At 49.6% G+C, this 111,844-nt stretch overlaps 2 protein-coding genes, 1 long non-coding RNA gene and 1 pseudogene across 4 annotated transcripts; 1 reads left to right on the top strand and 3 right to left on the bottom strand.

The window, feature by feature from the left end:
* The first annotated feature begins 7,136 nt into the window (after window positions 1-7,136).
* Window positions 7,137-7,825, top strand: LOC144380527 (transmembrane protein 187-like; annotated as a pseudogene).
* Window positions 7,826-19,124: 11,299 nt separating this feature from the next.
* Window positions 19,125-21,110, bottom strand: LOC144380505 (uncharacterized). Its single transcript, XR_013444688.1, has 2 exons — window positions 20,864-21,110; window positions 19,125-20,625 (listed from the first exon to the last, which is right to left on the bottom strand). It is a non-coding gene; the product is annotated as an uncharacterized LOC144380505 (long non-coding RNA).
* Window positions 21,111-35,928: 14,818 nt separating this feature from the next.
* IRAK1 (interleukin 1 receptor associated kinase 1) lies at window positions 35,929-44,724 on the bottom strand. Its single transcript, XM_036108914.2, has 14 exons — window positions 44,479-44,724; window positions 44,228-44,395; window positions 43,967-44,098; window positions 43,745-43,848; window positions 43,370-43,558; window positions 43,069-43,133; window positions 42,808-42,922; window positions 41,935-42,053; window positions 41,322-41,529; window positions 40,845-40,910; window positions 39,014-39,250; window positions 37,995-38,430; window positions 37,431-37,574; window positions 35,929-36,913 (listed from the first exon to the last, which is right to left on the bottom strand). The coding sequence occupies exons 1-14, from the start codon at window positions 44,612-44,614 to the stop codon at window positions 36,852-36,854; spliced, it is 2,181 nt and encodes a 726-aa protein (XP_035964807.1). The 5' UTR covers window positions 44,615-44,724; the 3' UTR covers window positions 35,929-36,851.
* A 2,345-nt stretch (window positions 44,725-47,069) lies between these two features.
* MECP2 (methyl-CpG binding protein 2) lies at window positions 47,070-110,668 on the bottom strand. 2 transcript variants are annotated; one of them, XM_036108917.2, is made up of 3 exons: window positions 110,522-110,668; window positions 58,282-58,632; window positions 47,070-56,997 (listed from the first exon to the last, which is right to left on the bottom strand). In XM_036108917.2, exons 1-3 carry the CDS (start codon window positions 110,581-110,583, stop codon window positions 55,911-55,913), a joined length of 1,500 nt encoding a protein of 499 aa, XP_035964810.1. In that variant the 5' UTR covers window positions 110,584-110,668; the 3' UTR covers window positions 47,070-55,910. The 2 variants fall into 2 exon arrangements, with proteins under 2 accessions (XP_035964810.1, XP_035964811.1); XM_036108918.2 differs by lacking the exon at window positions 110,522-110,668 and having other exon boundaries at window positions 47,070-56,833; window positions 56,943-56,997; window positions 58,282-58,362.
* Between the last annotated feature and the right edge of the window lie 1,176 nt (window positions 110,669-111,844).

Raw genomic sequence — 111,844 nt, 5'->3', positions numbered from 1 at the left:
AGATTCAAGGACCTGGTATTGCCAGAGCCCTGGGAAAGAATGGACCTGGAGCAAATGGACTCTGCTAGATGCGATGCCGGGGGAAGAGCTGGAAAACAGCTCCTGGCCACCACCAAGCTGAACGCATCCCCCTGCTGCAGAGGGGGACTTCCTAAAAGACCACTGACAGGTGTGTGGGTGGGTGTGCGTGTGTGCTCGCAGCCAGCCTGTGCTTTTCCCCCAGAAGAGTGCACGCGGGCCCACTGGCCTCAGGGAGAATGCCTAGCCCCTCCTTCCGAGCAAGGCGAGGTGCTGTGTGCCATGGTCCCTTCAACAGGCAGCAACACGGTGTGCAAAGCAGGCCAAAGAGGCCACTACGGGCAAGAGGCCGCAGGAGGATGCGGCCCAGTCCCAGAGCTAGCAAGGACGCTAGGCAAGGGGCACGCACAGCAGCTTTCTGTGTCCGGAGGAATCATAGTCCTCCCAATCAACGACACCCTGGGTTTGGGGGAGGTATGAAAATGGGCAAGGTAACGTCAACCTCACAGAAGGAGAAAAGGTAAGGACCCACCTAGCCCACTACGGATCACTGGATTTCACCTCCTACACTGGAGGGCCCTAGATCAAGAAAAGAAGCAACCCGAAGAGAAAAACACTACAGAAGTAAACGGCGAAAGGGGGAGACAGCAATGCCGCCCTATCTGTGAGTGCCCAAGGCTCCTGCACAACCTCCGAGACGGTTACCCAGCAGGGCGCACAACCCCCCCCCCCCACGTCGGGATTAGGGTGCTCAACTCTGCCCCTAATCCGTAATCTAGAAGCCTGTCATTTCTCCCGAATAAGCATCAAAGATGAAGAAGAGCTGAGCAGGCGCAGGAGGAGGGAGGAAGGGGGTGGGACTCTGCCTGCGCCAAAGGGACGCATCCGCCAGCCCGCCCGCCCGCCGGGGTAACGGTGTGTGTCTCAAGTCTACGCCGGCGACGCCCCCGCCCCCTCACCAACCGGACTGGAGAATTTCTCTCGGATAATGAAAAGCACTCCTCAAATACAAGAGCCGAGGGGGAGGGGCCAGTGGAAGAACGGGGAGAGAGAAGGAAAAAGCAGAGAAGCCGGGCTGAGCAAAGGGTCGCGGAACAGAGAGAGCTGATCAGTGCGGAGGGAGAGGGAGGAAAGGGAGGGAGAGAAGGCAGGAGGGGAGGGGAAGAGAAAGGAGGGGAGGGAGGGGGAGGGGGGGAGGAGGGAGAGGGGGGGAAGGAGGAGGAGAGGGAGGGAGGGAAGAAGAGCGAGAGGGAGGAGATGGAGGGAGGGAGGGAAAGATCCCAGGACCCAGCGGGCTTTGCACTCACCCGTGTTGTACACGTGCAGTTCGTCCACTATCCCCTCGTTCCCGCCGCCAAACACCACGATGAGTTCCTTGATGGCCACGGCTCGGTGGCCGTGGCGGGGCCGGGGCACTGGACCCGACCAGCCCACCACTCGCTTCCAGCGGGGCTGCAGAAGAACCGCTGGCGAGTTGGCGGGCGACACGGCCGAAGCCATAGTTCCGAGAAAGGCCGTAGTGGGAAAAAGTCACCCAGCGGGAAGGGAGCCCCCCAATTCCTCTCACACACACCCCCTTTCGTCTAAGGTAGCTCTCACGGAGAAGCGGTTCCTCACACAGCGGTGGACGGCTCCATGGAGGCCGCCATCTTAACTACCCTCCTTCCCTTCGGCTCTTCCCCTTCTTCTAGCTCACCCCGTCTCTTCAAGAGCCTCCCGAAACTTTCGAGCGCCTAGCCCCGAGAAGCTGGAGGCCGCCAAGTCCCGCCGCCCTGACTATTCGCTCGGACGCTCCCGCTTACAAGCTCGGGCGGGAGGCCCTGGGAGCCGCCATCTTGAGCCGCCTCTCTCTCCTCCCTTCCTCAGTCGTAGCCCTCCCCCGCCGGAAATGGCGGAGCCCCGGCCCGGTTCCCACACCCCCCAAGTCCCCTGCACTGGCCGGCTTCCGGGGCGGGTGGAAAGGAGCCACAAGCACCGCGGTTGTCCCAGCCCCGCCGGCGCTCACACCACAATTGTGGGAGCCGCCATCTTGAGACCGTCCCGCTTCCCCGCCCAGCGCTTAGTGCAGCCGCCGCTCCCGAAACAGCCTCGACACTCGTAAGGAACAGAGGCGCGCCGGAGGCCAATGGAACGAACTCGAATGCTCGGGGGCTGCTCGGAGACTTGCGCCGTACAGCTCGTGAGGTCTCGAACCTCTCCCCCAAGTCCGCCTCTGCTGCTCAGGCTGCGCCTGCCGCCCTGGGAGCCGCCATCTTGAGACTAACTCCCCCTTCCCCCCTATTCTCTTCCTCCTGGGTCAGTTCTTCCACTGCAAACCAAACGCAAGGCAGCGTCCGATCCTCGCTTCCCTCCTTATGACTCCTTCCCACAGGAGCCGCTCCAAAGAGCCAGAGTTAGGCCCCGAAGTGGCAACTGTACGGCAGGAGGAGCGGTAACGGCAGGGCGCTCATGCCTCCTCCCTGGGAGCCGCCATCTTGTGTGAAGAAGTAACAACTAAACATGGCGGCAGCGGCGGTCGGGCGAGGGGGCGGAGTCGGGCGACGTCACTGTCTCTTCCCCCCACCACCACCCCCGCCCTCGCACGGCTGCTCCGTGAGCCGAGGCCTCTTAAAGGACCCCCGCGCTGCCTCGCGGCGAGGGCCCAGGTCCGCCGCGCGCTAAGCTTGGGCTCAGGCCGCTCTCGGGTCAGGCGCAGGCGCGCCCAGCCCCGCGGCCCAACCCCCCCATTGCGCCCTCACGCCTCCGCCCTGGGAGCCGCCATCTTGCCACTTCCCCTCGCCCGGCCGTCCACGGGCGTCAATAGCGACTTTCAGCACAAAACAAAGATGGCGGTTGAGGCATCTGGTAAATGCCCGGATGAGAATACCTCAAACGAGCTCGTCCCCGCCCCCTTGGGAACAGTCCCCCAGGTCGCTGAAGGAACACACGCCCGAGGAGTCGCATTTAACTAGCAGTGGGGACAAGGCATAGACTGCTGAGGGAGGCTGAAGGGAGACATCAGAATTGCGCCTCGAGAGCGGACATATTCCCACTCCCCACACCCAGCGACCGCGGGAGAAGCGGCCCGAGACGCGCCGAGGCGGGGGGGGGGGGGGGGAGTCGGGGGCGGGGCGAGTGGGCGGTGACGTGCCGGCTCCCAGGCTCGCCGGCCCCGCCCTCGGGAGCCGGCGCCACCGCCGGCGCTCCAACTAAAGGAGCCGGGCCGTGCGCCCGGGACCGCTTCCCGTCCCTCGCCCCGCCGGCCGCAGGGCGGGCAGCCAGGCCGGCGGTACCCGAGCCGAGCGGGAGGGCGCGGGAGAGCTCCGCGTCGCCCCGCGTCACCTCGCGTCACCCCGCCCCGCCTGCTTCCCAGAGACCCGCGCCCCGCCCCTACGCGCAGGCGCAGGGCCGCTTTTCGGGTCCGCCCTTCTCCGAGATTTGAATTTCCCCCAGCAAATATAGAGAGGGAAGTACCCGGATGGTGATCACTGGCCTTTTCGCGCCAATACTGTAAGATCTCGCCGCAGCCTTGAGAGGTGGGTGCTGGCATCAACTCCATGTGCCAAACCTCGCAGGAGGCCGCCCGGGCACTGCACCGTCATCTGCACTGTCAGACTCAGGCTGTAGCGCAGGGGTCCTGCGCAGGTGTCTGGGAGCTTGGAGCCCCAACAGATGGTTTTCCCACTTTCTCTCAGCTTTGTTTTATCTGTATTTTCACCAACTGATAGTCGAAATTTGGCCTTTCCTGCAACTACGAATGTAGGCTACAGAGCACAGAGTGTTAGCCTGGTGACTTTGTCACCAGTGGAAGTTACACATCATTTCAGATCACTTAGCTTTTGTTGTAGTTATCCTGAAATTAACTCAAATACAAGACTTACCAGCAGGCAGAATAACGACTTGGAAATTATTGTAGCTGCAATCTGCCCGTAGATTCTGTAATTTCATTTACTAGTAAAGTAGCACATATATTACCGAATCACACATTTCCGAAACTATTTCCATACCGTCTTTAAACATATTAAATTTATGTTGTAACTCTCTGTTTTTATGCATTTGGAAGCGTTTCTTTGAGAAAGGCCAAAGAGACCTGTGACAGCCAAAGGACATTTACCCTGTAAATGACTGTGCCACCAACTGCCCTAAATGACCTTGGGCATTCACCTCATGTCTATGGTCCCAAGTCCCTCCCCTGTAAAATAAGGAAGATGAGCTGCTGGTTTCCAAGGGCCCTGCCTGAATTCAGCAATTCTCTCCCTAGAGTTCAGGAATCACTGGCGTTGCTCCAGGCTTCTCGGGTAGCCAGGTGCCCCAGATTGGCCTCACCTGCTGGGGGTGTCCCATGTTACAGCCCTGAGGCTGGCATCCCCTCATGTGCAGAAAGGCAGCAAGGGTGGTCAGGATGGTCAGGGACACAACAAGCAGTTGTCATAAATGCTACAGGAAAGAAGCCACCACTGTGCTGACTGCCTCTTGCTTAAATGCATATAGCCCCAGGAAGCAGGAGAGTCTAAGGAACATGTGTGAACACCTTAGCCAGGATATTGTCATGCTTTGCAGGACTTCCCCCAAAAGACCCCAGAACTGCAGGCCAATGCTGTTGAGCCTCTGGCCTTCGTGTGCCAGGTGCTGGGGGAATCTGTGTCGTGTAGCAAGGGTCATGACAGTTCAGGTGTGCAGAGGAGCTTGGCCATAAAGTACCGAGCCTGGTCTTCTTGGTGGATTCAGGAAGGTGGTTTGATGACATGTCACTTTCAGCTTGCACAAGGGCTCAGATGGACTCTGCCCAGCAGCCAGAGAGAGGAGTCATTTTCCACGCCCTTCCCGGACCTCCTTCTCTATCAAGTTGACAGTATTTGACTCCTGTCCCTGGCTCTCATCCATGCTTGCGGGCAGACAGGAGGTCCCAAAGGCCTGGCAATTCATGCCACAGAGCCAGGCCCCAGAGAGGTGCAGGTGAGGTGTCCCAGCTGGAGTCAGGAGCTGAATGGGGAGGCCAAGTTGAAAGTGTTAGCAGACCTGAGGCAGGAGGGAATGAGGACAGCAGGATCTCATACTAGCTGAAGGACAGACTGGGCCTAGGGAGCTTTCAGGGCTCCATGGGGATGGCACTTTGGTGGCCTGGAGATTGGGATGTGATCATGCATGGCGTGGAGAGCCAGCCCAGTGTTAACTGGGGACTGGCACCATCCAGCCCAGCGGTACTTGAGGAAGATGCTGGGGGCTGTTGTGTGCAGACCACGTTAGCAGCGGCCAGCCTGGAAATAGGAACCCCAGGGCGGGGGGGCAGTTCCCCCCACCCCCGCCGACCTGGACCTGGAAGCTCGTTAGAGAAGGGCTTGGGGGAGGCATGTGACACAGCCACGAGCTGAGAAGGAGGCTTATAGTCAATGAGGAGATGCAGAGTCGGGGTGAGGGCTTTAGTGCACTGGTGGAAATGCTGGGCCTTGTGGTCCTCCTTAACGATGGGCCCCCAAGGCAGAGTGGGAACAAGAAAGCTCAGTGGGAGGCTCAGCAGCTCCCTCCCCAGAGAGTATAGGTGGATGCCCAGGGCCCAGGTGAGAAGTGAAATGGTAATGTGCCAGTGGAAGCATGAGAAAGAAGAGTAGAGGTGCTGGCTTGGTGCTTGAATTGAATTGAATTGGAATTGAGCAGGGACTCACTGAGCAAGAAGGAGAGCAGAGAGTCACACCCCACCCTGCCCTTTCCAGGCCTAAATTGCCGGAGGGGGTATGGGCATTGCAATGCCTCAGAAGTAAACACTGTGCAGTGGTCCTTATGTATAAGAGCTGACTTAATCCTCGCGATGACTCCTCCGCTGGGCGGCCCTGGCAGCATCTCATGGGACGGGTATGCAAACTGAGGCCCAGACCCGTAAGGGCTGAGGTCACACAACTAGAAGGTGGGGGGAGCCGGAGTTTGAACCAGACAGTCCCTCTCAACCCCACCTGCCGCCCTCTTGGCGTTTGAGTCATTTTCATTTTCAGAGCACTGAACCTTTTCTCTCTACGATGGAAATACCTTTCTCGGCTACTAGGCCAACTCACACCACAGCTGGCCCCAAAGCAGTTGACAGTCAGTGATAAGTGCACATGGTTTTCCCATGGTCTGCTTCTGTGACTGCAGGAAATGGAAAGAAGGCAACTTGGGACAGTGTGGCACTTCAGGGGAGGGCAGAGGACTAGCCGAGGGAGCGGGCCTGGGGGCCGACTGCCATGCCGCCTGGCCTTGCACCTGAGAAGCACAGCGGGGAGGCTTGTCCTCCTCCCCTCGTCCTCTCCCCCACCTTCCCCTCCTTCTCCTGCCCCCTTCCCTCCTCCTCCCCTTCCTCTTTTCCTCCCCCCTCCCCTCCTCCTCTAGCACTGTCCCATCCCTTGCCTTGGATTCCAGAACTCACCACAGCTAACAGTCTCTAGATATTGGTTCTCTGGATATTTGGGTAAAAGGGCTTGGGGCTGACTGGAAATGTCAACATTTATGATACCGCTGAGGTGGGAAAGCCCATTCCGAATTGTAACAAGAGACCTTAGAAAGGTCTAAGTCTCTAAATGCAGTGGTGCTAAGGGACCTAGGGCAACGAGCAGGATTTTTCTAGCACACAGATGAAAGAAGAACCGCGTGGGGGTCAGGAGAGAAGGGCACGAAACCCCTAGGGGAGAGAACATTCTAGAGGCTTCCAGAAGCCACGAGTAAGAAGGTGAACACACTGTGGGTATTGCTTTACTTTTATTTCTGTTTTCTTCTGATGAAAACTGTTGGTGGATCCTAAGGCAGAGAGTTGGGAAGATGGAGGCTCTCTTTTGGATGGTTTTCTTTCTAACCACACTCTTTTCATAACCACAGAGGAAAAAGGCAGAACGCTCTTCCACTCCTGCCAGCCAGTCGGCAGGACCGCTACCTCTCTCTGGCCTGCGTCCACCACTCTGGGGCAAGGTCGTGCCATCTGCATCGGGAATCATGGGGACTTCTTCCTGCTGAAGAAGCTGGCTCAGCCGGGAGGCCGAGGCGCGTTTTACAAAAGCAGTTTACCTGAATTCTGAACTGACAGTGGAGGCCGCCCCGAGTCCTACCCAGGGCTCCATGTGAAGCCCGAGTCCAGGCAGGCCCTCTTCCATGGGGCTGTGGCCAGCTGCTTCTGCATGGCCACCGTCTACACGGGGGTGTTCGATGGCATCTTCGTCCAAGTGGGCTATGAACACCATGCCGAAGCCCGCGTAGCCAGCCTCCCCGCCTTCCTGGCCATGCCCTTCAACTCATTAACTTGGCCTACGTCCTCCTGGGGGTGTACTGGCTACAGAGAAATGCCAGGGCCCCAGGGCGCCCCATGGAGGCGCAGAGGGCTCGTTACCTGAAGGATGTCTTTGCTGTCATGGCCCTGGTCTATGGCCTGGTTCGGTGGCTCACCTTGCCCATCTTTGCATGGCTGGTGGCCTGGCGCCTCTCCCTAGACGGGTTGGGAGGTTGTTCCTTGCCATCAAGTGTCTCTCCCTGGGCAGTTACGGCCTCTCCCTGCTGCACCCCTGTGGGTTTGAGGTTGCGCTGGGCGCCCACATCGCAGCTGCCGTGGGCCAGGCCCTGCGCCCACAGGCACTACGGCACTGCCTCCTCGGGAGTCTCCTTGGCTCTGGGCACGCTCTCCTGCTTGGGCTTTATGGTCCTCGAGCTGTGTGACCATCAGCTCGCGCGGTGGCATCTCTTCCAGTGGCTCACGGGCCCCTTCTGGTCCAAAGCCTGTGATGTGCTCCAGTTCCACTTTTCATTCTTGTTTCTGACAAATTTTTTTTTTTTAAAGATTTTATTTATTTATTTAAGAGAGAGAATGAGATAGAGAGAGAGAGCATGAGAGGGGGGAGGGTCAGAGGGAGAAGCAGACTCCCTGCTGAGCGGGGAGCCCGATGTGGGACTCGATCCCGGGACTCCAGGATCATGACCTGAGCCGAAGGCAGTCGCTTAACCAACTGAGCCACCCAGACGCCCCTGTTTCTGACAAATTTAAACACTTGCCAAAGCCCTCCTCCTGAGGGGAAGGTACATTAAAGTGTGGAAAGAAAAAACTTAAAAAAAGAAGAAGAAACGGGGCGCCCGGCTGGCTCAGTCAGAAGAGCATGCGACTCTTGATCTCTGGGTTGTGAGTTCGAGTCCCATGTGGAGTGTAGAGATTACTTAAATAAAGAAAACAAAACTTAAATAAAGAAAACCAAAATGTGGAAAGAAGCTGCTTGCAGCCCCTGACCACCCCCACCCCCCTGCAGCTGTCATCGGTGTTAAAGTTCCCGGGTGTGATACGATACGAGGATTACATGGAAGACTGTCCCTTCCCTCGAAGTTATGGGCTTCAAGATTTAGAGGTGAAATGTTATGCTGTCTGCAACTTACTTTCAAAGAGACTTACTTACTTCAAGACACTGTCATGGAACACGCCCCGCATTTAACCGACTGAGCCACCCAGGCGCCCCAGAAGGGCATCTGTTCTTGAAAGACAAAGGTGAAGGCAGAGTTAAAGAGGGCGCTGTCTCTGCCGAATGACATCTCAGGTGGGCTGCCCACGTGTGCCTGCTCAGTGTCCCCCAAGGCCCCTCTCCCTGGAGCCTGCAGTTTGGCATGTGGACCATTGCTATGACTGTTGAGATGCTTTTGAGACTGGGTACCTGTGCTGGATGTTCTGTCCCACCTGGGCACCTCTCAAGTGGGTGGTGGGTCTGAACCATGAACCAAGCCATCACCTGAAGAAGCCCGCAGCTGAGGGCCGGTGAGCCTTGCCTCTGCTCGGGCAGTGGGCAGCCAACCTCTAACCCTCCCACAAGGCCCGGGCAAATGGTGTGGCCTGGCTCAGCGTTGGGGGCCCGGAGGCAGGGCATGCCAGTGGGTGAAGAGCAGGGTGGCGTTTGCTTGGGGAAACAGCTTTGTTCCATGACAGTGTCTTGAAGGCTCTATATGCCTTAGAAGAGGAAAAAGGCTATGGGTGTCTCTAGGGAGGCCACCCTTACCTCAGAGAGGTCAGCGGGAGGGAGGGGAAGATGTGCTTCCTTGGGTGGCTCAGGTAGGGATGAGGATGGGAGGGTGGGGGCAGAGGGGACCAGGGTCTTATATGGGGTGGGTTCTTCACCTAGTATCTGAGTGGTTCCTCCCCCCACTCTTGCTGTTTTTCTCTTAGTAGCTGTTTGCCTCATGGAGAATGGCTGGGGTCTGCACGGCCTTGTTCATTCCAACCTTTGAGCAATAACTTCTCATTTGATTTCATTTCATTTTTAGCAATACTTAATAAATAAGCCTGAGAACCTTCTGGTTTTTATGCCACTCCTGTGTCAGACTGGGTCTGCACAGGAAACAGGTGGCATGCTCACATTCGGGTGACTCAGGACAGTTTCATGGAGAACTAGGCACACCACTGTGGGGGTGGGGGACCGCAGGGGGCCCTTTACCACGCCGGGACCCGGGGAGACACGGGGCAGAGCAGAGACCTCCAGAAGCCCAGCCCCCTCTGTCCTGCCTGTCTCCCATCCAAGGTTGTCAGATAAAATGTAGCACTACAAATGATGTTTTAGGCCCAGCGTGTCCCAAATATCACATGAGAAGTGCTTATTCTAAGAAATTGTTGCACTGTTTATCTTAAATTCAGATTTAACTGGGTGTCCTGTCTATTTGCTAAATCATCTAACTCCTCTAAAGCCAGAGGCCCGGAACGTTCTCTTCTCCCTGCCCCCATGCGGCTTCCTGCATCCCCTCCAGCCGTGGTGAGCCCCAGGTTCTGGGGCCGGCATCGCAGAGTGCCTCAGCCCGGCAATGTTTGAGCCAGGAGAGGAAGAAGGCTGTCCCCACCCCCATCCCTCACCCCTTGTGTCTGCTCTGTTTCTCCATCTTACCGCTGCAAGGCTGAGAGGCCAGTGGTTACCAGAGGGGCCCTCTCCCTGCTTTTGGCCTAAACGGTCTAGAGGTCCCAAAGCTGGGAGGGCTCTCCGAAACCATCTGCCCCAACCCCCTCATTTCACAGAATCGAAAACTCCAGAAGTCCCACTTGGCTGACAGTTGCAGCAGAAACCCGGCATCCCACTCCCCTGCCCAAAGTCCTGCCCACTGCGTGGCTCTACCTCTCCCTGATGTCTCAGCCTCTCTTCCTTGCTTTCCCATAACCACAGCCTGGGGATGGGCCCCCAGTGAAAGCAGTTGGGTTGGTTTTGCTGATTGTTGAGGTGACACTGGCTCATTGGGCTGGGGTGGTGGGGGGGGTGGGGGCGGACAACGAGCCACCTGAGAGGCCTGTCAGGATTCTGGTGGCCCTGTCACGGGACACGCAACTCTGTGCACTTGCATCTTCTGTCCTTGGCGGGGGGCTGATCCGGGCTCCTTCACCCCGTCCTCATCCGGGCGCTGATTCCTTCCCAGCTTTCACCGGCTGCGCGCAGTGCTGCTGGGAGCTGCGTGTGCGCTCCACGCACCAGAAAGGGGTTACACGCTTTTCCACTTTGTGCGAACGGACACCGTGTGTGGTGCTCATGCATTTGTTCTTCCTCATTCTTCTTTTTTTTTAATTTTATTTATTTGAGAGAGAGAGAGAGCGCACACACATGAGCAGGGGGACTGGGAGAGGGAGAAGCGGGCTTCCCACAGAGCAGGGAGCCCGATGTGGGGCTCGATCCCAGGACCCTGGGACCATGACCTGAGCCGAAGGCAGACGCTTAACGACTGAGCCACCCAGGCGCCCCATGTTCTTCCTCATTCTTGACCTGTCTTTTTCCTTCTTAATTTGTAGGAACTCTGTTTTATATTATAAAGATTAACCATTCATCTGGCATACAGATGATAAGTATTTTTTTTAATCTATCATTTGTGTTTTGACTTTGTGGATATTTTAAAGTAACATGGTTGAAGATTTACATGGTCCTGTATGTCTCTATGTTTCTCTTTTTCTACATAGCTTTTGGGTTTCTGCTCTTAAGACATTTTTTCAGGTCCCTAGATTATGCTTGTCTATTCATCAGATAGCTTTGTCAAACCTTAACATCCCTCCAGCTGCTTCAGATCTTTTCACTATAAAATTTTCATTATAAAATTATTAAAAATAGGGGCGCCTGTCTGGCTCCATTGGTGGAGCGGGCGACTCTTGATCTCAATCAGGGTCGTCAGTTCGAGCCCCACGTTGGGTGTAGGGATTCCTTTAAAAAGTTATTGAAAACAGGGAGCCTGGGTGGCTCAGTTGGTTACGTGTCTGCCTTTGGCTCAGGTCATGATCCCAGAGTCCCGGGATGGAGTCCCACATCGGGCTCCCTGCTCAGCAGGGAGTCTGCTTCTCCATCTGACCCTCTCCCCTCTCATGCTCTCTCTCACTCTCTCAAATAAATAAAATCTTTTAAAAATTATTTAAAACAGTAATTATAAAAATAGTTAAAATTTACATTTAGAAATAAAACCATTCAGCTGATATTGTCAACATGACAGTTTACCAAACTGTAATTAGCTGGTGCTCTCTGTGATCACGTTGAATTGAGGAGAGAAAATGCCAAAACTGTGTGTAAGAAGTTGCACTGTAGGGGCGCCTGGGGGGGCTCAGTCATTAAGCGTCTGCCTTCAGCTCAGGTCATGATCCCAGGGTCCTGGGATTGAGCCCCGCATCAGGCTCCCCGCTCAGCGGGAAGCCTGCTTCTCCCTCTCCCTCTGCTGTTCCCCCGCTTGTGTGCTCTCTCTCTGCCAAATAAATAAATAAAATCTTAAAAAAAAAAAAAAAGCTTCATTGTAGCCTGGGAGGACAGAGGCATTTCCAACAGGTAAAGCACTTCCCTCTGACATCTGGAAATCTCCATGAGTTGAAATCTTTGCATGAGCATAAACCAGGTGGTTTATGTCCTCCAATGTGATTGGAGAGCACCTCTTCCCTTTCCAAATGGAGGCTTGGGTCCCGGGTCCTTTTAGCAATCCCCGGGCCCGTTTCTAAGACAAGCAGTCTTCCTCCTAGGTGCCCCTTGAGCCCCTGCTGCCTTTCAGCTGACCATGCTGCTTGCTGTTTGCAGCCTGGGCCAGGGTAGCCTAGCAGGTCCTTCCAACCATGGTCATGTTTTTCTAGTCTTTTCTTCCATTTCCTGCCCTTCGCTTTGATCTTTGCCCTCTGTTTCTCTTCAGAATCGCTGACTTCTGGTTTTACTTCTGTCTCTTCTTTCTCGGCCCCGCCTGACTTCCACTGGGGCCTCTGCCAGGGTGTGTGGGCTGCTACCCTCTCAGCCGGCTCAGGTCTCTTCCTTTGAAAGACATGAAACCTGACATGAGCCCCATCCCTGCCTTCCTGCCCCAGAGGTTACCCCCACCCAGGCTCAGGTATCCCCTATCCCCCCATGTGCTCTTAATTCCTTTCCTGTGTGTGGGTATATGCACTAGCCATATTTGCAACTGTGTTTCGTGCCTTGTAACTTTCTATAAATGCAACACAGTGTCCAGACCCTTCTCCCACAGCCTGCAGGACTGGATCAGTGCGAGTTTTTCCCCGGGTCTCCTGGGGTGTCCGTTGACGTAATCCCTTCTTGGGTGCCGCATCCACGCCTCTCTTCTTATGTGTGAGCCTTTCACGAGAGTGTCTGCCGTGCACGGCTGCACTTGACTAGAAGTTGCCAAATCTGTCGCCAAAGAGGTTGCTGAAATGACTGCCCACCAGAGTTCCCATTGCTCCCTGTCCTCACCAGCACTTGGTGCTGTCAGAGGATTTACTGTCTGCTGATCTAATGGGGGTGAACAAGAATGTCATTCCCTTCTTGGTTGCCTCTCCTGGCTTAAAATAGAGGTTGCCTGAGCAAATTATGTGAGCCAGCAGTGCCACTTCTGGGTGTATCCCCAAAAGAAGTGAAAGCAGGGGGTTGAAGAGAGATTTGCACACCCATGTTCGTAGCAGCATGGTTCCCAATAGCCAAAAGGTAGAAACAGGGGCGCCTGGGTGGCTCAGTCGTTAAGCGTCTGCCTTTGGCTCAGGTCGTGATCCCAGGGTCCTGGGGATCGAGCCCCGCATCGGGCTCCCTGCTCAGCAGGGAGCCTGCTTCTCCCTCTCCCTGCTGCTCCCCCTGCTTGTGCGCTCTCGCTCTCTGACAAATAACTTAATTAATTAAAAAAAATAAAAGGTAGAAGCAACCCCAAGGGCCCATCGAGGGATGAATGGAAAAGCTAAATGTGGTCTATCCACACAACGGAATGTTCTTCAGTCTTCAAAAAGGAGGGACATTCAGGCACCTGCTACAACACGGGTGAACCTGGAAGACATTCCGCTGAGTGAGGGAAGCCAGACACAAAAGGACAGACACTGTAGGAGTCCGACCTCTATGAGGTGCCCAGAGCAGTCAGATCCAGAGACACAGGAAGTGGGACCCGGGGGGGGGGGCGCTGGGGGGAGACGGAGGGGGCGTCCGTGTCTAATGGGGGCAGAGTTTCAGTTTGGGACGATGGGAAGGTTCTGCGGAAGGACGGAGGGGTTGGCTGCACAAAATAGGAATGTTCTTAATGCCACAGAGCTGTATGTTTACAAACTGTTAAGACGGTAAATTTGATGTTCTCTGTATTCAACCACATTTTTTTTTAAAGATTTTATTTTATTTATTTGACAGAGAGAGACATAGCAAGAGAGAGAACACAAGCACGGGGAGTAGAAGAGGGAGAAACAGGCTTCCCGCTGAACAGGGAGCCTGATGCGGGGCTCGATCCCAGGACCCCAGGATCACGACCTGAGCTGAAGGCAGACGCTTAACGACTGAGCCACCCAGGCGCCCCAACCACATTTTTTTAAGAGAGAGAGAGAGAGAGAGCAGTGGGGTGGGGGGAGGAGGAACAGAGGGAAAGGGAGAGAGGGAATCTCAAGTAGGCTTCACGCCCAGCATGGAGCCCCAACGTGGGGCTTGATCTCAGGACCCTGAGATCATGACCTGGGCAGAAATCAAAAGTTGGATGCTCAACCGACGGATTCACCCAGGCGCCCCCTAACCACATTTTAAAAAATCGGTGTTGATTTTTGCCATTGACTAGTTTGGGGGTATTCTGTAAGTTCTCTGTACCTCACTTGCCTCTCTTGCTCCGGGGGCGGGGGCGTGGTGGTGGTGGTTGTGAGCAGCCTAGCAAGCATCTGCCCATAGTAAGGTGCCCTTCATACTTTGCCTTAGAGATGAGGAAACATGAATCATACTGGCAAGAGCTAACAGTTATTAATTAAGGGCTTACTGTCTTGGAAAGTGAGTTTAGAGAAGTTGAATGACCTTCAAGTTCCTGCAGGTACGAAGTAGTCAAGGTGGGGTTCGCCCTGGGGCTTTAGACTGCCCTCCCCACCTGTTGCTGCTACTTTGTTGTTTGTAACTGAAGCCTCAACAGGCTGACTTGGGATCCAAACATCATTTTGAAAATACAGTTTTAAATTGAGATGGGAAGTCACATCCCATACCGTTCACCCTTTTAAAGGGTACAATTCGGTGGTTTTTAGTATATTCACAGGGTTGTGCAACCCTCACCACTGTCTCATTCCAGACCATTGTCATCATCCGAAAAGAAACCCTGGACCCGTGAGCAGTCACTCCTCATTTCCCTCTTCCCCCCAGCCCCTGACACCCACTCATCTCCGCTCTGCCTCTGTGGATTGACCTGTTATAGACATCTGGTATAAATGGAATCGCTCAATATGTGCCTTTTTGTCTGGGTCCTTTCACTCAGCATGTTTGCAAGGTTCATTCATTTTGTAGCCCATCAGTAATGACCTAGGCACTCGTCAGGCACAGCGTTTCCACCTTTTGGCTCTTACGAAGAATGCTACCGTGAACATTTCTGTATACGTTTCTTGTGCGCGGGAACAGCCCATGACTCCGTGATGTTTTGTAGCCATAAAGTAAGTAAGTCTGAAGACCTGCTGTCAGAGCGCATTCTCGGAGCCCAGCGCAATTCGGTCAGAAGTCAATAAACGGGCACTCTGACGGGCCGGCCTTTGTTGCTATTGCTTCCTTATGGCCATTCTAGTGGGTGTGAAGCTTTGAAAACACATTCTTAATTTTCAAAAGCCTCTCATCAGAACTGCAATAGCACGTGCACTAGGATGCGGTGGGGGCCCGGTGTGGACACAGGAGGCCTGCAACACCGCCTTCACTAGAGGGAACCCTGCCCTTGCCCGGCAAGCGGTTCAGAAATGTTTTCCAACGTGAAACTCTTCATCGCTGCCATTTGGATGGGCTTTTTTCCCCCAGATGATTGTTGCTTACATTGTACAACCCCAACAGGTTTGGGGAGCTGAGCCTGTGACTCCCACAAGGGACTGAGCCAGACCCACCACAAACAACAGATACCACCTCTGAGGGGACTTCAGACAGGGACACGGTCAGAGATTGTCATAGCGTATCAAAACCACAATGTCCAGGCATATGCTGTTTACTAGGGACACACCTAAAACATGACTGCGCAAGATTACACGTGAAAGAATGAGAAAAAAGATACACTTCGGCACCTGCTAACCGAGATGGCTGGTAGAGCCATCGGACAGAATGAGCTTTGGGACAAAACAAGAACATTTTGGAATAATGTTAAAACAGTTTCAAAACACATAAAGCAAAAATTGACAGAACTCCAAGGAGAACTGGACAAATCTAGCATCAGAGAGGGAGGTTTCTATGGGCTTCCCTAGAAGGTATTTAGGTCAAAAAAAAGAACAGTTCTGTGCAGTTGCAGGAAACGTGAACCAGCCCATGACTCCCGGCGCTCTGATGGGCCGGCGGCCCCCCGGGCCCCCCACGTCTGTGAGTGGCATCGAAAGCCATAAAGCAAGAAGCAAGTAAGTCTGAAGACGTGCTGTCAGACCACATTTTTGGAGCCCAGCGCGATTCGGTCAGAAGTCAATAAACACACACACGCGCAATTACCATACAAGTTTTACAAATCATCGTGAGAATTTTAAAATACAACTACATTAATAAAAATAACTACATAATAACACTGGTGGGTGATGGTACTTCAAGTGAATCTTATAGCATGAAAAGCTGACATAAATTCTTTCTATGAGCCTTTTAAGTACACGACTCGAACTTCACACACACGATTGTGACCTCTATCACCACAGATTGGTTTTGCATGTTCTGGAAGTTCACATAAATGGAAGCATATGACCTGTGACATTCATACCCATAATAGCACGTACATTCCTTTCTGTTACTGAGTGGTATTCCATAGTATTGAGACAAGGAAACTAAAGGGACCCCATGAAGAACGGCTTTTTTTCGCTCCTTTTCCTGTTTCTGTTCTTGCTAGGAGCTACGCCCCCGCCTTACACATGCCTCCTAGAACAGATAGTCTATGTCCTCCTTGTGAAGGTCAAGGATTTAATGATTTTTTGGAGTCTTCCAGTCAACAGATAACACCTAAGGGGTGACCGGACAGGGTCGTCCAGAACATTTTCCAAGCCCACTGGCTCCTCAAGACCCCTGGCTCCAGGGCATAGGTGACTTACGGAGGACATCTACATACTCATGTTTGTTCCTGGGTTACTGAGGGGACACGCACCAGACCGTCGTCCTCAATAAAAACCCCAGATAAACTCATTCCCTTTTCCTTCCTGAGTCTCTATCTACACTCTCGTAGGTCTTTGATAAACTCTACTCTCACTTTCTCTTGGCTCGCAGTTGATTTCTTTCCTGCATGAAGCCAAGGACCCTCGTGGCTGGTCCTCTGGAAGCCCCTCTGGGTCCTCAGACCCACCCAGCCTGCATCAGTGTGGATATTGGACAGGTTTGTGGATCTGTTCATTTTGTTGGTGAGCATTTGGGCTGTTTCCAGCTGCTACGGACAAGGTCTTTGTGTGGACATATGCAGTCATTCCTTTTTGGTGTAACCTAGAAGTGGAATCGCTTGCTAGGGTAGGTGAAGTTCAAGTTCATAAGAAACTGCCCAACAGCAGATAGCCTCTCCTCTCTGCTCCCTTGGGGTATACTCAATAAACTTCTAGCTCCTTAAAAAAAGGAAAGAAAGAGAAGAAAAGAAAAAAGCAGAAACTGCCCAGTAGTTATCCATAGTATCCGTAGTGGCTGTCCCAGTTTACACTTCCCCTGTCCTCACCGACACTTGGTACGACCAGTCCTTTTAGTGTAATCATTCTAGTGTGTGTGTGTGTGTGTGTGTGAGAGAGAGAGACTGTCTTCTGCTTTTCTCTTGCATTTCCCCTTGACTAATGAGGTTGAGCATCTCTTCCTCTATGTCTGCCCTAGTGGGGAGAGCCAGAGGCAAGGGCGGCAGAGAAGGAGAAGAGGGGTTGCGGGGAGGACAGCCCAGCAGGGAGAAGCACTGGGGGCCCTCAGGGCAGGGCTCCTCACGCTCCATCAGCAGTAACTGGAGGTGAGGTGCTTTCTGGGTCTGTGGCCCTGAGCCATGGGAGAGCCACAGGTTCTGGGCGGGGCCTCTCCTGGCTTTGTTCCAGACTTCCTGGCTTTGGTGGGAGGGGCCCTCGGCACCCCAGTGGGCCGTGGGTAGCAGGGTTTTAAGGCACACTCCCACCGTGGGACAGCTAGGAGAGCAGGGAAATTGACATTGCCAAAGTTGACCCCAGAAGAAAGAGAACAGCTGAGCAGAGAAGAAAATGGGGAGAGACATCAGCCAGCCAGCCCTGCAACAGCGTCAGGCCTTTCAGATCATTCGTACTGCCGTGTGACCATCCCCACCATCCGTCCCCTGAATGTTTCCATCTTCCCAAACTGAAATCTGGCCCGATTTCAGTTTTAAGGCACACTCCCACCGTGGGACAGCTAGGAGAGCAGGGAAATTGACTAGTGTATTAAATAAAATAAAGAAAAACCTCCAAATGGGTTTTATGAAACCAGAAGAACCTTCTCCTTGCAGGAGAACATTAGCAGCACACAGACAGACTCTCTGTGGGTTCATTCCAAGAGTTCAGGCTGACCGAATGAATGAAACTGGTTTCCAGAGTTGACAAAGATAACACCCCCCTACACACACACCACAAAGAAAACTGCAGATCATTATCACTGATAAGTATTGATCCACGTTTTGAAAATAAAAATATTAGTTAATATAATCCAAAAGCAGGTTAAGAAATGAATACACCTTGCAGGATGGTCATGAATGAGACTGGCCTGGTTTGGACTCCCATGGGGCTCCTGATCTAATAGAGGAGAGGGATTTAATAAACACACACGCACGCACGCACACACACAAATATACAGTCAGAAAATGTGACATTGTGTCGTGGGTGAGAGTAGAGGGACTACTCCAGGCAGAAGAAATAGCACTTTTAGTTTAACTGGCTGAATTCTGCCCACTTCGCCGTGTGGCCTTGAGCAGCTCACCTGACCTCTCCGAACTTCCTCCTTTCACCCAGAGAGTAGAAATAATATCTGTAGCTTCACTGTATTGAACTATGCCCATATGATTTATCGTCTACAGAAAGACTCTTTGAAGAATGAAAAAAGGGCACTATTGCAGTAAAACATGACATCAGTAGATGTCAAAAAGGTATTTGAAGCAATTTCACTTCTGGGTGTCCACTCAAAGGAACTGCATGCAGGCAGGGGCTGGAACAGACACTCCTACACCAGTGTTCACGGCAGCTGAAAGGTGGAAGCCACCCAAGTGCCCATTAACTGATGGATGGATAAACAAAATGTGATAGAGACATACAATGGAATGTTATTCAACCTTAAAAGGGAATAAAATTCTTTTTTTTTTTTTAAAGAAGATTTTATTTTGGAGGCGCCTGGGTGGCTCAGTCAGTGAAGTGGCCAATTCTTGGTTTCGGCTCAGATCATGATCTCAGGGTCGTGGGATCGAGCCCCGAGTCGGGCTCCGCACTCAGCACTGAGTCTCAAAAAAGGAATAAAATTCTGATACATGTTTCAACACTGATGAATCTTGAGAACATCCTGAGTGAAAGAAGCCAAGATATAAAAGGATACCTAGTGTATGATTCCATCCTATGAGATGCCTGCAGCAGGCAAACTCAGAGAGACAGAAAGTAGGACGGTGGGTGCCAGGGACTGGGGGGCGGGCTGGGGAGCAAATGCCTAATCGGGCCAGATTTCAGTTTGGGAAGATGGAAACATTCAGGGGATGGATGGTGGGGATGGTCACACGGCAATACGAATGATCTGAACTTCAATGCCATGGAGCTATACAGTTAAAAATGGTTGAAATAGTAAATTTTATATGCATATTTTACCACAATAATAAAGTAAAAGAAAAAAATATTTGATGAAATTCACTTCTCTTCATGACCTAAGAATCAGAATAGATGATGTTCCAGGTAACTATGAACTCCCCCGAAATAGTGGCTTCGAACAAGGCCGAGCGCTCGTTATGCTGGTGAACCTGCAAGGTGAGCAGGGCTCATCCCGCCGTCTGCGGCATGGGGAGTTGGTGCTGGACGTCAGCTGGTTCCTCTGCACACAGGGCCTTCCTCACAGCGTGGCGTTTGCTTCCAAGGGAGAGCATCCCGTGGGAGGGATCCGGCCTTGGACGTCACCAGTGTCCCTTCTGCCAGCCTGCATCTCGTCAAGGCACAGAGAGGCCCACCCAGGGCCAAGGAGACTCCACCTCTTGGTGGGATAGTGGAAATGTTCTAGAAGAGCAAGTGGGATGGGTAATATCATTCCAGCCATGTCTTTTTTCAGGAATATAGATCTCGGGGAGCGTGGGTGGCTCAGTCGGTTAAACGTCTGCCTTCGGGTCATGATCCTGGGGTCCAGAAGAAGTCTGCTTCTCCCTCTGCCCTTCCCCTTGCTCATGTTCTCTCTCTCTCTCTCTCTCAAATAAATAAAATCTTAAAAAAATAAAAAGACAAATACATATCTCAAGCCAAAAGGCAGTGCTATGCCTAATGGTGAAACCCGGGAGCATTTTCATTAGCCAAGAACAAGATGATATCCTCATGACCACCGCTATTATTTGACATTGAAAAAGAGAAATACAAGGAATATATGTTGGAAAGGACAAAGCAAAGTTCTCATTATTTGCAAATAAGATGATTGTACAACGGAAAATTCCAAGAGAATCAACTGAAAAAGAATTCTAAGAAATAAGCAAATGTAGTCAGTTGGGTGATTACAGAATTAACACCATGCCACAAAAGAGTGGGTTTCTACATAAAAACGAGTTAGAAAATGTAGCGGAGGACCCTGTTTTGTACCCATTTCCTGTAGCGACACCACCAAAGAGAAAAACTAACCAACACGCAAGAGAGCTGCGGTCTTTCCGCTATCAAGTGTCGTTTAGTGAGATGCCGGTCAGTGTTCCTCTTCTGACTGCCCCCACCCACCGTGGAGAGGGTTCATCCCCCTGCCCTAGCTCTGACTTTGGTGGCAGGAGACACACGGTGGCCGTGAGCCCAGCGGGAGAGCCCCTTATCAGTCAGCAAAGTGTCCTGCGGTTCCATTTGCTAGAATCGTCTTGCCAGCCTGGATTCTAGTCTTTTCACTGGGCCGAACTCGATTATCTATGGTTTCAGTTCTCGGCTGAGTAGCTCACATTCTGAGGTCAAAAGCTGCCGCATCTGAGGGAAGCCACCTCTCCTTGGAGCTTGCTGAGGGGCGTAATTGAGCAGAACTGGCCCCACTTTCTCTTCAGCTTGTCTGATTCTCTTCAGCACCGGGTTCACCGTTTTCCCCAGTCTTGGGAGTAGTCTCAACTCTACGGAAGCAGACACATGTAATGATTATATTTGTACCATCAATTGCTCCTCCCTTCAGTTATACCAAATCCCCGTTAAGATACTGGAGACCAAGTCCGTTGCTTTTCAGGACTCCTGTAGCTATTCTCCTTCTGGTTCTTAATCTCAATGGTGTTCATTTTCAAACATGACCCTTGTACCCAATTCCAAGCACTCCCTTGCACGAGGACTCCTGCCTCACCCCTCAGCCTTGCTTACCCCACAGTTCTTGCCGCTGGCGGCCCTTCAGTAGGAGATGCTTGTGGGTAGGAGCTTGTGAAGCCCACTATCTCCTGGTGGTGCCAAACAGTGGCTAGAGGCTCTACGACTTCTAGATGAGACAGGGTGACTTGAGCAGAGGACAGCTGGTGGCACTGGGAGGGCCAGTTCTGCTCAGTTACGCCCCTCAGCAAGCTCCAAGGAGAGGTGGCTTCCCCCAGATGCGGCAGCTTTTGACCTCAGAATGTGAGCTACTCAGCCGAGAACTGAAACCATAGATAATCACCCAGCCTCTGGTCTCCCAGTACTCACATGCCTTTAGTATGCCAGGAAATTCTCGTCTAGGAAGAGGAAGTTGCAAATAACTTGATTGTTTATTTCAGGAACTTCCTCAAAATCCATTTATCCAAACATTAAATTAATCAACTAGCCCTCATCAGGGTAACAGCTCCCACCAGAGACCACTAGCTGGCTCAGTGGGTCTTTCAAGGCTCCCTCCAAAGCCTGCGCCTTGAAGCACCCACCAGTCCTAAACGGCTTCACGCAATCCCCATCACATGTCCTCGCTGAACGTCCCGCCTTAAACCAGACCCGAGAAACCGAATTAAAAACACCCCACCCTTGACCTCACACTTCCAAGAAGCTTGATTTTGCTTGACTTCTAGGGGAGTGGGAGCCACCACGGGCTCAGGGGTCTTTGTTGTGAAATCTGAAACCGACATCCTTTCCTAGCCCTGCGTTAAACCGCACTGACGTCACTCAAGACTTCCTGTCCCCACGGGAAACTGCGACAGGGATCCTTTCTCATTCCGTTGTCAAACTGGGTAAGAGCAAAGTCAAGTCACTTCTAGCGCCAGAACATACTCATTCCCGGAAGGTAAGACTGTGACCCAACGCTTCGTGGAGCCTCGTCTTGGCTCTTTCTGAGTCATGCCTCTAGGCTGTGGCCACAAATCCAATGTGATGATGTCATAACCTTGGACTCTCAAGGCTCTGTGTGTTTCTGCTAGTTTCCTCTGTTGAGGCGGTGCTCTTCCTCATTGCAGTGAGTCCAATAAACTCAGCTTTGCTTGATCAACAGGTTTTTCCTGTGGTCATTTTAGGGGGCCCATAGCCAACAGCTACAATTGGAAAGTGGGGCGGGGACCCCCTTTATAACCCCTGATGGGTCTGGCGGCTCTGGTGGCCACGCACAAGGTAAAAAGAGACCATACACATTCTTAAAGTAGGTTGTGTTCGGTTCCCAAGTTAATTAGCCAAAGATGCAGAATAGTGTCCAAAGCCAGATGGCCACACTGGCAGGACCAGATGTGGCCCCCAACCCCCTACATGCCTCATCTGGGCAGGGCCTCCGAGTGTGGGAAGTGTTCGTGTCTTCTAATACTCGCTTCCTGGGCTCGCCACCTTGCGTGACTGCCTCTATGAAAGGCAAGAACAGTTTATCTAACACGACCATGGATTGCGCCTGTCACATGGCAGGGCCTCTGACCTGGCAGTTCACCCCATATATGAGTTTTTTTAAGATTTCATTTATTTATTTGACAGAGAGAGACACAGCGAGAGAGGGAACACAAGCAGGGAGAGTGGGAGAGGGAGAAGCTGGCTTCCCGCTGAGCAGGGAGGCCGATGCAGGACTCGATCCCAGGACCCCGGGATCATGACCTGAGCCGAAGGCAGACGCTTAACGACTGAGCCACCCAGGCGCCCTCTACTTCTTTTTGAGACAGGTTTGGAGATTTCTCTTTTTCAAAGAAAGTCGTTCAGTTAATCTAGAATTCCAAAGGTATTGGCATAAAGTTATATGTAGTATTTAGTATTTTTCATTTGAATTTCTTCCTCAACCCAAACTTTATTTAGAAGGGTGTCTTAAAACTTCTAGTTGAAGGGGCCCCTGGTTGGCTCAGTGGGTAGAGCATATAACTCTTCATCTTGAGGTTGTGACTTTGAGGCCCATGTTGGGTGTGGAGCCTACTTAAAGAAACAGAATATAAAATATTTTTAAAAATTTCCAGTTGGAGATTCTGTAGGGAGGAAGGGCTGTCTTTTCCTGGTTCATCCGAATTTCTTTGCATTGTGCTCAGTAATCTGATTTCCATTTCTTGGAATTGGTTAACATTTTCTCTGTGGCCCACAGCACGATAGAATGTTTTGTATAAGCTTGAAAAGCGTGTATCCTCTGTTTGTCGGGCACATTCTCTGTGTGTCAGATCAATGTTGGTCTTTTGCATAAAACATTTAAACATTAAAAGATAAACTCATAACAAAGAAAATATAAGTGACCTTTCAAAATGATCTTGAACTGGGAAAAGCTTTTTTTTTTTTAAAGATTTTATTTATTTATTTGACAGAGAGACAGTGAGAGAGGGAACACAAGCAGGGGGAGTGGGAGAGGGAGAAGCGGGCTTCCCGCCCAGGCACCCCTGGGAAAAGCTTTTTAAAGCCTGGTATTGCAAACCAGAAGCCGTAAAGAAAAAGATTAGTAAATTTTTGCATGGAAACTACCACAAAGTTAAAGACACATCACAAACCAGGGTAGAATATTCACAACACATGTGTGCCCAGATCAAGGTTATGATCAAGAATATGGAAAGAACTCTTCATACCAAAAAGAAAAAGTTGTGGAAATCTGACCACAGATCTGACCAAATTGTGCACAGAAAGGAACTTTGGGGGGCCTGGGTGGCTCAGTCAATCAATTGACCGTCTGACTCTTGGTTTGGGCTCAGGTCGTGATCTCAGGGTCATGAGATGGAGCCCTGCATTGGGCTATGAGCTCAGCTTGGAATCTGCTTGAGATTCTTCCTCTGCCCTGCCCCCCCCCACTCCCCCCTCCCACGTTGCTGCTCACTCTCTCTCTCTCAAATAAATAAATAAACCTTTTTTTTTTTTTTTTTTTTAAAGAAAGGAACTTCAAAAGCCAGTGAAGACAATAAAGGAATGTTTAACCTCACTCATACTGAAATGCAAATAAAAAGCAAACTATGCTTTTTCACTGATTAGATTTGCAAAGGTGAAACTTTTGCCCAAACCCATTGTTTTGGAGGCCACTTTAGCAAAATGACCTAGTAATCTGGCTTCTAGAAGTCTCAGCTAAAGATACCCTTGCCTAAGTCTGCAAAACTACACATGCAGGGATTCTGGACTGTTTATGATGGTAAAGACACAGACAGAAAAACTGGAAACAATCGGACTGACCCTCCCCAGAGTACCAGTTGAATCTCTATATAGTGTATATTCATACAGTGTCTACTGGGCAGCTCTGCAGAAGAACGAAAGTGAGGTTTATCTGTGTGGAGCCCGGAAGGTGCAGGACGGTGAGTGTAGTTTGAGTCATGGGAGGTGACGGTGCTGGTTCGTGGGGCCACCCTTGCTCGGGGAGAGTCTGGGCTGGGAAAGTGAGAAAGTGTTCTTCTTCTTCTGTACTGTTTGGATGTCTTTGTAATGAGCAGGTATTTTTAAAAGGAAAAGTTTGTTTTTTTTAAAAAAAAAAATGGACTCTAAAAATGTTCTGGCTAGGGGAAAAAAAAAAAAGGGCCACATGGTGGCCGGGAATGGGACTCCCTCTGATCCCAGGTTGGCTTGACTCCCAGTCTGCTCACTGGTTGCCTTAGCAACAAGCTGAAAGTGGGGGAGTCGGCTATCTCGGGTAGCCATGAAGGCAGTGACTCAGCAGAAAACCCAACCCAAGAGGGAGGTCTCCATTCACTGTTTTCGCCTGCTGACTTTCATTCTCTTCTAGAAAAACAACAGCAGGGGGGATACTTCTGGTGTCACATTTGTAATCTGGTGAGGTGATACAAAATGAAGGCGGTAAGAGAAGTTGACCCTCTCTTCTAGTTGCTCCCGAGGTGAGCGTCGCTTCTCTGCTGTCCTGTGCTTAGGATACCACGGGTCCCCGTCCCTCTGCCCGCCTGGCCTTTGCCTCTACTTGATAGGCAGCCCTGACTTCTGGCGCTTCATTCTAGATCCTCCTGCTGACAGTGTAACGCTTCTTCAAGGTTGTTACAGCGACTGGTGGCTGGTAGACTAGAAGCTTGGCTCTTGGAGATCTTTAGAAAAAAGCGAAACCAAACCAAAGCAACCCACCCACCACTAGTGGTTCGTAAACCAACCGAGAGTAAGGTGAAGGGATGCAGGTTAGATTTGCCTGTGCACATATCTGTCGTGAATGAGAGGAAACCAGTGGCAGAGTTTAACATCTTATTTATTTTTGTTGTGATGCGACCCTGCTGTGCTCACATTGACAGAACTGAGGACTGAGAAGTTGGACTGTGCTGAGCTCCCTGAAGGGTAGGGGAGGAGGCCAGAGGGTGAGGCAGGGGTGGGGTGCCCACAGCAGGATGGCAGAGATGCTGGTGGCCCAGGCCCAGGTGGGGGCAGTGGAGATGGTACAAGGCAAGTGGGAGAAGACGAGATGTGTTGGTTCTTTGGTGTTGGCCTTGAGTGGGGGCCTGGGAGGAGTGAAGAATAACTTTTGGATACTTCTGACTCTGGCCATGATAGAGCATATTAGACTAAACCTTACAGAAAACAGCTATAAAAGTTGGACAAAATGTACATTTTGGAGAACAAACAGCAGAGGCATGACTTGAGATAAGGATGGAAGGAATACTTGAGATAATGGCTGAGAATCTTCCAAATCCCCAGATTCAAGGAGGTCACCAAATTACAAATATTAAACAACATAGATACAAAGAAAATCACAACCCTGTACATCAAAAGTAAACTGTTGAAAATCCCAGACAGAGAAGGACTATTCAAAGTAGCCAGTAAAGGCACTGTGAAGACAGACTGCTGACTATCCAACAGAAAGACCAAAAGGTGATGGGACAGCGCCTGTAGGGGTTGAAAGACAAAGATGGCCAATGCGGAGTTCTATACCCAGAAGAGTAACCTTTAAAAATGAAGGCAAAAGAAGAAGAAGAAGAAGGAGGAGGAGGAGGAGGAGGAGGGGGAGGAGGAGGAGGGGGAGGAGGAGAAGAAGGTGGCGACAAAATAAATACATTTCCGGCAAAGGCTGGGGCAACTTGATGCTCGCCTACCCGTTCTGTAAGAAATATAGCGGGTAATTCTTTAAGCTGATGGAAATGATCCTGCACATGAAAAGATGCTCAACATCATCAGTCACTAGGGGTGTGGAAATCAAAAGTGCAGTAAGATAGTACTTCACACCTACTAGAAAGGCTGTCATCGACTGCATGGATAGTACCAAGTGTTGATGAGAACACGGAGATATTGGAACTCTTATCCACTGCTGGTGGGGATGAATTATATCTTAATAAAGCTGTTCAACACCCTAGCATATTCACCCCAGCCCTCTTAATAAACACATGAAGGAGACACACATTTCCCCCATAGCATATTTGTTATCTACAGTGTTACTTGAAATAGACTGATGTCTATGTTGTGGGACCCAGAGAGGGTCTTTGGTAGTGTTTATAGGAGTAGTCAGGATCAGAATATTCATTAATGTCTTCTATAGTGATGGTACCCTCTCCTTTTCTTGACCCAATTTTCTGCCAAGAAATGAAGTAACTTGTGAAAGAAAGGGAGGGAGGGAGGGAGGAAGCAAGGGAGGGATCCAGCTGGAAGAACCAATCTGCAAGAAGGCATGGAGAGCACTAGAAAGGGAATATATGTGAGTAAACGTAAGTAAAAATGGACTGTTTAAAATAACAGCAGTAATGCCTTTGGGGATTTAAAATGTATGAAAAGAACAGTGTCAAAAGCGAGGGGGGGTAAATGCAGGGATGCATGAGGGTAACCCTAGAGTCATAACACTAGTGATACGGAAAGAAGATGAAAAAATGAGAAAGGAGGGGCGCCTGGGTGAAGCGTCTGCCTTCGGCTCAGGTCGTGATCCCAGGGTCCTGGAATCGAGCCCCATGTCAGGCTCTGTGCTCAGTGGGGAGCCTGCTTCTCCCTCTCCCTCTGCTGCCACTCCCCCTGCTTGTTCTCTCTCTCTCTGTGTCAAATAAATAAATAAAATCATTAAAAGAAAGAAAAAGAAAAAGGAGAAAGGAGGGAACAAGGAGCCGATGGGCAAATGCCCGAAAACAGAACTGTGCGCTTGTGTGTGTGTGTGTGTGTGTGTGTGTGCGCGCGCGCGTGCTCACGCACTTGTGTGTGGGGCGTGGGGGTTACTGGTTAAAGGGCACAGAGCTCCGGCTGGGAGGACGGAAAGGCTCTGGGGTACAGAGAGTGGTGATGGTTACACCGCACTGTGAATATTTAATGCCACTGAATTGTATACAAATAGCTCCAATGATAGGTATTGTCATGTGTATTTTCCACAATAGACACACACACACACACACACACACAGACAACCATATTGGGCAATACATTAGAATGTCAATGGATAAACAATGATTGCAGGGCTGGATAAAAGGGGGGGGGAGTCCCAACAAAATGCTGCTTAAAAGAGACACTGTATTTTTTAAAAACAACTTTATTGAGGTAGAATTGATATAAAAGGAACTGCACCATTATTTAAAGCCTACACTGCGGAAAACAAAAATAAAGCCTACACTGTTAAAGTTATATCTGTGAAACCATCATCCCCAAAGGTTTCCTCATGGCCCTGGTCACCCCTCCCTGCAGCCCCTCCCTCCCCGCCCACTCCCAGGCGGCCGCTGACCGGGTTTCTGTCCCAAGAGATAAGTCTGCACTGCCTAGAACTGTGTACGGATGGTCTGCTCCTTTCACTCCACTTAGTGATTCTGAGACCGGGGGTTCTTCCTTTCTTATCGCTAAGTAGTCTTCCATTGTAGGAACATGCCCTTTGCTTGTCCAGTCACCTGATGTCCATTTGGGTTGTTTCCACCGTCCGGCTGTTGTGTACCAGGCTTTGTGTGGATGTATGAGTTCAGTTCCCTTGCGGAAATCCTACAAGTGGAATGGTCGTACCAAACCGTTTTACATTCCCATCAGCAGTGGATGAGTGTTCCAATTGCTGTATCGTCTATATGTAAATGCAAACGGCCTACAGGAGGAAAGCCGATCATGAAGAACAACCCGGAGTAACAAAGCTAGTGTGGTGTGGGTGCGGGCATAGGCAGAGACGCTGATGCGGCAGGACCGAGGCTAGAAAGAGACAGCCAGCGGATCGATGACCGACAGAGTCCCCACTTTCATTCTGTGGGGAAAGATAGTCTTTTTACCACCTGGTGTGGGATAAATTGGATGTCCATGTTGGGGGAAAAAAGGACATCTTGATGTCTGCCTACCACCAAAAACAAAAATCAACTGGAGATGTAGCATAGACCTAAATATGAAAGGTAAAGCAATGAAGCATCTAGAAGTCAAAGGAGAATATCTTCATGACCTTGGGATAGGCAAACATCTCTTCAGCAGAGAACAGAGAGCATTACCTAGGACAGAAAAGATTGACAAATTGGACTTCACTAACATTAAGAACTATTCATCAAAAGGCCTCATTAGGAGAGTGAAAAGGTAAACTCTGGAGTGACGGAAGACTTTTATGGTACACACATCATCCAAGACTTACGTCCTGCCTGCTCACCTATGACCAAGAATGACAACCTAACTGCACAATGTGTGAAAGATTTGAATGTGCCTTTCACGTACACAGGGCCAATAAGCAAATGAACTGATGTTCAACATCGCTTGTCATTGCAGAAATGCAAATGACAACCACAGTGATGACAATTCAAACATGTGGATGCTCTCAAGTGTTGGTGAAGGTGTGGAGCAACCGGACCTCTCATACCCCGCCCGGGGGAGGTAAATTAGTACTGCTGCTTAGGAAAATGTCGGGAAGGACCCCCTGAAGCTGACCTTATGACCCAGCGTTCCTACGCCCAGTACATAGATGTGCCTGTGCTGCTTTCGTTCTGTAGCTTCTCGTGGGGTCCTGGGTCAGGGTTGGCCTCGGGAGAAATCGGCATGGAATTTGGCAAGTGGGAGTGACAGAGTAGGCATTTTTATGCTCTACCGGCCGGCGTAGGGCCAGATGCCATTCTGGCCTGGGCAGTGGCCACCAGTAGCAATTCCAGCCCAGAGACCAGCCCTGCCGACCTGAAGTCCAACAGCAGATGTGGAAGTCACAGCCTTGTGTAGACGGCCGGGGCTAACAATATCCATATTTATTATTCTCTTGCTTGCAGTGGTTCTACTTCTCAGACTGAACTGTGTTACCACACCTGAGACATGAGGGCACACGTCACCAAGACAGGCACTTTATTTACGCCAGCCCCAAATGGAACACCCCCCGGATGTCCATCAAGGGTAGGAACGACAAAATGTGCTCTATTCATACAGTGGAACAGTCCACGGGAATGCGAAGCAATGAGGCGCTTCTACACACAGCAAGGCGGCCGAGTAAAGAAGCTGGAAGAGCCCGTGCTGCACGATTCCGTTCTCTGTGTGAGGGATCCTTCTGGAATGACAGAAGTGCCTTTGTACTGGTTTTCTTTTTTTTCTTTTTTAAAGATTTTATTTATTTATTTGACAGGGAGAGAGACAGTGAGAGAGGGAACACAAGCAGGAGGAGTGGGAGAGGGGGAGAAGCAGGCCCCCTGCCGAGCAGGGAGCCCGATGCGGGGCTCGATCCCAGGACCCTGGGATCATGACCTGAGCTGAAGGCAGACGCCTAACGACTGAGCCACCCAGGCGCCCATGTACTGGTTTTAAACATGCTTGTGCGCTCTTTGGCACTCCTCCCGCCCAGAGTGGGGCTGTAATTCCTTTCGCCTTGAGTACACACTGGCCTTAGCAACTGGCTGCTAATGACGGGAGTGCAGCTGAGACCAGGCCGGTGAAGGCGACACAGCCTCCCCTGGGGCTCTCGCAGGACACTCCCCCCTAGAGGCCAGCTCCTGTGCTGGGAGGAAGCCACTCGGCATGTTTAGGTGTCTTAGCCCCAGCAGGGTCCTCGGCAGACAGCCGTGTGCAGGGGCCTCCAGATGCTTCCGGCTCCCAGCCTTCAGACCACTCCGGCGGACACTGAGTGGAGCAGATGAGGCATCCTGTCCGAGCCCTGCCCAAATTGCAGGTTCGTGGGCAAAAGAAATGTCATTGTCTCAGCCCCTAAATTTGGGGGTGGTTTGGAGGAGACATATCGTGGTCTAAGCCGTGACCGCCGCGTGGCTGTGTCATGGAGCTGTACACACACAGCCGGTGTACTTTTCTCCTTAATGAAGTCTATTCAAAAAGCCTAACTTCTGAGGACCTGGCTTGGACAGCCGGGTGGAAGGTGGGTGGTGGTCCCGCTACACACTCAGACAGGAAGTTTCTGGTGACTGGGAATCCGAAGTTCCATCTTCTCATTCTACGATGTCTGTGAGCCATGGAGAGGACATGTCTGGTAGGCAGTTGGAAGCATGGGTAAACAGTTCAGGGGAGGGGACACTGCTGCACGTGTCATTTGGGAGCGGTCAATACATAGATGGTGTTTAGAGCCATGACAATGAGTGAGGTCAGCACAGGAGTAAGTGGAGGTAGTGAAGGCGGCCCGGGGGCTCCCTCAGGGGCTCCCACCTTGTAGAGGTTGTGTAGAGGAGACAGAGAGGGCAGTGCTCCAGAGGTCCCAAGACGAGGGCAGCCTGAGGGACCCATAGGATAAAGTCAGAAAGGAGCCACTGGATTTGGCAACATGATTATTGGTGTTCTTGACACACCACTGTGGTGCAGAGTGGTGGGGTGACGCAGATTAGAAGGAGTTGAAGAGGGGCGCCTGGGTGGCTCAGTTGGTAAAGTGTCTGCCTTCGGCTCAGGTCATGATCCCGGGGTCCTGGGATTGAGCCCCACATCGGGCTCCTTGCTCAGTGGAGAGCCTGCTTCTCCCTCTCCCTCTGTCCCTCCCCTCCATTTGTGCTCTCTCTCTCTCATAAATAAATAAATCTTTTTAATTTTTATTTTTTTAAAAGATTTTATTTATTTATTTGACAGAGAGAGACATAGCGAGAGAGGGAACACAAGCAGGGGGAGAGGGAGAGGGAGAAGCAGGCTTCACGCTGAGCAGGGAGCCCGATGCGGGGCTCAATCCCAGGACCCTGGGATCATGACCTGAGCCGAAGGCAGACGCTTAACAACTGAGCCACCCAGTCACCCTAAATAAATCTTTTTGAAAAAGATTTATTTATTTGAGAGAAAGAGAGATAGCAACAGAAATAGGGAGAGAGAGCACGAACGGGGAGGAGAGGGAGAAGCAGGCTCCCTGCTCCCTAACACGGGGCTCAAGCCCAGGACCCTGAGATCATGACCTGAGCCCAAGGCAGATGCTTAACCCACTGAGCCACCCAGGCGCCCCAATAAATAAATCTTCTTAAAAAAGTTGAAGAGGCAGTGGGGAGAAGTAAGGAAATAGACAAGTATTTTGAGAAGTTTGGCTATAAAGAGGAACAGGGGCACTTGGGTGGCTTAGTTGGTTAGGCATTCGACTTTTAAAAAAATACGTTTATTTATTTGAGAGAGAGAGAGAGAGAGCACGGGGTGGGGGGGGCGCAGAAGGACAATCAGACTCCCCACTGAGTGCGGAGGCCAACACGGGGCTTGATACCAGGACCCCGAGATCACAACGTGAGCCAAAGACAGACACTTAACTGACTGAGCCACCTAGATGCCTCCAGCATCCGACTCTTGATTTCGGCTCAGGTCATGATCTCAGGATCGTGAGACTGAGCCCCGTGTTGGGCATTGCGCTGGGTGTGGAGCCTGCTTGAGATTCTCTCTCTCCCTCTGCCCCTTCCCCTGCTCTCTCCCTAAAAAAATAAAATAAAATAAAATAAACTGTTTAAAGAGGAACAGAGAATCGGGGTTGTGATTGGAGAGAGGTGTTGGGTCAAGAATGGATGCTACTGGGACAGATCTGATGATGCAGGAGAAAGATGGGGTGACCTTAGGAGTGAAGAATTCCTCAGAAGAGAGGAGAAACTTGTGATCTGGCCATGGTGGGATGACAGATACCAGAATAGCCTTCTGGTGCTAAACAACTAGAATACTAGGCAAAATATTGAAAACAAGAGGCAGTGCCAGCCTGTGATCAGAAGGAAACCAAATGTAGTGACCCCAGGGAACAGCCTGGACTTCTGCCTCATGGTACAGGAAGGGCGTCTCCTGAGTAGAACCTGTGGTCTCCATTATTAGAGCTAACAAGCCAATAGTGGAGGGAAAAAAAAATAGAAGACCAGAAACATTTGATTAATCCGGAAGTCAGGAATGGAGGAGAAAAGGAACAAAAAACAGATGGGATGAATAGAAAACAAAGAGCTAGATGGTAGACTTAAACCCAACCATTAAATGTGAATGGATTAACCAGACCAATTAAAAGGCAGAGATTATCAGACTGGTTAAAAAAGTAAGCCCAGGGGCGCCTGGGTGGCTCAGTTGGTTAAGCGACTGCCTTCTGCTCAGGTCATGATCCTGGAGTCCCGGGATCGAGTCCCACATCGGGCTCCCTGCTCGGCAGGGAGTCTGCTTCTCCCTCTGACCTTCCCCCCCCCATGCTCTCTCTCTCTCTCTCTAATAAATAAATAAATAAATAAATCTTTAAAAAAGTAATCCCAAGCCACATGCTGTCTATAGGTGCACTTTAAATAAAGACACAGACAAGTTAAAAGAACAGAACAGAAAAAAGTTATATAGAGAAATAAATTAAGCGTAAGGAAGTGGGTTGGCTACACCAGACCAAGCAGATGTCAAAAGAAGGAACATTACCAGAGATAAAGAGGAGCATTTCCTGATAATAAAAAGGTCAATTTATCAAGAACACATAACAGTCCAGGGCGCCTGGGTGGCTCAGTCAGTTAAACGTCTGACTTCAGCTCAGGTCACGATCTCAGGGTCCTGGGATTGAGCCCCGCGCTGGGCATCCCCACTCAGTGGGAAGTCTGCTTGTCCCTCTGCCCCTCCCCCTGCTTGTGTTCCCTCTCTCTCAAACAAATAAAATCTTTCAAACAAAAAGAACACATAACATTCCTAAATGTGTATGCACCCAACGAGAGCTTCAATTAGATGCAGCAAAATCTGACAGAACCAAGAGGAGAAAGACAAACCCATAATTACATTTGGAGACTGTGATACTTCCCTCTCAGTCTGCCAGAGAGAACTGGTAGAGAGAAAATCAGTAAGGATACTGAAGACTTGAACAACACTAGCAACCACCTTGAGCTAATTGACATTTATAGAACACACCACCCAACTGCAGAACATACACTCTTTTCAAATAAGCATGGAACATTCACCAAGCTAAACCATATGCTAAGTCATAAAACAAGTCTCAATTTTAAAAGAAATGAAATCAGACAGAGTAAATTCTCTGTACTACAATGTAATTAATGTAATTAAAAACACATAACAGGGGCGCCTGGGTGGCTCAGTCGTTAAGCGTCTGCCTTCGGCTCAGGTCATGATCCCAGGGTCCTGGGATCGAGCCCCGCATCGGGCTCCCTGCTCAGCGGGAAGCCTGCTTCTCCCTCTCCCACTCCCCCTGCTTGTGTTCCCTCTCTCGCTATCTCTCTCTCTGTCAAATAAATAAATAAAATCTTTAAAAAAAATAAATAAAAAATAAATAAAAACACATAACAAAAAGATATAGGCCAAATTCGCAAATATTTGGAAATTAAATACACTTCCAAGAAGGTCATTGGTTAAAGAAGTAATCACAAGGGAAATTAGAAAACATTATGAACTCAATGATAGTGAAAATAGAACATATCCAAATGCATAGAATGCAGCTAAAGATGTTCTTAAAGGGAGTTTATAGCTTTAAATGCTTATGTTAGAAAAAGGAAGGTTTAATTTTTTTTTTTTTTTAATTTTAAGTAAGCACCATGCCCAACGTGGGGCTTGAACTCACGACACTGAGATCAAGAGTCACATGCTCCACTGACTGAGCCCGCCAGGTGCCCCGATAAAAAGGTTTAAAATAAATGATTTAAGGTTATACTTTAAGAAGCTGGAAAGGATGAGCAAGTTAAGCCCCAAATAAGTTTTATTACTCCAAAATAAGTAAAAGAAAGGAAATGATGAAAGAGTGGAAATCATCAATAGAAAATGGATAAACGATGGAGAAAAATCAATGAGACCAAAACTTGGTTCTTTAGAATGACCAATAAGCCTCTATCTAGGCTGATCAAGAAAGAAGGAAAGACACAAACTACCAATACAAGGAATGAGAGGGGACATCAGTGCAGATCCTATAAAGGGTTGATAAAGGGGTATCATTAACTTTATGTCAACTTAGATACAACAGGCAAATTCCTTGAAAGACACAAATTTCTGAAACAGACACAGGAAGAAGAAACAAAATCCAAATGGCCCAATATCTGAAGAAATTTATTTATTTATTTATTTTTATTTTTTTAAAGATTTTATTTATTTATTTGAGACAGAGAGAATGAGAGAGAGAGAGAGCACACGAGAGGGGGGAGGGTCATAGGAAGAAGCAGGCTCCCCGCCGAGCAGGGAGCCCGATGCGGGACTCGATCCAGGGACTCCAGGATCATGACCTGAGCCGAAGGCAGTCGCTTAACCAACTGAGCCACCCAGGCGCCCTATCTGAAGAAATTTAAAGATTTTATTTGGGGGGGCGCCTGGGTGGCTCAGTCGTTAAGCGTCTGCCTTCGGCTCAGGTCATGATCCCGGGGTCCTGGGATCGAGCCCCGCATCGGGCTCCCTGCTCAGGGGGAAGCCTGCTTCTCCCTCTCCCACTCCCCCTGCTTGTGTTCCCTCTCTCGCTGTCTCTCTCTCTCTCAAATAAATAAAGTTTTTAAAAAAATTTTTAAGATTTTATTTTTACATAATCTCTACACCTAACATGGGCCTCAAACTGACAACCCAGATCAACAGTTGCACACACTACCAACTGAGCCAGCCAGGCATCCCTTGAGGAATTGAATTTGCAACCTTCCCACAAAGAAAACTCCAGATGGAGATGGCTTCACTGGTGAATCCATCAAATACTGAAGTAACACCAAGCACACACAAGCCCTTTAAGAACCTAAGAGGAGAAGGGAACACTTTCCAATTTGTTTTGTGAGGGCCAATACCAAAACCAGACAGACATTACCAGAAAACTGCAGGTCAATATCCCTCATGAACATAGACGCAAAAATTCCCAGGAGATATTAGCAATGGTGAAAGACAGAATGAAAGACAATATTTTGCACCCAAGTTTGAGAACAAGGTAAGGATGTCCATTTTCACCACTTCTATACAACATCGATTCGAGGCCCTAACCAGTGCGGTAAGGCAAGAAAGAGAAAGGCATAGAGACTGGAAAAGAAGTGGTAACTGCCTTTATTTCCGGAAGAAATGATTGTGCACATAAACTATTCCAAGATGTCTACCCAAAAAAACGACTAGAGCTTGGTCCATTCCTTGATTTTGGCACCAAAAAATGAAACAAAACAAAAACCTACTAGAGCTAATAAATGAATTTACATAATGCAAAGCCGTTATTAAAAACTCAATTGCAGGGGCGCCTGGGTGGCTCAGTCAGTTAAGCGTCGGCCTTCAGCTCGGGCCATGATCCCAGGGTCCTGGGATCGAGCCCTGCATCGGGCTCCCTGCTCAGTGGGGAGCCTGCTTCTCCCTCTCCCACTCCCCCTGCTCATGCTCTCTCTCCCCCTCTGAAATGGTAAAATCTTTAAAAATAAATAAAGTTTAAAAAGCTGAATTGCATTTCCAGAAACTATCAATGATCAGTTAGACAGTGAAATAAAGGGGCCCCTGGGTGGTTCAGTCAGTTGAGTGTCGGACTCTTGGTTTTGGCTCAGGTCATGATCTCAGGATCAGGAGACGGAGCCTCGAGTCAGGCTCACGCGCTGGACACGGAGCCTGCTTGAGATTCTCTCTCTTTCTCTCCTTCTGCCCCCCCCCAATCCCAAAGGAAAGAAAATGAAAAAAAGATACCATTTACAATAGTATCAAAACCATAAAAAAACACATGGGTGTGGAAAGGAGGGCCTCTGGAGGATTTGTTTAGTGGGGCGTGGGGCAGCGTGTCTGATGTCGGGGTTGGAGTTAGGAACCCCGAGATGAAAAGCATCGGGAAGACTCGAGCCTTTCAGTGCAACAAACTCCGCGAGTACAGCCAGAGGTTGAGACGTAAGCTTTTATTCCTCCCGGACAACTTGGACTTCGTGGGGCATGTAGTGTGACTCATGGTCGCGGATAAAACATCGTCGTAAGCCTGTGCTACTTTCCAAGACACTCAATTACATGAAACCTGACTTGGTTTTAAAAATGTGCGTCCGATTTTCTTCTTCCTCCTTCTTTGCCTTGCTTCCAACTCCCCACCTTCCTGGGGCTTCTCGCTGTCTGGGTAACTTAAGGTTTGGGCCTAGCCCAGCCCTGGGTAGTGGCCCCTCTGTCACCATCACTGCCTGGCCCTGAGTGAGACCGAGCCAGTGGCCTCTGGAGCCTGACCTGGCTTGGCACCCGTCGGTGGGCGCACCCAGGGGTGGCCTGGCCGGCAGGCCACCACGTTAGGCTTTGCTCCCGGGTCCCTGGTGCACTGCCGGGCTCTCGGGCGTCTCGTGCGTGAACCGAACCACAGAACAGCCACACCTCACTTTTTCAAGTTACAAGAGGCTGGGAGGGCCCCAGGCCTCCTATGCTCTGTTCTACAGAGCGGCCTCTTCTCCCTGGGGCTTCAGCCAAGTCCAAAGAGAAGGCCTAAGGGCTGCCCTGCCCAGGTCTTAGGGGAGCCAGCTCCCTGCTCCATCCTACTGGACCGGCCACCCCGCTCACCTCTCCTCCCCGACAGTAACGGCTTTCCTGTCCCCCAAATGCTGGAACGAAGGCAGGCCTTGAGACAGCTTCTAGCAGCTGGCCGGGGGCGCTCCGAGCCCGGCCTGTGCCCACAGCCCGAGCGCAGCTGGGGCCACCACCTGCTGTCCCCTGTGCAGAGGAGGCCCCCACCCCCCACCGCCCACAGGCTGCTGAGGATTCGAGAGCCATGAGAACTTCCAACTATGAGAACTTTGACTTCCAGGTTTGGGGAATGTGCCAGGTGAGCAGATCAGCTCTGAAATTCATCACTCTCTTCGGGCCCCTGCCTGTTCTGCTGTTCCACAGCGAAGCCTACAGAGGGAAGAAATACCAGTTAGGAAGCGGGGGAGGCTCCCCAGCTGCCGGGAGGCCTGGCTCAAGGGCTGGGCTGTGCTGTCACCTCAGCTCCTGGGCATTCCCTGGAATTAGGGGTTGCAAGTGGCACCCGGAAGGGAAAGTACCTGCTGCAGCTTCGTATGTTCTGGAAGCAATGGGGGGGGCGCTGGCACCCCCAGGCTAAGGGAAGGTGTTGCTGCGAGGAGGAGGCGAGGGAGCTCCCACAAGGCCTTGTCCAGAATACACAACTTCCTGGGGGAGGCGTCGGGGGCAGGCCGGGCTTCTGGCCATCGTCAAGAGGGGTGGCCTGCCTTTGAGCTGTCCCACGCCCTCAGGGAGCAGGGGCCTTGTCCATGCCCGATGGGAACAAACACTGCGCTGTTCGGGGCTGGCATGAGGAAGCATGCCCGAGCGGCCCTGGAGGCCGGCCATCCAGCTGCAGGGCGCACAGCCGAGCCCTGTCCCTCGAGTATGGGGCCAGTCCCAGGGGTACCTGGGAGGGAGCTTGACGACAGCAGCTGCAGGCTGTCCAGGACCCCATCCTCATACAAGGCCAGCTTCTGCACCATCTTCTGTCGGGCTGGGTTGATGACGATCCGCGGCGGCCGCGATGAGGCGGAGCTGCTCACGAGCGATCCTGGGGCAGAGAGAGCACCTCTCAGCTGCCGAGGCCGCGGCCCCTGGGCACTCCTCAGTGACGCCGCTGGCCTCACGGCTCTCCCCAGCCCCCAGCTTAGCTCCCTGACCCTTTGGGACAGAAGTCCTCCGTGCTGTCTCTGAAGGAAGGGCCTGGAAGGGGCCATGCCGTCGCCCGGGCTCCCAGCTAGGCCAGGAACCCAGTCCTGAATAAAGCCTTCCTTGTTCCCAGCTTTCAGGAAGTGAGCTCCTGGCCTCCTCTCACCCACCTGGAGGGCAGGGCCTGGAGCTTGCTAAGGACGGAGTGAGATTAAGAGCAGGGCCCCGGTTCTCTCCTCCCAGAAGGCTGGGGGCAGGGAGTATGGGGACTGTCACCAAAAGAGGCCCCCGGTCCCTCTTCTGGGCACCTGTCCCCAGCTACCTTCCATAGCTGTCAGCTGGGGCCCCGGGCCACTCCCCCAGCTCGACTCTTGGGTGGCGCCCCCTTGAGTACAGCTGGCCTGCCCAAGGGCTGCTGGGGCCCACACGGTGGCCCCTTGCCCGGGGCTGCCTGGCCAGGCCAGGCCCGGGGGGCAGCTCGGGCTCAGGTGCCAGGAATGCAGGGCAGCAGACAGCCCGGACACACTCTCGTCACTCTCCACGGGCTGGTTGGGGCCTTTCTGGAGCCACTCTGGAGCCTGGGCCGGTGCTCCCGAGGGAACCGCCAGGGGCTGCAGTGGGCTGGCACCACGTGGGGCACTGCCAGTGAGGGAAATGTAGGAGTTTTCCTGTGGGGAAGAGGGGCCTCGGCTGGCGGCCTCTGGCTGCAGGGCTGGTCCTGCCACGGCCGCCTGCAGCTTCTCCAGGCTCTCATACACCTGTGAGGAGAGAGGGGGCTCTCAGGGGGCGTGGGCCGCTCAGACCACTCACAGCCGTCACGTCAGAGGGCCCTGCCCCAGAACACCGTGGTCCTACCACAGGGCTGCTCCAGGGACCACGAGGCTGGGAGAGCTATGTCCCTTGCCTGTTTATCCCTGTCACAAGGAATGCTGAGAAGTCACGGCCACTAAAACGAAGGACTGAGAATGGCTTTTCTCTGTCTGCTGGAAAGCAAATCGCACTGCCCTACTGCCCTCAAATGGGGCGTCTGGGTTCTCACGCGTCAGGGGAGAAGAGGGGAGGCTCAGGCAGCTGCGGCGGCACGGAGCACCAGAAGGGGGCGCACGAAGAGCCCTTCGCTTCTCTCTCTCTAGCCGTGGGCTTGGGCAGGAGGCTCCAGCCACCCTCGGCAGGACTGAAGGGCAAGCTACAAACGTTTGGAGACCGTCTCCAGAAAGAGGTCTGGCAGGTGGCATGGGCAGCACCCGGAATGCGGGGTTCCTGATAGGCTACCACCTGCCATGCGCAGCCAGAGTCTCGAGCGCTTTCCATCCCCACCGGCCTCCCCCTGCCCAGGGCTACCTGGGTCATGCGGGGCCTCCTCTTGGCCCGGCGGTGCAGGCAGCAGCAGGCCAGCTGGCCCAGGGCCAGGCCCAGCTCGGGTGGGCACGGCCCAGGCCTGGGGTCCACGTGCTTCTTACAGATCTGGGTGGCAATTGGGGCAGCCCAGGCATCTGTGGCCAGACCTGCTTGGAGTGTGGTCTGGGTGCTTTTCAAAGTCACCCCGGCCTCCTCAGCCTCTTCTTCAACGAGGTCTTTCTGTGGGACAGATAATATGAGCGTGGCCACCGGGGAGGGGGGTGGGGGTGGGGATGCCTTCAGCCCCATTCCCCAGGCTCTCATCACTGACTCCTGTGGTCTTTCCTGAGATTTATTAAGCACCCATTGTGTGGCCAGCACTGCCCCAAGGCCCTAGGGATCCAGTGACAGAGCACCCCGGGCCCACCTTCATAGAACTGACTTCCTGCTGTGGGAGAGACACCAACAAGCCTCTAAACCAACGGAAAACTTCAACAGACAGGCCCATGGGGCTTCTGACCAGGGCCCGAGCAAGTAGCACTTGGGAGCTGAGATCTGAAGGCACAGATTAGCCAGAGGTCAGAGCCGAGGAGGAAAGGGAGTACCCCACAGAGAGGTACCCAGGGGTGCAAATGGAACTGGAGGCTGTCCTGGGTTTTGAGATGGGAAGGACCAGGAGGAAGCACCTGGGTCGGGGGGTGGCCTTTGAGGCAGAAGGAAAGGTTCAAACCAAGGCCCTGGGGCAGGCAGCGGGAAGCTAGCTGAGTTTGGGGGACAGAGAGAAGGTTGGTGATAGCAGGACCTGGGGAGTTGTGGCCATGTTAAGGGATTGGGCCTTCACCCCAAGCACGGTGGGAAGGCAAAGGGGCTTCCACAATCTCTTTTTTTTGTTTTCGAAGGATCGCTTTGGCCGTGGCATGGAGAACAAATAGGAAGGGTCCAAAGAAGCCCAAAGAAGGATCCCTGAGGGGTCTGGCCCACTGCCCTGGGGCAGCTATGACAACGTGGAGAGCAGCCTCAGTTGGGTTGGCTCTACACACAGAGCCAACAGGACGTGCTGACGGATGTAGATGGTGAAGGAAGGAGGGCTCCTGGCTGGCTCCCCGATTGTAGCCTGACCCACCGAGACCCGGTAAGGGACAGAAACAGCCCCAGGCCAGGAGCAGGAGCAGCAGGAGGTATACCAGTTGTAAAACGTAAAGAACAAACGTGACCGGATGCGTTCTGGGCCCGAGAAGGCTCTGAGCACGGCACGTGTATAAGGTCTGTTCACATGTGGGGAAGCGGGCCCAGCGAGGACCACTGTCAAACTGGGACTAGAACCCACGCCTCCTGTCTCAGCCAAGGGGCGGGGGCAGCTCCGCCACAACGTGGAGCGCTCATCTACGGCGCGCCCGATTGCCCACCACGCCTCTCCCAGGGCCCTGCGCTCTGTTGTCGGCTGTAGCTTCTGGTCCCAGAGCACTGGGACTGCCTTGCTGGGACGACCCCTTCCCCGCTCCCGGCCCAGGTGGGGTCTGGAAAGGCCCCTAGCATCTGCAGGAGGAAGACATGTTTTTCCTGAGCAAGGTCAAGGGAAGCTGTTTGGAGCCCTGCCTACTTTCAAAGCTGAGTCAGCAGCAGCAGAGGCTGGCTTCTGTGGGGCACTGCGTTCCAGATCATTCCACCCTCCAGGGCTGCACCTGTTGGTTATCAGGAGTAGCGCCTCCCTGCCTGCCTCCCTCCCTCCCTCTCCCCTCTGCCTCCCTCCCTGCCTGCCTGCCTCCCTCCCTCCCTCTCCCCTCTGCCTCCCTGCCCGCCTCCCTCCGTCCCTGCCCCACTTCAGGAGGCTCACCAGATACTTGGTCCCGGCACCATGCGTCCTCACGGCCCTCTGGCCGGCCAGGGTCTCCAGCACTACCTGGAGAGGGCAGGACGGAGAGTGTCGCAGTGGCTCCTGGGGGCTTGGCAGGGAGGGCCATATGCGGTGGGGCCTGCGGGGTGGACAGGGCAGCCTGGCCCAAAGAGGCCGCTAAGGCTGACAGGGGCACAGCCCTTAGACGGGCAGATGAGGGCGGGCTATGGGACTGATGCTTCGGTGGTTTGGAGGGCCCACTTGAGGAGAAGGACTGCAAAATTACACATACGAAATGAGATGCAGGGCCCCCATGGGAGGGGCCCGTGTCAAGTAGAGAGGGGCTCTCGAGCTGAGGCTCCGGTTAGCTTCCTGCCAGATTGGCCTCCGGTCTCATATGGAATTATCCAGGCCCTCCTGCCTTTGCTTGGCCACAACTCCCCCACCCCCGAGCCAGCAAAGGGGCCAGGGGCTCACCACGCCGAAGCTGAAGGTATCCGTGTCCACGGCCAGTCTCCCTGTCTTGACGTACTCCTCAGGCAGGTAGGCCAGGGTGCCACGCACGGTCCGTGTCCGGGCCACCGTGCTGCTCTGGCCGGGACTGGCCCCTGCAAAACGGCTGAGACGGGCCAGGCCAAAGTCTCCCAGTTTGGGCATCAGTCTCTCATCCAGAAGGACGTTGGAACTTGGGGAGGGAAGGAGCGGTGTCAGGTCGGCCCTGGCAACCCTGGACTCAGGGTGGTCCAGCTACCCGGGGGCTCCCTCACATGGTTCGGTCTGTGCTCACCGGGGGGGGGGGGGCATCCTTGGCCTCTGCTTCCACACCTGTCCCATGCCAGGTACTCAGTGACCAAGGGCCCCCAGCTCTGATGTCCCAGGCCTCAGGGCTCCACCCCGTCCCTCACCTCAGCCTCAAGCAGGAGAGGGCAGGCCTATTCTCATGGGGGACACCCAGAGCAGGGCTCCTCGGGGCTCGGAGAGCAAGTACCACTGCTGCCTACCGACAGAAGGTTTGGGAGCATCACTCCCCTGCCACAGACTCTATCCTTACAGCGCTTAGAGGCACCAGGGGCCTGTGTCCCCGCCTCACCTTTTGACGTCTCCATGGATGAGGCTGGGGCTGTCCTGGTGTAAAAACTGAATCGCCCGTGCTGTGCCCAGAAGGATGTTCAGTCGCTGAGGCCAGGAGAGAGGGGGGCAGGCCTGGCTCTGGAGTGGCAGAGGAAGCAAAGGGGCTGGGAGGGCCACGGTTCCTTGACCCCAACTCTCCCTCCACCTGTCACTGTGGGTTCTAGACAAGCCGCTTCACTCTCTGGGCCTCAGTTTCCTCTTCTGGAAAATGAGGAGCAAAATCTGCATGAGCTACTTCACAAGAAGGTGGAGACTAAGCTATTCCACTGCTTTGTAAAGCATGCGGAACGTGCTCCCGCGAGTCATCGTGAAATGGGGCGCTCCTCAGTGCCTGGAGCTCCCTCCTCCTCTCTGGGGCCACCGGGATGTTGTCAGAGGCATTCTCCCCAGCGCCCCCAGCACAGCGTGCCTGTCCCGAGAGCGGCAGTGCCCTGTGCGCCGTCAGCCCTTGCGTCTTGTGGGCGCGTGGCTAGCGGAGGGTCAGCTGCAGGTCCAGAGGGCGCGGCTTACTGCCCGCTGCCTCCTACTCTCGAGGGCCATGCTGAGAAGACCCTTCAGCTAGTCTGCTTGCAAGAGGAAGGGGCGTTGAGTTGGGGCACTGAGTCAATAACCCCCTTTTTAGAGGCAGCTTGAGCCAGGCTCCCAGGCACGCAGGAACAGCCGGGGAGGGACCACGGGAAAGGGTGCCAGGGAAGACGGCAGCCCACCTTGGGCCAAAGCCTGAGCCCGGGCCCTGCCCGCTGGTGGGACCCACTCCCAGAGCCTGAGAGCTTCAGTCAGGTGCTGGGAGAGCTGTGGGGCCAGGGAAGCGTGCCAGGGCAGGGACAGCTACCTGGGAGTGCAGGCGGTCTTCCAGGGAGCCATTGGGCAGGAAGCCATAGACGAGGCAGTAGAAGCCACTCTGAGCACAGTAGCCAGCGAAGTCCACGATGTTTGGGTGACGAAACCTGCTTGCAAGAGGGGGACCTGAGTGCTTTCCATTTGGCCATCGCGGGGGTGGGCTCTGGGGGCCTGAGGGAGCCAGGTACCACGCTTTGTGGTCCTGGAGGCCAACGGGGCCCTGACCCGGTTCTCCCTCTGCCCCCAGACTCACCGTGACAGTTGCCCCACTTCGGTCAGGAAGCTCTGCTTCACTGTGGTCCACTCCAGGTCGGCCCCCTGCAGCCCCCAAGGAAAATGAGGGCGGGGAGGCAGCATGAAGCTCTTGCAGCCGAGGCCTGATGGCCGCTCTCACTGCCACCTGTCCTGGGCCCAGAACCACCAAGGGGCTGGGGACCTCGAACCGGGAAACCAGAGGGCTGAACGAGGTACATGGGGGAGCATGGGAGAAGCACCAGAAAAGTGCGGGTCTGCTGACAACCTGCCGGGGCCTTTGCAGGGAAGGCTCCACCCACCTCCTTCAGCCTCTTCACAGCATACAGCGTGTTCCTCATCACCGCCCGGTACACACAGCCGAAGCCACCCTCCCCGATCTTCAGCTCCTCTGAGAAGTTGTGGGTGCCCTGGGAGATCTCGCTGAGGGGCCAGCAGAATGGAGAGGGCTGGGCCCCCTGCAGGAGGGACACTGGGCTCTCTGGGTTAGGCTGTGGGCAGAGATCCTGGATCAGGTGAGGTCCTCTGTCTTCCCCTCTGCCCGACAGTCACAAGCGCCCCCTATCCCACTGCCTCCTGGCTGGCCCTACTGGGCTGGCTGGGGTGCCCAGGTGTACCAAAGGCTACATTTTTTTGCTCCTTGTCTTGAATCTTTCCCTGGGGCAGGACCCACCTACCTTGGTAGAGGAAGGGGCTGGATACGGTGGTGGTGGCTGGAGGGCAGCAGGGCTTGGGACAGGACCGAGCTCAGCCCCAGAATGGGTCTGGGAGCCTGGAAAAGCTTCATAAAGATACCAGTGAGAGGCAGGCAGAGACCGACGGCATGGTTTATGGCAGTGGCCATGGTCAAGGTGGCCCTTTCCAAAGGTCCATCAAGCCCAACACCCGGGTCCTCTTACCTGGGGAGGGGAGTGTGGAGGCTGACGTCTGCAACTTCCGGGGGCGGGGGACCTCAGCCTCACAGGGTGCAGGGGGGCTGCTGGGCCTCGGGGTGCTGGTGCTGGGGGGCAGAAGAGGGGCGGGAGGGTGCCCTGGGACACCAGGAAAGAAAACGGCGGTTAGGCCCAGGCGGGGGTGGGGTGGGGTGGGCGGGGAGGAGCCCCGTAAGAGGCCCCGCACCCAGCCCGGGGTCCCGGGGTTCCCCGGGGCCGCGCGCTCACAGGCCGTGATGATGTCCCGAGCGCGGAGCAACTGCAGGTGCGTGAGGATGCTCACGAGGTCGGCCACGCGGGCGTTGCGGTTGATCCAGGGCCACAGGACGCTGGCCGTGCGCTGTCCGGAGCGCTCGCACAGCCGCAGCTCGGTCTGGTCGCGCACGATCAGGGCGGCTGCGGGGCGGGAGGCGTCAGGCCTGGGCGCCCGGGGCCCGCGCGCCCTCCGCCCCGGCGTCCCCCCGCCCGCCGCCACGCACCGAACTGGCACCAGTCGGCGGGCTCCAGGGCGTCCATCACTTTGTAGAAGCGGCACATGACCCAGGGCGGCACCTCGTACAAGAAGTGCTGGGCGCCGGGGGCCGCGGGGTCCCCCGGGCCCGGCCCACCGGCCATGGCCGCCGCCGCCCCCGGGCCAGGGCCTCTTGGGGCCTCTCGAGGCCGGGGCGGGCGCGGGCCTTGGCCGGCCGGGTCCGCGGACACTGACTCACTTCCCCTTTAAGCCGGCCTCGTGCAGCGCCCGGCGGGGCGGAAGGGGCGGGGTCCGGGCCCGCCGCCATCTTGCCCGCCGCCGCCGCCGCCGCCGCCGCCGCCGCCGCGACCCTCGGCCACATGGGGGCGCGGCGCGCGGTCTCGCCCCGCGAAGGCCGCGCCCCTGGGTCCGGTTGGGCGGTGAGGCGGGCTTCTCGGAGGAGGGGCCCCCTGAGTGGGGCTCTGAGGGATGGAGGAGCGCGGTTCCGAGCACTGGGACAAAGGTCATGGCAAGGCCCGGGACATTCCAGAAAGGGCTAGAGCTGGGCCTTGTGAGCGTCACTGGGAGGTCCCCTTACGAACTTTTGGCTTCATTCGGGAGGCAGCAGAGAGTCGTCAGAGATCCCAGGCGGGGCAGGGTCAGATGTGGGTCACACAGAGAGGACCCCCGCCGCGTCCTGTCAGCTGGCCATGAGGCTGGGTGCAGGGAGAACGATCTGGAAGCTTGTACAGCAGGCTGCCCCAGCTCGGAGCGTTGTTGCCCACCTCCTCCGCCCTGCATCCCATCTTTTCCACTTCTTCAGGAACCTGCTCCAGCAATTATTTGCTCTTTGCAGTGTTTGCAACTTTTCCTTCTTTGGTGGCTTCTTCCCACTAGCACGTAAAACGTGTTTACGTCTCTTAAAAACAGGCCTTCAGCTTCTGCTGTCCCTCCTCCCTCTTGTTGCCATGCTCCTGGCTCACTTGGCACTCCCCCCTGTGAGGATGGCAGAGTCCAGCCTCTCCCAGGCAACAGGCTCGGTTCCTAGGCTGTCTGATGTCTTCACCACATTAGTCCGTCTTGCCCATTCCCACAGTGCTCTGCAGCTACTGCTTTCTTTGGATTCTCTGGTGCTCCTCCATTCCGGCAGCCCCTATTTTGTGGTCATTTCCCCGAACATCTCTGGAGTCCATTTCTTCCCCAGGCCCCCTGCTCTTGCGACTCCCTCCTACCCTGAGGACCCTAGGCCTCTCCGGGCAGAGCTGCCTGCAGCCCCTGCTGTGCTTGGCATCTGCGGCGTGTGAGCGTCTGCCCTTGTTTGCCTCCCGCTCTAGATGGGGAAAGACCCCACCAAGCAGCAACAGTGCCTGCTCTTTTGTTTCTCCAGTTGGATGAGTGCTTGCACGGCAACAGGTCTCCTTCCCTCACCACCCGCCCCCCTCGATCCTGACCCCAGAGGGCTCCCCTTCAGGCTGTCCCCCCAAGATGGACCTCCATGGGAGCCTCTCTCCCCAGAAGTCACAGCCATCACCAGCCACACCCTGGGCCCCAGTGCTTTCTCATGGGGACAGCCTTTACAAAGACTACCAACTCCAGTACGGGAAATTATCACGCACACACACACTAAACCCTAAAGGAACAGCAACTTTGTCCTCCTCGTTCACTGCTGGACAGCGGCTCCCAGGACAGGCCTGGCACACGAGACATGCTCAATACACACAGGTCGAATTTCAACCCTTTGTTTTAACCTTCAAGGCCAGGACATTCGAGTGCACCTTCTAGCAGCGTGTGCCCACATTTATTTGCATGTGAAGCTGGCCTCTGAGCAGTTGTTCCCTCCAGCCCAGCAACAGCCTCGTAAGAACAGCTGTGGCAGGGCAGGCAGCTCCTGAGTGCCAAGTTTGCAAAAGGTCTGCAAGCCCCACAGTGATGACAGCGCCCCCTTTGGGCAGGGGGCCAGGTCAGCAGAGGCCACGGGAAGGTCTCAGGCTGTAGGCACAGGAGCCGGAGCTCGGGGATGGCAGCTGGTTTCCAAAAGCACCTGGACAGAGGAGGCACCCCTGCCATGGCCCTCAGGAGCAGGGGATTTGTGCGGCTGTGCAGAAGGGCTGCAGCCCACTTGCCTCTGGACCTGGGGCTCAGCGGGCCGACCCGTGCCAGGTCCTTCCCAGCCTGCCACCCCAGAGCTTCCCATCACACGCTGGAGCAGTGTGCCTAGAAAGTGTAGCCTCGGAACCCAAGGGGAGGCAGTGTATGGAGCAGGCTGGTCTTTCCTCCCAAGGCAGTCCTGAAAGCAGCTGGCTACTTGGGTTCAGGGACAGCCAGACGGAATCAGGAAACATAGCACCATGCTGTCCTGTGAGCTGTCTGATAATGAAAGCCCAGACCTTGAGTCACTTTCACAGAGAGATTTATCGAGAATGCTAACAGCACAGGATACAGTACTTCCCAACAAAAGGTGCAAACGCGTCACTTAGAAAGGCATGCTGAGTATTCTTTGCTTTCACACGTATTAAAAAACTTACAAAAATAAAATAAAACTGCGTGCTGCCCATCTTTTCAAATAGTAAAAGAACCTTATGAAAAAATCACTTGATTTTACAACAAAAGACACAAACGGACATTTTTATGTAAATTTATAAGGCAAACTCTTTATATAATAAATAGGTTACAGGGATTCAGTGGGGGGGGTGTTTTTGAAACGTATACAGGTACATTCAGACAGGTTTACTGAAATGGTACAAATTTCCTTAATAAATTGCCTTTTGTTTTTAAATATATCAGTGCTTTCAGTCATTTGGCTATACACAAAGAACCTTTTTTTGAACACTACAAAAAAGCAATCAATATTTTTTGTTTTTAAAACGACCTACTTATTTTCTAAAGTAATTGTCCCAAAACACAAAAACTGAAGGTGAATGTGATGGAGGGCTTTGGAGACATCTCTAGCCAAGTCTGTCCTGGGCTGCTCCCTGTCCCACACACACCTCTCTCCCACCCTCGCCGGGCTTCCGAGCTGGAGCTCCTCTGTCTAGGGTGTCCAGTGTCACTGTGACTCAGGAGGGGGCAGCCACCCTGCCTGGTTCTTCCTGATACTAAACCCATGTGCAAATAGTCATGACAGTCAGCATTGTCTTCGCCTTTGGGGGGGGGGGCTGGGTGCTAAGGGAGCACACATCTGTCCCTGTTCCGTGAGCCCAAAACAATGTCTGGTGGGGGTAATGGCTTTTCTCAGAAGGATCTGGTTTTGCCAGGGGAAGGGAAGTGGGGTTTCTCATGCCCAAGTTTTGCTGGGGATCAGATGACAGCAAAGAGAGTGCACCCCCTCCACCATCGTCATATCACCCAGGATGGTGAAGAATCTAGAGGTCACATTAGTGTTGTATACTCTGGGACTGGGTGGGTTGTGATGGGGGTGTCCTGAACAGTAATGCCTACCACCTAGCCTGTCCAGGAAGAGCTGCATCAGGTGGAGAGTGGCCAAACTGCCCTGTCAACATACAACTGACCTGTGGCCACAGTGGAGGTCTCCAGGGAGATGACCACCCTTATTCTGAGCTATGCTCCTCAGGCCTGCCCTATCCTCCTTCCACTGAGGCAAGGTCGGCTCTGCTCACACCCCTCCTGTCTCCCTTGGAAGGAACATCAACCTTGTCTGTCCTTAAAAATAATGATGATGCTAATAATCTCGGGGGAAAAAAAGGCAACAGAATCCACTGGGTGGAACAAAACCTGGTTTTGCTCTGACTTTGAAAATGGCAACACATCAGCTATTTGGTCCGTTGGCTTAGGCTTAACTTCTTTGGGTGGCATCTGGCTGATCTGGGCAGGGGTCATCTCTTCGGATCTCCCCTCCTGGGGAAAAAGGACAGCCCCTCTCATCTTGGTCACCATCCCCTCCCTCCAAATTCTTTTGTTTGTAAAGAAAAGGTGTCTAGAAGCATTTGTCTCTGGAACAATTACTTTAAACATGGTTACAATACAGACTTCAGTTCAAACACAGAAGAGATTTACTTAGCAAATTTCCTTTCACCCACCAAAAATTACACAAATATAAGCCTCAACACCACAGTTAAGAGGACCAGTAGAGAGAACCTCATGTTTGGAACACAAAAGGAGAAATAAAAACCAAACCAAACCCAAACAGAAAAACCCCAGAAAAACGATGGAAGGATGAGGGAGAAGGGGAGGAGAGCAAACACAGCACACGTTACAGTGTCCGGGTACACGGGAGCCCAGCGCGAGGAACGGGCTCGGCACACATTGAGTAACAGTCCTGGTGATATTTGGTCATATATTCATCAACTACTGACTCTGGAGCGGCCGTTATTGATTGAAGCAGTGACAAATCAAACGGAAAAGGAGGCCTTGGTAGCAAGGGAAGGAGCAGGCTTCAAGTTCTGCAAGCCTTTTGCACTCCACCGTCCAGCTCCCCAGAAACACTCAACTGGGTGGGCCCTGCTCCGTCCAGGTGGGCGAGAGGTCACTGGGTGAGGCTAAGTTGGGCGCTGATTTCAGATTTCAGTCAGAAAGCACGCACGTGGACACACGTGGACACCCACCTGTTAGTGGCAAACATCAGCAGCAACGGCCTCCTCGCCTCCTCTGCCCCCATCCCAGGCTGGGTGGGAAAGGACGTCGTGACCCACTGCTAATACTGAATGCAGGCTGGAGTGGGCCCCAGACTGGGCCCAGAGGCTGCCCCAGCCCAGGTCCTCCGAGGGCCCCACAGGTAGCCTGGCCACCCAAAGGGCTTATGAGTGTTTCTCTTTTGGTTCAGGCCTCAGAAGAAGTAATGATGCAGGGAGGGAAGCTTTTGGCCCTGGTGATTATAATGCTCTCTGCTTTGGAAGAACAAGTTTCTGGGTTGTTGTAGTTGTTTTCTTTTTTTTTTTTTTTTTTGGTGTTTTTTAATTACTTAAAAAAACGATCAAAAAGAACTGTTACGGCTAAACTCTCTAGCAGATATTGCTCATTAAGAATTACAAAAGCAAATGCAGTTACTCGTAGGATGGGGGAGAAGAGACGGATTTTCTGGAGTCTTTGCTACCTCCTAGGGGGGACCCAGTGGACTCTCATATGTGGTTCTGGGGTCCCTGGTGTCTACCTGGTGCAGCTCACACATTCAGAGATGTGATAGGCCTCCCATCTGCCCTCCAGCCTCAGCAAAGTGGAAGCCCTATTGGTGGGGAGGCCTGCTGAGCTGACTCTCCATACATGATCACTCTGACTGGGTCACTGGGAGGGCTGGGGGTGGGGTCAGGCCATCCCCTCCCTCCTGGACTCCAGCTGCCCCACCCAGAGGTCGAAGGGGGCCAGGTGGTACCAACTACATTCCAGACTTTGCCAGGGCAAGGAAGCGCTCTTACACCCACCCGTTGAGGTGAACTGTCTTGCACCAGCATCCTGGGACCTCTCTCACAAGCATGGGAGACAGTGCAAAACCCGGATGCTGCCTGGAGCCTCCTTCGCTTGGCACAGGGAAGCCCTTGAAAGAAGCGAGGAAAGACCACGGATCTGCTTGGACAGAAGTGACCAGCAGACAGATTTGTAGTTTTTTTTGTTTTTTGTTTTTTGTGTTTTTTTTGTTTGTTTGTTTTGTTTTTTTTTTTTTTATAATTTTCCCTTGTCCTATGCTATGGTTATCAGAAATATCGTAATTAAGCAACAGGTATAATTTTAACAGATCTTTTGTGTGTGTGTGTGGAGCCACAAGCAAAATGAGTGTATAATTGTGCAATATACAGATATATATATATAAAAATTCAACTGCTCTGTGTGTCTAGTTGGTGCATTAAATAAAAGGGACAGAAAAACTAAAACCAAAGCTAAAAAGCAAAACAAAAGCCCAGGATAGAGGAGACCAAGCAGGCCTATGCGTATAGTCTATAAGATATTGGATATAATCAGGGTCACCAGGAAGAACACCTTTGTCACTGGACACACAAACACTGAAGGGGAGAGGGACTACCAGTGAGCAGGAGCCAAACCTCTTGGCCTTTTCATCTCATTGTCTCTTGCTGCCGAGGACCTGAGAAAAGGTAAGCTCAAAGGGGGGCTAGGGGAGCAAAGGCAATTTGCAAGTTTCCCTAATGCTCTCAATCTCAAAGGCCGGACTTCCCTCTGGGAGGGTCTCGGCTCTGCCCGGTACCTGTTCTTGTGCCTGCCCTCCCTCTGGCCCAGGGGCTCTCGCTGGTAAGGGGCGAGGGGGACACACACCACAGGGAGTGCTCAGGCCTCTGTCTTCACCTCTGCATGCAGAAGGGAGCACCACTTCACCTAGACCCTGGGCCCCAAGGAGAGCAGAGAGAGGGAATGTCCTCAGGGAACAGGCAGAGGCCAAAGGGGAGACCTCACCCTCACCTGCCTAGTTGCCTGGGCCCTAGTTAGAACTTCTTTTTTCCCGAAAAAATCAGCACTTGGGGAACATCCTGTCGAGATGAGAAAGGAACAAGAAACAGGTGGTGCTGGGTGGTGAGAACGTCGCAGGCCTTTGGACTCACTGGTGACACTCTGCTTCCCATACCAAGTGCTGGGCTCCTACAGCTTTGGGACCAGGCAGGCAGCCCTGCAGGACAGGCGGCTCCCCAATGCGAAGATGGCCCCGAGTCTCAGATCCAGCAGCTTCAGGCTGGATTCCCCTTTTCCTGTAGCACTCACATGTCAGGCCAAGCTCCAAATATTTTTATATCAGCACTTTTGCAAAATCTTGCTCTTATTCATTCAGCAACATTGAAATGTAATTTTCTGCCAAATGTTTTCTAGATTTTCCTTCTGAACTGTTGAGAACGGGTTTCAGTGTTCACATTTTTCCCCTTTAATATGTAACTTTAGACCCTGGGGGAGGCAGTATGCTAGCAATATATAACAGACTATGCCTTTTCTAATGATACAGCATCTAAAAGAGAAAGACGAAAAAATGGAGACTCGACAAACCCCTCCAGAGTGGACGAGTTTACTGGCGGAGAGAGCAAAGGTGGGGCCCTTACAGAGAACAAAGTAAGATCAGGAACACGACATGGTGGGGCTGCAGGGGCCCAGGAGCAGGGGCTCTACCACCGGCTGGGCGATGCTGCCATGCTTGCCCCCGCTGCTCCCCCCCCCCCATGAGCCAAGACTCCAGGAACAGGGCTCTAAACACAGCTTGCTTCCTGAGGTCTGGGCCACCAGTCCTAAAATCTGTGCGTGACTCACATTAGGAAACAATTCGGGATGACACTGGCTAGGAAAGGATGCGCAAAAGGCTTCTCCAAGAACCAGCACCTGTGACCTTCCCTGGCTCCATCAGCCCAGAGAGCCAGGCGCAAATGCTCTGGAAAGGGGGCACAGAGCTCAGCTGCTAGGCTCCACTTGGGTTCTGCGAGATCCAGTCGCCCCTCCTGGTGAGTTCACTTCATACCTGTTGCTCCCTCCTGCGCTTCAGTTGCTTACTAAAAGTTACTTCAATCCAGAGATCCTGTCAGCTAAAGAAACACCTTTCCCACCAAACATGGCAGTTTGTTTCAGGCTAGTACCTCCTTTCATCATCCCTGTCAGAGCAATGAAAACCTGCGCAGAGGAGCAGGTGACAACTTGGGGCTGCTCTGGGTCCTGGTGCCACCGTTTGTGGCCTCTAGCCTGGAATGGTGCCCCTGAACAGACTGTTGCCTGCACCTGCACGGGGTCTCAGGAGTAGAAGCCAGGTGCCGGCTGTGGCCAGTGTCCCTGGGCCACCACCACGGCTTTCACCTCCCAGGGAGTTGAGGGGACTGAGGTCCTTGGGTCGTTTGGCACTGATGGACTGGGGAACGGGGCATTTCTAGGTGTCGCCTGTGCCTTCTGATAAGGGGAATACAGCAGCAGCAGAAGGGAGCTGTCTTAGAGCCTGGCTGTGGCTCGGTGCCCTGGTTCACTACAGTGTCAAGGCCAGCGGTTCCACTGGTTAGGGCAGGCCCACCAATGGGCAGGGCAGGGCAGAGCTGGGCTGGGCATTGTAGGAGGAGCTCAAGGACATACAGCATTCTGTCGGGAGAGGAGGTAGTAACTAACAACTAGAACGAGGGTGGGGGAGGCTGAAAGTGACTGTGACCTAGCCCTACAAACAGGTGTCTGAAAGCTGTCAGTTAATTTCTATATTCTTCACACAGTCCCTAAAAGATGCCCCCAATCTTCATGATGTTCAAGCACACACAAAATCGAGGTCACACCCCCAAACTGGGCTGGACACGGCTGGTGAGAATCCCATGGCCTGGCTTTCCCTCCAACCTCCTGTCAACCTGACCCAGGACAGGGGTGGTATGGGAGCTGCAGGGCCCCTCTCTGCCAGGGCGACAAACCACCAAGGTGACCTGCTTAATGGTGACTTACTTGTGATGCCTTTATTAGGTGAAGAAGAGGGAATGTGAAAGAATGGGGAGAAGGAGAGAAAACCCTAAGGAGCCTCAGGGGCTGCCTGCAGCTTTGGAACTGTAAGGAGAAGCAGCTGGGGAGCGAGAGGGCTGCAGGTCAGGCCGGGCCGAAAGAAAATGAAACTTGAAATGCTGTGCTCTCAACCACCAATGCCCAGTCAGCCCCTGAATGGTCACGGGTGAAAGGGGGGCATGGCGGGCCCCGCACTCCTCTTCCCAGGACCACATGGTACTGAGCTGATGGAGAGGCCAGCTCTTGATACTGGTTCCGGGAGTCACATTCCACTGGACTAAGTGTAATGCATAAAAACCCAACCGACCAAAACGGATGGTGTCTCCACGACAAACTGGCCGGACGCTGTACTTGCGTGGACAGGCATCCTTTGTGGGTGCCAGGAGTGCGAGGCCACTTCGGGGTCAGGAGCCTTTTGTCCTTGAAGGAAGAGGGATCCTGAAGGACTTGCCCCCTCCTCCGACCCCCCTGCCCTTCCTGGGGAGGAGTCAGAAGTGAAGCCCAGAGGGTCAACAGCAGAGGGGGTCTGGTTGTGGGACTTGCTTTTGCAGCATAAGGAAATGGGTACAAAAATGCTACAAAGGCCAACTATGATTCTGCAAACAGAATGGGGGCAAACTCCCTTGCTTCTAACCATTCCGGAAGAGACAAACGCGGTTTTTTTCTTAAGCTACTGATTGGAACTGTCAACTATGGTTCCTGATCACTAAGGACTGGCAAGGAAGTGCTAGACGGTTTTTAGGATGTTTCACTCCTTCATGGTTACACTGCAGTAAGGAAGCCAGGGGACAATAACTGAAATACACGAGACAACACGCACTTGACAGTTCATGGCAGCAGCTCGCATGGGACGTGCTTGTGGGTGTTTCTGGAAGCATAAGACTGCTGTCTCATTTGCTACTTTGATAAGGTACTTCTCAGTTGGACAGATTTAGATATAAGAGACATCTCTGTAAACACAGAAAAGGATATACCAATATGATGAAGATATGCAGCTAGATAAGGACTTCCTGAACACAGAATGAAAGGATGGGGTCCTAAATGGAGATTGATCAATGAACACCCATAGCAAACCCAAGCCGCTCGGCCCCCACACCATTCCCCTGGCATAGATGTGGAGATGTGTGATATGCTGGCCCTACCCGGTCTCCAGCAAGCAAAACCCAGACATTTTCCATCAGAAAAGAACTCATGGTTAACTTAAGGGAGGAGCAGAGGGGCCAGGGGCCTAGGCACTGGTCCCAGCTCAGGTCTGGGGCATCTGCCATTTCTTCCCACCTGCTGCCTCGTTTCACCACACTGTGCTAGCTGGGCCTGGCCGAGGCCAAGGTCAGGGCTGGGCTACTTGATGACTATGGCAGGCCATGGGGGCCTCTGCACTACCCTCAGCTCCCAAGTCCAAATCTGCCCAACTTCGCCTGCCTGCTTCTCTCGAGTAGGTTGAGAAGGCCCAGAATCAGGGTCTGACCAGGGAAGGGAGCTCCCTAAGAGAGCAGGATCTTGCTGCTCTCTTGCCCTTCAGAGAGGCCAAGGTGCTAGGGCCAGGTGGACTCAGCAGAGCCCGGGGCTTCCTCAGGGCTCAGAATGGGGGTGTGGCTAGGGCTAGGGCTAGGGCTAGGGCTGGCAGTGGGAAGGCCCAAGGGCAGGGTGAGATCTGGGGGCCTGAGCTGACCAGCATCAGCTCAGGTAAAGCTGAGAACTGTGGGTGCCTGGTACAGAAGGGATGAACGAGGAGGGGAAGAAATGAAAGGATGAATGAAAGAAGGCAGAAATGGAAGGACAGAAGAGAAACCAATCAGGAAGTCCTTATAAAATTGCAGCAAACACTTAGAGTTTCGGAGCTTCGTGGGAACCCTATGTGCTGAGCCCACTTTAAAACAAGCGCAGGTATATACAGATCCAGGTAGTTCTAAACACCGTCATGTCTGGTGGCTTGAGGGACGAAGTGTCACCAATTCAAGCCAGTTTGCTCTCAGAGCATGTTTGTTTTGAAGTGGGAACATGAAGACTCAATAGTGCAAATAGTTCTAAGCTGTCCCTAAAGGAGTAGAATTGAAAAGTTTTGGAAGAACATTTTCCCCTCCTTCCCCCTGGCCCCCCAACCTGTCCACTAGGCCTCTACCTACCAGTCACGGAGTGCTCTGAGCGACTAGGAATTCCATCGGCCCCACTGCTCTCTGCCACCCGGAGGAGCCCAGGAGCCCGGGGCCAGTGCGCCTCGTCCTGTCGCTTCCACGGCCCCTCTCTCTCTCTCTCTCTCTCTCTCTCTCTCTCTCTAGCGCCACCCACTGGAGAACGGCCCGGGGCGGTCCTCTCACCTGGTCACCTGGCTCAGGCCAGTCTACACCCAGCAGCTCAAAGGACTGGCTCCCTCCTAGCCATGCCAGAACTGGAGCGAACAGGTGCTACCTCCCTGTCCTGTGAAATGTCCTAGTCGGTTTTGGATTGGGGCTGGTGTGGGGCCAGATTTGTGCCACCATGGGTGAGATCACACAGGCTGTAGCCACTGGCCATCTCTGTCTTTTTCTCTAAAGAATCCAACTGTCTCTCCTGCCTCACACCTCCTTGTCCCAATGTGGGTGGGGATGGGGGAGGTGCGGGAGCTGGAGGATGGGGGTGGGGCAGGGTGGGGGGAGAGGAGAGCGGAGACTGGGGCACCAATGGCACTCTCTGTCCCTAATGACCACATGGGGGGCGTGGGGGGGGAGGTCGGGGTGGGAGGGGAGGTGCAGGCATACCCTAAGAAGCCTGGTCAACAGCTTGTCTGGTCAGTAGTATCTGCAGCAAGCCTTGTTGAAGGAGCCTAGTTTAGAAAAGTGCAAAGCTACTTCTGGCCCTGGTTAGGTCTTCAACCTGACTGTGCTTGTCGGTAAGAAAAACATCCCAATGCTCCAACTACTCCCACCCTGAAGCCACGAAACTCTAAGTTTACTGAAAGAAAAAAAAATATTTTTTATTTCAGTTAATCGGGAAGCTTTGTCAGAGCCCTACCCATAAGGAGAAGAGACAACAGCTGCCTTTATTCTTGTTGGTTTGCTTTGCAATCCGCTCTGTGTAAAGTCAGCTAACTCTCTCGGTCACGGGCGTCCGGCTGTCCACAGGCTCCTCTCTGTTTGGCCTTGGCATGGAGGATGAAACAATGTCTTTGCGCTCTCCCTCCCCTCGGTGTTTGTACTTGTCTGCGGCCGTGGCGGCGGTCGCGACCGCGGGCTGAGTCTTAGCTGGCTCCTTGGGGCAGCCGTCGCTCTCCAGCGAGCCTCCTCTCGCCATCTTCTCCTCTTTGCAGACGCCGCTGCTCAAGTCCTGGGGCTCAGGGGGGCTGGCGGGGTCCTCGGAGCTCTGGGGCTCAGGTGGGGGTGGGGGCGGGGGTGGAAGCAGCGGCGCGGGTGCCTTCGGGGGCTCTGAGTGGTGGTGGTGGTGGTGGTGCTCCTTCTTGGGGGGTGAGGAGGCGCTGCTGCTGCGCCCCTTTGGGCTGCTCTCCTTGCTTTTCCGCCCGGGGCTCTTGCAGGTCTTCAGTCCCTTCCCACTCTTCTCACCGAGGGTGGATACCAGCAGGGGCTTCACCACCTCCTTCACCTCGATGCTGACTGTCTCCCGGGTCTTGCGCTTCTTGATGGGGAGCACGGTCTCCTGCACGGACCGGATGGAAGACTCCTTCACTGCTTTCTTCTTGGCCTCTGCGGCAGCGGCTGCCACCACACTGCCCGGCTTTCGGCCCCGCTTCTTGGGAATGGCCTGGGGGTCGGCCTCGGCTTTTCGCTTCCTGCCAGGGCGTTTGATAACCATGACCTGGGCTGACGTGGTGGCCCCGCCGCCCCCTTCGGCCTTGCTCCCTGGTGAAGCTTGAAAAGGCATCTTGACGAGCAGCTTCCCGGGACTTTTCTCCAGGACCCTTTTCACCTGCACACCCTCTGATGCTGCTGCCTTGGGTCTCGCAGTGCCGCTCCCTTTGGGGCGTCCCCGACCTCTGCCAGTTCCTGGAGCTTTGGGAGATTTGGGCTTCTTAGGTGGTTTCTGCTCTCGCCGGGAGGGGCTCCCTCTCCCAGTTACCGTGAAGTCAAAATCATTAGGGTCCAGGGAGGTGTCGCCTACCTTTTCGAAGTACGCAATCAACTCCACTTTAGAGCGAAAGGCTTTTCCCTGGGGACTGTGGGAGCAAATGGAGAGACACAAAGAATGATTAGAAGCTTCCACGCTAATGTACAAAGATGGGGCAGAGCAGAAGGTGGTGAACTCTGTGACAGGACGTTCTGCAACTGACCTGCCTGATGATACTACTGAATGAGAGTCACAGTAGAGAAAAGCCAAAACAGGCTAAAAGTAGAGGGGCACGGCCACGGCCACACGTGAAGCAGTCGGGTTGCTGGGTGGTGGCAGCGGGCACCTAGAGGGTGTGCTCGCTCCAGTGACAGCTGTTGCCCGGATGCCCCTGAGGGTCCGCCTACCACCAAGGCCCCTCCGCTGGCCCCCAAAGGGGCCTGGCCTGGGGACCCTCTATGAGCCATCAGGCTGGGGGGCCCATTCTGCTGGTTGGTGCCCAGGCCCACTCAGGAAGTAGAGCACTCCCCTGTCTGAACCTGGGCATGCTGCTTAGCCTCTTTGGGATCGGTTTCCTCATCTGTCAATAGGATAATGCTTTGCTCACCCTTGTCAGAGTTGTTGGAATCAAACGAGGTTGTCTGCAAATGTCCTTCCAAAACTGTTAACCTTTTCTGGATCATGTAAGGGCCAGAACTAAAATGTACTTATTCAGTCCTCCTCTGAAGCTCTGGCTTGGAAGTTACTGTTTGAACAGAAAATGCCCAACGACCAGCCCAAAGCTGGACAAATGCACCAGTGACAGCTAGAAAGGCATGTGTCTCTCCCCAGAGGCCCTGTCAGAGAGCCCAACCTTTCCCAACATGATTCACAAAGTGGACTGAGCCCTATGAATTCCTACTTCTGGGTCATGAAGCCATGTCACAGAATAACTCACAGAAAGAAGAGTTTTAACTGGTTTTGAGAAGAGCCCCTCAGCTGGATGTTTTCCAGCGGGTAAATGGGAGGAACCCAGAGAGCTCTGCTTGCCTTCCAAGCGCAGGCCATGACACATGGCAGGTCCTGTGGCCTCTGGGCCCAGCCTGGGCAGGGCCTTGTGTCCTCAGTGTTTCCCAGGTGACCTCTCCTGGTCTCCTCACTGTGGCCCTGGGTAGGCCCTACTGCTATGCTACCTCCAGACAAGACCTGAAGGGCTGGTGGAGTAAAATCACACTCTGCTACCCTGTGTACATCTCTGTACACAGTCATTTCCAAACACACACATCTTCCTGATCAATAAGTAACAAAGAGCCGCCACTCTAAGGGATCCCCATTAGTTTCTTAGCACCTGTCCCCAACCTCCTGCCCACCCAGCCTTCCCTGCTCTGTAGAGACAGGAGTTGCCCTTACTTACTTGATCAAATACACATCATACTTCCCAGCGGAGCGGCCAGATTTCCTTTGCTTGAGCTTTCGGGTCCAACCTTCAGGCAGAGTGGGGTCATCATACATGGGTCCCCGGTCACGAATGATGGAGCGCCGCTGTTTGGGGGAGGCAGAAGCTTCCGGGACAGCTGGGGCTGAGCCTGACCCTTCCGAGGTCTCCGCTTTGCCTGCCTCTGCTGGTTCAGCAGAGTGGTGAGCCGGTGGCTGCAGGGGCTCATGCTTGCCCTCTTTGTCTTCTTTCTTATCCTTCTTCACTTTTTTAAACTTCAGGGGTTTGTCCTTGAGGCCCTGGAGATCCTGGTCTTCTGACTTTTCTTCCCTGAAGTGTTAAATAAGTATGTAAGTATCACAGGGAACACACTGATTTGTAGAAAAAGTGAGCAATGGCAGGTTTGGGGTACCCCAGCACAGGTAGGGCTCTGAGAGACAGGGCTGCCCCGCCAATGCTCACCCAGATTTTGATGCCTTTCTCCTAGCTGTCCTGTGACCACTCTGACTCCTTCTGTCCCAAGTCCCACTCCTCTAACATACAGGAGAGTGAGCGGCCTGTACAGGTGGTATTCTTCTGGGTAGAAACACCATGTGGCTTCTTAGTGCAGCGCCTTGGAAGAGGCCACTTTACAAGCTGTGCCCGAGAGCCTCTAGGCTTGATGGCTAACAAGAGGCCCCTGACTGCTGGAGAGGGAGCTGCCCACCCAAAATGTGGGCAGGGCTTCTCTTCACGAAGACCTGGCTTGGGTGTTACTATAGCTTCTGTATTTTAAGTTTTCTCAAATGTGTGCTTGATAAAAACCAGTCATGGGGCACAGTACAACTTACTGACAGTAACAGAGCCTAGCACTACCCCCTTGGGAGGTGGTGCACAGCACAGTGCTGTGGAAAGAACATGCAGGTTTTGAACCAGCCAACCTGAGCTCAAATCCTGACTTTGCAATTTCTAAACATGGGCCCGAGCAAGTGACCTCAACATCCCGTGCCTTAGTTTCCTCATCTTGACAATAGGTACCAACACCCCAGAGGGAGAAAAGTCACAAAGGCACCATATAAACACCGGCCAACTCGGGCAACCAGAAACTGCTGCCCAGGGCTCTGGAGTGAGAAGAGAAGCCATCCCAGGTCTGGTAAACTTTTATCACCAGACATTCCCTTACAACACATGACCGCCTCAGACTCGACCAATGGAAGGGAAGAGCAAGGACAACGGTGCAGAAGAGCACCCTCCCCAGGTTCCAGGGCAGGCGCCTCCCCATTCTTTCCCACTGACAGAGCAGCTCCTTCCCTATACTTTGGCTCCACCTGGTAGGGTCCCTTCCTTGTGTGCATTGGAAATGATCACCATGAGGCCCTGGACCCTGGAATCAGAGTCTGGCCGTGATGTTCTTGGGACAGGGCTAAGAGGGCAGAAACACAACCTGGGCTGGGGAGGCTTGGAATCAGCCATCTGCTGGTCTCTCGGCAATTCATTCTAGAAAAGAATAAGACTATTCCTGTCCTCAGTATCTCAGCCCTAGAACTGTCCTGTCCCACAAGGCTCGTGTCAGCACTGGATCACTACCTCATGGCCGGTCTACCCCAAGCAACCTCTCCCTTGTTCACACTGTGGAGACTCCAATGAAGGCATGTGGTGTGCACTGGTAACCAGACTCAAATGATGTGGGTAAGCTGCCAAAGGTGGGTTTGTATCAGGACACACTTGGCACCATGAGGACAGGCCTTTTCTAAACAGCTCAGGTCAGGGGTCAAGACACAGGCTCGCCCCTGAGTTCCTCCCTATCCTGGGTCATCCTCTAGCAGTTCAGGGCTTTGAGCACGGCTACCAGGGTCACCCTGATCCAGCCCATGGCCCATAGAAGATCTTTTCTTGCTGTAAAGTGAGGGTCTCTAATCTGTTGCAGCACAGAGCTTAGTTTTCAATCCTCGCAGTCTTAGCTCCTCAGCAGGAAATGAGGAAGAATCCTGGGAAGCTAGGCGTGGCCTGTGGCCTGCATGCCCCCATCACAGAGGGGAGAAGGGGAGCTTGCCAGCAGCAGAGTGGCAGATGGACTGGAACGACCACTTCCACACAGTCCACCACAAGGGCACTGCTGAAGGCCAGGGCTGCTCCCTGGAACCTGGATAGTCCTGGAGTCAGAGGACAACACTGCACCCATGGGAAAGGTCTGGCTTCTTCAGAATGCTCATTTATATTCCCCAAATGGTTTAACCACCATGAGGTCAAGTACAAACCACATGCCCTGGCAATGCATCTTATAGATAAACAAGGGTATCAATGCCATCAAGGGCAATCCCTTCTAGAACTCTACCCTAAAGAGGCACCCCCCAAATGCAAAACAACAGGTGTATGATGTTATTTGTAATGGCATTATTTTTCCTGCCCCAATACTGCACATAACTCAGAGAGCTGCCAGCAAGGACATGCGGAATGAATGGACGACACTACGCCTATAGCATGGAGAGCCATGCAGCTGGAGAGGGCTGTGAAAGAGCACCTCCGGATCTCCTACAGATCGTAGGCTGCCTTTCATGTGAGAAACAAGGGAAGAAGTGCTTCCTAGTCCCAGGGTGGGTGGGAATGAGGTAAGGTACAGGCGCGAGACAAAACCTCTCTGAATCACGTAAAAGTTTACATAACCAAAATGAAAACAAAAATAAGCGATAACAAAATGTTACTATATTGAATGCAAACACAAACACATGAATTTAACTGTATATCAAACTGATACCATACCACAGAGAAAAGATTTATTTCAAATATCTCTGACCACAGTTCTCTGCACATCCCTGGTGGGACATATTCTAAGGCCTAATACGGCACCCCAGGGGCAGGGAACGCACCCAACGTCCACGGAAGGAGCCAGACTGGCCCTGGGAGAAGTGGATGGTTGTGGTTCTCCGGTGGCCTGTGGGGGCAGAAAGGCAGGGCAGTGCTTGGATGGAGAAAGGGAAAGTCAAAGGACACAGCTGCTGGTCTGGCCGAAAGGGCTCCTTGCACTAGGTGACACTGTGACAAGGCGAGTGTCCAAAAGAACAAACTGACTGGAACACAATGAGGGACAAAAGAGGGAAAAGCCTATAGGAAGCAAGGGAGCAAGCCATGTGGCTATGTGCCAGAAGGTTCTGGGCAGCAGAGAGGCCTCAAGGGGGATGTGGAAGGCTTTGTCAGGTTGCTACTGGGGAGCCTCGGGCAGGGGAAGGGATGAGGGCTCTTATCTTCCAAGGATCATTCTATTTGCTGTGCAGAGAGTGGACTTCAGGAAGCCACGTTCATATATTCTGGAGCTGGGAGGATCTCCAGAAAAACCACCCTTCCAACTCTTCAGTGTTACAGATGAAAAGAAAAGGAAGTATACAAAATTCCCTTGTGTGGTTGGGGAACTTGTCTGAGGTCACGGTTGAGTTGATGAATGTTCATCAACCGCCCTTGCCCTGAGCCAGACTCTGCTAGGGGCTGGAACAACAGGGCAGAATTATCATCATTTGGTCTTCAAGAGCCCCCAGTTTAGTCAGGGGGACAAGAAGTAACAAAAAAATAGTGACACCCTTCCCTGTTCCAGGCACAGGGGAAGCCCAGAGATGGGGATCTCCTGGAGGAGGAAGGCTTGAGCTGGGTTTCCAGGGCTGAGGAGTTCTACTGGCTGGCAAGGAGGGCTCAGGACAGGCCAGTGATAGTAGGCAGTGATATCAATAGCTCCATCCCTAGAGGGAGGAGTGACTAATGACTCCTACCCTGTGTCACCAATGGTTCTGGCTGGCCCTCTCTCCCATATTCTTTTGGGTTAAGATGGCACTTCTGAGGAGCATTCCCTGCTCCTGCCTTCCCCAATCCCATGAGCAGGAGTGCCCTAGGCCCCCCAGTGTGGTTGGAATACACCACTACATAGGTCAGCCCCCGCCCCCCACCCCGGCACCGATGGTGCGTGCCTTCTTTATTGTTGTCTCTCCACTTGACGCACAGTGCCAGGCACAGGAGTGCCAAGTGACAATCACAACCCAGAGGCTGTACTACCTTTGCTTCTTCTGATGACTGTATCCCTCTGACCAATAGCTCTGAAGAGCAGGGGCTAGCTTAGCACCCGAAGCAGGCACGGGCTGAGTAAGTGAACAAAGGATGAGTCTGGGTGCTACCGTAGCTGCTGAGCGCTGGGGGGCTGGGCTGGCAGGAGACGAGGCTGGGGCAGTAAGTGAGGGCCTGGGAGAACAGGCAGTGACAGTCTGTGGTGACAGGGAGGGCAGGGTGTGGGGGCAGCAGTATGGAGGATGGCTATGCTGGGAGGACAGGCTCCAGGCTTCCACAGATCAGCATCAGGTCTGCAAACACTCCTCCTGTGGAAACTACAAAAAAATGCTAGACCGAACATCTTCTAGAAGATATTACAAAAGATGCTGTTTAAAAAGTTTTACTTGGGGGCGCCTGGGTGGCTCAGTTGGTTAAGCGTCTGCCTTCGGCTCAGGTCATGATCCCAGGGTCCTGGGATCGAGCCCCGCATCCGGCTCCCTGCTCAGCGGGGAGCCTGCTTCTCCCTCTCCCTCTGCTGTTCCCCCTGCTTGTTTGTGCTCTCTCTCTGCCAAATAAATAAAATCTTAAAAAAAAAAAGTTTTCCTTGCACTGGTAAGCTGGTGAAAAAGGAATATACAGTTTAAAGAGTAAGGGAAGGAAGGTAGGGGATCCTGTTCTATGGATAAATCTGGCAAGTGTCCCGTTAACAAGTGATCAAACTGAGCATCAGCACTGTCCCATCTCACAAGAATGGGTAACTGAGGCCATAAAGAAACAACTGGAAGATTCCAAAGAGAAGGGCATTCCACCCAACTGTGAGTCTGGACTCTTCAAAACAGCAGCCTGAAGAAAAGGTTTGGGAACTGCTCCTAGTTAAAAAGGACAACAGAAGGCAACACGCAATCCTGTACTGGCTCCTGGTTTGAAGGCACTGAAGGGGTGGTCATGGGCCATTTGGGGAATGTAAGTATGGTTCATGTTAGCATGGTGCCAAGCTCCTTGAGGGTCAAAAGTGTACTGTATGCCCTTAGGAAAGCCAGGTTCAAGCAGCACTTCTGAGTGCAATGTGGCAACAGTGACTCAGGGAAACATATGCAGTACAAATGTGGCAGCATGTTTGAAAAGGGGGGGGGATGACATCAATGTAACTGGAAGCTGTGCGGGTTGACAGTGATATTTTGAAGCAGTTTCGGGCAAGTTTTCTAACAATTAAAGAGAACACCTTCACATTACACGAATACATTAAGAGGGAAAGCTGGAAACCTTGTTGAAGTGCCTTCTTTTAGTGGCTCAAAGACCCACAATGTTTTCCACAGCGTTATGCTCTATATGGTGAAGCTGTGAGTGTGAATGAAGGGAAGGTGTCAGGGTTATTTCCCTGTGTTTAAATAAAAATCATTGCAAGGGGCACCTCACTGGCTCAGTTGGAAGAGCATCTGACTCTTGATCTCGGGGTCGTGAGTTCCAGCCCCACACTGGGTGCAGAGATTACTTAAATAAAAAAAAAAAAAATCACTGCCAAAGGCAGCCTTGCCTAGGACCCCAATTTAAATGTCAAAGGAACATGTGCTGTGGCAGGAACCACAAATCGGGGGGTTACAGCTGATGGTAATGCTGGGTGCAAATGTCAACAGACACTTCAGTGTGCCCCGGTGTTATGTCTCTTAGCCAGAATTTTAATCAGAACTGTCAAGGATTTTGTTAGTGAGCTCAAATCACATAGGTTTGGCGTGGCTTACTCCTCCCATTTTTCCCATAACAACTCTTACTTTTTATTGTGTGATTTGTAGAACACACATATCACATGGAAGCAGAAAGGCCTTCACAAACTTTAAACATCTACGAGGCAGGAAAGAAGGCTCTTGAGTAATAAAACATCATCTAGTAAGTTTGCTTCTAGAACGCAAACATTAGATCAAATCTTTTCTTTGATCTAGCGAAGGAAAATCAGAGTTGGAGGAACCTTGTTTTTGAGCCAAATTACTGTATCCCAAGGGGTTTGATGGCGCGAACTGCCTGTACTTTCATAATGAAAGTAACCTCCAGTAATCCTGCAGAAGGCCACCCTGGGAAGCTGCACCTGACACTCATGTGACCCCAGGCTCCTGTCCATTACAGGGGTGCAGGCAACCAACAGCTGGCAGGTGCAGCTGGCCAGGCAACTGTGACTGAGGAGGGACTACTCAATCCCCGAGGCTTTCAGATTAAAAAAGAAAAAGGCTACAAAGCCAGGTGAAAGCAGCAGCTGAAAGGGGTTTTTCACTTGAATTGGAATCCAGCCCCCTCCCAAGTGAGCTCCAGGGATCCTTCCAGAGGCACAGCAATATCCTGGCCCCATTTCAGTCATGTTTGCATGAGGCCAGTTTCAGGATATAGCATTTCTCAGCACCGTTCATTTCTAGTCACCCATTCCACTGAGCTGCAGAAGGAGCCTGAGTCCTACAACGAGGCCATGACCCATCAGGGCAAGGTGGTGGCTACTTCCCCAGGTGAATGGTCAGGGACCAGAGGAGAGAAACGGCCTTCTTGCAGTGGCTGCTTCCATCCTGCAGTGTCATTCACTCAGTGCTTCCAATTCTTTCTACCTTCAGTATGAGCTGCAGAATCTCAGAATCAAGGAGGCTTCTCTGCACGAATCAATAAAGGCAGCTGCACTTTGAGATGCCAGCTTCAGTCCCTTTTAAGATCTGAGAGAAATCAAACTGGCACTGGAAGAGAGTGTCTCAGTGGTCTCTGGGGAGCAAAAGAGCAAATGGGGTTCAGCTCAAAGGCTATAGCAGTAGAACCTGAAGTTCAACGGCTCTGAATTTAGTGTATTTTTAAATACCTCAGTTTTCAGAAGATGCAAGAGAAACTGTTTTGAAAAGCTAAATAAAATACAGCTCTTGACAGTCAAAGGGAGCTCCTTCCCCAAATGAAGGCACCCGGTGCCATACGGTAGATCTCATCTTCATAGCATGAGTCCGTCACACATGGGGCAAGAAAAGCAGGTTTAAACAAACACTGCTACTGTGGAGAACAGTCAGGCAGTTCCTCAAAAGGTTAAACATGGCATTCCCACAGGACCCAGCATTTCCACTCTAGGTGTAGACCCAAGAGAACTGAAAACAGGGACCTGAACAGGTATCTGTAAACCCATGTTCATAGCAGCATGATTCACATTAGCCAAAAGGTAGAAACAACCCAGGGGTCCACTGACAGATGAATGGATAAGCAAAATGTGGTCCATCCACACAATGGAATGTTATTTAGCTTTAAAAAATGAAATTTAGACACAGGCTACAACTTGTATGAACTTTGGAGACTCTATGCTGAGTGACATCAGCCAGCCACAAAAAGACAAATACTACATAATTCCATTTATATGAAATGTTTCAAATAGGCAAATCCACAGAGAGAAAGTAGATTAGTCATTACCAGGGGCTGGGGGTAGTGGGTAATAGGGAGTGACTCCTAATGATTATAGGGTTTTTTCTTCTTTTTTTTTTTTTTTAGTGGTGATAAAAATGTTCTGGGACCAGATAGAGGTGATGGTTGCACAACACTGTGAATGTACTAAATGCCACTGATTTGTACATTCTATATTTTTTTAAAGATTTTTTATTTATTTATTTGACAGAGAGAGCTAGAGAGCACAAGCAGGGGGAGGGGTAGAGGCAGAGGGAGAAGCAGGCTCCCCGCCAAACAGGGAGCCCGATGCGGGGCTCGATCCCAGGACCCTGGGATCATGACCTGAGCCGCAGGCAGATGATTAACCATCTGAGCCACCCAGGTGCCCCTGAATTGTACACTTTAAATGGGTGAATTTCCTGCTGTGTGAATTATATCTCAATTTTTATAACACCCCACCAAAATGACAGCTGACTTTGCCTATTACCCTAAACCGTAAAGGTAGGTTTTACGATGCCCAAGCAGTGCTCAGAACCCACAGCTGTTTGGCTACAGGCAGAGTCCAGGCAAGTAACTCTGCCATGCATCTGAGAGAAAGAGGCCAGCATGGGACTGAGGGGGATATATGCTAGACTAGACCAAGCTGATTTGAATGCCATCTCTGAAGCCCAAGACATGGTAACCATGGCCGTTGAAAAGAATTTAGTTCAAGAAGTTTAATGACATAAAAAAAAGTTTAATGACTAGGCATTTAGCCAAGTTGAAGGCTGCTGGCTAAATATTCTGAGGGCATTTGATCAATCTTTTTCTTATTGTGGTTAAATGCACATAACATAAAATTTACCATTAGCAGCACTTAGTACATTCACAATGTTGTGCAACCATCACCGCTATCTAGTTCCAGAACATTTCATCACCCCCGGAGGAAACCCCATACCCATTAAGCAGTTATTCCCCCAGGTCACCTTACTCCCAGCCCTCAGCAGCTACTAATCTGCTTTCTGTCTCTATGGATTTGCCTATTCTGGACATTTCATATAAATGGAATCATACAACAGATGGCCTTTTGTGACTGGCTCCTTCCACTCAGCATCATGTTTTCTAGGTTCATTCATGTTATAGTATGTATCAGAACTTAATCCCGTTTTATGGCTGAATAACATTCCATTGTATGGAAACAGCACACTTTGTCCATACATCTGTTGATGAACAGCTAGCTGGGTGGTTTCCACCTTTTAGCTACTATGAACATCTGTGTGCAAGTTTTTGCATGGATATATGTTTTCAATTTTCTTGGGTCTACACCTACAGTGGAAATGCTGGGTCATATGGGAATTCTATGTTTAACCTTTTGAGGAACTGCCAGGCTGTTTTCCACAGGGTTTCCTTTGGGATTGATGAAAATGGTCTGCAACTAGATAGGAGTAAAGCAGGGCAGCAGAAACTGCTTCCACTCTGGAATGCTTAGCAGGTAGGGGCAAGCTTTAAACAGAAGTCACCACAGCAAGAGCACTGGGAGTGGCACGGGGCAATGTTTCACCTACTCACTCATTCAGTAGCTAACATTCTTCTAGGTACTGAGGATGAGCTGTGCTAGGGCCAGGAATGCTACAGCAAGAAGACAAGCTTTCTACCTGCATCCATTTCTTTCTTCTTCTTTTTTTTTTTTTTAAAGATTTTATTTATTGGGGTGCCTTGGTGGCTCAGTCGCTAAGCGTCTGCCTTCAGCTCAGGTCCTGGGATCAAGCCCCGCATGGGGCTCCCTGCTCGGCGGGAAGCCTGCTTCTCCCTCTCCCACTCCCCTTGCTTGTGTTCCCTCTCTCACTGTGTCTCTCTCTGTCAAATAAATAAATAAAATTAAAAAAAAAAAAGATTTATTTATTGGGGGGGGAGGGCGGGAGGGAGAGAGCGCACGCACGAGCAGGAGGACCAAAGGGAGAGAGGGAGAGGGAGATAATCTCCAGCAGACTCCGCACTGAGCATGGAGCCCTATGCATGGCTTGATCCCAGGACCTTGAGATCATGACCTGAGCCAAAACCAAGAGTCGGAGGCTTAACTGACTGAGCCGCTCAGGCGCCCCAACCTGCATCCATTTCTTATCTTTCTCCTGGTGCTGTCTTCCGAGCAGAGTCAATAATGAAATCATAGCAATTTTGACGAATGTTGTGAAAGGGGAGATACTGGGAGGTAGGGGAGGAACTCCAGAATATGGATGCAATGGCAACACTATGGCCTGACGATGTGAGGCTGCTGGGGGTGGGGGGAGGAGAGGGTCCAAGGTGGTAAAGCTGGTGAAGCTGTGGATCATGAGGTGGCTTCCCCACCAGCTGCCCCCATGAAGGCAACTGGAGGGGGAGCTGGCCAGATGAGATAAGAACAGGAGAAAACCAAGAACCCAATCCTCATTACTGATGTTTCTGCTATTTTATCTCTTCCCCTAGAAAGGCCACATTGTTTGAATTTGCTCTCCATTCTCTAGCTTCCACATCTAGCAACTTCTCTTCCATCATGTTCCCTGGAGCCTTTGCTCCTACATGCCACAGGGTGCTCACAGTCATCCCCTGCACGAGTGGTTGGACACTTGGCCTCCAGTGCCCCCATGACAAATATCCAGTCTTCAACATACTAACAGCCAGTCTCCAAATGCACTTACATTATATTTGCCTTTTTGGTCCCCAGCAATACATTCCCACAGCTGCTTCTTCCCCCACTTGTCTGTTGATACTGTTTTCTTCTTACCTCTGTATACTTTATGTAAGTTTTACAGGCTTTTATCAAAGCGTTGGCTGCTTTTATCAAAGAACAGAGTATTTGCCAAAATAAATTTTCAACAGAGGCAATATATTTTTGGGGAAAAAAGAGGCAGAAAGGAAATCTCTAGTAATGGAAGAGAGAACTCTAAGAGCCAGCTCACTCTGTGTTTTCCTTATTGTGCCTCTTACTAGTGTAGGTCACCTCCTATCTGCATTCCTAACAAACTTCTTTTTCCCAGTGATGACATCTGAGCCCACCGAAATGGCCAACAAAATGGAAAAAAAGGGGGAAATCTGTCAGTGCTGGCAAATAAGAAGGGTGCCACCAACGGCTGAAGCACTCTGAGTGCTGTAGAAATGGTGCGGCTGGGCCCAATGTGAGTGAAGTACTGTTTGCGCAGTTCTACCTTACTCAAATACGGGAGCACAGGAGGGACCCACCAGGAAGGTCTACGAATACGATTCCCCAACAGAGACCTAAGAAGTCTTCAAGGTCAGAACAACAGGACCTTGGAGCCAGGCTGGCTGAAATACAGTTTGCTCGTGGCAAATGGAAGGGCCTGGAATACCACTAGTGCCCTACATGGAAAGGCCAGTAATAGGCTGAGGGGTTTCCCTGGGCACTGCTGAGAAGGGGGACAGCAGAGAAAGACTGCAGTGCTCCAGTGAGACTGCATGGCTGGAACATCCAGAAAGAGATACACAGATATGGATGGAGATCCGACTTGTTCCAGCAACCTCCCCAGCAGCACCCTGGGCCCCCATCCTACACCCCAGCCTGTCACCTGGCTTTGGATGACAGGGGTTCAAAGCCATGGGGAAGCATTGGACAAGCAGGAGGAACTAAATCTCTACCCCATAAACAACTCTGGGGACTGGCTAAGAAAGTAAGTAACACACCTATTGACAAGACAAGTATCAGCAAATTCAGTCACTTCCCTGTGTCTAAACACTAACCAGGGAGAAAATACAATGGTAAGATTGAATACTGTTCTTCCAGTCCAGAGCCCAATGGAACTCCCTTCAGAGCCTGACATTTACCTAGAATAAGCATCTGTGAACAGCCAGAGAAAGTATAGGGGACAGGGCCGTGACTTGCTTCCTATGACCATTGCATCACATGCCACACAACAGAACTGATTCCACACGGATTACAGAATTAGCTTTAAATGGCTGGTTACAACCTCCCACAGACTCGCTCTCTCCCAACCCCTAATAAAACCGAGAAACAAAGGTGGGAGGAGGTGTGAAGGGAAGACTCCATCAAACAAAGGAAAGGGACATAAACCTACCCAGCAGCCTACTGGGGCTCCTGCCCCTGTCCCAAGTCCGGAAGCCATGCTGGGGAGCCGAAAATACCCAGAGACCTTAGCCAATGAGCTGGAGAGAAACAACTAGGTGGGAGTCTGTCACTTTTTCTGTTTAGACCCAGGAACTATAGCATCTCCTGCTGGGAGGTACCCAGCAAGCCAGGTGGGCTCTGTGGGAGATGACTGCTCTTGGGTACAAAAGGACCCAGGGAACTTCCCAGAGCCCGAGGTGCACCCTCTTCCTGCATCCCTGTGGGAACGGCATATACGTCCCTTAAGCAGCTAGAGTGAACCTTGGTATAAGACACTTAACATAATTCTTTTTTTTTTTTTTTTTTTTTTTAAAGATTTTATTTATTTATTTGACAGACAGACACAGCGAGAGAGGGAACACAAGCAGGGGGAGTGGGAGGGGAGAAGCAGGCTTCCTGCTGAGCAGGGAGCCCGATGTGGGGCTTGATCCCAGGGCCCTAGGACCATGACCTGAGCCGAAGGCAGACGCTTAACGACTGAGCCACCCAGGCACCCCAAGACACTTAACATAATTCTTAAGGCAGAAAGAAGAATCCAGATACTGCCAAAGACTACCCAAGGGTGCAGCTCCCCCAGTGTGCAACTTCTCTGACCACACAATACTGAGCTCATGATAGCCCAGAGGAGAAAGCAATGAGAAAGGATGCCAAGAGACCAGGAAGAAAAAGCCAAGAACTCCCCCGCTGTACCAAAGCCAACAGAATATCTGGAAATGACATGGTAACTCTGCAAACATATTATGGCCAAAAGAGAAAAAAAAAAGAGATGACTCAGGAAAGGCAAAGTCTTTCACCAAGAAGAGAATATGCTGAAGGAAAAGAAGGTAATTCTTCGCAACTTTGTAAGAGCATTTTCTCAATAAGAATTCAAAGATGAGATGATAAAACACAGTAAGATGAAAGGGGCAAATTCCCAACCTAGACAAACTGCAGACCAAAACATATCATTATGGAACTAATAAATACATTTAAAAACAGCCAGAAACAGAATATACATAGCTGAAAATCAAATCAGACAAATAGTGAATGCAGATGAAAAAAAACAAAAGCTAAAGCAATTAGAGCAAAGCTAATAGCATTGGAAGAGAGACAAAGACAATCCAACATAAGGGTAATTTGTGTCCCTGTAGTAGGGAACCCCCAAAACGGAACAGAAAATGCTATCAAAAATATAAGAGAACAGACCTGAAACAAAGATGAGCTACATTTCCACCTTGAAAGAACACAATGTGTTCCCAGGAAAATGTGATAAGGAACACTTAACAGTGAGACAGACTCTGGTCAACCTCCTCAACTTCAAGGATAACAGAAAGAATGCTTCAGGCATTCCGAGGGAAAAAGCAAACACAAACGACTTCCAAGGTAGAAAGAGCAGAGGACCAGGAGCGCACAGCATCTACAGAACTGCAGGGCAGCTGAGTGCGGCGGTGAGCAGCACAGGCCAGGGAGCCAGCCTGCAACGAGCTCTGCCTTCACGTGTGCACACAGACTGAGCAGAGGTGTCGGAGAGATGGGCAGGGGGCTCTATGAGGGCAGTCTGAACCCAGATCTGAAGGAAGTGAGGGGTGAGGGAGTGGGTCATATAAAGTGCAGCCCAGGTTTAAGGAGCAGCGAGAGCCACAGCCCTGACCCAGGAACAACCTGGCCTGTTCTAGGAAAGGGAAGAGTGGTGGGCTGGACCCAAGTGAGCAAGGAGGGGAAGATGAACTCAAAATGAAGCGGGCCAGCCCAAGTAATTTGCAGGGTCCAGTGCAAAATGAAAACGCAGGACCGGGGCGCCTGGGTGGCTCAGTCGGTTAAGCGACTGCCTTCAGCTCGGGTCATGATCCCAGGGTCCTGGGATCGAGCCCCGCATCGGGCCCCCTGCTCTGCGGGGAGCCTGCTTCTCCCTCTCCCACTCCCCCTGCTTGTGTTCCCTCTCTCGCTGTGTCTCTCTCTGTCAAATAAATAAAAAAAAAAAGAAAAAAAACGCAGGACCGCTTGTTAAAAAATGGAGAATTTTGAGATAACCACAGTAGAGCATTAAACCAAACCTGGTTCTTCTAAGGCCTGGACACTGTACAGGCTACATGCCCAGGAAGCTGGCTTCGCTTCCAGGCAAGGGACTTTGGATTTCATTTTGAGAGGTAAGAGGCCCCCAGAGGGTTTTACTCTGAGCACTGACATGACCAGATGAACAGTTTAAAAAACTCATCCTAATGATGAGGTTACAGCATGTAAGGGGGGTGAGGAGGCAGAGAGATACCAGGTGCTGCAGGGCGAGCTCATGGTTTGGGGTACTAAATGTTTATTAGGGATTGACATCTGTGAAAAAAGGGGCAGGACGCAGACCTGGGCAGAGGAAGAAACTAAAGTGTACCACAGGCCCAACAAAGCTCCTGTGCACCTTGGACAGAGATGGCAGGGGTGTGTGGGGGCGGTTGTATCCCCACCTCGCTCAGTCACCTTAGTGCTGCCCTAGAAATGGTGGTATGACCTTGGCAAGGAGGCTTTTGCAGCTGAGGCCCAGAAGAGCCCAAAGGAACTGGAGGCTGCCTGCTAACTGCACTCCCGCTACAGCAACCTCCACACCTGCCGCACAGGGCCATTGCAGAGTCTTTGTGGGTGATTAGGTGGCTTGTCTAGGTGCTGGCAGTAGAGCGCACGTGTATGCTGGGGGCAGGGGGAGGACAGATCAAGGGTCCTTTTTTTTAAGATTGTATTTATTTGACACAGAGAGAGAGACAGCGAGAGAGAGAACACAAGCACGGGGAGTAGGAGAGGGAGAAGCAGGCTTCCCGCCGAGCAGGGAGCCCGACGCGGGGCTCGATCCCAGGACCCTGGGATCATGACCTGAGCCGAAGGCAGACGCTTAACGACCGAGCCACCCAGGCGCCCCCAGATCAAGGGTTCTGACTCCCAAATTAGATGTTTTCAATGTTGAGGCAATTCACCTTCTAAAGATCTAAAGGGCTGTTGGATATGTAAGTCTGCAGTTCGGGGGAGAGGTCTGGGTTAGAGACAGATATCAGGGGTCCTCAGCACAGAGGTCCAAAGAGGCAGGTGAGTGAAAGAGGGCACCCTGGATGCTCAGCGTGGACAGCCCTCCCCCCACTACCTGTAGCTGTGATGAGAAGGAGTCAGCAAAAGAGACAGAGGAAAAGAAGCACAATCAGGTGTATCTGCCCAGATTATTGATGGCAAGTGACAGAGACCAACTCTAGCTGATTTACGCAGACAAGGACTTGATTAATAGGCTACTGGAAGACAGAAGGTGGTGATGTTTCCACGATATGAATGTACTTAATACCAGAGAACTGTACACTTAAAAATGGTTCATATGGTAAATTCTGTTATGTGTATTTTACCGCAATAAAAAAAATTAAGGAAAAAAGGCTACTGGGTGGCCAGACTATCCTTAGAGGGTTGGAGGAACAGGTTGGAGTCTAGTTGGCCAGAAACAATATTCCAATCCTGGGGCCAGGCTGCCAGAGGGCAGCTAGCACTGCCTCTGCCACCCTGCAGGGGGCAGCACGGACCACCAGCACCATGGCCACTCTGTGGCCCAGTTAAGTTGTCCTTTCTGCAGCCCAGATGCTGAGCAAGTGCTCCTCTGCTGGCTCTGATCTCCTCTGAGGATGAGTCTGACCAGAACATGGGGCACAAACCCATACCCTTGTGCAGGACTCAGGCCATTTTTTTCTGTAAAGGGCCAGACAGTAAATATTTTCTGTTTTGCAGACCACATGATCTCTGTCACAGACACTGCACTTGCCTGGTATACTGGGAGAGCAGCTACAGACAATGCATAAAGGAAGGGGCGGAGCTGGGTTGCAATAAAACTTTATTTACAAAAACAGGCAGTGGGCCAGATTTGGCCTTGGGATATAGTTTGCTCACTGCTGCCCTGGCTAAAAGGGAAACTAAAAAGGGAAGCATCTGGCATTTAAGCAACTAGTCAGGTCACCTGGCCTCCCATCAAACTCATATGGTGGGGGGAGAATTCCCCCCCAACACAGAAGGGGGCTTAGAGGTGAGGTGTCCAAAGAAAATAAAACTAAGCCAGTGACGCTGCACCACGAAAGGGTGGGGTCCCCAAAGGGACACAAGGAAGGAAGGGTTTCCAGGAAGGAACAACCATGTTAAGAGGAAGACTCACCACTGGCCATGGCAACATGGACATCCACAGGGGAACATCCACTGGCGGCTAACAAGACTGACTGCTCTGTGGATTGTGGGGGAAAACTTCCATGAACTGGGCTGAGCAGAGTGGGAGGTGAGGAAGGTAAAGGCGAGTAGCCAAGTCTTGAAGAGCTTGGCCAAGGGGCTAATAAAACTGGGTGGGAGATGAGGAGGGAGTGCTCAGTGAAGATGGGAAATTCTAAAACACATTCATATGGTGATGGGCATGAGTCATGAGAGAGAAAACTGACAGGGTCCCAGGAAGGGTGGAATCTGTGAGCTCAGAGCACAGGAAGTCTTTGTCACCAGCGGAGCTGTCTGTTAGAGCTCTGTGGGTAGAGCAGTTTCCAGTGATGACAAATTCCAGGCTGTGATTATGGCAGTGGGTGGCAGAAGTCACTGAAGAGAGGAGGGGTTAAGGGCCATCTACAAGCACACTTAAGTCACCTGGGGGATGGAAGGGACTGGGACAGAGAGACAAAGACTGTAGGCCTGGCACCAAATCCTTAGCAGAGGGGAACTGTCTGGGCAGTGAACAAGCCTGCAACAGGGAGTGTGTGGGCTTGGAAAGCTGAGTGGCATGAGTGTGACAGCATGCTTTTTATGAGAACATGGATCCTGAACACAGAGGACACAGCTTCTCCTCCTGTCTGAGGTCCATGGGCTGTCACAGTCAGCAGGCTGCTCTCTTAGCATGAGGTACCGTCAGGGAGCCAGGAATGCAAGAGGAGGATCCAACCCAGATAAGGCCTGGGGGCTTAGTTAGGGTTCTTTTCAGGAAGAGATACTTGAACTGAGTCTTCAAGAATAAGTAAGAGGAGTAAATGTGGCAAGGGAATGATGGACATAGCCAGGAGTATGAGAGCAGTTCTATACAGCTGAGGGGTATATGTATGAGAAAAAGAGCAGCAACGAACGGAAGAGGACAGAAAGAGGCAGGGGTCACATCAGGGGCCCTGATGCCATTTGAAGACAGGGGTATCATTGTTGGGTTTAAAGCAGGGGAGTGAGATTTGACTCTAGGGACCTCAGGGAAGATAAAAATGTGTAGGAGAGTTGGCAAGTTATTGCAGGAGTCCTAAGTGAGATGAGGGCTTGAACCAGGTTGGTGGAAGAAGGGATGTAGAAGACACAGGTGGGAGAAATAAAGGAATGTGGGCAGTGAAGGGTGGGGCAGGTTCCCAGCTTGCATGACTGCTGCTGCTATCAACTGTGACAGAGACCGGAGGATGTGGTGTTTGGCTGTTTGCTCTTCTGATCTAACTACCTTACTTTGGGGGAGGCAGGGGGGTGGTGGGGGAGGCAGTGGGTTGAGGAGAATAGGAGGGAGAAAAAAGGGCAAAAAACCTTCAAATGCCTTCTGTGGTAAAATCTGACTAATGTGCACGAACACCCCATGTGCCTTTTCTAACATGAAACAAAACCAGGTTTTATTTCCTTCATACTTCTTTTTGTGCTCTCTGTCGCCACCTAATGGGATGTCACCCTCAACCCAAAGACCTGTGGACTGACCAGTGGGCAATGGGAGGCTCCTGAGATGGGGATGGGGATGGGGTGGGGGGCAGCATCTGGGTGGAAAAGGACCTGTCCAGCTAACTTTAGATGTCTGACAACACCTCTAGGGTCCATGGACCACCTTCTGGAAGATCAGAGGTTCCTGGAGCTCATAGAAATATTCATTAATAATACCTTGCTCAGGGGCGCCTGGGTGGCTCAGTCAGTTAAGCATCCGACTCCTGGTTTTGGCTCAGGTCATGATCTCAAGGTCGTGAGATCGAGCCCTGCGTCAGGCTTCACGCTCAGTGTGGAGTCAGCTTGAGATTCTCTCTCTCCCTCTGCCCCTCCCCTCACTCGTGCTCTTTCTCTCTAAAATAAATAAATAAAATCTTAAAAAAAATACCTTGTTCAACCTAAGATCATTTTCCAGACGTGCTTTGACCTTGACTTCTCTGTACTCCCAGGATCAACTATCAAACTGAAGTATATTGAGGGAACCACTGTGTAGTTATCCACGAACTCTTGTCTTGTGGGACAAAAATTGTGGGGCACCTGAGCTTAGCTGAGCTGTTTTGGGTTCTGGTGTTTAATGTGCCACCTTTCGTTTAGGTTTATAAATTTGAGAAGGCAAAAAAAAAAAAAAATCTCCTAATGAAAAGTCTTAGCTATGGGGACAAAATAAGGAGCTATACCCCTTGCTGTGTATTCATATGGGAGGAGGGATGAGAGTGAGCTATTAATAATCCCATCATGGGGGCCCAACCCTCATGTTCTCTTCTAACCCTAAATACCTCCCAAAGGCCTCATCTCCAAATATTATCACATTGGGGGTTAAGGTGTGAACACATGAATTCTGGGGGGAGGGGACACACAAACACTTCGGTCCATAACAATGGAGATGTTTATTTTCTACTGCTAAATGGAAAATGAAAAGGCAGTGGATGGCACTATGTACACTGTGTGAAACCAATTAAAACTCAATCTGAGGGGCGCCTGGGTGGCTCAGTTGGTTGAGTGCCCAACTCTTGATTTCAGCTCAGGTCATGATCTCAGGGTCCTGAGATTGAGCCCCACATCAGGCTCCATGCTCAGCAGGGAGTCTGCTTGAGATTCTTTTCCCTCCCTCTCCTCTCCTCCCGTTCCCACAGATGTGAGCGCAGGCTCTCTCTCAAAAAAAAAAAAAAAAAAAAAAGAAGAAGCTTCAATCCAAAAGACAGTAGCACAACAATGAGAATGTATTTCATGCCACTGAAGTGTACACTTAAAAACGGTCAAGATGGGGTGCATGGGTGGCGCAGTCGGTTAAGCGACTCTTGGTTTCGGCTCAGGTTGTGCTCTCGAGGTCCTGGGATTGAGCCCCGTGTTGGGCTCCAAGCTCAATGCGGAGTTTGCTTGGGATTCTCTCTCCCTCTGCCCTCCTGCTTGTGCTGTCGCTGTCTCTCTCAAATAAATAAATAAATCTTTTAAAAAATGGTCAAGATGGTAAATATTATGTTATATGCATCTTACACATTTTTTAAAAAAAAAGCCCTCAATCCAAGGGAAGGCAAGAAAGAAGAAAAAATAAAGAACAGAAAGTGTGGAAAAAACAGAATGTACAAAATAAAGTGGTATGAACAATCTAAACGCATTAGCAATTAAATGGATGTTAATGGATCAAACAGATTTTTTAAAAATCCAGCTATTTGCCATTTTCAAGACCTACATCTAACCCATAAAGACACAGAAGCAAAGAAAATGAAAAGTGGCAGTGCTGACCAAAAACACAGGTGGTACAGTGCGACTACCCATCAGATGTAGTAAAATTCAAGGCAAAAGCCCTATTAATTATAAAGACAGTCACTTCATAATGCCAAAGGGTTCAATTCACCAGGAATATAAAACTGAAAACCTGGGCGCCTAGGTGGCTCAGTCAGTTAGGTGTCTGTCTGCCTCTGGGTCAGGTCATGATCCCAGGGTCCTGGGATTGAGCCCTAGGTTGGCTCTCTGCTCTGTGGGGAGTCTGCTTCTCCCTCTATCCCTCCCCCATACTTGTGCTCTCTCTTTCTCTCTCACTCTCTGTCTGAAATAAAATCTTAAAAAAAAAACCCTGAAAACCTGGCTTCAAAATAAATAATACAGCCCAAATTAACAAAGCCCATGAAGAAACTGATGTGTCCAGCAGCAGAGAATACTGAGACACGTGTTCCCCAGCAGTGGGTAAATCAAACAGACAAAATGACAGTGAGAAGAGAGTATATTTTCATAACCCAGTGAACAAGATTGAGGTGATGAGCTTATATGGGCTCCTGCACTCCCACCTGGCAGCTGCACATCGCATTCAGGCAGCATGCATTTCTCAACATGCTGCGAGGGCTCGTGTCACACAGACCACATTCTCAGACCATACTGCAGTTTAGTTGGAACTTGATTTTTTTTTTTATGACAGTGACTAAAACAAAACAAAACAAAAACACAAAGCCACATGCTTGGAAATTTAAAAAACACATTTCTAAATAATTGGGGGGATGTCAAAGAAAGACTCATAAAGGGAATTGAAAAACCCTTTCAGCTGACTTAAAATGATGATACTACACATCAAAACTTGATGCATGCATCTGAAATAGTTTGCAGGTCAGCTTTAAATGCTTGTATTTGGAAAGAAGATTGGAAATCAATGAGCTAAGTTTACAATTTGAGGAGCAAGAAAAAGAAAACCAGAGAATGTACTCCATGAAAGTAGAAGACAAGACAGAGATAAAAGCAGAGTATAATGAGTTGTAGGTGCACAGCAATACAAGACAATAATGCCAACAAGTTCGCTCTTTGCAAAAGTAATAAAACCAACAAAATTCTACCAAGACAAGGAAAACAGAGAAGGTACAAGTAAACAATACTAGAATGAAAAGGGAGACATAAATACAGATGTTGCAGAAGTTTATAAAAGTTACGCACAACTTCATTGCTAGTAAATTTAGTAACAGACATAATGGACAAAATATACCTTAGCCACACTGACCCGAGCAGGTACAGGGAACATAAAATTAGGTTTCAAGTTATGTGTACGTGCACAGAACACCTTACAGGAAATATATCAGACCCTGGAAGCAGCTGTTCCCCGCAGAGGGGCCAGGGTGGCCCAGACCAAGGGTCACCCTATGGTGTGCACTTCCTGAGTTATGAACCGTGTTCATGGGTCACCTGCTCAACAGCAAATCCAAACACACCGGTAGACAAGGAAAGACCTCACCTGGCTGGGTGTGCAGGCTGGCCCTGGAGGTGGGGAGTGAGCTGTGTGGCAGGATCAAACCCCAATATTAGTTGGCACTAAGTCTCTTTCCTTCTTCCTGTCCTTTTAACCTTTACAAATTTAGTAGGTAGAAATGGCATCTTCTTTGTTTTCATTTGTGTCTCTATCACTGAGGCAGAATTCCTATCTTCACTGGCCACCTGTATCTCTTCTTTTATAAATTTCCTGTTCACACTCTTTGTTTGTTAGTGGTGACTAGTGGTAAGTTAGCAATAAGAACTGTTACATTCAAGTCTAGACTGAAAAGGAAATTTAAAAATCTCCCCAACTCACAATAAACAACTGTGGAACAGCCCAAGATCACTGTTCCCAGTGCCCAGTTGGAGGCATTAAGTCTAGGATGATTCACTGGATGGTGATCTGCAGCTGAACTATTCAAACCCTTCAGACTCACCCAAATCCCATGAAATTGCATCCAAGCATGCATGCATGCATTCATTCACTCACCAAATAGCCTCTGTTTGTCAAGCACCGGGCTTTGATAGAGGCCAGGGTCCGCTGAGAGCCTCACTCAAAGCAGGCACTAATGGTGCTTCCTGCCCTTCCTCATCTCTTTCCAGAACGGCCCTTTGAGGCACTACCAGTATTCCTACGTTATAAGCCCATGACCCAGACAATATATAGTCCATCAAATATCTCAGAGCAGGACATTTTCCCAATACTCTCACAATCATCACTTTACAATCTCACTGAGTGCTCAGCAACACAGCAAAGCAATGTTACCAAAGGCAACAGTGAGGCTCAAGGAGGGAAAAGTGACTTGACAGCTACTGGTGAGACCTGGGATTTAATCGTAAGGCCACATGGCTCAAAAACCTATGCTTGTCCACTATACTTAAGATAAAATTGTGAAAGTAGCAGGTTTTTACCTTGCCTAGACCCCATGCACTGCAGCAAGATCCTGGGTTGCAAGCAACAGAACCCAAATCTAGCTAACTTCAATCACAAAGAAGTTCTTTGGCAGATCTGGAAATGGAGAGTTGACTCGTGAACTAAGCCCAGAGAAGCAGCTGCACAACTGAGAACACTAAAGGGGCCATCTGGTTGGGACCCCCACCTTGGGCACCACCACCGCCTCATCACTGGATTAGCCACTACTGTTGGAAGCCACTACCATGACTTATCTCTCACTGTCCCTCAAGAGTCAAAGTGCCCGAGGACAGTATGGGTTTGGCCAAGCTTAGGCCTCACTACCATCCCGTAGCTTCCAGGGAGCAAGGAGAGGGAGATCTGTCACCCGCAACAGGCGCTGCCAGCCACCCCTCAGTGCCCAGGTTCACTGTCGGCCTTCCTAGCAGGACCCTGCGCTCAGCTAAGGAAAGACATTTTCCAGCTTCCCAGCAGAACTGGGATGACATTCTGGCCAATGAGACGGTGGCAGAGTACACTGCCTGTCCTGTTCTTCATGCCTCCTCTTGCCCCATGAACCATGGGCAGAGCACACCTCCCCGCCCACTGGCTCTGTACCTGCTCATAGGCCTGGCTTCCACTGATGAGACTGAGGAGGAAGAGACTGTAAGTAGCTTCTGTGTCTCTGCTCATTCCTTTCGGGAATGACATCCGCCTAAGAAGAGACTGTCCCTGGCAGTTGTTTCTCCCTCCGGGTCCTGGAACGATAGGCTTGGGAACCGATCTGAACCCCATTTGGCAGCTGACCTAGACCTTTGAGTGTGAAATAAATGATTGCTGTTCTAGCCACAGTTCGTTCCTCAGTAAAAACTGACAGATGTGGAGACAGAAATGGAAGTTACTCAGTGGGACTGGAAGGTGAGCCCAGAAGTGCTCTTCTGCCCTTCCTCCATGCCTCCTTCTTCCTACCCGGAGAGAAGGATGCAACGGCTAGACCTGCAAATGCCATCCTGTGACCATGGGCACCCTTGCGGATAGAAGGTACTTGCTTAGGGTGATGGAAGAAAAGGATTGAGGGGCCCTGGATCGCAGATACTTCTGGAGCCACTGCAATGGCCACTGGGACACCCTGCCTCCAGACTTCAGGGCACAGGAGAGAAGACAATTAATCCCAGCTTAGGCTTTCTTAAGTAGAAGCTAAGGTCCACTTCTACCTAAGAGCCACAAAATGGGGGATTCAACACCAAAAAAAGTATCAAGGTGCTTAGAAACAAACAAAACCCACACCAAAATGTTCACAATAAACCACATGTGAGGTTCACTTGTTACATGGCTATTTCACCAAGTTATCACAATCACTATAATGCAAGCTACTGAAATATGACAAAATAAATTCTGAGATTCTTCCTATTTCTGTTGGCTAAAAATGCAGCCTTTATTTGTTTATAAGTGAATCCAAGAGACAAAAACAAACCTAGATAATTCAGAATGTATTGAGGACAACACATATGCCTTCTATGTGATAAGTTCCCAGCATTATTTATTCAAAGAAAACTTGCTTTACTGCAAGAAATATAAAAAGCTTAAAAGTAAAACAATTAATGACGTAACACGCTACCTCCTACACCACCAGATGCCTTCACAGCAGTAACCTGACCAGAACAAAAACAAACACATTGTTCAAATTGCTGAGACTCTGAAAGTTCAATTAGCCAGAGCATTTTGCTCTCCCAAACTACAGCCACCGAGCAGGAAAAGGAGCAGCCCAAGCCTGCTGAGTGAACCTGGACACCAGGTCCAGGTAGCAGTCATACATACACGTGTGCTTGGAGGCCAGCTGGTGAGCCAGAAACTCTGCCCCTTACCGCTCCTGGGAGACTCAGGAGTGACTCCGTCAGCCGCTCATGCTGGGCACCGTACTACACAGGGGAAGGTCCCGAGGAGTTGCATGGGGTCTCTGCTCCAGAAGCTCATAACCCACTACGGAAAGAGCAACACGCCAGAAAACCATTGTCCTTTTTAGCTATGGGGGCTACCCCCGATGTCTGTAGGGGTCCCTAAGGGCCCAAGGAGGGGAGTGGTCAGGCTCCTCAGGCCTGAGAGCTGGGGTGGGCAGTGTCAGCCTCTTCTCAGCAATCAGTTCCTCAGGTTCCGCCCAGTTGGGCGGAAAACCTTTAATAAAGGCCATTCTCATGGGTACTTTAAGCAGCACATCTGTTGGTAAAACACAAATGTTGTTACACAAATACGAAGCCACAGATTGCAAAGACACCTGACAGTCTTTAAAATTCATTTCTCCTGTTCTGCAAAGCTGCACTGGAAAATCATGCTGTTAAATTACACACTCATAGAGGATGTATGTTTAAAAAGTGGGGTAACTGTGTGGGTGTTATTTAGGCTTTCATCAATTTGTTCCATGTTTTTGGATAACTGCAAATCCCCCAAAAGTAAATCAAACTAACCACTCCACATATCTGCCCTTTATGTGTACCTTCTGACTCCAGACTGCAGGTTTGATTAACCCATAAACGAAATTGTCCCTCTTGGCCACAGAGAAGCTAATGAGTCAACAGCAGAGCAGGCTGCATTCTATTCTGTCCCTCTCAGCGTAAGACAAAATCTTAGGGCACGGTCCCACTACGGAAATCATTGCATCCATCCATGCAGCAAGTATGCATGATTCTAGGCACTGGAGATAACAGCAGGGAAGAAGTAAGAAAATCCTTGCCCTCATGGGGCTTCGATTCTAGTGGGAGGAAGAGGGAGAGGGAGAGGGAGAGAGACAGAGACAGAGACAGAACACAAATAAAACCAATGACTAAAACAGCATATAGCAGATGGTGACAAGTGCTAGGCTAGACAGGAAAAACTGGTGGGGTAGAGGCAGATGTCAGCTGCCTCAGTGTGGAGGGCCACACTGAGAAGGTGACATTTGAGTAGACTTGAAGGAGATCAAAAAGGGAGCCGTGTAATACCTGGGGGAAGAATGTCCCCAAGAGAGGGAAGGGCAGGGGTATACCCAGATGGTCCAGGAAGGGAGGCTAGGGAAGCCACAGTGGATGAATGACAGGAGAGTGGCAGGAGAGGTAATCACACCAGGCCACTGTAAGAACTTTGGCTCTAATTCTGAGTGAGGGGGGGCCCCAGGGAGGGTCCTGAACAAAAGAATGCCATACTCCAGCCTGCACGTTGCAGGACTGAACAGAGATGCAGGCAGCAAGCAGCAAGGCTGGGAGCTTGGACCAGGATGGGACCAGCAGAGATGGGAACTTGTCAGGGAGAATGAACAGGGCCTGTGGACAAATGGGACATGGTGTGGAAGCTATGTGGGTAACTAGCACCAGGCTTCTGGCCCAAGGAGCAAGAAGAGCAGGGAAAGAGAAGGCATTGAGGGGGTGGTGGTGTCAAGGCCCAGGTTTGAACAGGTACAGTTGGAGAAGCCTGTTAGAAGACAAGCAGATATTAAGTCAGCACTGGGAGCATGGGTCTGGAGCTCAGGGGACCTGGTTAGCCTGGAGACATAAATTTGGTAGCCAGAGGTTTGCAAATGGATAGACAGCCATGAAGCTGGATAAGATCACCTGGGGAGTGAAGGTGGAGAAGTATGAGCCCAAGGCCCTCCAACATCACATGGGGCACAGAGGAAGACCCAGCACACACTCACAAAGGACCTCTTGAGAACTACCAAGGGTCTTTGAATACGGTGGACAATCTTGCCTGCAGGGATGATAGAAATTTGGTCAGTCACCTATTCTGTTAGAAAGGGACCAAAGCTGTGGCTTGGAAGAAACAGGGTGGTCAGGGTAGGCCCCACTGAGAAGGTATACACTGATGCAAAGCCTCGAGGGAGGGAAGGGACTGACTCATGTAGGTAACTGGGATCACTGATACTGACAGGAAAGAGAAGTTAACAACTGGCTCCTGGATTTAACAACACAAAGGTCATCATTCATGTCAGCAAAGGGCCAACTAGAGAGATCTCAAGAAAGTGTGTAGAGAGACAGAGTGGAGTCCTGCTGGTAAATGGAAGCAAAGAAGCTGGAAGGGTGGTGGGGTCAAGGGCCACTTTTGTCAAAGTTGGAGAAGTAGCAACAGGCTTCAAGGGGGATGGGAAGGATCCAGCATTGAGGAAAGAATTCCTGACACAGGAGAGGGCTGCAGAGATGGCCCAGAACAGGAACAGGAGCAAGGGCCCAAGAGAGGAGTTGGGGTATGGGGTGGGGGGTATATGCTGGTGAGGAGATGCAGGACCTGCTGATGCTCTCTTTGGACTGCTTCCCTGCTCTCCAAGAACTAGGAAATGAATGAGGTATCAGCTGCAAGAAGGTGTGATGGCTGATGAGGAGGGTGGGAGAGTCTGGGGAATTGTATGCTAGCCAGAGAAGTCAGGGGGCTCTATTCAGCTGTGTGGCAGGTGATGACTGAATTTCATCAGGGTTAAGGCTTTGACAACAGAGTATGACAAAGCATGGAAGTGGTGAGGCTGTGGAGGTGGCATGCCAGGGAATTATCACGACTGCCCATGCCATTCGCACTGGGAAGGAGATGAGTGAGGATACGAGGGAGGCCCGGGCCAGGGAGCAGATGGAGCCTTCACTGGCATCTGAGTGCCTGCAAGGACAAAGGCTTATTATTGAAGCTGGGTATGGAGGCACTCAGCTGGACACACAGAAGGAGCTCTACTTTTGCAGATGATGGAAACGATTAGGGCTACACTTTCTGGCACCAGCAGCAGCTACTGTAAAAGTTGTCTGACTTTGAGAAAGAGCAAAAAGTTGTGGCTATGCTTCAGGGCACGTGCACCTTTTATTTTATTTATTTATTTATTTATTTATTTTTTAAAAAGATTTTATTTATTGATTCAACAGAGAGAGACACAGCGAGAGAGGGAACACAAGCAGGGGGAGTAGGAGAGGGAGAAGCAGGCTTCCCGCTGAGCAGGGAGCCCGATGCGGGGCTCGATCCCAGGACCCTGGGATCATGACCTGAGCCGAAGGCAGACGCTTAACGACTGAGCCACCCAGGCGCCCCCACGTGCACCTTTTAAAAAGTCATTTTTTTTAAATGAGCACAATTGTAAGCCCTTTCACTTTTTTTTTTTAAAGATTTTATTTGACAGAGAGAGACAGTGAGAGAGGGAACACAAGCAGGGGGAGCAGGAGAGGGAGAAGCAGGCCTCCCGCTGAGTGGGGTGCCCGATGCGGGGCTCGATCCCAGAACCCTGGGATCATGACCTGAGCCGAAGGCAGACGCTTAACGAATGAGCCACCCAGGCGCCCCGCACTTTCACTTCCTCAAAAAAAAAAAGATTTTTATTTATTTATTTGACAGAGAGAGACACAGCAAGAGACGGAACACAAGCAGGGGGAGTGGGAGAGGGAGAAGCAGGCTTCTAGCCCAGCAGGGAGCCCGATGTGGGGCTCGATCCCAGGACCCTGGGATCATGACCTGAGCCGAAGGCAGATGCCCAACGACTGAGCCACCCAGGTGCCCCACTTTCACGTTTTTTTAAAAGTAAACATTATGCCCAATGTGGGGCTTGAGCTCATGACCCTGAGGTCAAGAGTCACGTGCTCTACCCACTGAGCCAGCCAGGCGCCCTGGCACTTTCACTTATTAATGTTTCATTTCCATATCTAGTCACAGTGCAAGGTATAGGGGTATGAGAACAGACTTAAAGGAACCCTTGATTTTAACTACACAAACTTTCCAGGGAATAACAAGGTTGTTCTGTTACAGCTCCCAAACTGTGGCAGCCAGAAAGCCAGGAGTTACATGGGTGCTGTGTGAAGACCACTCAGGACAAGATAAACATCTCATTAAGTCTACCATGAGAGCTCCGTTAGCTAAAATACTGTGGTCGTGCTACACAAAATAAAACTGAATGGCCACTGTCCCTCTGCTTATAGCCTGGATTCCACTGAAAACAACTGTTCTGCGGGGACTCCTGGCTTTCCCTGGGCCCTTCTGCCCTGGTGATGGACAGGCTTCTATAGTGGGTTCAATGGTGGCCACAAAAAGGTTCATACATACCTTAATCCCTGGACCCTTGAATGTGACCTTATCTGGGAGAAGAGTCTTTGCAGATGTGGTTAAGTGAAAGATCTAAAGACGAGCTCCTCCTGGATTAGGGTGAGAAGCCAAGTGCAGATGGAAGCACCAGTTGCAGTGATGTGACCACAAGCCAAGGAACATCTAGGACTGCCAGGCAGCTGCCAGCCACTGGAAGAGGCAGGAAGGATCCTCCACTAGAGCCTCTGGAAGGAGTGGGGCCTTGTGACACCTAAATTTTGCACCTCTGGCCTCCAGCACTGTGTGAGCTCTAATTCTTACAAGACTACTGAACCTTAACCAAGGATCCCTGTGACTTCAGGATGCCTGGGTGGCTCAGTTGGTGAAGTGTCTGCCTTGGCTCAGGTCATGATTCCAGGGTCCTGGGATCGAGCCCCATATTGGGCTCCTTGCTCAGTGGGGAGCCTGCTTCTCCCTCTGCCTGCCACTCCCCCTGCTTGTGCTCTCTCTCTCTGACAAATAAATAAGAAAAAGACCCTCTGCAACACCACTGCCCTCAACCCCACTCTCACTTCTCTGGTCCTCATCAAAGCATAACTTCTCAAAGAGTTGTCTATACCTGGTCTCTACTTCCTCACTCACTCCAATCTGGCTTCTGTCCCCATCACCTCTGATGAAGTTCACCACGTTACAGCTAGGTCCCTGCTTAAAATCCTTCATTAGACAATAACAAACTATATACATGCATTTGCTACCTAGCCCTTCAAACCTTGAAGAAACAAAGTACAGATGTATAAAGAGGAAGAAACCTCCAACAAAGATGATAGCAGGAGGGGACTTCTGAACAGATATATTTCACAAATTTCTAGACGCTAGAAGTAGGAGGAATATGTTGACTAATGGAACAGAGCAGAATGTACTACAAAGGAAATGGGAGCCCATGTGCTGGTTAGAACCCCAAAGAGGCTCTCAGAGTAGACCAGGGACAAGCAGTGCCCCTCAAACTCGCACACACATGGATCACTTGGGGGGCTTGCAGAGCATCAGATTGTGATCCAGAAGGTTGGGGCAGGGCACTTCCAGAAAACTCCCATGTGAAGCTAATGATATTGGGGCTGGTCCGTGGAGCACCCTTTCAGTGGCAAGGTGCCACTTTCTCCCATGGGCAAGAAACCAAGGGGTCTTTTCTAAATCCAGGAAGGGCTGGAACTTTCCTTTCCTCCCAGCAAGGCTCCGGGTATGGCTGACAGCAGCCCAGGTGAAGCCCATCTCTATCTGGCCTCTGAGGGTCCATGGCATGAGGGCTGACTCCTATCTGCTTACCCTGCAAAGCCAACTCTGGTTAACCTGCCCTGCCCCCTACAGAACTCCTACTCCAAATCCCTCTTCGGGGAGAGACCCTACAGGAATGGGGGACTCCACCACAGCAGAGGCAGTGTGCCAGCTACCCAGGCCTCTTGTTCCCAACCTGAACGGCTCTCCAGGGCTAGGGGAAGAGATCCAGCAACATGGAAGAGAGACCAATTCTGTCCCTAGAGGAAATATTCTGGGAAACATTCTAGAAGACAATATAGCTATAAAACCAGAACAGAAGTGTCCCCAAACAAGAAAGAAACAGACAATAAAAGAGTTCAGAGATTAAAAACGGATTAGGTACAAATACAAAACAACAGTGTGGCATTGTTTACAATAGGAAAAGGCTGAAAAGGATCCAAATGTCCATCCATAGAGAGCTGCTCAACTAAAGCATAGTTCATCTATACAACGGAGTCTATGCAGCAGGAACAAAAAGAATGAGGAAGAGAAAACTCCATACTGCCATAAAAAAGGAGGGAATCTACAATGATAGGGAACGATCTCCAGGACAGACCAAGTGAAAACGTGAAACATATCCATCATGCTAACTTTCTATGTAAGGAAGGAGGAGAAATAAGAATACATGTCTATTGGCCTATCTTTGTAAGAGGAAACACTAGAAGGATGAGCAAAAAACTAATAAAATGATCACCTATAAGGGGACCAAGGGGGGCAGAAACAGAAATGTGACCTCTGAGTATATATTTCTCATATAGGGTTGGCTTAAAAAATTTCAAGTCTATTATACTAGATTCAACAGACATCATCTTGCATTTCAACGTTGCTTACATGTACATAAAGTGTGGGCCTATAAGCCATTAATATGAAGAACCACTATTACAATCGTAACTTACTATTCTACGATCATAACTAAACAAGATTCAGTGAAGTAGCAATTCCCCATATTAAATTAGGCTTGACTTTTGAACCATTAAATACTTTACATATTCCAAAAATAGAGAAAAAAGCAAACAATGCTGAAAACAAATAAAACTAGCTGTATATCAAATCAATAACATAACCACACAGAAAAGAACTACTCCAAGTGAGTGACTTTTCCCCAACATATTATAAAGAATAAATTCAAACATACAGAACAACTGAGCAAACTGCACAAAGAACACCCCCACATTCTCATCACCTAGACTCTGCTGCTGTTGACATCATTCATTTATCCAGCAATCCATCTTATTTTTGGTGCATTTCAAAGTTTGCACACCAGTATACCCAAATACTTTGGGCATGCGTATCATTAACTAGAGTTGAAAACTCATTATCATTTTTTTTAGGTAAAATTTACCTCTAGTGAAATGACAAATCTTTCAAGTGTATCACTTGATGAGTTGTCAAGTGCATGCATCTGTATGAGCCAAACCTCTTTTTTTTTTTTTAAGATTTTATTTATTTGACAGAGAGAGACACAGCGAGAGAGGGAACACAAGCAAGGGGAGTGGGAGAGGGAGAAGCAGGCTTCCCACAGAGCAGAGAGCCCGACGCGGGGCTCGATCCCAGGACCCCGGGATCATGACCTGAGCCGAAGGCAGACGCTTAACGACTGAGCCACCCAGGCGCCCCGCCAAACCTCTTTTAAGATAGAAAACATCACTATGGCCACAGAAAAGTTCCCTGGTACCATTTCTCATTCAGTCATACTCAACATCCTTATCAACATTTGGTATTGTCAATTTTCAATTTTGGCCATTCTGGTGGGTGTGTAGTGGTACTTCGCTGTGGTTTTAATTTGCATTTCTCTGACGGGTAATGTTAAGCATGTTCTCATGGTCATCATTCAGGTGCCTTCCTTTGTGCAGTATCTATTAAAATCTTTTCCCCTTTTTATTATTGAACTGTGAGTACTTTATATATTCTAAATACAAGCCCTTTGTCAAATATATGATTTTCTATTTTCTCTATGACTTGTCTCAACTATTTTCTCAGTGATTTGTCTTTTCATTTTCTTAACAGTATCCTTTGAAGAGCAAAAGTTTTAAATTTTATATTTTTCTTCATGTATTCTGCAGCTTTGTAATTAGACACATACATATTTGTGACTGTTAATGTCTTCCTGATAAACTGACCCTTTTCTCATTATGAAGTGTGTTTATCTCTGGTGATATCCTTTGTTTTGAAGTCTGCTTTTTTTTTAATATTAATATTGCTACTCCAGCTTTCCTATGCTTACTGTTTGCACAATATACCTTTTCCCATCCTTTTATTTTCAACCTAGTGGTGTCTTTATATTAAAACTGCTTCTCTTATAGACAACATATAGCTGGGCTTTGATTTTTTTTTTTTAAAGTAAGCTGCTCACCCAGCACGGAGCCCAACACAGGACTTGAACTCATGACCCTGAGATCAAGACCTGAGCTGAGATCAAGAGTCAGATGCTTTTAACCGATGAACCACCCAGACACCCCGGGCCTTGTTTTTTTAATCCAGCCCACAATCTTCGCCGTTTAACCAAAATGTCTAGTCCATTTTCATTTAACGTAATTATCTATATGAGTGGATTTAGGGCTACTGATTCGTGCTTTCGTTACGAGCATATTTTCTTTTATGTCTTTGAGCATAGTTACAATAGCTGCTTTAAAATCCTTCTCTGCTAATTCCAACACTTGGGTCATCCTGGGGTAGGCTGCCATTGATTGCCTTTTCTCTTGAACAGGGGTGGGCAAAGTATGACCAGCAGGCCCAATGTGACCCTCTGCCTATTTTTGTAAATAAAATTCTATTGGAATGCAATCATGCCTATTCATTTATGTACTGTCTATGGCTGCTTTCACACTACAACAGCAGAGTTGTATAGTTGTGACAGAGACTATATGGCCAGGAAAGCCTAAAAAGTTACTACATACAGAAAAAAAATTTGCTTATCCCTGCTCCTGAGTAAGGGTCACATTTTCCTATTTTTCCAAATGTCTAGACATTGTGAATGATACACTGTCAAACTTTGGGTTCTGTTATGTTCCAATAAAGAGTATCGATTTATTTTAGCAGGAAGTCAACGTGGTAGAATTCAAACTCCAAACTCTTCCCTATGGTGGACAGCATCTGAAATCTGTTCATTTCTTTTGCCTTAGCTGAAATTTAGCCAAGTTTATAAGAAGAATTTGTGCCCCCTGCCTGTGGCTATCTGCTTTCCAGGATTTCTACTCTTGGTTTCCAGCTGCTGTGGTTGCTGTGAACTCTGTCCTGATTCTTCAACCACTGAGACTGCAGGTTAGTAGTAGTATTAATATTATAATTTTATAACTATTTTATGTATATTATTAGATAAAGCAAATAAGTATGTAAATTAAAAATCTTCGGGGCGGGGCACCTGGGTGGTTCAGTCGGTTAAGCGTCTGCCTTCAGCTCAGGTCATGATCCCAGGGTCCTGGGATCGAGCCCCACATCGGGCTCCCTGCTCAGCGGGAAGTGTGCTTCTCCCTCTCCCACTCCCCCTGCTTGTGTTCCCTCTCTCGCTGTGTCTCTGTCAAATAAATAAAATCTTTTTTTTTTTAAAAAAAGAATCTTCGGGGCAACTGGGTGGCTCAGTCGGTTAAGCGTCCGACTTTTGGTTTTGGCTCAGGTCATGATCTCAGGTTCCTGGGATTGAGCCCTGCATCGTCAGGCTCCCCGGCTCAGCAGGGAGTCTGCATCCCCTCTCCCTCTGCCCCCCCCCATTTGTGCACTTTCTCTCTCTCTCAAATAAACAAATAAATCTTAAAAAAAAGAATCCACATTTTCAGTGTAAGAAAAAGATATAAAAGGATAAAAGTTAAAGACAAGCCCTCAAATGTTAAATTTCCACAAAAACACACCATTATGTATACAAGTTTAAAACTTTTTTCAGCATATTTTTTAGTTTTGTCCACTGAGAGAGCCTAGAAAGAATGTCACCCCAGTAAGAATGAACACATCTAGCACCCAAATCTTGGCTCCTAAATACCATTTTCCACTAAAAGGAATCAGAACTCTTGGAACCAGTTTTGGGGCAGGAAAAGCACACATGGAAAAAGTACACATGCTTTCCTGTGCCAGAAAGCAAAGAATCACTCAAAGACTAATTGATGAGAGTATGCCAAGAGGACACGGGTGCCAGCATGAAGGGACTCACACTGACCAAATCTGGAATACTTTGATTAAAAAAAACAGTGACTGTAGCTGAATTGTAAAACATTCCATAAATAAAAATCCATGAGTCCATACTTACATGAAAGAGAAGAGAAAACACAACAGCAGATAGTTTGCCATCATCTGGGCGTGACTATTACACCAACTCCTTACTCTGGGATTTAGTAATTAATTTAGTAGTTAAAGGCAAAGATTTAGTACTTATGCTGTTTTTTTAGGAGGAAATATAGATCCTCCTTATTTGATGAGGGAAAGTTCTTTACAGAAGAATGCCAATATTAAATGTAGAAGAGATGACAGAATTAGAAAATCCATCATTTTGTAACTCCCAATGAAATAATAGACTGAGGCAAGCAAGGATCACCAATGAATGCTAAAATCATCAGATGAATAGTTGTTGGGAAACAGAATCTTTGTGTCATGCCAAAGCATCATACCACATATTACTTATCAATTACAACAGGAAAACTGTGCATCTGCATCTGGAAAGATCTGGCAGTCTTCTGCTTCTTCAACCAAATGGTGAAACACAGCATCAGGAACCACAGGAAAACTATCCAGTATATGCCTCCTGATCTGATACTAATACAAAATAATCTTGCCCAAAATGGTTACCTAAACAAGCCCTCAAATCTTTTTTTTTTTTTAAGATTTTATTTATTTATTTGACAGAGAGAGACACACAGCAAGAGAGGGAACACAAGCAGAGGGAGTGGGAGAGGGAGAAGCAGGCTTCCCGCGGAGTGGGGAGCCCGATGCGGGGCTCAATCCCAGGACCCTGGGATCATGACCTGAGCCAAAGGCAGACGCTTAACGACTGAGCCACCCAGGCGCCCCAACAAGCCCTCAAATCTAACCTCTCATTTATAATTAATTATAAGGGATAAACAGGAAGAGACACATGTAGAATGTGGGCCTTTTGTAAAACAGCTGGGCTGGTTGCTCCAAAAAGTCAATGTTGCAGGTGGACTGGAAGTGAGGAGGCTATTCTTCTTAAAAGAGAAAAAGGAAACATACTCGAATGTAAGGTATAAATCTTAATTGCTTTCTAGTTTCCCTCTTCCCAAACAGCTATAAGAATCATTTGGGAAAAATCAGAATTTAGAATGGCTGTCTGATGACAACATTAGAGAACTGTTAATGTTTTTAGATTGCTCAGGGCACTGTGTTATATTGGAAAATGTCCTTATTTTTAGGATATGTATGCTGAAGTACTTAAGGATGAAATGTCATGATGTCTGCGAATTCCTTTCAAATGGTCAGCAAAAAGATATAAAAATGCACATCTCTAAATAGACCAAGCAAATATGTCAAAATGTTAACAATTGTTGAATCTAGGCAGTGGGCACACAGGCTTCACAGTAAGTAGAGAAAAAGATTTGGCTGAAATAAAGAATTTAACAGAAGGGATGGAAATAAAGTCTAGGAGATCTTCCAAAATTCAGAGTGAAAGAAAACAAAAGGAAAATATGAGAAGATTGAAACAGAGGACCAATATAAGAAGTCCAAAATTAAGCTAAAAGGAATCTCCATAAAAAAGAGAAAATGGAAAAATGAAACATATTTTTAAAAAAAGAGCTGACAACAGACAAAAGTATTCTGACTGAATGACCCCAGTATAATGAATGAAAAAGACACAACTCCAGACACATTCTCATGAAATTTCAAGACACCAAAGAAAAAGAAAAAAAATCCTAAAAATTTTCCAGGGAAGGAGAGAGAAAAGAAGTCCACCTACAAAAGAACCACAACAGATTGACATCAGATGTTTCTTCCATTAGTGACTTTGCATGCTAGAAGACACTGGAAGCAGTGCCCTCAAAGTCAGGAGGAAAAATGATTTTCAACTTGGAATCTTATGCTCAGTCAATAGAATAGAAGAACAGAAGAAAAGCATTTCACACATGCAATGACTCAGAAGACTGTCTGTTACAATGCTTTTGGCTGCAAGTAACAGAAAAGCCAACTGAAACTGGCTTACACAATAAGAAAATATATTCTTTCATATAACTGGAAGCCCAGAGCTGGGGCAGGCCCCAGATTCCTCCTGTCCCTCTGCTCCCCCATCCTTGGTGAGGAAGTGCTGTTACTTCCTACTAAGTGAGGCACAGTACCTCAATCTGAGGTTACACCAGAGCTGCTAACAGCATCTTCCTGATTTACATCCAGTGAGGGAAATACAGTCTACCCGGAACGTACCATCAAAGCCCTTCCTGGGGCGCCTGGGTGGCTCAGTTGGTTAAGTGACTGCCTTCGGCTCAGGTCATGATCCTGGAGTCCCGGGATCGAGTCCTGCATCGGGCTCCCTGCTCAGCAGGGAGTCTGCTTCTCCCTCTGACCCTCATGATCTCTCTTTCTCTCTCTCAAATAAAAATCTTAAAAAAAAAAAAAAAAAAAAGCCCCTCCCTTCATTCTGAGTGGACCAACTGAGACCATAGGTCCAACCTTGATCAATAACAGTTGCTAAGGGAATGCAATGTGTGGAATGACTTAAGGATCCTTGCTGGTGGTGGGAGTAAGGTAGAAAGGTGAATTATACCAGGGTTCTGTTAGGAATGGGTAAAGAGGGAATGGACATGAGTAAGCAACAAGAGTGTCCACTACAGTTTACACACCCTACCATGGTAAGTTATTTAAAGATGTATTCCAGAAAACAAGGAGTAAGCCATGTAAAAGACATGGCTTTTGGGAAACAGTGGCTCCAACCCAAGAGCTCAGTGAAAGGAAGATCCAGGTGGCAGCTGCGTACAACCTTAGAGAGCAAGCACTCGTCCAGATTGCAGGAGGGGAACAGAGAGCTCTGAGTGGAATCTGTGAGAGGGGAAGGGGAGTTGATGACACAGAACTGCAAGAAAGAAACAGCATGGCTGAAAAGATTTTACAACCAGATCAGGGAATACTATTAAAGAACAAAAGGCAATCAGAAACAGTGGGAAGATCTGTACAAGAAAACCAAGGTCCAAATATGAAGCAGGTTAAACTGTGGCAAGGATCTGAAGCAGGTGATGTAGTCTAAGAAAAGAGGATCCAATTTACCTTGCTTGGTCATTCTCCTTTGAGTGGTCTAGCAACTGTGACTCCAGACCTATAAAGAAGGAAATGTAATCCTAGCATTTGTGACTTGGCCTCAGGGTAAACAATATTTACGTATGTGTAACAGTATCAATGATGCTGACAGGTTTTCAACTTTAGAATTAACTTATGACCACTTGGATGTGGTTGCAGGGCAGAACACAAATGTTGAGAATACTAAGAACTGATATGGTCAAGTGTAGCTTTTAGGAGGTAAAAGTGGGGAAAAGGTGGGAGGAAAAGCAGGGTCATTAGTATCCTCACCTTAACAGAAGGGAAGTGCCATGTGGACTAAAGTTGATGGAACAGGAACCACTGCAGTTACAGAGAAAATGTGAATATGAGTCTCAACATGGGAGGTGATGTATGCTAAGTCATCCTCTTTCATTTCAGGGAGTTAACATAAGTCCCCAAAGTTGGTAAATGAAGAAAGATGTATAAGCATATCATTTAATTTTGAAGGTAACCATCAAAGAAACTGAAAGTAGAAACAGTTAAAAGCTGTCATATCTGGGTTGTGGAACAGGAAGAGGAAGGGGTAGGCTGTTGTTGCCACCATAACCTGTTTTGAGACAAGTTATATTGTTATCGAATGGCTGTAATATTTTGATAAAAACTCAAACCCCAAACAACCTAACCCTTCAATAGTTTCCTACTGCCTCTGACATTAACATAAAAAATCCTGCACTAGGGCACTTGGGTAGCTAAGTTGGTTAAAGCACCTGACTCTTGATTTCCACTCAGGTCATGATCTCAGGGTTGTTGAGATCCAGCCCCGAGCTGGGTTCTGTGCTCAGCGCGGTGTGCTTGAGATTCTCTCCATCCCTCTGCCCCTCCCCCTACACAAGCACACTCACTCGCTCTAAAATAAATAAAATCTTAAAAAAAAATCCTGCACCTAGCCCATCAACCTGTCTCCCTGAATCACTGCCACCCACGCCCAATTCTGCTCCAGCCACACAGGGCTTCCTTAAGTGCCTCAGACAGCTAAGCTCCTCCCAGGCTCAGGGCCTTCACACATGCTCTTCTCCGTTAGGAAAGCCCTCCTCCACTCTGCATCTTGCCCACTTCTGTTCACCCCTCAATTCTCGGCTTCAATACTGCCTCCTTAGCACAGGTTTCCTTATTCCTCCCAAGTTGGACTATTTCCCTATTACTCATGATCATGGTGAATACCCCTCTCCCCACCCCCATCCCCCGCGTCCTTCAGAGCACTTAACCTGCTGTAATTACATAATTACTTGTCAATTATTTAAAGTCTGTCTCTCCCGCCAAACTTAAGTTCCATGAGGAAAGGTACCAATTTGTCTCCGTCATCCTACAGCCTGCCTACTACAGTGCCTGAGGTACTGTAGACACCTAACTCCATCATGGAATGAATGGTTGGATGACAGCCTGATGAACTGCAGATCTTTCAGCATGGAGCAGCAAAGAATTCTGTACTTAAACTGAACTGTATTGGCCAGATGAAAAGTTACTAAATGTGGAACAATACCATCATTTAGAATTGAGTGTCACTATAACAAATAGTCCTATGAAATCAAGAGATGCAGGCACAGAGTGGAATCATCAGCACACAGCCATACCTGCCATTCGGCGCAATGAAAACACATAATCAATGGATATGCCCCTAATTAAATCGAGGCACAGACCTCAATGAAATGTCATGTACTCATCAAAAACGATGGTGTAAAGGGGTGACTGGATGGCTCAGTCGGTTGAGCGTTGACTCTTGATTTTGGCTCAGGTCATGATCTCAGGATCATGAGATCAAGCCCCGTGTCAGGCTCCACACTGGACGTGGAGCCTGCTTAAGATTCTCTCTCTCGGGGTGCCTGGTGGCTCAGTCGATTAAGTGTCTGACTTTGGCTCAGGTCATGACCTCAGGGTTCTGGGATCAAGGCCCGTGTCAGGCTCCCCACTCAGCTGGGAGTCTGCTTCTCCCTTTCACTCTGCCCCTCCCCCTGCTTGTGCTTGCTCTTTCTCTCAAATACATTTTTTAAAAATCTTAAAAAAATATTCTCTCCCCCCACTCACCCACACGCACTCTCTCTCAAAAAAAAATATATGATGGTGTAAAGACATTAGCCAGATGTTATCTATCTGTAGGTGCCATGTTTATAGGCAATTCTTACTTTTCCTCTTTATTTTCTAAAAATTTTTTCCATTGAACAGATTATTATTTTTATAATTAGAAAATGCAGTTAAGGGACGCCTGGGTGGCTCAGTCAGTTAAGCACCAACTCTTGATTTTGGCTCAGGTCATGATCTCAGGGTCCTGGGATTGAGCCCCGCATCGGGCTCTGCACTCAGCAGGTAGTCTACTTCAGGATTCTCTCTCTCCCTCTGTGCCTCCCCCTGCTCTCTCTCTCTCTCCAATAAATAAATGAATCTTTAAAAAAAAGAAAATGCAATTAAGTTATTTTTATCTTAGGGAAAGGTGGTGTTATCAATCTATTTTTACTGACATGGGTAGATATCTACAACCTACCATTGAGGAAGGAAGGCAAGTTACAACAGCACATGTTGTATAATCCTATTTATTTAAAACAATATGTATGCACAAGAGTGCATAAGGAAAACTCTAGAAGAATGTTTAAATGCCAACAACAAAGGTGACTTTGACACTATTATTTACCAAGCAATTTATGTGGTATTAAAAGTATTCTTGGGGTGTCTGGCGGGCTCAGTTGGTGGAACATGTGACTCTTGGATCTCGGGGTGGTGGATTTGAGGCCCACACTGGGTGTAGAGATTACTTAAAAATAAAAACAAATCTTAAAAAGAAGTATACTTGAACAGCTTTAGTTGCATTACACTTTGCACGGATTCTACAGAACACTAAATGGGTTAATAAAAATATTTGATAGAATAATTTGAAGTAAGCTTTAAATGTCATTTTTTCTCCATTTATTGCACTTGTGCTCTAGGGCTTTCTTTAGGCTCTTTCCCCACATACTGACTACTCAAGTGCTGACTGCTCCGATGTTTGTAGTTGCATGGTATAATGTACACAGGTGTTCTTAACCTTTTTCTGCCATGGACCCTTTGGGCTCTCTGGAACCCTCCCCTCAGAAGAATGTTTTGAAATGCATAAAATTAAATGCATAGAAATTGACTAACAACATACATCGACATGGGTGCAGAGTAATATGTGCTTCTTTAGGAAACCATTAAATAATTAGGTCTAATAACTACCCTAGGTTTGAAGCATGACGAGAAAAAATGATGTTTCCAAAATATCTGTAACTGTAATGTGATAAGAAAGTACCTCTCATCTCTATTGGTGACAAAGTCACAGGTACTCCTAATACTACCATAGTCTGTGGCCCACATTTGTCACTGAAGGAAAACTGAATTTTCAGTGAGAGGTTAGTGAAAATCAAGATGAAGTATTTTTCCCATCCAAGGTCATGGAACCCATGGATTTTCAACCATGAGTCAGAACCCTTGGTCTAGGAAGATACAGACCAAATAGCAACAGCCGTTTTCTCCACGTAGTGGAATTCCCAGAGTGATTTTCATATGCATTTTCTGAATTTTCTGCAGTGATGCTTTACTTGTGTAATTTAAAAATAAACAGCTTAATACTACATTTTTGTTTGTCTTAAACAACCTGGAAGAGTAGCTAAGAAATTTTAGACAGTTGCTTATAAGCTACATTTTTTATAGGGTAACCACTTAAAAAAGACTTTCAACTTTCCCTAACTCCTTAAGTATTATGACGACTTTAATCATTCCTATGTTCTTACACGCCTAGAAAAAAATTCACTAGAATTATTTATTCTGGAGTTAAGCGGAACAGAAAGACAAACTGTCACAACTGCAGACGTTTGTCTGGTTTTTTTTGCCAAGTGTAATTCCACAAACAGCTGAAAATATTAGAGCAAATTAGTACTTAATATGGACTGATACCTTCTGCTGTTTACAAAAACAAAAAAAACACACAAAAATTCATATTTTAAAAATATATTATTAAATATGTATAGACAAATTTAAAATATAACTTATCAAAGTAATGTCAAAACTTAAGTACCACTAGAAGTCCCAGAAAAACCAAAATACTTTAATATTTTCAAAAATAATCCACATGTAGAAAGTCAGCTCATGCTTAAAAGGGCTCAAGCTTGTGTTTTAGCAATGTGGAATGTTGCAAAGAAGATGGGAACAAAGGGAAATGTGCATATCTCAGAAGCCTTCTTTGCTTTCTTTCAAATCTAAAAATAAAACCTTTGGACTGCCCTATTAATAAATCTAGAAAATGGATGCCTTTTTTTGTAGAAAGCTTTCACAAACAAAGAAATAAAAATATCTTCTTGGTTAATAGGACCAAAGGATGTAAACATAAACCAGATGTCAATCCCCATTTCTCTAAATTCCACTCTCCCTCTGGGCTCTGGTGGGGCTTCTGTTGTGAAGATGTTTCTACAGCACAAGGAGACATGGTGAATGAAGGTCTATACAGAGCAACACGGACCAAGCTCAAAAGCCAAATACTGAGCGAAAAGAATGAGTTGCAGAATGTTACACAGAGTAGGAAATCCTCCTGCGTATTTGTAAAAACAGTTTTGAATGTTATATATTATTATGTGTAACAGAGCATAAAGCTTGCATGGAGAGTATTCCCTTTGGGGGACAGGCTACCTCAGGGAGGCAGGGCAAGCAAGTGCAACCACGGCCTGGGATTTCACTGGACCCGTCACATTGGAATTCCACAGGAGGAGGAGGATGTGAATAGGGCAAAATGCTAACATTTCTGAAGTCTGAGTAGAAAGCACCTGAGTAGCTAACGCGTGAGCAGAGTGGAGAGGCTAGGGAGGAAGAGGGCCAGGAGGACTGCGGGAAGGCAAGACCTCAAAGGCAGAAGGGTCAGAATGGCCTAAGGGAGGGCAGAGAAGTAGGCATGCAGAGATGAGGCAAAGAGGGCTCTGATCCAACCTCCTGGGCCCAGGCTTGTGGGGATTACAGTGGTGCCATCCATGGTGGCTCATCAGGGTGGACCTGGTCCTTGACAAAAGAGAGTGAGCTTGCTTATGCACTGCTTCCTTCACCATGAAAATCTTGGTAAAAATAAATAAATAAATAAAAATCAGAAGAACTAAGCAGTGAGTTTGGCACCAGAGTTGACTCTCACACCACCCAAGCTCCTGCCTTCCTCTCAGTATTGAGTATCAGAGAATGAAGTGTGTTGGAGAAGGGGAAGCCCTCTCCTTATGGGTCTCCTGGGGCAGAGGTGGAGGGAAGGAAGGTTCCATAAAGAGACCTGAAGTGGGAGCCCTGGGGACCTGATGGGTAGGTGGGAAGTCAGCTCAGGGCAGATGGCCTTCAGAGCAGTGTGGGATGGAAAAGGGACAGGATGAATGGCCAGAGCTCCTCACATTGCCTTCTGGGGCTCAGGAACATCTCAGAATGTGATGCAACTTAGAAGGAAAGCGGAGCCTATGTGGCACAGCTGGTGTAGTGTGTCTGATTTCCTTCCAGCACACTCTGCAAACAAAAATGCTCCTTGCCCTCAGGCCTGGCTTGCTGCACCTGTCTCATCTCTGAGACCCAGCCCACCAGTTCTCTCTTGTCTGAGCCTCTGAACATGCTGGTCTCTCCCCCACTCCTACCTTCTCCTGGACTAGCTAATGTTGCCTTATCATTCAGGTTTTGGAGGTCACTTTTCAAAGAAGTCTCTTCCCTGACCTCACTTCCAAGTCTAGGTGGGACCCCTCTAACATTTATGTGCTCCCTTAGTGGTCAGTATTCTTCCATCATAGCATTCAGCCCTCTGTAGAGAAACAGTCTGTTTGTCTATCTGTATCTTCCTTTAGATCAGAAGATAGCTGAGGGTAATCCATAGCATCTAGTACAGTAAATGACATAATATATGCTAAATTGGTATAGGGTAAAGTAATCAAGTATTGCTCTATAAAGAGTACAAGAATCAAAGAGAAATGAAGCAAGAGCAATCTGGTCCTGAATACTTCCAGGACATAACTTACGCATATTACAATACAAATAAGACAGAAGGTCCAGCAGCTTCAGGATACTTCAACTCTGAGTCCTAAGGAGCCACTGCAACTTAGTACCAAAATAAAAATGCTCCATTTTCTTCAAAATTCACAAATGAGAATTGGCTGAAGTTCCCCTTGTCAAATAAAGCATCGTGCCTCACAGGCTCTGCTCACATGAGGTCACATCTGATGAAAGGGAAGCTTCTGAAGTTTTGCTTTCTAGCGCTAACTGCTAAAAATTATTTCTTCCTAGCCTAACTAACAGCTCTCTAGTCTCTACAAATAGCACCGCAGCCATAAATTTGTGTGCTCATCTACTCAAATGTAGTCTTTTCTTTAAAACTATGCAATTAACAGGACACCCTTGATTTAGCACTATCTCTTCAAGTTTAAAATGCATATACCCAGGGCGCCTGGGTGGCTCAGTTGGTTGAGTGGCTGCCTTCAGCTCAGGTCATGATCCCAGAGTCCTGGGATCGAGCCCCACATCGGGCTCCCTGCTCAGCGAGAAGCCTGCTTCTCCCTCTCCCTCTGCCTGCCTCTCTGCCTACTTGTGCTCTCTCTCTGTCAAATAAATAAAATCTTTAAAAATGAATAAATAAATAAATAAAGTAAAATGCATATACCCTTTGACCCAGCAAGTCCCACATCTAGGTATTTCTTCTACAACCCTTAAAAAGAATGATATGGCTCTATAAAAACTGGTATCAATCTCCAAGATACATTAACTAAAAACACACACTCACCCTTGTTTGTGTGTACATGCCCACAAAATATATAAACACAATTATGAAATAGATAATAACATGAAGTATCTAGAATAGTCAATTTCATAGAAACGGAAAGAGAGGGTAGTTACCAGGTGGGGGAGGGGGAATAGGGAGTTAGGGTTTAATGGGAGATGGTTTCAGTTCTGCAAGATGAAAAGGATTCTGGAGACATATAATGGGGACGGTTGCACAAGAATGTACTTAATGCCACAGAAGTGTACATTTAAAAATGGCTAAAATGCTAAATTTTATGTTATGTATATTTTACCACATTTAAAAATTACACCCAGGTGCGTGCGCGCGCGCGCGCGCGCGCACACACACACACACACACACACACACACACACACACACTTAATAAGAAACTGATAATGATGGCTGCCTCCAGGGAGAAAAATGGGTATTTGGGGACAGGGTGGCAAGGAGCTCTTTAACCATATAACCTCCTATACAACCTTTTTCATTCTGTACTATATACCCATTTTAAAAAATTCATTTAAAAAACCCCAGCCTTATACAAGAAGCTTTTTCCTTAATCATAAGTCATTTATACCCTTTCTCTAAATAAAAAATATTTTTTCAATCCAAATCAGGATTCCACTTCAGTTTTAAGGTTATTTATTAGATTTAAATGATGCAAGTTGCAAAAAATTACTTTTTACCTAAGAATATATTCACCAAAAGCCTGCCTTTATTTTTATGAACTATTATAGAAATGCTTCAAAATCATCACAGAAGAAAATTACCATTTTTATCAGTACACAACTTTTATTCCATCACAACCGAGCTAGCTGAATATAGAACTGTTTCAACAGCAAAAAGCCCTCATCATAATTCAAGACAAAAATCAGCCTGCAATTACATGAGTTAGGAAACAAATGATGCTTATGTTGCAGTCTACCCTAAGCTCTCACTTCTGTGTCAGAATCTAAAACACACACACATACACACACACACACGCACACCCTCTGGATTCCTCCTAGTTTATCCAAAACCTACTTTGTGAAGATCCACTATTTTCTTGAGTCTTCTGGAATGAGCACTGTAGCCGTTGCCACTGTTACTGCAATCTCTGTGGCCCTGCCCCAAGTCAAGGAGAAAGCAGCACTTGCAGGGCCCCACACTGCCCCTGCCTTGAATCAGGGGCTCAAGTACTTGTTGGGTGAATGAATAAATGATTATATGCTGACCAGCTTGCCATCAAGTCTCACAAAGAAAAACTTCAGAAAGAAAAAAGTAAGAGATGCTTTGCTTACTTGAAGTCAACATATGATAAAGGTGAAGACCAGATGACTGAATCACCAAATGGCTATGACACGACTGGCTAAGTGGGGAACGCATCCCTACCCAAATTTCAATACAAAAACAAGCATTTTTATAACCATAGGAAAAACACAGGACAACTTACCTATAAGATTCTTTTGTATATATCAATATAGTACATCAAGTTTTTTTAAGAAGAAAAATATATAGATGAATACTGACATGTTCTTAAGGTAGGAAAGGACTTTTTAAGTATAAAAGCAAAAGAAAAAAATCCTAACAGAAATTTTATACATCAGGGGCGCCCGGGTGGCTCAGTCGGTTAAGCATCTGCCTTCGGCTCAGGTCATGATCCCAGGGTCCTGGGATCGAGTCCTGCATCAGGCTCCCTGCTAAGTGGGGAGTCTGCTTCTCCCTCTGCCCCTCCCCCTGCTTGTACTCTCTGTTTCTCTCTCTCTCGCAAAAATAAATAAATAAAATCTTCAAAAAAAAAAAAAAAAGAAATTTTATACATCAAAAAAGACAAGCAGAATCAAAAGATATACGACAAGGTAGGAAAAATATTTGCATGATGATAAAGAGTATCCTTAATACAAGTTCTTACAAATCAACTTAAAAACAAGTATCCTGATGGAAGAACGAATGCAGAACACCAACAGGCAAGCAATTCACAAAGACCAAATGCAACTGGCTGATGATTACTGAAGTTCAGCCTCAGTAATAACCCAAGGAGCACAAATTTAAAAGATGGGCTTCCAATTCTGGGAGGGTCTGGGAAGTGGCACTTTCTCAGACTGTCATGGGAACTGAGACAGCCATTTTGGAAGGCGATGTGGTGGTACCCATCAGCAATTCCAAGTCTAGGTAGCTGTTCTTCAAAAAGACTGGCACATGAGGAAGTTCAATCCAGTACCATCTTTAATAGCGAACAACTGGGAAAGCCAATAGGGGGACAATGCATGACCGTTTAAGTCAGCACCAGATCACACTGCCATTTAACAGAAATGAGGCAGAGAGAAACATATCACAAGGACAGATGCAGAATATGTATAATATCATCCTCATTTTGTTAAAAACACAAAATGTGCATATTTGTATAGCCTGAGAAGATTCAGAAGGATCTACATTAATAGTGGTTACTCTGGGTAGTGAGCATGGAGAGTAATGGGGAGTTTTCATCTTTTTACGTGGTATACTTTAAAATGGTTTGTTTTCTATAAAAGCATGCATTATTTTTATAATTTCTTAAAAAAGGAAAAGAAGAAAAATAATAAGATATCAAACACTTATCTAGTAAAGACAGGTTCTGTCCTTGGAGAATTCCCTGCAAAGTTTCTTGAAGCTCAAATGGCTGTCTTTTCCACTCATAAGTAATAGACTTTTTTTTAAATATCTCTTCCTTTTTACATTTCTTAGAAGAAACTATATAGAGTGACCACTACCTGTTTTATAAAATCCATTCATAATCTGAGAAAAAGACTATTAAAAACATAAACCACCCCCAGGCCTAACATCTACCAGAAGAAACCCATTCACTGCCCATATTACATTTAGTCCACACAGTTTCTGAGACAATGCACAAAGCATCAGCCACACAACTCCCACCAGCATAAATACGTGGTGTACAAAGAACGTCCTGTCAGCAGGGCCCAGAGTACACCCCACAGCAATAAAGGAGAAATGACAATTTGAGTCACAGGATCAGGACTGGAACCAAATTTGGGACTTGGAGGCAGTGCAATGCTCTTCACTTCCTTCCACACCTTCTATTCTCCTTTACCCAAACCCTGCCCCTTCCACAGTCCCCTACTAGGCTATGTTATGGATGTCCACAAAGCTTCAGACTGAGGTGTCAGAAACCAGCAGAGAGACACAACAAAGTGCTACCTGGGGGTCTCAGCTGCAATCACAATGGCAGCATATGTATAAACTCACATTTTTTCTTAGGAAAAGGAATGGAAAAATTCAATTAGTACGTTCTGCCTTACCACATGGAATGTTTGAGATCCAGGTGTCAAAACATCAATGTGGAGTGACCACTGATTTTAAAAAAGCTTGAGATATTGAGCCTGACAGTTGAGAAATTAAGGAACCACTCATTTTTACAAAATTAAAGTCCACACAATGGCACCAAAGTAGCCAAAAGTGTGGCTTATAGAGCACCTGAGTGTCAGACCTCATATGGCTTGGATCCTCAGCTTTTCAAAAGGCATTCATTCTGCTCTAGAGTCTCAAGAGCCAGACCTGTGTCTGGGTGCTCTTTAGTTCCGGGGAAGGAGAGTAGCAAGCACAGCCATTAGCCATGGGCTCTGCTGTTCTGTGACAGCTTTCAGGAAGCCATCCTTCTAGGGGACCACACACCAGTTCCTATATCTGAAAATGTTTTACCACTGCTCACTACCATTGACCAGGAAGTCATTTACCCAAAACCAAAGCAAACAAAGCACCATGCTGAAGACCGCTAGGCAACAGCAGCAGTGGCAGGTGAAGAGCTCAGTCAAAGCGCTCTCAGCTCAGCTGACCTGCTTCAAGGTGAACTGAAGTTGCAGATCACCAGTTCCGGCTCTAATCTGACTCCCGCCCCCAGATCACGCTGTGGCTACCAAGTAACCCTACCCAAACTGACCTTTCAGGGCTCAGGGAAGTGACTTTTTTTTATTATATGGCACAGTTTGGCACAGTTATATCTTTAGTCTTTGGGGTACTTTTATACTGTCCAAGAGTAGTACATCTTGTTTTTTTTTCCTTTTTTTTTTTTTAAAAACAGATGGCCAAACCAGGACATATACTAAAAAAAAAAAAAGGAAGGTTACTTACCTGAGCCCTAACATTCCAGCTACCATGGAATCCTGTTGGAGCTGGTCTACAGAAGCAAGATGTATTCTGGGGAGTCACATGTCACATCAAAGCAGGAACTGGTGAGTCTGTATTTTTATGGAGCCTAAAACAAAGAAAATCGTAAGTTGAAAGCCCCCATTGTGCTGCACGACCTTTTTCCCAGGGCTATTTGGGACATTTTGAAGATAAACATATAGACAAAGTACTATGCTATTTCCCAGCTTACCTACTAGAAACAAGGATAAACCGCAAATTACTAGCACATAACACACAGTACTAAAATAAAGATTCATGTGTGTTAGAATCGACACTATCACAAGTCTTGTCACCTCTGAGGGACACTTTGGCACTATAAAGCATACTGTTAGTGGTGATCCCTGGTAAGTATTTCTTGCACTATGTCATACAGAAGTACTCAGGGAGAGAAAACATGTTCAAGAGAACATGCAACATCAAAATGTCATCCCAAAAAGAACACGTGAAATCCAGAGGCAAAGTTGGCCTTCTTTTTCAAGCAGCTGAATTTGAAATGAGCTGTTGTAACATCACTTAAAGGAGCTTTAACCCTGAGAGAGAGGGGGAAAAAAAAGCAGCACCAACAGAAACCAAAAGCCCTGGGAGATCCAAAGCCCTCCTCCAATATATGCAAGTCTGTTTCAGAGCAATCACTTTTAAGCCTCTCAGATCAGTTAAATCACAATGTTCAACAAACTAAGTTATTAGTTTGATAGTTTCTCTTCTGCTTTTGAATACATTCAAAAGAAGACTTTTGTCATTACATTTTTCATCAAGATAACATCATTTCCTTGTTAAAACCTAAACTGCCCCATATTAGCTAATCTCTGGTTAGCTTGCTGGCCCAAGAGCAGCACTTTCACCTTTAGACTAAAAAAACCTAGAATACACAACTTAGAGACTATTCACACAATTACTCATGTAATTAAACCCAGAGCAAGGGCAACACCAACCAAGTCTTTTAAGCTGGTCTGTAACTACCAGGATGGTACCTAGAATTATCTATTGAGGTGCAGTGAGGCCTTACAATTCCCTGAAACAGTCAAGTCATAGAATGCTTTGAAATCCAGAAGTCAAGGTAACAGTACTACTGTTAGCTATATAATAAAAATCATACCCAGTATCCGGGCTGGGAGGCCCTGGCAAAGCTACAACTTCTCACAGCCACGGTTTGTTTTTTTACTTGTAAACTGAGGGAGCTGGACTAAGGGTTCCTTCCAGCTCTGAAATTTTAAGATCTTTGATTAACTCAAGATTTCACAGAAAAAAGAGCAAGCAAATGAAAGCAGTTAAGTGAAAACCCAATAAAACAGTAATGTGCAGCTCCATATATATGATGCCCCCAGCTCCTAGGCAAGGAAGACAAGTGAACCCTTCCTAAGGCTTGCTCCGGAGAGTTCAGACATCTGCAGGAACTGCTAAACAGCCATGGTGAGGACACCTTCATATGCCAGCAGACCCAACGTAAGTATGCCCTGAAGAAGTTATAAAGGTCAAGGCTTTATTCTTGAGTAGAATGGCCACACACACCCCCTCTGATTTGGGAATGGGGATGCCCTGCCTGCCACCAAATTCCCACTCCCACTCAGTTCCCCCAACACCATACCTACCATCCAAAATGGCAGAACCAAGTATTTAAGTAATAGCATGCAAATCAAGATTTCAATAAGAAAAGATTCCTTGCAAGAGAAAGGCAGAAGAGAACAGATAAAGGCAGAAGAGCATAACTTTGTGTAACTGAGCCCAAGGAAGAAGAACCCATTCACATCTGTCCTACTGGAAACGAGATAAAGGCATAGTAGTCACAGTGGTGACAACAGCAATCTGACTGGAAAAGCCTGGTACAGAAGAATTGAGGACAAGGTCCTTCCGTTGAAGCAGAAATAATGCTCTACCCAAGAAAAAAGATTGTGTCTGCCAGCCACATGAGGCTGGTCTGCATGCATGTCACCACAGCAGAGGGTGGTGAAAACATGCAGGTGTCCTGCTGCACTCCCTGGAACTCGCCACCAGTCTAGGACTGTGTTTCCCCCACCCCTCCACCCCCATGCCCTTAAAAAACTACAGTTGATCCTTGAACAACACAGGTTTGAACTGTTCGGGTCCACTTATATGCTGATTTTTTTCAGTATAGTACTGTAAATGTATTTTCTCTTCCTTATGATTTTCTTAATAACATCTTTATTGTGTTTAAGAATACAGTATATACTACACATAACATACAAAATATACATTAATCGACTGTTTAAGTTAATAATAAGGCTTCTGGTCAACACTAGGCTGTTAGTAGTTAAATTCTGGGGGGGAGTCAAAAGTTATATGTGGATTTTCAACTGCACGGGGGTGAGAGGTCGCGGCCCCCAATCCCTGCATCGTTCAAAGGTCAACTATAGTTACTACAAATGTCAAACATTTTCTGGGATTCTCTCCTCCTCATAGATAACTCAGGCAGCCTGGCGACAAACTGCCCTTAGCCAATTAAAAGATTTCCACTGATATTCACCTTTATAAACGATCAGGACACATCATTTATCATGCAAACAGTCCCAGGCAGGTACATTAGTGGTGGAAACTGGACTGGAGTAAGGAACTAACAATTTTGCTTCTGCTCTTCTCTATTTCAGGTTAAAGAAGCAAGCTTCTCATTCAATGCCCACATAGGGGACGGAGTATTCGGGTGGGGGCAACATCATATTGGACTTATCTAGCCAAACTCCACAGTTTCTTTTTGTCAAACTCCACAGTTCGCCTCTCCACCCACTCTAGCTTTGGCCACACAGAGGCAGGGTAAACGGGCAACAATGACTCTGGTTAGAAATTGCAAATAGAATGCAAAATTGTATTCTAACCCTCCCAATACATAAACAACACAAAAGTCGAGGAGAGTTTCACTGCATCATGCTCTGTCAGGTGAAATAAAGACCTGGTACTGTAGGTTTAAAGCATTCCAGGCACATTTGTAACAAGAAACAGGACGGTGTGATAGCCCGTAATAGCAAGAAAGCCATAGGTTTCTTCAAGCTGTTAGAACATACTGACTTCAGATGCCACCAGGCACTTTTCAGAGAAACTGTATTCTGGAAGCTGCCTGTGCTGTTTAAAAGGCTAGAGGTGGGGCGCCTGGGTGGCTCAGTCGTTAAGCATCTGCCTTCAGCTCAGGGTCATGATCCCAGGGTCCTGGGATCGAGCCCCGCATCGGTCTCCCTGCTCGGCGGGAAGCCTGCTTCTCCCTCTCCCACTGCCCCTGCTTGTGTTCCCTCTCTCGCTGTGTCTCTCTCTGTCAAATAAATAAATAAAATCTTTAAAAAATATATAAAATAAAAGGCTAGAGGTATGATGAACAGCTAACTGGAGGGGCACCCGAGGAGGCAAATGCATTGCCAATGATGCAAAACAAAGCAGAGTCCTCATCCTGTCATGTCATAGGCTGAGATGCACAAACCTTGGAATCTTTGTCAAGTGAGGCTTGTGCGTCTGTGTGTGTGGATGGGAATGTACCTCAGTGATCTGCCACCAAGCTGACATGCCACAAATGGGTATCTATCTGTGGCAACTTATTTAATCAACTGTACTCTACTAGATTGACTGTGTCCCTTAAGGTTCTCCTGTGTCCGGGTAAGAAAATAAAAGCAAGTGTTTCCCGGGCTTCCTGACTGGGATTTGAAATAGAAGTCATAAAAAGCCCATAAATAAGCCTATTCCCTAAGTCCCTGGTGGAAATTCCTAAAAGACCAAAGAAACCTAGACACCGTTTTTTTTGTTTTTTTGTTTTTTTAAATAAGGATCCAGCATATTTCAAAAGACCCAAGAGGTCAGCTTAATCTTGTTGTTAACTGAAATCGCTGAGATCCAGATGAAAATTCTGGCCATGAAACACGAATTTCTTTTCAAGTAATAATTGCCTATTAACAACACTGAATTTTACTACCACGGCACAAATAACCTTCATTTTTCTGGTATGACAAAACACCTAAAACTTGTCAGAGTCTTGCAAAGTCTAAGCCACCTGGCATCACGCACTGCTAGATTTGCTTCCACCATCACCAACCACCCCCCTGAATTCGATCCTACCATCTCACAATTTGGGGTACTGATCCCACACAACAGAGACACAACGTGTGAATGGCTCTGCAGAGTCCATTCCTGTTCCTGGAAAAAGAACCAGAAGCACACATCTGCCTGACCATGAGTCAGGAATATCACTTTTGTGGTGGAGCCCATTTCTGCTGTGACCAATCCACAACGAACACACTCACAACGCAGGCGACCACCACAGAGGTAGGTATTCCAGAGCAAGCTTTCCCAACCTCGGGTCCACTTAAGCAAGGTCATTAACGGTCTCCTCTGTGAAAGCAATTTTTTTAGACTCTTTACGATGACATTAAGTCTTCAGGGCAAAACCACAGAAACATTGCCACACCACGTAAAAGTCACCTGAGTTTCAGTTTGGGTAATTCAGTTATAACCAAACTAAAAAGAAAATAAACTTTCAGGGGCAATTGACAGGAACCACAACGATGCGATGAACTTGGCCCATCTGGTGATGATCATCTTGAGCAGGGCGCGCTCCAGAACTATAGGAGCCGGTTACATACTATGTCCCACTCCACTTATGTAACTAGAAGATCTCCGGCGAAGGGGGGCGGGGAGGATGGGAGGGCGCTCACATTCTGAGGCCACGGAACCCCCCAAAGACCCTGGGGGCGCACTCCCACCGAAGAGCCTCTAGTGCTCCCGGACACACAGTCCCCTACCTAAGGTTCATGATGGGAACTATAACCGCCTCTTTATGATGAGTTGTGGGACCAGGAACACAATGTCTAGTCCCTTTTGTGGGTGGACAATAATTCCCACCTACTTGTTCCTGCTAGAGGGGAAAGGAGATGGTGGACCGACTCGCTCGCAGTGGGGGCAGAAAGTCATGGAATGGGCGAGAAGGAGGGGGAGGCAAAGCCTGGAGATGGGGGTGAAAGCACAGGAGCCCTTGTGGCGCACTCTCCCGACGGGAGGCGGACTGCGCACGCGCGCCAGTGGGGGGGCCCGAGTAACGGCAGAGGGGGCGCGCGAGGGAGGGAGAGGGGAGAGCGCGATCCAGGGAGAGGCCGGGGCGGCGGGCGCGCGACGACGCCGCGGGCCCGAAGCCCCGAGAAGGGCACGACGCGCGCGCAGCCCCGACAGGCAAAACCCCGGCGACAGGGGCGCCCGCGGGGCCGGGGGCCGGGATGCGCGCCGGAGGCGGGAGGGAGGGGGGCGTCAGGCGAAGTCGGCCCTGGGAGACCGCGCCGAGGACGGTCACCGCGAGTGCGGGTGACGGGCCGAGGGGGGAGCCGTCACCGGCGGCGGCGGCGGGAGGGGGAGGGTAGAGAGGAGGGACGCCATCCGCCAGCCGTGTCGCCCGACCCCGCGGGCCCCTCCCGCGCCACGTCCCGCCCCTACCCTCCGCCCCCCGGCAAGGGTCCCCGCCCGCGGCCGCGGCGGTCCCACTCACAGTCTCTCCTCCTCGCCTCCTCCTCCTCCTCCGCTCGGCGCGGCAGCGGCGGCGGCGGCCATTTTCCGGACGGCTTTTACCACAGCCCTCTCTCTGAGAGGAGGGAGCGCGCGCGCCGCCGACGCCGGGACCCCGCACGGCCGACGTCGCGCCCCGCCCTCCCGGCCGGCTTGCGCGCTGCTGCACCTGCGCGCCCGCGCCCCGCCCCCGGCACCGCCGCGAGCCCTCCTGCCATTGGGTGCGACGACCAGGGTGGGGCGGGGTCTCGGTGATGATGCTACCAATTGGCTGGAGTTTGTGTCCATTCCGGCTAGGGAAAAGGGGGTGGAAACCATGTCCAGCTCCCGATTGGTTGCCATCGACCGTCATTTGGGGAAAAGAGGCGGCTAGGGCGCGGAGGGGCTGGTTTAGTGGGAGGAATTTGAATATTAAGGATTAATGGGCCCTTGCGGATGCTGGGGCAAGTGAAGGCCTCGGCTCCGCACGCCTGTTTTGCGTGGCCCTCCTGGGCCATTGACCCGCTGTACACAAACGCACAAACTACGCTGCTATAAGAGTTTCACCGCACCTGTATTTTCTCGGTATCACCACCTTCACTAGAAGCAGCAAAGTTGCCTACCCTGGAGCCTGACGTTCCAGACAACGGACCTTCGTTTCAGGGGCCTACCCATTGCATTCTTTCATCCGAGCCTGCTGGGTGCCGTATGCTACACTCTCATGGGGTCAGGGAATAATTAACAAATCACAGCCCTGGCCTTCCTGAAACTCTGGCGGGAGAAGACGGTGCATGCCCAGGCTGCAACGAGATCTGTCATTGTTGTATCAGATGGTTTGGTGGAGGTGTGGAGAAGGGGCAATGAGAGCACAAAGGAAGCAGCACTTAGCTCTGCCAGCTCTAACACCTGCTAGAAAAGGTGATTTGGGAGCTAAGATCCAGCAATTCTGTGTCAGAAAAATAAGAGTGCGGGAAAAGTTTTATCCAATGGGGTGTGCAGGACAGGACTATTTCTCAAGGCAACCTTAATCTGATTCCACCTATCATCCAATTCATCCAATGCTCCTTGTACTGGTTCTGTGCTTAACAAGGAACCTTCTAATTCTGATTTGCCACCTCCCCCCTTCATTTATTAAATACCTGTTATGTCAGGCACTGTTCCAGGTTCTGGATTCACAGTACTGAACAAGACAGTAAACTAACATCCTTGTGGCAAAGATGCATACTAAGCATACAGATAAGTATATAATATAATGTCACGTAGTGATAAGGCCTTTGATACAGATAAAGCAAAGGTGAAGGGGGTGCTATTTAGATATCTATAGGCT

The sequence above is a fragment of the Halichoerus grypus genome, chromosome X (assembly GCF_964656455.1).
Source record: "Halichoerus grypus chromosome X, mHalGry1.hap1.1, whole genome shotgun sequence".
Taxonomy (NCBI): Eukaryota; Metazoa; Chordata; class Mammalia; order Carnivora; family Phocidae; genus Halichoerus; species Halichoerus grypus.
The sequence above is the reverse complement of the archived record's forward strand: the minus strand, read 5'-3'. Positions and strand labels throughout refer to the sequence as shown.

What these genes read in the sequence shown, in the direction of transcription:
- IRAK1 (XM_036108914.2), bottom strand. Translation starts at nt 44,614, where the DNA reads ATGGCCGGTGGGCCGGGCCCGGGGGACCCCGCGGCCCCCGGCGCCCAG. An exon ending in CTCCACACTCCCCTCCCCAG is followed by an intron (nt 43,849 to 43,966) that starts GTAAGAGGACCC and finishes ATCTTTATGAAG; the next exon opens with CTTTTCCAGGCTCCCAGACC. An exon ending in GTCGTCAAGCTCCCTCCCAG is followed by an intron (nt 36,914 to 37,430) that starts GTACCCCTGGGA and finishes TTCCCTCTGTAG; the next exon opens with GCTTCGCTGTGGAACAGCAG.
- MECP2 (XM_036108917.2), bottom strand. Translation starts at nt 110,583, where the DNA reads ATGGCCGCCGCCGCCGCTGCCGCGCCGAGCGGAGGAGGAGGAGGAGGC. An exon ending in GGAGGCGAGGAGGAGAGACT is followed by an intron (nt 58,633 to 110,521) that starts GTGAGTGGGACC and finishes TTAACACTTCAG; the next exon opens with GGAAGAAAAGTCAGAAGACC. An exon ending in TATGATGTGTATTTGATCAA is followed by an intron (nt 56,998 to 58,281) that starts GTAAGTAAGGGC and finishes TTGCTCCCACAG; the next exon opens with TCCCCAGGGAAAAGCCTTTC.